General features: G+C 42.5%; 3 protein-coding genes across 11 annotated transcripts; 1 reads left to right on the top strand and 2 right to left on the bottom strand.

The window, feature by feature from the left end:
- Positions 1 to 256: 256 nt before the first annotated feature.
- Positions 257 to 25,615, bottom strand: EDARADD (EDAR associated via death domain). Of its 3 annotated transcripts, none has more exons than XM_084832195.1 (6): positions 25,236 to 25,615; positions 19,239 to 19,300; positions 15,275 to 15,314; positions 10,436 to 10,524; positions 4,209 to 4,257; positions 257 to 2,497 (listed from the first exon to the last, which is right to left on the bottom strand). In XM_084832195.1, exons 1-6 carry the CDS (start codon positions 25,264 to 25,266, stop codon positions 2,121 to 2,123), a joined length of 648 nt encoding a protein of 215 aa, XP_084688321.1. In that variant the 5' UTR covers positions 25,267 to 25,615; the 3' UTR covers positions 257 to 2,120. The 3 variants fall into 3 exon arrangements, with proteins under 3 accessions (XP_084688321.1, XP_084688327.1, XP_084688334.1); XM_084832201.1 differs by having other exon boundaries at positions 19,239 to 19,297; positions 25,236 to 25,614; XM_084832208.1 differs by lacking the exons at positions 15,275 to 15,314; positions 19,239 to 19,300; positions 25,236 to 25,615 and adding an exon at positions 12,067 to 12,228.
- A 41,047-nt stretch (positions 25,616 to 66,662) lies between these two features.
- Positions 66,663 to 93,820, top strand: ERO1B (endoplasmic reticulum oxidoreductase 1 beta). 2 transcript variants are annotated; one of them, XR_014786802.1, is made up of 17 exons: positions 66,663 to 67,003; positions 71,029 to 71,148; positions 76,046 to 76,129; positions 76,830 to 76,871; positions 77,704 to 77,786; positions 78,578 to 78,651; positions 80,086 to 80,206; positions 80,300 to 80,346; positions 82,495 to 82,506; positions 83,221 to 83,247; positions 84,427 to 84,519; positions 84,652 to 84,898; positions 87,208 to 87,277; positions 89,927 to 90,013; positions 90,865 to 90,998; positions 91,513 to 91,702; positions 91,848 to 92,879. XR_014786802.1 is itself a non-coding variant. In XM_084828190.1 (16 exons), exons 1-16 carry the CDS (start codon positions 66,893 to 66,895, stop codon positions 91,571 to 91,573), a joined length of 1,413 nt encoding a protein of 470 aa, XP_084684316.1. In that variant the 5' UTR covers positions 66,663 to 66,892; the 3' UTR covers positions 91,574 to 93,820. The 2 variants fall into 2 exon arrangements, 1 of the variants encoding a protein (XP_084684316.1); XM_084828190.1 differs by having other exon boundaries at positions 91,513 to 93,820.
- A 3,327-nt stretch (positions 93,821 to 97,147) lies between these two features.
- GPR137B (G protein-coupled receptor 137B) lies at positions 97,148 to 131,764 on the bottom strand. Of its 6 annotated transcripts, none has more exons than XM_084828191.1 (8): positions 131,295 to 131,764; positions 123,842 to 123,891; positions 121,181 to 121,336; positions 114,790 to 115,012; positions 106,343 to 106,496; positions 104,126 to 104,250; positions 98,453 to 98,577; positions 97,148 to 97,327 (listed from the first exon to the last, which is right to left on the bottom strand). In XM_084828191.1, the coding sequence occupies exons 1-8, from the start codon at positions 131,661 to 131,663 to the stop codon at positions 97,216 to 97,218; spliced, it is 1,314 nt and encodes a 437-aa protein (XP_084684317.1). In that variant the 5' UTR covers positions 131,664 to 131,764; the 3' UTR covers positions 97,148 to 97,215. The 6 variants fall into 6 exon arrangements, with proteins under 6 accessions (XP_084684317.1, XP_084684318.1, XP_084684322.1 ...); XM_084828192.1 differs by having other exon boundaries at positions 114,790 to 114,895; XM_084828196.1 differs by lacking the exon at positions 121,181 to 121,336 and having other exon boundaries at positions 131,295 to 131,670; positions 131,703 to 131,764.
- Positions 131,765 to 135,586: the final 3,822 nt, after the last annotated feature.

Below are 135,586 nucleotides of genomic sequence, written 5' to 3'. Positions count from 1 at the left end.
ATCTAACCACTTTAATTCAAAGCAGCTAAAAGATCTAAAACCATAGACACACTGGCAAACGTGAATACTCTGGAATTATCAAGTATTGAGCTTTGATAATTCTCTGTGAGCTAAATATTGTATTTCTTCTACTCACAATACAGGACTATGTACCCTAAAGGTGGTGCTTTACGCAGCACAAATTTATTTAATGACTATCTCATTTATAATACTTGCCCTAAATTAATTTATTAAATGATTCCAAACACAGGCTGTTCCAAACATTACAAGACCAGGGTTTATTTTTATTAAGCATGTCAGAACTTGAAAGATCTGAATGACACTTAATACTCAGAGGATAGTAGAAGAAAAGTCAAGGGAATGTATTTGCTGACAATAGCTTTCAGAAGCAATAGCAGAGTGAAGCTGGCACAATCTTCAGTGTCATCCATTCAGTCTAGGGCAGGGGTGGGTAACACGTGACAACTTGAAATCTGCCCAGACCTGGTTTAAGATCTTAGACTCTAGGAACTTAAACCAGGTGTGGGCAGGTTCTGTTTGCAAGATCTACGTTGTTTTTTACTAGAACCCTGAGATCCACCAAATGGAGCCAGATACAAAATGGAAGCTCAAAGGCTGGAGCCAATTACCTACTGCACCTCCTGAGTCATATGCTGAGATGAAACCACATCTACAAGTGCAAATCTACATTTTAGTTACTATAGATCAGAGATTCTAATAGCCTAACATAGAAGGGAGGGAAACATTTTTACTGTTGCTGTTGTTTAAAAAGATAAAGTCAGGAACCCTTGCATCTATGTTGTCATAGATAGTCCTCTAATAATAGACACTGTGTCTAAGGAATGACTGGAACTATTTATCTGAATATAAAAGACAACTGAGGCCTAGAGCCTTTAGCTACAGTCAGCCATCTTTATAACAAACATACCCCTAACAACAACTAGAGTTCTTCTTCCCCAACTGCCTCCGGGAGGGTGATGCCCCTCCTACAGCAATTAACTTTTCATTCACCACAATCTAATTTCATGCACTTTACTACAAACTACAGCAAATCATCCTGTGATTTACACCAGTAGATCCTAATCTACCTAAAACTAGAGCAGTGAATCTGAATCTGTGTTGGTATGAACAAAGGCAAAGAGCATTAGATATTCCCAGTATCGGCTCCAGGTGTTGGGGGGGGGGGGCTTTGGGTAAGACTTCCTCAGGGCCGTCCCTCCCTGAATAGCCCCACCTTCTTCACATCCCTGATGCCTCTGCCCACTCACTTGCCCAATCTACAACAGGGGGAGGTGAGTAGCGGCAGCTGGTTCTTCTCTTCAGTCCTGTCACTGCTACCTCATTCAGAGATGGCCCGTAAACAAGCAGCAACAGCAAGGAGTAGGAGTAGCAGGATCAGGATCAGGGGGCTTTGGAGGTTGGCAGTGCTGGGGTGTGGACCTCAGCAGATGCCCAATGCTCCCAACCTATGTCTACTCCTATATTAGACTACTCCCTGGCTACTCCTGCATTGGGTTATTCAGAAATGCATGTCTTACTTCTGTACTGGTCACATAAATCTTTAGGTACAAAGATATCTCCTCCACTAAAATGAGCAGGTTCAGTGAAGTCATATGAGGGTATCCCAGTTGTGGTCTGGTCTGCCTTCTTCTCTCATTGGTGAACAGAGGCAACTTGGGAAGGCTCAAACAGTTCACAAGTACAGGCGTAGATCCTTATTTAAAGAGGAGTCCAAACTGCTATCCCCCTTAATTCCTCTCTCCGTGGAAACATTGCAGAAATTAAAAAGACAGTTAAAGTTTGTCAAACGGAAGTAAGCATTTGCACCATCAGCCTAAGCAATGTTTTGTGAATTTCATTCTTCTCTTGATGCCTGGAAAAAACTATGAGCAACATGCAACAGATTGAAAGTACCTGCAAAAGACATTGAACTGTTTCATATCTAAAGATCATCCTTGTCACTAAAAAGGCTAGGTACACAGATATGTTAAACATTTTATATTGTAAAAATGAACTTCTGGCTCCTTTCACTAGCAAAGAAAAGCTCCACACACACTACTGGCAAAGTAAATCAAGCCCTGCTACTCTCTCAGTTTTCCACCATATACATTTTCTCTCATTTAGAAGTTATTCTGATAGATTCCATGCCCTCTCTTTGGCCATTCTTTCTCCACCCACTTCAGCAGCATTTTCTCAATATCAACTCTTTGATATAATTTACAAAGATCAATCAGCTGCTCCACAGTTCTGTCGCTGTTCCGTAACAAAAACTCCAAGGTGGGACTCTGTTGTTTCTGCTCCAGGAAACACAATTCATCATAGGTCATTCCCCATTTGCTTGCAAAGTTTCTCCAGTTTTTCACTGTAGGGTGGTATGGATCCAACTTTATCCTCATCATATACAACAAGTCCTCATCATTGAGCAAGTCACTGATGTTTGGTGGGCGAGATATACATAAGGAGCAGGTGCCATTTTCTGTACATGATTTCTTCAGAGCTAGAATTACAATTATAATAGAGAATTATTCTTCTGCTTTCTGGCATATGAAACACAATGGTCTGGTTCAGATATAATGAGCCAGGCCCAATAAATAATGGTTTATCAGATTGGGAGTGCTTGCTTCCAGATAGAGGGCTCCATAGCACTACCAACCCAAAGGTATTGTGCAGCTGTTCCATCATTTCCTCTTTAACAGTTTTTTTTTCTGGTAAGAAAGAAGACGGAAGAAGCAGTGGGAGAACACAGGAGAGCTACAAATGGAAGACAATGATGTCTGGAACCCTGTAAAATTCTGTAAATGAGGCAAGGCAATTGTACAGTAAAAGCCTAATATGGAAGCACCCAGGGATTGAGCTGTGTGCCCATACACTCTGTCTTTATCCCCTCCTAACCCATGCATGTCCAGCTTCAGCAAAGCTTTCTTGGTTTTTTAAGCCACAGTTTCCCATGACATCAGAACCAGGAAACTGTGGCTTAGGGCACAATCCTATAGACAGAAAAAACTCTGTCCTACAACTCCCAGCCATTCCCCACTCCTTCCAAATTAAGATATGGGATATAAAAAAATGGCTTATTGAGCCAGGATCATTACAGCCAAATTGGGCCAATATTTGCAATGTTGAAGAAAATTGTGCTTCACAAACTATTTCAGAAATGAATGGAAATACCTATGTGTATTTTTGATTGTTTTATGCACTACACCAGGAGGGGATAACTGTGGGTCTCTAGAAATTGTTACACTGCAGCTCCCATCATCCCTCACCATTGACTATCCTTCCTAGGGCTGATGGTACTTGTAGTCTAACAACATTTGGAGGGCCACCAGTTGCCCACACCTGAATTACACAGAGCACAGAAAGTATACAGGCATATGAAACTGCCTTATTCTGAGATCATTAGTCAACCTAGAGCAGTATTGCCCACTCTCACTGGCAGAGGCTTCCCAATATCTCAGGCAAGGATCTTTCCTAGACTTCCTGTGTGAGATTTTTTAAAGTAGAGATGCCAGGGACTGAAACCTGGATGCTATGAACATAGGAAACTGAACCAGACCATTGGTCCATCTAGCCCAGTATTGTCGACACTGACTGGCAGCAGCTCTCCAGGATTTCAGGCAGGAGTCTTTTCCAGCACTACCTGGAGATGCCAGGGACTGAACCTGGGACCTTCTGCATGCAAAACAGCTGCTTGACCACTGAGGCACATCTCCTGTAATGCATGCAAATCATGCGCTCTTGCTCTACCACAGAGCTACAGCTGTCTGAATAAAACTAAAGGCTAGTTCCACTGTAATGCTTCATGATCTCAGGCTACCTTTTTGAAGTGATCCTGTCAGACCATAAGTTATGGCAGAACTGGTTGACCTTGCAACTTCCCTAGGAACAATTAAAAGAGCAGAATCCTAGATTCCTATTCATGGATTCATTCCCCCCCGCCCCCAAACCCCCCCCATGTTTCATGGATAAGTGAGCCCAAAGTTAATTTTCGGGCCTGGGTTCACCTCACAGGATCACTTTTAAAAGCTCATCCTGCAACCACCAAATATTTTGCTGATCATAAGGAACCTTGCTATATTAGAGCACAGATGCGTTGAGATAAAAATGGCACCTTTTTTGTCAATTAACATTAATAAAGAGAATTCACTTGCATATGGACAGTTCTAAAGATCATGTTGAGAATAAAGAATGCAATCAAGGCACTGCATTACCTGAAGGAGATTCGCTAGTACTACTTCGGCTGTCGTCATCTTCTTCTGGCTACAAACAAAAGTAAACTTGCATTAAAGTCATGTTCAAAGGAGAGAAAGGCACTTTTATTTATAAACCAATGAAACCTGAACCTAGAAAAATATATAATTGGCTGATATCTCACTAATCAGAGGAGGACTGGGAGGGATGAACCATTTTATGTAATGCTTTACATCAGTCTTCCCCAACCTGGTGCCCTCCTGATGTGTTGGACTGCAACTCCCATCATTCTCAGGCCTGGAGGGCACCCAGTTGGAGAAGGTTTAAATGCTTTGGACAAGATCAGTTTCTCCGGAGTAATTCTAGTACAAAAGGGAGGCACTTAATTACTGAGGCCAAGAAATACTGGATGTGGTGAGGTAGAAAGATATGAAAAACCACCACCAGCAGCTTGTACTATTACCAAAAAGCTACAAGGCCAGATTAAACACTTTCCCAACCTTTTATTATAGCTTTAAAGATGAAAGCAGGAGGGGTTTCCCCTTTAGATATTTTCAGTAAAGTACAGTTGGCTTTTGTATAGCGTCATTCACCTGAGAGTATCACAGAACACTCTGGAGAAGATCATAAGCAGTGCATGCAAATACAGGTAAACTATGCAGTTATATAATATGTTGTAACCAGACACCTTTACCCACCTACACTTAGCCACATCAGTAAATCCATTCCAAATAAGCTACACAGATAATTTATGTGGCATGGCCATGGCAACTATGCACATAACATCTAATCTGTCTTCTGGAGATGATCGCAATTTGGCAGCGGTGGGGACAGGGGAGACAGAATGCCCCACAGCTTTATCTTAAATGAAACCATTTATATTCTGTGTTCACTGCAATATACTCAGTGCTTCTGCAAGACTGACTAATGTCGACATATTATCCTTATCTCTGCTATAATCTAAAACTTAAATATTACATGCTAAACAGAAAAAGTTGGTATACTTCCATCTGGGGGCATTTCCCTCAAGGGGCTTCTCTTTTTCAGAGCAAATACAACTTAAATAATTTATCTGTATTTATTTTTAAAATCAGAGCTGCACAAACCCCAAATGCTGTTCAGCTACGGCCTTCTCACTCCAATCCTTGAAATGGTGCTGAGCTGATATCCATGTTTGAGGTCAGGACATGGTGTTGGTAGAGAAAATTCTACAGGAGAACTGGGAAGACTATAGTACTAGCAGTAGTACTGTAGTCTTCCAGTTCTCCTGTAGAATATAGAAATGCTAGGCCTAGTTTAAAGGAGATGCACAGACAGAAATGCAATGGGGCTGTTTACAAGTAACAGAGGCAAAACACGGGTTAATCTACCCATTATTTCCCACAGTATGTGCATAAGCAAACTGCAATCAGCCCAACTGGAGGTTGCTCCATGACATACATCCAAACCTGGACACTATGGGTTAAACATGGATTAAACAACCCACAGTTAACCTAAGAATAAACCATGGGTTAACTGTGGCTTGTTTAACCCACAATTAACCCATAGGCCTAGTTCATACAACATGACAACCCACAGTCAACCCATACTCAATTTTGAGTATGGGTTGAATGTTAGTCATCACTGAACCATGGGTTGTTGTTGTTGAAACATGGGTTGTTGTACTGTGTGAACCCAACTGTGCCAACAAACCATGGTTTGTTAACCATGGACAACCCACAGTTCACAGCACAGCAACAAACCATGGGTTCCGTTGGTGGATTGTTTGTGGTTCACAACATTGAGTATGGGTTGTTGTGTTGTGTGAACTCAGCCATTGTCTCTGGGTTCAAATGTCATAGAGCAACCTCTAATGGGTCCAACCAGAGGTTTCATGTGCAAGATGGTGGCAGCATGTACCAAGGCAAATCATGGATTGATTAACCCACGATTCATCACTGTTATGTGTGATGTGGGTCACAGAGTCAGAACTGCACCATAAAGTCAGCACTGCAGTTCCCTCTGCTTCTGAAGTTCAGCGCCCCACACTGCAATATTATGTTGCAGGTCCCACTGGTGGACTAGGATGCTGCTTGGAACAGGTAAGAATGCCTTTCTGTGGATTGTCTAGAAATCCAAGGTACCTGGGAAAATGCCCTATAGGAATAAGTTCTCTGCTAAGAATTGCCCTGCTGGATCAGACAAAGGGCCCCTCTAAGCTAGCATTCTGTTTCCAGCAACAATCAGACACATACTTCTGGAAAGCTACAAGTAGTGCAATTCTCCCTCAGAAGCCACGAGCTAGGCATCAAATAATGCGCATCACCCACTTTGTTGAAGGTAGCCAAGTGTCTATCCTGTAACATAGGAATAAACCCCAGATGGAACTCTATTTTAAAGGAAGGGGAATTCCCCATATGACTGGGAATAGCAACACTTAGCAAAGTGTAATGGGATTCAACCCTGTCTTCCAAAGTCATACACATTATTGGCTCACTTCCTTCAATCCTGTTTACAAATACGGCATTCAAAATTAATCTGCTTATTAAGTTCAAATGAAATTGACCTACCCGAGTCTTTGAAGCATATCAGTGAGAATACACTAAACAGGAAGAATAAACCTAAAGCAGGATAAAATGAGTATACTGTGCACTGGATTGGCATTTCAGAAAAAACTGAAAAGGGGATCAGCTTTTGCTTGGCTCCGTTCTACATGGCAGAACCAAATTTTGCATTGTATCCAGAAGAGTTCTTCTAAGCCAGCAGTGGCTGCCTATTTTGGAAAACATTTTACAAGATCACGGTATGAGATACTGCCACTAGGGAAGCCTTCCCCAATATGGCCCCCTCCAGATGTCTTGGACTGCAACTCCCATAATTCCCAGCCAACTCCCATAATTCCCATGCTGGCTGGGAATTGAGGGAGATGTAGTCCAACTCATCTGGAGGGCACCATGTTGGGGAAGGCTGCACTAGAGTACATTTGCAGTTGTCCCCTGGCCTGGCAGTAGTTTAGCTTCTAGTCTACTAAGCCAGGAAGCAGGCAGCAAGCAGTGCAGTGTAGGAGTCGTAGGTAGGACCTAATCGGTGCCATTGAAAGGCTCCCAGGCTCCCTAATGGGGAGACCACAACCGCCTCTGCCTGAGACATTTGTGGCATCCGTGCTGCATGCTGGCCACTTCTGCTTTAAAATATATAATTTAAAATGTTTTTCCCACATGCAATTATCTGTAAAACATCACTTTCTCAGATATTCATTACATGCATTTTTATTCCACCCTTCACATAGATTCACAAGGTCACTAAAACATAGCTACAAAAATTCAAAATACAAAAGTGATGTTTCAGCTTTTTCTCTGTGTTATAATCCCCATCTGATGCCTCTCCAAACTTTCCTTAACTTTTTGGCAAAAATACTATATAATAGAATGAAAGAGTAAAATTACCACCTTACAGCTGTGTCCATTTTAGTGCACACTATTCAGTGTACTGTAAATACTGTAAAAGTACTAGCTATAAAGTATTGCCATTTAACAAGACTTTTTTATTGCCTGTTAATAATTGCAAGACCAGACAAAACTACAAATTGTCTTGCATGCGAAGAAAAACCGGTATACCCTAAAGGCAAAACATGGCTTCTGCAAATCTATATACAGTGAAACATTTGTATGGAGAAATAGGTTTCACTGCTTTTGTTTTGTTTTTAAAGCTAATTGTAAGCAGAATTCCAATTTAATATGATATAGTGTTTGACCAGGAGATTTCATTAAGTGTATAATCCTATTCTTGAGTTCTGCCAGCTGAGGGGCTACAGGTTTTGTCCAAAGGACTGCTACACTGGCAGAATGCAAGACATGTCACTGGTTTGAAAGATATGCTGGTGGAATACCCCGGCTACTCCAGTAGAACACTCCACTGATGGAGCTGCTCCGCCTGTGAAGATATGCTGCCAGAATGGCCAAACTGGAGCAGAGATGTGGACAGGAGGCAGGGAAAGACACACTGACCTGGTCACAGTGTGTCTTTCATATGGTCACAGTGGCTTGTTTCCCCTGCTGTGTGTGTTGGGGGGATTTGCATAATTACCCTTGCCAGCATGGCTTGCCATGTCATGTGAACCCAGCAAGAATGGCTTGCTGCTGTGGTTCACAAGCCACCCAGAACCCATGGGCTGTTGTAGGGTTCTGGGATGGTTTATTAACCACAGCAACAAATCCCCCTCGATGGGTTTGCATGACATAGCAAGCCATGCCGGTGAGGGTAATTATGTGAATCCCCCCATCCCCAGCATGCAACCGGCACCCATAGCGGAAGAAATAAACCACCATGGCTTCTTTCCCCATCCACAATTGTGTGAACAGGCCCATCATATCCTAACCTTCTCCAGACCATGGCTACACCCCTGTCGACAGGACAACTTTTCACCAGCATCAGACCTGGTGCACAAAAATTCCTTCCTATTGACTCCAATGGGAGAGATATATTTTTAATGCTGCCCCCATGTCAACAAACTTCCCCATCCCACATCGCCAGAGCGTAAGATATGGTGCAACTCAACACCCCACCACAGACCACCACCAGCAGTATATAACCCCACACACAGGGAAATCAGAACTTAGATGAAAGAGTGCATGGCAAGGGGTTAGAGGAAGCTGCCAGACCATTGGTCAATCTTGTGGAGTATTGTTGTCACTGACTGGCAGCAATGGCTCTCCAGGGTTTCAGGCAGGAGTTTTTCCAGCCCTACCTGGAGATGCCGGGACCTTCTGCATGCAAAGCAGGTGTTCTACTACTGAACTACAGCCCCTCCCTCCTTGGAACTCACAAGGAGAAACTGGTGAGGGAAACAATGGGGAAGGGACACTTTGCACAACAAGGGAACCCTAAATAAACTGTATCCAGAACACTCATAGGAACTCGAGCACGTTGCTAACTTTCTTTGCCTAGAATCCTGACAGGTACCTTGCCCTTAGACTCCAAACATACATACCCAGTATCACTCCACTCCAACAACTGAGGATACTAAGAAAGAGCACCCCATTCAAGTAAGCAAGGGAAAGGGCCAACCATGGTATAAAGCAACCTTCCCCAATCTGGTGCCCTCCATTTATGTTGGACTACAACTCCCATCATCCTCAGACAGCATAGCAAAGTTGCAGTCAACACATCTGGAGAGCACCAGACTGGGGAAGTCTACATAAAGTATTACTGCTGCAAATGTCTCCCATTTCTCCACCACCTGAGAGAGCGCCTCCTTACCAACCTGCCCAGTCACTGAGGTCATCAGAGGGCATGTTTCTGGTGGTTCCACATGGAGCCATGGCCCGGTTGGAGTCCACCAGGAAAAAAGCCTTCAGTGCGGTGGCTCCCTTCCTGTGGAATTCCCTGCCTTTAGAGGTCAGGCAGGCGCCAATGTTGTGTTCCTTCCGGCACCCCCTGAAGAAGTTATTTGAAAAGGCCAACCTTGCATGACCAGCCGCGGTTTGTTAAATTCCACTTTGTTGGGGTTTGTCTTTTTAAAAAATGTTTTAACTCTTTTAACCTGTTATTTTATTCTTTTACCATGTTGTTCACCGCTCCGAAATCTTATGATGTGGAGCAGTATATAAATATTGTTAATCAATCAATCAATCAATCAATCAATCAATCCCACGCATGCGGGGAAGCTCTCCATTGACAGAGGCCAGACGCTCCAGGCCAACCATTGCCAAGGCTGGCCAAACACTCATGAGCACTTTTGCCTTGCAGAATCACAGCTTAGATGCATGCAGCAGAAGAACCAGTGCACAAACAGTGGTGTGCAGCAACCCTGAGGGAAAAGGGGGCAGTGAACTCCCCCCTTTAAGGGAGTGGGGGAGGCCAAGGCATCAGCAATGGCAGAGCGCTCAGATGGCACCACTTCACTGGCTGCCAGTTCTTTTCCAGGCACAATTGCTGGTTTGGATCTAAATGAAGCCTTGAACAGTGTGGGACCAGGTTCCCTCCAGGACCACCTGCTCTCATATGAACCTGCCCACGTGTTAAGATCCTAACCGGAGGCCCTGTCTGGGTGGGTGACTTTCAGAGCTGTGGTGGATGGTGACCAAGGTTAGAGACTCTTCTACAGTGATGCCTCATCTCCTTCCAACTTTTGCACATCAGACTGAAATAACACTTCCAGTGGAAGTTCCCACACTAAAGTAGTGTTACGATGCTAGTATATATGAAGTCTTGCACTTTATGTATCAATGAGTCTTCTAACATGATGGTTTAGCAGTGTTTTGTTTACCTGTTGTATCAGGCCCGAATCTGATGTTAGGCTCCTAATGTTAATGGATGCTATTTCCAACGTCACTTTTTCTGTTTGGTACTCCTCATCTAAAAGACAAACATTCTGAAATGTTAGTCATGTTATGCCCTCTCAATCAAAACATTGTTTTCTTAAATTAAGCAAGATTAGGAATGAAAATCTGAGCTAGATGTCAGGGGAAGAAGGAAAGTTGCACAAAAGCCATGCAATTCTGTACATAATACTCAGCAGAACTTGACTTGCCTAGAGCTCTAATACTCGAGACTGCAGAAGGGACTAACCTGGGGACAATATCAGCCACCACTGGCTCCCACAACATGGAAGTAATGAATGAAAAGCCCTGCACATGCACATAATGAGAGAGGAATCACCACTATTTATTATGCTAGTCACCTCTCCCCTGAACCAAAAAACTGTAGGAGCCCTATTCCCAGACATCTGCCATAGCCACGCTTGCCTGCTAAGCCATAGCATTGCCCCTGTTGCATTTAAAGATATATTTTGAAGTGGCCTCTACTTGATCTGCAGAAATTACCAGTGATAATGTTTATCCCAATGCCACAAAAAGGCTTCATCTGCTCATTCCTGCACATTTAGCTACTGTTAACAGGTACAAGAGCGGGCCAGGCTGGTTTTCTTCTTCTTCTTTGGGCTAGCTGGTGCGCTTAGCTATATCCTGTATGGAAATATTACACCCACCAAACCCAGAGCCCAATGGACTCACAAACGAATTTCCCTTGTATTACAGGCTCCTGAAGTCCTGTTGTTAGGGTGTCTCCAAGTTGGAAGGGAAAGATAATCATAGTAGAGAGCAAGGAGAGACAATGGAATCTACCAATCTTGCTCTAGTTTACAGAGGAGTTTGCAGGCAAAAGAATTTCTAATATATGCATAATTCTAGCGATTACAATTCTATTTTAAGATGTCCCCAAACAATGGAACGTACTCCCTCAAGAACGACCCTAGGCCTTTAAAAAGGGTGTGAAGAAGCATCTTTTCAACTTAGCCTTTTAAAATGTGTAGGTTTTAATGTTTATAGTGGTCTTGATTTTATTGTTGCAAAGTTTTATTTTTTTAATTGTTGTACACTACCTTGATGGCTTTTCAGCAGATACAGAAGTATACAAATGATAATAACAACAACAGCAACAGCTGAGCTTTGGGCAAGGAGAAAAGGAGAAAAAACAGAAGGCAACAACTAGGATAAAATGTTCTGCAATATTGCTGGGGCACACCATGCTGTCTGCACGCACTCATCAGATGGGCCAAACAATTAACCAACTTGCATTTTGAAAAAGTACAAACAGCAGCTGTGGGGGCAGGATACTAGGCAGCTGTGGGAGGGGGCAGGGTTGGGACCATAGGAGAGTGAGGGAGAATCTAACCCTTCCTCTCTCTGCTGTGGATGTGATTAAAATCTATCCCCCAAAGCAATTTTCATTGGTAAGGAAGCCTCCATTGTCTTAAACCAGGGGAGGGCAATCAATCACTTTTGTTCCAGGAGCTGGATTCCCCCCCCCCAAGCTGAGAGGCTTAATAATGTCAAGGGGGTGGGGGCCCACTCCAAAGCCCCTCCCCTCCCATGATGTTATCCACCCTGTTCAACCCACTTTTCAAAAACATTTTCTCTCTCTCTCTCTCTCTCTCTCTGTGTGCATTCAGACGCATGGATCTCTGTGTCTCTCCCTGCATGGAGAAGGCTTGCAGGAATCAACTCTCGCAGGTCCTGGTTGAGTTGGGCTCCTTCTTCCTGCACTGCTTGCATCCTGATTGGGGCATGAGCTGCACATGAAGGGGGGGGCAGGTGGTGCAACGGAATGCCCATATTATCTTTGACAGAGGGTGAGTAGTGCAAAGGGGAATCCCTTTTTTTTTTAATCTCTGTCCTCAGAGGGTAGGGCTTGGGGAAGGCAGAGGGTGGGGCCTGCAGAGGGTTCTCAACCCTCTGCAGGCGGGATCAGACCCATGGCCTGGAAGTTGCCCTCCACTGGCTTAAACAAAGGCTTCCCTCCTGATGCAAAAAGCAGCATTGGGAATCATTTTCTTGGAACACAACATGGTGGAAAGTGTTAAATTCTGTCTCCCTGCCTCCTGTAGTCAAGATCTTGCTTGCCCCTCACCAGGTCTATATATATTAGAAAAAATATGGTTGTTAATTGCATCCACAATAAATATTGTGTCTTGTTTAATGTTACACCAAAAGTGATTCCCAGGTTGCAATTCTAAGCACATTTACTAGGAAGTAACAAGATCCTTTTAAAATTTATTCTTTATTAAGAACATTTTTAATCCACCTTTCAGGGCATAGCCTCCAAGAGGCAATTCACAATGATTTTTAAAAAAACTAAATCACATAAAACAACATTTCCAAGCAATCCTTTAATTAATGAGCAGCAGCAAATGTAATTCAAGAACCAGCACATCAACCAAATGCAGACTGAAATATAACGGTCTTCAAGGTTCTTTCAAAAGCCAATATCACTGGGGTCATGCATACTTCCCTGGAGAGGGAATTCCAAAGATTTGGGACCACCACCAAAAAAGGAAATGTCTCTGGTATCCACCAATATAATAGATTATACTAGGCTAAAGTTATCCAGAACAGAAGGATCCAAAAATGGCTCCTTCAATAACAATCCCACTAAACACATCCTTTATTTCACAAAGACCCAAAGATTTCATTTCATTTCTTACATTTCTATACTGCCCAATAGCCAAAGCTTTTAAAGATTCACTTAAAAAGATAAAACAGGCAACAAACAGTGCTTCCATACTCCAGTAAGCACACAGTATCCCTAGCCCATGCAGTTAATTAACAATACCAAGTAAGAGTTTAACCATCTACTTAGGAATTGTATGAACTAGGTCTCAAACATCATTAATTACTCAGAGACAAAAACAATGGTGAGGGATGATGGGAGTTGCAAACCAACGACATCTGGAGGGCCACACATTCCCCATCTATGGTCTAACTCCTGCCCCACTAATACCCTTAACCAAGAGCCAATAACAGTTCATAACACAGGCAAGACCCAACCATGCCTCCCACCGCACCAGAGGCATTCAGTAAAAAGAACATTGCTGAACCCTGAAATTATGAGCAAAAGGGATTATCACCTTTGCTGTCACCCCTTTGGGGCCACCCACAAACTGTGTTGGCCCCCAGAAACACCCTGAACCTGGAAGTCATGCTGCAAGCAGCAGATCTTGCTGACTTTCTGGGTGAACTTCCCTTTAGGATACTCTGGGCATTGATGTCCTGTGCTATGGTACTTGATCTTCCCAGTTGCTGGTTTCTTGCACAGAGCAGCAATAGGAAACATAGGAAGATGATGTCACCCCAAAGTCCTTCTACCTGGCCTCTTGTTGTTGTCACCACAGCTGTGAGCTGTTCACTGCTCAATGAGATTGACTTCTGGATACATATGGTTAAGACTGGGCTACTAATTTCCCTTAAAACTAATACTGTTCTTCCATTTTGGTGATGGGGAAGAGGGCAAATGTAGATTTCGGAACGTGTGTCTGTCCACACACATATGTACACACGTGCTGCAAAAGGCAAGCAGCATGCCATATATTTAAAACAAAACACTATCTTCCACTTCTGGTAGAGTAGAGGAAGTGAAAGGATGGGTGACCTTAAAAAACAATAAATAAATAAAAAGAGTCCTCACTGCTGAGGTAAACCTGATGCTTGGGAAGAACCTAGATTTTCTTTTCCACAGCCAGCTAGCTATACCATCTTTCATCTACCTTCTGACAAATGTAATATGCGTGCTACCTTCCAACACATGTGAATTGCTTAGGGATTTTAATAGATTAAAGGCACAATCCTATGCATATTTAGACAGAAAAAAGTCCTACAACTCCCACTGCTGGCTGGGTAATGCCAGGAATTGTAGGACTTTTTTCTGTCTAAACATGCATAGGATTGCGCCTTACGTGGTATTAAAGTATTATAAATAATAATGATGATGATGATAATAATAATGTACTACATTTTAAGCAACAAACATGAGCTATCGTGACAATTGTTATAAGAAAACAAACATTTTAAAAGACTTTAAACTACAGTACAGAACAAAGATGGCATGTCTTGTTAATATTAGGATCATCTTCATTTGGCACTTCCTGGGATTGTACGTTTTCCAAGCGAATGAGCTGCAGGCAGACTGGTGACCTCTTCAAAATCATTATCTCCCCCTTTAAAAAAAAATTAACTTTGGTCCATTAAGGCTTACTTCTGAGCAAGACCCAAGAACTATTGTGGATGCCCTCAATATTGTTAGAGTAAGACAAGTTCCGTTAACAGGAAACAGACCAGAAACATAATTGCCAGGATCTGTTCCCACCATGAGAAGGAAACACTTCCTCACATGCCTGGAGGGACTGGTGATTTTACTTCTGGCTATGTCCCCTCACATTGCATTGAGTCCAGCTCCTGCTCTAGTGCAGGGATCTGACCCTCCAGACGTTGTTGGACTGCAACTCCTATCATCCCTCACCATTGGCTATGCTGGCTAGGGCTGATGAGAGTTGGAGTCCAGCAACGTGTGGGGTGGCACACATTCCCCACCCCTGGTCTACTGGGTCTTCTGAACCTCGAGGAGTCAATTCTTGGATGGGGCAACAATCAGAAGAGAGAACCAGAATAGCCTCAGTACACATGTGGCCCTTTTAGTTCCTAACTATATTGGATTGCTGAGAAATTCTATGTATACTTTCAGCGTATCAAGTGGCATTCATACTTGTACTACATATTTTAAGACTGTTGTTTTTAAGTTACAATACATAGCCATGAGAATTTTCTGCACTTACCTTTTGGTAGAGCTGTATCTTGAACAGGGTACTTTTCTGCCTGTCCAAAAATAGAAGGTGGGTGACGGGGAGACAAGTGTTTGTACAATCATATCTGATGAATTTTGACAAACATATTATTTTCAGCCTTGTAAAGTCTTCGGGAGAGCAATTTATGGCCACTAGACACTGTCTCGAGGGCCATAGGATATTGCAGTTTATGGGAACTGCGGTTACCAGGAACTGCACTCCCTGCCCCTGCCACTTCATAGGCAACACAGTTTTCACTGGTCTCTGCGCTTGGAAATGGAGCAAGGCGAGGGTGAAAAGGGGGTGATCCCAAAGGCAGGAAGGGGGCCACAGAAGCCGCTTTACGCAGCTTCCTATACGCCACATGGCCTCTCCTGCGCACCCTGGCTAGACAGACAAAACCGGCCATCTAGCCACAAAAGGAGGGTGGCTGGAGCAGAGAGGAGAGGATCCCCTCTGTATTTCACCTGTTCTGCATAGGATACTCGGCAGCCTCCAATTTTGGAGGCTGTTGACTATCCCAATAGGATTGCATCTTTAGTTCATTCCTCTATATCAAGTCAGCACAACTTGTAGCCTACCAAGCCAAACACAGCCCACCAGCCATGTGTAGTGGCTTGCCAGGTACTCAACAGTCCTGTTTTTGGAGTCCCAGACAGGAAGAAAAAGTTAATCGAGGTTTATCAAGCCCTTTAGTTGGTTTACTGGTGGACTGTAAGGTCTGAAAACAGAATCAGAAATTACAAAAGACATGGGACTGGTGCCAGTAAAAGTGGCAATCCCATGTCAAATTCTCTCTCTCCCCTCCATAATTTGTAATGCAGCTTATCCCATGTCCTGACTTCATTATGCTGTACGTTTCCCCATCCCGTTCCACATCTGATGAGAAGGGAATACACATCGTGCGATGAAATCAGGACACTAGGTAAGGTGCATCACACATTAGAGTGGCAGAGGAGGAGAACTCTACGTGTGGCTAGCTGGTGGTTTTGGGGGCAGCTCCCATTTTTTTCAGAAGGCCTAGTTGCACTTTGGGTTTATCCAGTGCTTAGCTGGTACAGAAATGTTTAACCAAATGGTCTGCAACACAAATCTGAGGTTTACCCCAGTAAGCCTCTAATGTGATTTTTTTAAATATCCTTTTCCATGGGGAATACTGAAGGAGTCACTTGCATGAAAAATGACAGGGAGCTTATTCTGTGGCACAGGAACTTGCAGGGAGTAGTCGTAAATGTTGTCAGGGATTGCAACTGTGGGTATTACAAAACCCCTTGTTTTAGGGATGATACTGGGGGGATTAATGTCAGTAAATAAGACTTTGGGAAAGGGAAAAAGGATAACAATAAAACCCTTAGAATCATATATGTATTTTTCAGGGCCAAGCATTGCATGATGGCTGTAAGTGCATCACCCATCAGTGATTCTTGTGCTTGAAGATCGTTGATATTTTTTCCATACAAGTCAATGCCGCAAACATGGAGAAAGGGAAAGCTCTCACTTGCCCAACACCAATGGTCCAAGGTGTGTTCAAGTGTGTCTCCTTTATCAATGGTTCTCATGCTCCTTCTTGCTTCTACTGCAGCCACCCCCCACTGCTCCTTCCACAACACTGTGTGCCACCTGCTGTCTTTCCAGCTTCCCCCACTTCCAATGGTCACACCAAAAGACCCTTGGTGGCCACATGTGAGAAACCATGCACTAGGGCACCATACCACTTTTGCACAGATTTTGTACATATATAAATGCACAATATAATGACTAAGTTGTAACAGTACACTAACGTCCCATCATAGCCCTTTGTTATGCTATGCTGAATGATTATAAAACTCTATTGGGATTCTACAACTTTAGAAGGTTGCAACGCAGGAATGGCATATACAGTCAGGGCCAGAAATAGTGGAACAAGGATAACTTGTTTGGCAGTTGGTCTCTACACCACCACAGTGAAGTTGACAGGAAACACACCCAGATGGGAGCAAAGTCAGGACTTTCAGCTGTAATTCAAGGGGTGTGACAAAAGTGGGCCACTAACCATTCAGGAAGGACAGCCAGTGGCATACACACACACACCCATCGCTGGTGGCTCATAAGTAATGGAACAAACCAACATCATTTCAAACTTAAGGATGGCCTTTAATATCTGGATGAAAATCCTTTGCAGTCAATGACTGCCTGAAGTCTGGAACCCCTGGACATGATCAAATGCTGAGTTTCCTCCCTCGAGATGCTTTGCCAGGCCTTTACTGCAGCTGCCTTCAGCTGCTGCTTGTTTGTGGGTCTTTCTGCCTTCAGTCTTGTCTTCAGTAAGTGAAAAGCATGCTCTATTGGGTTGAGATCAGGTGACTGACTTGGCCATTGATGAACATCCCATTTCTTTGCCTTGAGAAACTCTTGGGTAGCTTTTGCTGTATGTTTTGGGTCATGATCCATCTGCAATATGAAGCGGCATCCTATCAGTTTGGCAGCATTCAGCTGAATCTGAGCAGAAAGTATAGCCCTAAACACTTCAGAATTCATCCTGCTGCTTTTATCAGCAGTCAGGTCATCAATAAACACCAGTGACCCAGTTCCATTGGCAGCCATACATGCCCATGCCATAACACTGCCTTCACCATGTTTGATAGATGATGTGGTATGCTTTGGATCATGAGCTGTTCCTTTCCTTCTCCATACTTTTCTCTTCCCATCATTCTGGTACATTCTGGTTAATCTTGGTTTCATCAGTCCAAAGAATCTTATTCCAGAACTGGGCAGGCTTTTTTAGGTGTTTGCTGGCAAAGGCTAATCTTGCCTGTCTGTTCTTGAGCGTTACCAGTGGTTTGTACCTTGTTGTGAAGCCTCTGTATTTACATTCATAAAGCCATCTCTTGACTGTAGATGTTGACAATGACATGCCTACCTCCTCAAGAGCATTCTTGACTTGGCTAGATGTTGTGAAAGGGTTCCTCTTCACCATGAGCAGAATTCTGCGGTCATCCACTTTAGTTGTCTTCCGTGGTCTTCCAGGCCTTTTGCTGCTGCTGAGCTTGCCAGTTAATTCCTTCTTTTTCAGGATGTTCCAAACTGTTGTGTTGGCCACTCCCAATGTTTTTGCTATCTCTCCGATGGGTCTATGTTGTTTCCTCAGCCTAATGATGGCCTCCTTCACTCGCATGGACACCTCTTTGGACCTCATGTTGGGAGGTCCAGGGAACAGCTACCAAATGCACATATAACACTCAGAACCACCTCCAGGTCTTTTATCTGCTTGATTGGTCATGGGGTACCCAGGAAACAGGCCACACCTGGCCATGCAGCTGCTTGTCAGTCATTCGTTCCATTACTTATGAGCCACCAATGATGGGTGTGTGTGTATGCCACTGGCTGTACTTCCTGAATGGTTAGTGCCCCACTTTGGTCAAACCCCTTGAATTACAGCTGAAAGTCCTGACTTCGCTCCCATCTGGGTGCGTTTCCTTTCAACTTCAATGTGGTGGTGTACAGAGGCCAACTGCCAAAAAAGTTATCCTTGTTCCAAAATTTCTGGCCCTGACTGTATGTTACTAAATTATATACCACCACCACCACCCATAATAAACCCCATGGGCCCCAACAGAGAGATTATTTGCATGGCCAATTATCCCAAGCTGAAAGTGAAGCAAACTGTTATATCATCATCTAAACCAGGGGTGGGCAACTTGTGGCCCTCCAGAAGCTTTGGCCTATAACTCCCATCAGCCCTGGCCAGCACAGCCAATGGTGAAGGATGATGGGAGTTATAGGTGAAGACATCTGGAGGGCCACAAGTTTCCCCTGGTATAAATAAATATTTGTGGAGGCCACACAGTAAATTACCAGATAGCTATGTGTCTTGTTTCATTCAATAACATCCAGAGATTTACGACCCTGTTCTGTATTAAGAACTATGGAATTAACAATTACATTTACATCACAACAAATACAGGAAACTACATACTTCTTCTGAAGATAAAGTGCTAGGGTCAGTATCTTCTACTGGCTCTTTAGCTGCCTGATCTGCTGGAAACAAATAAAGAACGGTTTTAATTTATGTTCCTCAACATCTCATATCTACTTTAATTGCCTTACCATGAAAAATACATAGTGTATCTAAGAAAATGTTAATTTGTAATACAAAAATATGTTTCACATTCTGATCTTTAATAATAATAAAAATCCTACTGACATATTTTTTCACAAAGTTTAGCGACAGGTGGTCATCTGCCACAAATGATTTTGGCCAAGACTGACACAGGTGTGGTTCAGACATAACAATCCTAGTCGAATAAACCAAGATTTGTAAGACCAGGAACAAGCCATGTGCCTATGCATTCCCTCCTCATCCCTCCTGTTCTCTCCTCTTCTTATGTGTCCAACTTTTGCAAGGATTTCCTGGTTCCTTAAACCACAGTTTTCAGTAATATCCAAACTGGGAAACTAGATATATATTTATCGATGTCTTCCTTTTGCAATTCTAACATAATGCCACCTGAACTCCCATGCTGTATATCCCATGGGAGATCAAGCCATTATCTTGAATTATTCTGTTCTTGAAATATAAATTCCAGAACTTGCTATATAGGACCATATGGCCTACCTTATACTGAATTAGACCACTGATCCATCTAGTCCAGTATTGTCAATACTGACTGGCAAGATTTCAAGCAGGAATTTTTTCTAGCCCAACCCGGACATTCCAGGGATTGAACCTGGAAGCTTCTATCTGCAAAGAAGATGCTCTAAGGCCCTTTCTTACCATTCTGGATGTTGCTATTATGCAAAATATTTTTTTCTAATTATGGGCACAATCCACCCAAAGGAAACCAGGTTTGAGTCCTACTAATTTAATGATTAACTCTCTTACACTGAAATCAATTAGATTTAAATGTTCGTAACCATGGGTTGATCAGTATCTTTATAAAGGTCAGTAGAAGAGCTTTTAGATTTCTCAATTCTTTAAAAACTAAACTTACATCAGTTACTTTACTTAGCTTTTCCAGTAACGTTTTGGTTTTATACACTTCTGCCATAAGTGTAAAAGCTTCCTTATTCATCATGAAAATTCCTACGCCTAACTCTAGATTTTGTCCCACTCCATTTATGAAATATGTAGGAAATTTAAAACAATTTCCTTGAATATCAACATATATTGAATGACAATGTCCTTTTTCCATGTACGCTCACATTATCTCATAAAAACCCTTTCCTTCCTAAATATTGTTCCCATTTCTATGTTCATATATGTTTAATAAATGTTTAATCGTACGTTTGTCTAACATTTACAAGATTGTCTTTATTTGTGAAATTAGGTTTTGTTTCAACTGATACTATAAACTTTCAAATTCTGTTAATACTTTTTGTCTTCTGTTTTCCTTCAATTTAAAAAAAAATCTGGAGATATTCAAATCGAGATGGTATCTCATTCTCATTTTTGGTTCTATTTCCAAATAAGAGATTTCATTATTATTTCCATTAACCAGATTTTAAGCGTTCTATTCTTATAATCTTTTGAATCATATATGTATATTTAGTGCTATCCTTTATGTTTTTCAGGCAGAGCAATTGTATATTGTAGGTACACTGGGGGCAAAGAAAGGGCACGCGGCACTGGTAGAATGTGGAATGGAGAGCAGCCCACAATCTACATATGAAAAACTAAGGGAGCCCTCTCTTCCACACTCTGTAGCTATAGGTTTTGCTATGGGGCTAGCGGCAATACGTATTTCAAAATGCTTTTTTGCACACCAGCTATGGTTTTCCCAGTAGTTACGTATGGCTGTGAGAGCTGAACTGTAAGGAAGGCTGAGCGCCAAAGAATTGATGCTTTCAAATTGTGGTGCTGGAGAAGTCTCTTACAAGTCCCCTGGACTGCAAGGAAGTCAAATCAGTCAATCCTAAAGGAAATTAACCCTGACTGCTCATTGGAAGGACAGATACCGCAGCTGAAGCTCAAATATTTTGGCCACCTAATGCGAAGAGAAAACTCACTGGAAAAGATCCTGATGCTGGGAAAGATTGAAGGCAAAAGGAGAAGGGGATGGCAGAGGATGAGATGGCTGGATAGCATCACTGATGCAATGAATATGAACTTCAGCACACTCCAGGAGAGAGCGCAAGACAGCAAGGCCTGGCATGCTATGCTCCATGGGGTCATAGAGAGTCGGACACAACTTAACGACTGAACAACAACAACCACCACTCCGTCTAGCCATCCAGCATATTTTACACTGATGCTCTTGCTTGAAACTTAGTAGCCATACTAGGAACCACTCCTGTTTTGCTAAAGTTAGTGCTGCACTGAGCTATTCAGAATTCTCCTATGTTTGTATACAACACTACAAAAGGTCTCATTCCTCTTATGGAGGCCCTTGATTCTTGTATGAGAATTCTTACTTATCTGGCAACACTGCAATATGTAGTACAAATATGCTCAGATATACACATGGATGTTTGCTTGTTTGAAAGCTAAAGGTGTCTCCAACCAGTCGTGTCCGACTCTAGGGTGCGGTGCTCATCCCCATTTCTAAGCCGAAGAGCCAGCGCTGTCCGAAGACACTTCCGTGGTCATGTGGCCGGCATGACTGAACACCGAGGTGCACGGAACGCTGTTACCTTTCCCGCCGAGGCGGTACCTATTTATCTACTTGCAATTTCTTGCTTTCGAACTGCTAGGTTGGCAGAAGCTGGGACTGAAGACGGGAGCTCACTCCGTCACGCAGCACTCGTCACGCAGCACTCGGGTCTCGAACTGCTGACCTGCCGACCTTCCGGTCTGCAGTTCAGCGTCTTAACCACTAAGCCACCGCGGCCCCTTAGTTTGAAAGCTACCCCGTGTCAAAGTCTCCTGGCACATAGCTAGTAAGGGAGGGTTTTTTTTTTTTTCTGTTACTGTTACCCCATCCAGGAGTGTATTGCTGAACAAAGCAACATCCCAATTGTGCATCCCCTCTTCCCCATAGCAACGTCTATGGCTGCAGATCACTGGGGAAAGGGCTTCCTTCTAGTGCTGCATTATGACCAGGGAGTGCCTGGTTTGAATCCCCACTCAGCCAAAACGTGTTTACACCGTGTTCAATGAGGCTTACTCCCATGGAAGCGTGCATGGGATTGCATCCTGAGTTAGCTTGGGCTGGTTACTTTCTCTCAGCCTCTCTCACAGAGTTGTTGTGATGCTAAAGGGAGGGATCATTGTGAGCACTACCACAAGCTCCTTAGAGAAAGGGTAGGATAACAATGTAATAAATGCATACATAATTTTTAGGAAGAAGACTAGAAGCTTTCTCTTTGCTCATACTAATGCTGCACGTGCAGGGAGATTTTAATATGTGGATCCATTCAAACAGGTGGTTCCCTCACATGCTTATCTGAAGTGGTATCTTCCCATGAGGACTGTACAGTGTGCCCTGCTCATTGATTAAACTGGCTCAAAGACCAGGCCTAAGTGCCAAAGCAAATAAGGAAGAGCCAACCGTTGCTTTGGCAAATGAACAACCACCCAAACTCGGCGCATATTAACTTGAATGTAAGCCCCACTGAGTTTGATATGTCTTATTCTCACATAAAATATCTGGAACATCAGCAAAGTAGGTATCTGCTCTATATTGTGATTTGGTATGTCTGTTCATTTGTGACAACTCTAGGTATGATTCTTATGGGATTTTTTTTTTACTTGAAGGAACAGAGAGCTTGTTAAAGAGATTCCATGATAATCCTATCAAACAAATCTAAAGTTCTAAAAACCAACTCGAAACCAGAATGGATAGATAAGGATCACTGAAAAATGCTGAAAGTCCTGGATATTTTCCCAATCATTTCCCAAATTCCTTGTTGCTGTATAAAGTTGAAATATGGCTCCAACTCAATGGTTTGAGAAGGTTTTAAAAAACGGGGCAAGAATTATTACTGCTTTTCGAAGATCCTCAAATGGGAGGGGATGCAGTAGCCCTTTGCAAGATTATCTGTGGCATGTATGTTTCAGTAGTTTTTCAGTTGTGTTGTTTTGGACAAATAACCTTAATTATCAGGAATTCCATGTTTTATGCACCTTGGAACAAAAAAGGTTCCTTTTACTGGGTCATAATATTTGTTAATCGAGCCCAACATTGTCTACTCTGACTGGCCATGAATTTCAGGTACACATCTTTCCCATCAACTGCTTTCTGATGCTTTTAACCGGAAATAGTGGGGATTGAATCTGGGACCTTCTGCATGCAAAACATGCATTCTGCTCCTGAGTCCCTCCTGTTTTAAGATCTTTCTAAGGTGTGTGTGCGTGTGCGCGCGTGCATGCGCATGCAAAAAAAGCATTTTGACTTCCGTCAGACATGGATGATGATTTTTGAATATAAAAAATATAAAATTAGAGTGCATCAGATTTCAAGTTATCTGATCCATTACCATTCCAAGATGTAATTGTATAAAACTTGTTTTGCCTTTGAACATCAGCATGAGACATGCAGAATGAAATAGGGTATATTTTCCCCAAAAAATAATTACTAACTTTAAAGACTAGACGTATTTTTCCCAGTTCCATTATTAATGCACTCTTTCTCTGGTTAGACAGCAGCGAAGTGAACAAGTGTTCTTCTTCTACCTTCATTTTGTCCCTGCTGTACAATGAATAAGGACAAGTAGCATTATGTGGTTTCCAAGCTAATTTGCACCTTCTAAACTTCATGCTTCATGGTCCATTTTAAGCTAAATTCCTAAAATCATCATCACAAATTTTAGGGTGACGTATGTGTAATTTATTTTAGCATTTGATGATGTTTCCCAATATATCTTTTAACTAATACACAAAATAAGTTGTAACTCGAGAAATACCCTTAATTTCAATAGGATTAACTTTCAAGTATGTATACTTAGGGTTAAACCTTGCAGTCCTACCAGCTCAAAATCTCACTGAAATGAATTCACTGGGGTAGTCTACTGCAGTCCTATAGGTGCTGACCTGGAAAGTCCTATATCCATCACTGGACTTATTTCGGAGTAAACCTGGATATTCAGCTGCACATGTTTTAGAGCCTCCACCATAAAGCATACAGAAGTACTTTGGCCCTTCACATTTCCCTTAAAACTATGCATTTTAATTTTTAATAAAGCAAAAGGATTGTGGTTATCCTGCACGTAAATCTAGGTCCCCCCTTTAGAAAAAAAAGCGGGGGGGGGAGTGCTGCTGGTCACTTTTGCCTGAAACGTGTGATCTATACAACTGTACTCCTGTTCTTGTTTAATTTGAAACTCTTTTATAAGCCAAATTACACCTGGGACAGGTAGAAATTTGTTCTTGCTGAAGGATATAGAGAGGAATTCGCAAAAGTTACAGGATAAGGCAACTTTTCGCAGCAACTTTGCTGCACTTCAGAAGGATGCCGCCGGGCTTAATTTATTTCGCGTTCGAGTGAATGATTCATCAAGTCCTTTGAGGCTGAGGTGCTCCAGAAAATGCCTTCAGAAGGCGCTCTCCATACGGCGCACACATCACACACAAAAACGAGGGCGGGGACGGGGTAGCGATGCCTTGGACCCAACTCGCGCGCGAGAGCATTTTCTGCAGCGGGTCCGAGTGGCCGGACCTCGACTTGGGTGGGGCCGGGGGGAGAAGCGGCGTCACTTCTCGGCGAACGGCGGGGCAAGAGGCAGGAAACCTCCGCTGCCGCAAACGGCGGCAATAACAACCCGCCGAGAGCCGAAGGGGCTCGCTGAAGCTATGGCTGCCGCCGCGCCGCAGCGCGCAGCAGGCGCGGCCCCCTGGCTGAGCGAGCGGGCGGTGGGCGGACCAGTGTCCACCCAGCGGACACTGCCGGTCCCGCCCCCGCTGCCCAGCCCAGCCCAGCCCAGCCCCACCCTCGCCCTCCAGCGCCCGCATGGTCCGGGCCACAAAAGACGCGCAGCGCGCGCCTCTCCCGCCAGTCAGGCTCAGGCAAGCGCCACATGCAAAGCCGGCGGACGTTACCTTCGGGCAGGGGGTCCCCGGGAGAAGCCATGGGAGGAGAGCGGGCGGGGGCGGGGAGAGAGAAGCCGAGGGGAGCGGGAAGGAGTGGGCGCGCCGAGTCCGATGCGCTCCTGGGCCCCCCGCGACCGGCAAGCCCCCGCGCCCCCAATCCGAGCGGCCGCTGCAGCCTCCTGCCGCCGCGCTGCCTTCCCGCGCCCTTCCTCGCGTGGTCTCGATCGAAGCCCCTGTTGCGCTCTTCCTCCTGGAGGTGAGGAGTCTCTCCGAAGGGAGCGGAAGCTGCAGGTAAAGCCCAAGCGAGCAGGGGAAGAAGCGTGTGCGGGGCGGGGGGAGATCTGCTCTCCCCACCCCCACGCAGCGCTTCGTGCCAGATCGCCCTCTTTCCTTCTGCCCGAGGGGGGGGGAGGGGGGGTCTCCTGGCCCGATGAGGAAAGAATTCTGAGAATTAACTTTGCGGAAGCGTGTGGCTCTGTGAAGACTGTAGCGGCCCCTTTCAGAGGCAACAGCGGGATTTATCAAGTTAACTTTTAGAAGCTCCCCTGGAAGGAACAGGTTGTTCCCCTCGGTAGTAACAGTCATTTCGAGAAACTCCACTAATGTACAACAATGCGAGATCTGATATTACTAGATAGTTTAGTTCGATTTCCTTAAAGATGGGGTGATGTTACAGATCATCTTTGTTTAATCCTAAAGTAAAATCTAACGTGAGACCTACTTGGAGTAGACCCATTAGAATAAACAGGACTTAAGTTAGTTATGGCTAACTTAAGCCCCATTCACTTTAATGGGTCTACTGTAAGTAGGATTTACATTGGATTTTACCTAGTATACACACTTACCTGGTAATAAGTCCCATTGAATTCAGTGGGACTTCCTTCTGAGTCGACATAGATAGGATTGCACTGGGAGATACTTTTAAGACCTCTACAAAATCAAAAGTTTCCATAAGTGCACCATTAGCAAGAGAGAGGGGAGAGTTTGAAATAAATATAATGCTGATGTTTTGAAATTTTGTGTATTCTTTTCATTTATGCAGATCTTATTGTCAGTTGGACTTGGAAGTCCACAAGTGATCAGGTTTTATCACATCAGTTACATTCAAGAGAGACTTCAACCCCATGTAGATATCCAAGGGCAGGCTTTTATTGTGCAATCGCATAGTCCCATTCACAGAGTTTTACACGGGGTCCAGACAACGTCATCTTCAAGTTGTAGCCCTCCTGTGTTTTCCCACCATGTCTTCAATCTTTTTTCTAACCAAAAAAACCCATGCAGGAAGAAAATTTGGAACAGCAATGCCTTTTGATAGCAAGAGGAGCCCTCCGTCTGGAAACACCCCAAGTTACCCAGCCTGGTTCCTTCCAGATGTGTTGGGCTACAACTCCCATCACCTCTCACCAGTGGCCATGGTGACTGAAGATTATGAGTTTGTAATCTCATATCTGGAGGACACTAGGTTGGGGAAGGCTGTCCTAGAATAAGATTTGCATCAGATACAAAGTAGTAGTAAATTGTGCAATAATATGGTTGCCAGTATCTGCCTCTGGTTTGCAGCCTTGAGCCATTTAGGGTACAATCCTATACATGCTTAAACAGAGAAAAGTCTTCCAATTTCTAGCATTCCCCAGCATGACTGGCTGGGGAATGCTAGGAATTGTAGGACTTTTTCCCGTCTAAACATGCATAGGATTGTGCCTTTATTATTGTTATTATTATTTAATAGATCTATATACCACTGAACATATTTAAAAATATCTCTACACATTTTATGAAACTACTGCTCCTGGAGGTCCGGATTGTGCTGGTTGCTTTTGCAAAGCTCCATTCTATGGAACCCCCCACCCGTGCAAACTTCTCTGTCCAACCAGGACCTGGCATCTGTTATTCATGTGTTAAAACCTTAGTCTGGATTGGCAATTTATGGCTCTCCAGGTCCTGTTGGACTGCCCTAGCCAGCACAACTAATGGCAAGGGATGTTGGAAGTTGCATTCCAACATCTGAAAGGCACCAGGTTGGGGAAGGCTAGGCTAGAATGCTCCCACATTTAATACCAGTCTGCATTTTATATCTGTTTGGAACCTTAATTGGCGCAAACGGATGCAGTCTTCCTGCTTGCTTGGGTTGCTTCCACTAGTTCCCTGTTGTCTTGTGGGTAGTACAATTCCATATGCTGATACCAGCCTAAAAACCCCCACCTTGATGACAGAACAGCTTCTCCTTTGGACAATCATAAGCATTAAGATCAACTGTGAACATTGTATTGCCAAGGTCAAACATCAGAACCATAGTCTTAGGGCACAATCCTATGCACGTTTAGACAGAAAAAAAGTCCTACAACTCCCAGCATTCTCTAGTCAATATGGCTGCCTGGGGAATGATGGGAATTGTGGGACTTTTTTTCTGTCCAGACATGCATAGGATTGCGCCCTTAGTGGCTGTCCTACTGTTGTGGAAATCTCTTTGTGTAGAGGTCTGCCATAATCTGAGTGCAAACATTTTCTAGAACAGCTTTTCCGACTGCATTCCAGCTGCAAGAATTAAGCAAGAATTGATTAGTTTTTAACTTGAATAAAAGAGCAGTCCTGAGTTCCCCGGGCAGCATTTAAGGGACATGGGGTATTTCACATTCCTGGATCCGAAGCTGGAGACAGTGCTCTGACCTTGGAGCCAGGAAACCAAGCTGCTGTCCCACAGCCCCTTGCAGCCAGCATGGAGAGAACCATGCCAGCTGCTTCCACAATCTCAGAAACGCGAGCTTGTAGAAGGGTGAAAGGGGGTGTGCTGGTGGGTGAGGAGGAGACTGGAGACACAGGGTTTTGAGCTGTCCCCAGCCTCCTTCCCTCCCTGAAGGCTCCACTGGCCGGTGAAAACACCGGTCTAGCTACAATGCAAACTCTGCACTGGATACTTAAAAGGCTCTGAGTTTGGACCCAGGGTGGATCCAATAGGATTAGCACTAACAGCATAATCTTGAATGACACGATCTTGTTCCAAGATGTTCCAGAAAAGAAAAAAAGATCACCAAACAATACCAACATGATGATGTTTTGTGTATTTGGTTTTTTATTACATGCATTTTGTTTTATTTTGGAAAGGGTAGGACAGAAATTGTACTAAATAAATATGGAATGACCTAGCCAATGTTAGATTTTTTTTCCTATTGATTTCAATAGAAGACTTTAAGCAGATGCTTAAGCATCTCCCAGTGGAATAAATGTGTTTTAGAAGTGCCTAATTTTGACTGAATCATGTTCTAATGAAGCAAATTGTTGCAGGGAGCTTTGTTTTTGTAATGGTTTTAATCTTAACTGTAGATCTCAACTGTAATCCTAACTGATGTTTACCATTTGAACTGGAAGGTCCACAGACTTGGATCCTAAGAGAAGCTAATGGAACAAAGTGCACAGAAGGACATTTTCCCCATATGCTCCTCACCTCTGCAGCTGTCTACCCTCCTGAAAAGCTTAAAGTCTTTTCAGCTTTGCTGGCTAGGGCTGATGAAAGTTGTAGGCCAAAACATCTGGAGGGTCACAAATTGCCTAAGCCAAGGGTGGGAAGAAAGTAGATCTCCAGATGTTTTGAACTTCAACTCCCAACATCCCTCACCATTTGCTTTGCTGGCTAGGGCTGATGGTTGTTGTAGGCCAAAATATCTGGAGGACCACAAGTTGCCCACCCTGCTCTAGAGGGTGGAAGGACCCTCCAGAACAATGTAGGGTAGGGTGCAGAGGAATGTGCAGGAGGGGAGACTTACCCAAGATCAGGCAGAAGCACATCTGAAGTTGAACAACTTTCCCTCCCCCAGGGCCCCCCCCTTATATCCCATTCTACGTTGGTCCGGAAGGCCACCCAACCCCCTGGGAAAGTTTTTCAAGGGAAACGGGGGAGAAGGAGATGAGAAATTGTTGTGAACTTCCTTTACTATAGGACCCAAACCATAATTTCTCTCTTCAGTGAAAGACAGTGAATGGTCATTCCTGTTGCTTGATTGACAGCACAGTGCTAAGCATGGTTACTCAGCAAGACATCCTCCCAGGAAAGAATGTGCAGGATTCCAGACTAAATTAATATGTTTGAAAGTCAATGTAGCAATTACCTTACTGTACAATTCTGCAAAGTGATCTTTGTAACATTGTGTGGGCCTTTGCTCTCTAGGCTTGCTGGACATCAAGTCAAAGAAATAAATAAACCACAGATTCCTATCACAAATGTCACTTTTTACATTTTTCTTGAAGAGCAGCCAACAGAAATGTGGGTTTAGTCATTCCAGTACTTTATGTTCCCTCAGAACTATCAAGCTGCTCATTGATCCTTGTAATGTCCAGTTAATGGTTGAAAATCAGATCCATAAAACACAAACTTTCCTGGTCAAATCTCTGCAGGGCTTAGCCAGGAATCAGTTGTCTCTACATTCAATTTATTTAGAATGATGGCTTGTACTTACTGAGCTTTGAAAACCTGAGATGACAGGGTGCTTCCAGATGAGGCCTTCATTGTGCAGTCACCTGTGTTAAACAGAATTTCACAAAGCGTTCAGATGACATTGTCTTCCATTTGCAGCCCTCCTGTATTTTCTCATATTCCTTCCTTTTTTTTTTCTTAACCCAAAAAAACCTGGTGGCTGGTTGTGGGGCAGGGGAGGGGAGAGAATATAGCTGCACAGTGCCTTTTGAATGGCCTCCCACCTGGAAACATCCAGAACTATAAGAGCGAGAAGCCTATCTGAAGCTGTCAGTGTCTAGGGAAACACCTGGAAACATCCAGAACTATAAGAGTGAGAAGCCCATCTGAAGCTGTCAGTGTCTTCCTGGTGGCAGCTGCTTTCTTAATTGTGGCTTATTGTATCTTGTTGCTTTTGTTACTGCTAATTGTTGAAAATCAGTTTAACTCTCAATATGGCACTTCTTTCTTAGGCAAGAATTGTACTTGTCAAAGACAGTCCATTTTCCCACTTGTAAATGTATATAGTCTATGCAGGACAGGAATCAGAAGTCTGGCTAAAGGTGCAATCCTTTACTTGAGAGTAAGCCCCATTAAACAAACTGAGACTTCACTTCCAAGTAAAACACACATAGGATTGGGCTACACATTTGCAATCTCAGCACACTTAAAAGATAATTTATGCATTCAGAAAAATCATGAAGTACAGTCTCCCCTAGAACTTCACAATGAGGTGGATGGGATGAATTTGAATTATTATTTATTTAAAGCATTTTAACCCCACTCGAGCCAGGAAGACTCCCAAGCATGTTTTACAGTTCTTAAAACAAGTTACAGTTCTCCCAGGTTACAGACCTTATAACAACCAGCTGAGATGGAAACCGTTCATGTAGCTGATAGATGATCATCAAGGGAGAGCCAAAGGCTGCTGCCCACCCTATGTAAGATACATTTTAAAAGAAACCTCCGTACACATAGGGGAGAAGATTAGGTTAGAACACTTTTCTATAGTGTGCTAACTGTTCCTGGGCATTTAAAATATTAGAGATCAAAATACATACATTTTTGAAGTGGTACAATCCTGATTGGGCTGTTACATGGGATTTTTCTGTATCTATAGACCAGCCTTCCCCAACCTGGTGCCCCCCCAGAATAGTTGGCTGGTGGAAGCTGAGAGTTGTAGCCCAACACATCTGGAGGACACCAGGTTGGGAAAGGCTGTTACAGTCTATCATGCAGAGGGAGTTCAACTGCAATAAGTTAGGTTACCCCCCTTCTAAATGGTCAAGATTGAAATACCCTACACACAGTGACCATAGCTCCTCACATCTGCTCCAGTTCTGTTTGGGAGTGTCTTGTCAGGAGGTATGGGTGAATGCATTGTGAAGACAGGGCCTCAGATGCCCTGATGCTCACACAGAGCTCACCTCTGTGATCCTATCTTCAAGGACCCAGCCTTATATTTGATAATGGATACTGTGATAAAATGCATTACAGAATTAAATCAACTTGTAACTCTACATTGTATTTGTTTACACTATGCTACTTATTAATTGTTGCTTGTGGCTTAGTGGTTAAGACTCTGAACTGCAGACTGGAAGGTCGGCAGGACAGCAGTTCGAGACCCACTAAGTGACGGAGTGAGCTCCCGTCTTCAGTCCCAGCTTCTGCCAACCTAGCAGTTCGAAAGCAAGAAATTGCAAGTAGATAAATAGGTACCGCCTTGGCGGGAAAGGTAACAGCGTTCCGTGCACCTCGGTGTTCAGTCATGCCGGCCACATGACCACGGAAGCGTCTTCGGACAACGCTGGCTCTTTGGCTTAGAAACGGGGATAAGCACCGCACCCTAGAGTCGGACACGACTGGTTGGGGACACCTTTACCTTTATACAGTAGATACCCCCAATTTCCAAATAGATGTTGTGCACTATACTTGATTGTCAAACAGTTTTGCACGCTATAAAGAAATGTAACAAACTAATACAAAACAAAATTCCTTCACAGGTTCATGTCCTCAGTAAAAGAATGAGTAAAAGAGCTCATGTCCTCAGTAAAAGAAACAGTGCCCTCTGGTGATTTCTACCTCTATAATATTGGTACAAATTGGAAAATAAAAGTTAAAATATTTTACTTCGGTCTCAAAATGTGGCTTTTAAGACTGGTTATTAAAAATAAAATTACTCCAGCACTATTCATAATCGGTTTTGTTACAAATAGGCAATTGTGATTTTGTTTCTTTGCTCCTAGAAAGTTTCTTACATAGCTAAAAAGGTCACAGTAATAACAAATAGGGTCCCCCACCCCACCCAAAACAGTTTCCCTAAATTGTATTATCACTTGGCAGACTCTTTTTCTTTAATTAAATACTATATTATAGTTTCATAAATACTCTTTAAAATGAAGACTAATTTTTTTACATAATTGAATACAATCCTATCAAAGTTAAGTCCCATTTGTTTCAATGGCAGAAATTTAAGCACATGCTTCATGGTTTCTTACTTGAATACCACAAAATTTACAGGTAGCTACATTGGCCCACTTAGATTGCAGTCCTAAAGGATTGCCACTCTTTAGATGGAGGGCTTCTGGGATCAGAGCCATCTGAACATCCTACGTCTTGCTGGCAAGTGCTGTGCAGGGCGTGAGAAACAACAGAGGCTTTTACAGCCTGCTAGATGGGCGGCTGAGCCCATTTAGCTCCCAAGTGCTCCAGGAGCAGAGGTGGGGTCTGAAAGGTCTTTGAATCTGGTGGATCCTCAGTCTGCCCCCCCATTCTGCCCCCCCCCCACAAGCATGCACCCCTTCCTCCCTCTCTGACCTCAGTGAAGAGCCACCAAAGAACTTTCCACGGTGGCTGGAGGGGGGATCCATGATTGGATCTCCTCCCCTAAGGCCAGAGCTCTGTCTTTGACCTTGGAGGAGGGGATCCATAGCATCCAATGGCACCCCAGATGCTGTCTACAAGCCATAGGATTGCTTTTTAGAAAAGTAGCAGTAGGATAATGCCTGTATTAGGACCAGCTAAAATGTCACTCAGTGTGACATTTTAGTTGGTCATAATAAAGGTATTAGCCTACGGTTCCTGAACTTGGTAAACATTAAAAATTGTAACTTTGGCTAGATTGTGCCCACTGTGAAAGGGAAAATGTATATTTGTAATTCTAATTAACCATATTCAAACAGATAACTTAGCAGCCACAGACACTCCCCACATTTAAAGTTCGGTAACTGGCAAAATATATGCTGTAATTTCCAGCTCGTTATCATCTATATAGATCACTGTGGCTCTTGAATTTTATCTGAACTGCCTTAAAAATAACATTCAAAATATAAATTATCATTTGTTACTTTGTTAGCTGACAAGTCAACAAAACCAGCAATTATGGGGCAGATCTATAATTCTGATTGTATCTTGCAAAGTAAACACTGCAAGGTAGTTTCATTGTGCAATACACACCTCCTTAAACAATATGGTAATTTGTCTAATGAGATCATTCATTACACCTTAATGTATGATGGCTCCAATCCTGCATGTCTAAGGCTGCAATACTAAACACAATTACTAGAGTAAGTCCCACTGAACTCAATAGGATTTACTTCTCAGTAAGCATGTTTAAGATTGCATTGCACAACTGCAATCCTATGCAGAATTACTTGTAAGTGTAGGACTTGCTTCTGGGTAATTATACAGCAAGGCAGCTAATTAGCTAGAGGCATATCCTGAAAAGTCCTGAATGCTTTACTCTCACTAACCTCAATGGATCAGTAACTCAAAGGTATTCAGAATGCTATGTAATTAGACTACACAAACTATTTAAACACACACACACACACCAGAGAGTAAGCCATTTTTAAGGCAATTCACAAGTACATTGAATAAGCTCTTAAACTGTTGTAGGTAGTCTGATAAAAGACTTTCAATTACGCCCTGTATTAGGCCCCAGATAAAAATGGCTACTGTAGGGTTGTTCAATAGCTAGTGTTAGGAGATAATTCAATAAATGTAGAGTGACAAAACAACTTCTCGAATAGGTCTCAGTCTACAAATTCCAAGGCCAAAATATGGGCATTTGAATTAAAGTCCATCCATGACTTGGAATAAATATGCAGTTATATTTATTTGCACCGTATGCCATGATTCAGGGCCGCATTCTTTTTCTGATATTCTCCTGGGGAAAACCTAGATAGAATTGAGTAAATACATAGATTTTGAAGGCAAAGGGAGTTCTCGGGTTTGTTCAGTGAACCATGGGGTGTTGTCCTGGGCACCTAACATGTAGAATGCTCGCCCTAGTGGGCCATCTAAGACCTTTTTATTTATCCAGGTATAACAATAGGTTTGATGCTATTGTGGCTTTTGTTTTTTAGCTCTTTCTGCCGTTTAATAATTTTTTATTGGGATTATTTTTAATGGCGATTTGTTTGTTCTTTTAATTGAACTAATGTAAACTGCCTTTTTATGATAAGGCAGAATATTTTTAAAAAATACATACTAGTTGTGGGCCAGGGGGCAGAGAGAGGTAGATCCCAGGCAAAAGAATGCACAAAGAAAGTTATTTTCTTCTGATCCAAACTATGAGGAAGGACTGCAGCAGAAGCAGAGATCAGTGCTCTGCAAATAGCTGTGTACCTCTGGCCCTGGACATTCCAGGGATGTCCTGGAAATACTAAACTCAGAGCAGGCTCCTGGTAGAGTCACATTGCCTTTGGAAATGTTGAGGAGGAATCTAGAAGTGGGAGTAGAAACAGTTAAGGGCACCTGGCTTACTGGCAGTTGCATTTCCAATGACTGACATAATTCCCCAGCTTTGGGGGCTTGCAGGTTAGTGTCAGGGTTGGAACTGAGCCCATAGAGCCCCAAAGCAGCTCTGATTCTGAGGAAGAGCTACAGCCCATGGGAGAGGAGCCCGCTCATCTCTCAGAGGAGCAGCTGCAGGGAGAGCCCCCCCCGCTCGCATTCCTGAGAGAGAGAGTGACCCTGGCAGTGAAAGAGTGGGAGATCGGTTGTTGCTGGACGCAAGGCACCAGCGCAGAGAGAGGCACGAGAAGGAGGGTGCCGCAAGGAGGCGCTCAGCCCGCTTGGTGTTACGACAACGGCAGCGCCCCGATGCCCTATGGATAAGGGGGGAGCCTCCCCTCCTAACCCATACGTTTCAGAGCTTTCCTGCCCTTCTCCTCCAAACAGGGAACAATCTGTCAGCGGGAGAAAGCCCCCTCAGGCAAACTCACAGGCTTACTTCACCCCCTGCCTACCCCCTCAGGCCCTTGGAAACTGCTCTCCCTCGACTTCATCACTGACTTGCCTCAATCACATGGTAAGACTACCATTCTGGTAGTAGTGGATTTGTTTTCTAAGATGGCCCACTTCATCCCCTGCTCCGGGTTGCCCACAGCCAGGGAGATGGCAGAGCTCTTTTTGGCGCATGTTTTCCAGCTCCATGGATGGCTCGAGGGTCTCATTTTGGATAGGGAGGCCCAGTTCACTGCCCATTTCTGGAGGGAGCTACTAGGGCGACTCAATGTGACGCTCCGTCTTTCCTCCGCCCACCACCCCCAGACAGATGGTCAGACCGAACGCACCAATGCGACCCTGGAGCAATACTTGCGCTGTTATGTCAACTACCAACAAGATGACTAGTTTTCACTGCTGCCTCCAGCAGAATTTGCTTATAACAATGCCTGCCATGCTTCAACCTGCCAGACTCCTTTTTTTGCCAATTTTGGGTACCACCCCAGGGCTTTCCCATCCACCCTAGGACACCCTAGGTCCCTCTTCGGTGTCTGCGGCCCATGGGTTTTTAGAGGAGGTGTGCTTGGTGCACCACCTTTTACGGGACTCCCTCAAGCAAGCAAAAACAGCCTACAAGGCAACTGCAGACCAGCGGCGCCAGCCCAGTCAGTCTCTGCAACTGAGGGACTGGGTTTGGTTGTCCACCTGCTACCTCCCCTCTCACTGTCCTGTGAAGAAACTCGCGGCTCGTCGCATGGGTCCTTTCCAGATTACGGCCCAAATTAACCCTGTCGCTTTTCGCCTGGCTCTACCCCCTCCATGAAGATCCATCCTGTTTTTCATTGGTTCTTGCTTTCCCCCCTAGTTTCTGGCAACCCTCATCGGTCAGTCTGCTCCCCCCCGCCTCCAGTGCTGGTGGGGGGGGGAGTTTGAAGTCGCGGAGATCGTGGACTCACGCCTTTCCCGTGGGCACCTGCAATATCTGGTGGACTGGAAGGGGTATGGGCCAGATGAGCACTCCTGGGAACCCACTGAATATGTGCATGCCCCTTTGCTATTGAGGCGCTTCCACCAGCTATACCTCCACAAGCCTGGGGCTCTAGGGGGGAGCACGAGGGGGGGGCCCTATGGGAGCGGGGATGATGTCAGGGTTGGAACTGAGCCCATAAAGCCCCAAAGCAGCTCTGATTCTGAGGAAGAGCTACAACCCGTAGGAGAGGAGTCCACTCGTCTCTCAGAGGCGCAGCTGCAGGGAGAGCGCCCCCCCCCCCGCTCACATTCCTGAGAGAGATAGTGACCCTGGCAGCGAAAGAGCAGGAGATCAGTTGTTGCTAGACGCAAGGCAGAGAGAGGCGTGAGGTGGAGGGCACAGAGAGGAGGCACTCAGCCCGCTTGGCGCTACGGCAACGGCTGCGCCCCGATGCCCCACAGGTAAGGGGGGGAGCCTCCCCTCCTAGCCCATAAGTTTCAGAGCTTTCCTGCCATTCTCCTCCAAACAGGGACCAACTGTGTACATGGAGCTTAGGTTACTCTGCTAAGATACCCTTTGCAGTTCCTTGCTTAGTTGCTGGCAACTAGCATCTGAAAGAGTTATTAAGTTGTGAAGGAATAAAGCCTTGGAAAGAATCCCTTTTGTCTGCGTCTTGTTTTGGCTACTGGAGGGGACTTTAAGAGGCAGCTAGGGTGCTCCTGACAGTTAGGCTTTTACTGTGCAATCGCCCTGCCTTGTGATGGAATTTTGCAGGGGTCCAGACAACGCTGTCTTGCACTTGTAACATTCTTGTGTTTTCTTGTTGCTGCTTCTGTCCTTTTTTCTTTCCACAAAAAAATAAATTAGAAGGCAAAATAGTGGCACAGTGCCTTTTGACTGGTAACACCCCAGGTGTTTTACTGAATGTTCCAGTCTGGCAGTACAGACTGTATTAATCAACTAGTATGTATATATTAACAACTGCAAGACAGAACTAAACTTTCTTGTCTCCTGAACTTCTTGCAAGCTGCTTAGTTTTGTTAGTGCGTGAGTTTTCATTAGTGGCTATTTTTACATTAGCTATCTTCCTTCCCTCTTCTGAGTCTGATCTTATCTCTTATATGAATATTCCTACCATTATCTGTATGTCTTCCTGTTTTATACTGCTGCACTTTCTCTTATTTAGAAGATCTTTTTGTGACTTGTTTTCTTTTAAGCTCTTACTTCATGAGGTGGTTAAAAATTATCATTGCAGAGAGCAGGATGTTATCACATGGTACATATTGCTGCTTAAAGCTTAACGATAACCATGTTCCCACTAATGATTTACCAGCTTGCAAGAGGAATCAGAAAATGTATTGATTCCCACTGTTTACATGGCTAACTTTAACGTTAAGAAGTTCAAATATTGATTGTAATCCCCCTTTAAAGTGTAAGTTTTCAAAGCTGGTGAGCTGTTCAAAGCCTCACATAGCAGTTACCAAATCCCTGCAAAACTGAACATTATAAAAGTGAAACTGATATTACATGAAAGAGCTTTTACAGATACTAATTTATAGATAATGATTCAAGGCAGGATAGGCCAGAAAATGGGAGTGAAAACTATGAGCTCATTAACATGAGTTTCAACTAAAGTGTATATCTAACATTGGGACAAAGTACAGAATGCGGTCACTTCCTGATCATCACCCCAAACTCAGGATAATTGGTCCATTGGATTAATGCAACTGTGGAATGGTTCTAGAAAAGGAGCGAAAAGGCCTCACCTATGGAAATCCTCTTCTGTTTGCAGAATGTAAAGGAACTAGCATCACAACCACATTCACATGCATTTTTTCAGGCTTTATTGCACCCTAGTACCATACCCCCCCACACCTGTAAATTCAGGCAGAATATGCAATGTTTGAGTTCTCATTTATCATCATCATCTAATTTATATGCCACTTTCCCACAAAAAGTGCCCAAAGCAGCTAACACCACAACAGCAATGCAAAAACAAGAAAGCATGCCAATACATTAATTACAATAGTACATCACAATAATAACCCAAACAATTCATTTCACTAATACTAACATTATAACAAAATCAACCATTAGAACACAATATCAATTATTATTTATCAGTAATGTGCAAGCCAGAGCCAAATACACTAAACCTTTCCTATGCATCAGGGCATTAATAAACAATAAAAACTGCAAATAGCTACCCTGCGAGTACAAAGTGCAGAAAACAGTAAGCAGATTTCTTACAGCCTGCAGGAGCTGATCTCTCCTATACTCTACTCTCTCATGCTAGTGCAGTTCTCAAAGTTTCAACAGAGACAAGTGGGGTGATGTGTAGTCTCTTCCCCTGTGCTCTGGATGTTTCTGCTGCTTCAATGAATTTATTATATACACTGATTGACCTGCTTAGTAAAACTAAATCAGTGCTGTCACACTGTGAGACTTTTATACTTGAAACAAATGAAAAGCACAAACCCTTGTAGTTTGCAAAAACTGCGTTGATTATGAATGGAAATAGTATTGTTCTGTTCCAAGGAAAATATATATGTCTGCATTGTATGTGCTAATGTACTTGTATCATTCTAATTAACATGTCACGCTCCGGGAGAGAGCGGAGGACAGGAAGGCCTGGCGTGCCATGGTCCATGGGGTCACGAAGAGTCAGACATGACTTAACGACTGAACAACAACAACAACAAATTTAATAATTGTTATGTAAAGTATCCCCTTCAAGTCAGCATTGTACATGTATCCTAAGTTTTCTGGGAAAGAAACACAGTTAGTGTGTTTCTCCTCCAGCCCTATTATTTTGCTTATGTAACTATCTACGTGCTGCTGTGCTTATTTTCTTCCCTCTAGGAAGCTTCCTCAAACCATAAAACATAAAATCCTCTTATCTATCTTAAGGAAATTATTCATATGTTTTCACCATTACCAAAATAGTTTACATTACATTAATTAGAGCCAAGCGATTCTGGGAAATAGTGGTTGTTTTTTTGTGAAACACCAGTATTACTTTGGCAGTTTGCACTTTTAGTTTATACCTTACAAATCTTCAGTCCTTGTGTCGTTATAAGTAATGGACTCCCCCCACGTCCCTGGCCAATATAGCCTGACGCAACATCAGCACCTAAAAGTATTCCCAACTAATTAGTATGAAAGTGAACTGAAGTCTCAGTTCTGTATATCATGCAATTATATAGCAATATAAGCAGTTGCATGATTTGAGCATTATTAAAAATATTCTAGCCATTTTCTGTAAAGGCCCTCTAGAGCTGTCACTTAAAAAACCAAAAAAACTATCCTTTTAACTGAAAAAGCTCCCCCTGCCCCACATTTGATTTCCAGTTTGAAAAACAAACACATTAAATATAGCCAAATGGGAATGCTCTTGGAAATGGACCACTTGGTTGTTGGAGGATTATTAACAGCATAATCCTATGCGTATTCAGTCAGAAGTAAGGCCACTGTCTTCATTGGGGTTCTGCTGCATGAGCTACAGGCAAGAAGAAAAGGACAGCAACTGTGAGCCTTCAAGAAGCCATGCACAGAAGGAAGGTCAGGCCCCCAAACAGAGAACACACAGGCCTCCCTGAATATGGGTTCAAGTCCTGCTAGTGGAGAAAGGTGCCTATTGCCAGACAGCGAAAGGGAAGCACTAGGGCAAGAAACAACAGAAGCCACAAAATTCTCCTGCAGGAGTAGCTTCTATTGCCTCACTGCATACAACATGGGATTGAGAAATAGGAGATATGAGTTCAAGCCCCTCTATGAGAAAGGACTGGGACAAGGCCACATTCACCTTTTGCTTGCCTGCCAGCAACAGAGGCAGCTCCCTACCCATCTAGCCATAGCAGATGTGTATCCCAGTAGTATTTGTCAGCTACCGGCCCACAGATTTAGTCATAGGACTACATTGGTTGCATAAAATCTCCTAGCCCTATGGAATAGCTTAGGTCTCACATGCAGATCACAGATTCAAATCCTGGATGTGATTTCCCCCTGGAAAAGGGCAGGAGGCGCTCCCAGATTCAGGCACACCTGAGGAAGTGTGGTGCCTGACCAAATCGGGGAGTGCTGTGTGGGCCAATAGCCATCTGGGCTCAACCCTCCCCCTGCAGTGGCAACCCACATCAGGTGCAGAGTTCACCTGGATCTTATGTTCCATGTTGGTGAAGTAGGCGAGGTGAAAGGAGAGGGGCAGTGGATTTTGTTCTCCATTGGATTCAATGTGTGGTTTTACACTCACACCACCTGTGACATTGGTGTAACATTATCCCATATCAAGGCCAGGGTGAGGGTCTGAAGGAATACATAATTTGGTGTATGTCCATATCTTCCCCCACCATGCCCTGGTCCCTGCCTTGTTTTGGCTGCTCCAATGGCAGAGTTGGGCCAGTGGTACAGATGTGCCAACATAATGGGACCTTCTCCATATCTGATGGCACTCCAGCCAGTATGTGGGGTGTAGGATTACAGCCTAAAGAAACTAAAACCCAGGGACAAAAGTTCCAGCAACCTTTTTTACACGGGGAAATTGTAAACATGCAATCTCCCACCTGCAATGTGAAGTGAAATAGTTCCAACAGGACAATGCCACATAATTTAATGTTCATGATGTTGAACTTTGTTTTTCTTTTTGAGTTGGAAAAGTCATTTAAGAAAGAACATTCTGAATGTGTCCATTTGCTGTCAAGGATAGCCCAAATGTTAGCTTAGTGTAGACAACTATTAACTAGCAGAAATAGAATAGGTGGAATCCAGGCTGGAGGTGGCACTGGGGACTGCAGGAGGAAGGGGGGAAATCAAAGAAAATTCCCACTTGCTCCCGTTGTCTAGCACCAGTTGTGCTCTACTGAGTGCAAGTCTGAATCCAAGCCATTGATAGTAAAGTAAAATTTAACTGTTTACTGTTCGAGTTCTGAGATAGAAAACATGCTTGTGTATTACAGTCAGCCATTAAAGAATACGCTTAGGGAATTTGCTGCCTGAGATAGAGCAGTAAACAGACCCCACCCCCCATGTCAAGATAGTCATCTAATATCCCAAACTGCTCAAGTTATTTTGGCACCTGAGGTAGAAAATCACCCACGCTCATCTCCCCTTTGTCCTGTCCAGCTTGGTTCAAGGCACCCAGAGGGACTAAAACCAGCAAGGTATGTACAGGCAAGGACCTGGCAAGTCAGGTCAAGTCCAGTCCAGTCAAGGTAAGGCAAGGCCAGTCTAGTTTAAGGGTGCTGCATAGCCAGGCAAGTCCGACAAGGCAGTGTCTTCCAGGATGTTGCCTAGCTCCTAGTTAGCGGAGATTCAAGCAAGGATTGCTCTTGACTCAGCAACAGTCAAAAGCTTTCTGAAGCCTTATAAAGGCCAGCAGCTCAAGACCTGCAGTTAACTCCACCCCCTCAGAGAAGTAGTTTGTTTCTTAAAGGGCTTCTGCCTGACTTGTATTCACTGGCTCCTATGGGGTGAGGGTGGTGAAGGCTGTAATAGGGGACTGCCTTCTGCACCAGAGGAGTCAGGTAGAGGCACCTCCTCAGGTCGGGGAGACCCTTGCCTAGCAGAGACTGGATTAATGGAGGGAGTCTCCTCTGCCTCTGAGTCCTCTTTGGAGCCAGAGGACAGGTCAAGGATGGGGAACATGACACATTTCCCTGGAAGTAAAAATACAATAATAATAATAATAAATTAAGACAGCAATACAATGGCCACTAGACACTGCTTAGATGGCCATAGGATTTTTCGGTTTCTGGGAACCGAGGTTGTCTGACCTCGGTTTCCAGAAACCACACTCCCTGCCCCCCTGCCTTTCGTAGCTGGCACAGTTCTTTCCACGCTGTTGCTGTCTCTGCACTCATAAACGGAGTGCAGAGAGGGCAAAAATGGGGCGTTCCTGCGGGCAGGGAGGGGAGGAGACCACGGAAGCTGTTTTAGACAGCTTCCTATACAGTCTCCAGGCCCCTTCCCTCCCTGAAGCCATAGCTAGATGTCCCAAAACACGCATCTAGCCACAAATGCAGGGGAGCTGGAGCACAGATGAGATGATCCCCTCCACGCTCCATCTGCCCTGCATCCGAGTTCGAATGCTGATGTCTATCTCCATAGGATTGCGCCCTAAGTAACTTTGCCCAGTGGTAGGGCCAGCCCAGGATATTCTGGAGTAGAATGCCTTTTGTTCTCTAGAGGCTCTTAATAGTTTGGCTGCATTTGTAACTATTTATTTGTTTGTTTGTTTGTTTATTTAATACATTTCTATACCGCCCAACAGCCGAAGCGCTCTGGCATTTCACAACAATTAAAACTACAAAATGCTTAATAAAATACAATATACAATTTAAAAGCTTAAAACTACAATATAAAAGTACAAACCACAATAAAACCTAGTGGCAGTGCAGAGATTTAAAATACAATAACAGATTTAAAACAACAGAGCTAAAAGACTGAAATGCCTGGGAAAATAAAAAGGTCTTCACCTGCCGCTGGAAAGATCACGATGTAGGTGCCAGGCAAACTTCTCTGGGAAGCCCATTCCATAACCGGGTGCCACAGCAAAAAACGCCCTCTTCCTGGTAGCCACCTGCCTTACTTCCTTTGGCAGGGCTCCCAGAGAAGGATTGCTGAAGATAATCTTAAATGTCTAAAGCCTTCTCCATGATGTAGTTTAGGAAACATTTCTTATGACACTAGGACCATCAAAGCCCTACATTTAAAAAGTAGTTTAGGGCACAACCCTATGTGATCCGCCCTGGGTACTCGTATGTCAGGAGTGCTGTGGCGGCTTCTCCCAGTAGACTCCAATAGCCAACTCAAGACACAGACAAAAAGATTTCTTTTCAAAGCTTTAATCCTTTTACAACTTAATGACTCTTTCAGATGCTAATCACCAGCGACTAAAGCAAGGAACAGCAGCGTGGCCTAAGTTTCAAGTAGTCAGTTGATCCCCATTTGAAAGAGCGTCACTTGAAGACCCAGAACTTATGGGCTAGGGAGAGATCCTCCCTCTTTCCCTTGGGTCTATGGGAGGCGGCCATTGCTTGCGCACCAAATGGGTGCTACGCCTCCTTTCCGCACCCTCCATCGCTCGTCGCTCTTTGCATCTGCGTCGAGAGTCTAAGAAGCCCCCCTCCCACATTCCCTCACTACCCAGGTCGCTATCTATCTCTGGAATGCTGGCAGGAGGAATCTCTGCCAGGTGCTTAGCCTGGGAGGGATGAGCTGGCCCCTCTCCCACGGATAGCTGTTCCTCCTCAGAATCTGAACTGCTCTGAGGCTCTCTGGGCTCAGTTTCCACCCTGACATCGTAAGCCTCCGAACTCGGAGGCTTACAAGTATCCTATGCCGAGTGGGAGGCATGTTTTACCTCCCTCTCTGCATTTAAGCTAGACGGGAATTTTAGCCCATCTAGCGGAGGCTTCGGGGAAGGGGAGGGAAGGAGGCTGGGGCAGCCATAGGAACTGTCGTATAGCTGCCACCCCAGTCTCCTCCCCTCTCCGACCCCAGGAATGCCCCCCCTTATCCCTCTCCACACTCCGTTTTCCAAGTGCAGAGAGGTAGCTGGAGAGGTAGCCAGCGTGAGCTATGGCAGGGAGGGGGAAGGGAGTGCGTTTTCCTGGCTCTGAGGTCAGAGCCCTGTTTCCGACCTCGGAGCCAGGAAACCAAACAATCCTATGTTTCCCAGACGCTGTCCAAGGGACATAGGATTGCTCTCCCCACTGGGGATCAATGAAATGGGAGAAAGCTGAGTGGCACAAATGCAAGAGATGGCAGAAATGCTGCTGAGCAAGAAATGCCAGGAAGGTGAGCTAATGCAAGGGATGTGCCCGTGTAGCCTATGCTGGAACGAAACAACATGTTGCTTTTTTCCCAGTTATCTTGGAACAGGGCAGCATTATTCATACTCATAATCAATACAGATTATTTCGCATGATCCATAACATTTCAGTTTCCCATATTTTTCAATTAAATCTCATTACAAACATTGAAGGATTAAAATGCCTCAAATTTCTTAGAGGAGGCTTAGGTATATAGATGTTACAGGTTTGTGCAATTTCTTTCTTCCCTTCTTTGAATGGGACTTTATGTTTTTAAAATAAGCATATAGTATATATATATTATACTATATATTATCCCCTTCATGGATCTCTCCCTTGTTGTGGCGAAGGGGCTTGTGTAACTCAGTGAAGCCATAAGCTATGCTGTGCAGGGCCACCCAAGACGGACAGGTCATGGCAGAGAGTTCTGACAAAATGTGGTCCACTGGAGAAGGAAATGGCAACCCACTCCATTATTCTTGCCAAGAAAAACCCATGGAATGTATCACAAGGCTAAAAGAGTTGACGCCGCAAGATGAGCCCCTCAGGTCGGAAGGGGTCCAATATACTACTGGGGAAGAGCAGAGGGAATTTCCAAGTAGCGCCAGAAAGAGTGAAGCGGCTGGGATACTCAGCTGTGGATGTGTCTGGTGGTGAAAAGAAAGTCCGATGCTGTAAAGAATAATATTGTTTAGGAACCTGGAATGTAAGATCAATGAATCAAGGTAAGCTGGAGGTGGTCAAACATGAGATGGCAAGATTGAACATCGACATCTTGGGAATCAGCGAACTAAAATGGACAGGCATGGGTGAATTTAATTCAGGTGACCATTATATCTACTACTGTGGGCAAGAATCCCTCAGAAGAAATGGAGTAGCACTCATAGTCAACAAAAGGGTGGGAAAAGCAGTGCTGGGGTACAATCTCAAAAATGATAGAATGATCTCAGTACGAATCCAAGGCAAACCATTCAACATCACAGTAATTCAAGTCTATGCCCCAACCACTGAGGCCGAAGAAGCTGAGGTTGATCGGTTCTATGAAGACCTACAACACCTTCTAGAACTAACACCAAAAAAAGATGTCCTTTTCATCATAGGGGATTGGAATGCTAAAGTAGGAAGTCAAGAAATTAGTATATAGAGAGCTTTGGCTATTGGGCAGTATAGAAGTAAAATAAATAAATAAATAAATAAATAAGCAAGCAAGCATATATTAGTCTCCCATTTTTATCAGTGTAGGAGTTGAGAATCTTCAATAGAAAAGGTTTTTAATTACTGTAATTCAACAGAGAACATTTAAAAATAGCTTTATAATATTTCTTCAATATATTCATATTAATAAAGCCAGAAACTCTCACAGGGTTTTAACAAACAGTCATTATTGGAGCCTCACCTGTGAAGTGGGTAATTGAGACTGTGCTATAGTTATAGAAGTAATACAGAGAAGGAACGCTGAATAATTCTGCATACATGAGGGAATTTTCAATGTAATTAGTTAGGCATTTGGGAATGCAACTGTTTTGGATAACAAGGAGATGCAGGTAACTGATGCTTAGATGCAGATGGTGTTTCAGGATAGACTGAAAAGTTATGGAGTAGAGCAACTCACCTTCATTCACCTTCATGTGAAGGTGCAGAAAAAGACCTAGTATTACTATTGTCTTATGTTGTCTTTGATAAGAATAATACCTTGCATGGCTAGCACCAAGGAGTGGTGGGCCAGTTCCTCAAAGGTAGCAGGGCCTACTTAAATAAGCAGGCGAAGAGATGGAGACAGTATTGCCAGACATAAGAGGATCTTCATGTTTGTGTGAGGATTCAAGAGATTACTTGCCCTCTTGCATGATTTTATGCAAGGTTTTCTTACCCTCCAGCAGTCTGGGACAGCCCCTATTCTTCAGAACTCTTATCCAGGAAAGATCTGACTCTCACATCCAATTTTAAAGCAGCAGCTATGGGAGGGGGATACAGCACATGTAAATATTAGGTCAGATTTAAGCATGAAGCCAGTCGAATAATAATTTATCTCTGCAGCTTCTCATTTAGTAGCTCTGGGCGAAATGTTTGCATGCCAGAGCAGCACCTGCCCGGGATATACCTCTGGTTTACTCAAACTGCAGACACAGGCAAGGAAGAATACACACTATGTGTGACACCTTGTGGTTTTTTTCTTCACTTACTATGTTTAAATTAGGACTTAACTAAAGTAGAAGCCCTGCGAATAAGTATCATGTAGGTCAGCCTTCCCCAACCTGGTACCCTCTATAGACATATTGGACTACCACTCACCCCAGCTAGTTCAACACATCTGGCTGATGTAGGATTAATCTGCCACAATGGTATATAAACCTCTGACATTTTGCTAAGAACATAAGAAGAGCCATGCTGGATCAGACTAGGGTCAATCTAGCCTAGCATTCTGCTCACACAGTGGTCAACTAGCTGCTTGTAGGAAACCCACAAGGAGGACATGACTGCAACAGCACCACTTGATCATTTTCCCCAGCAATTTGTGTACATACTCATATTGCCTCTGAGACTGGAGATAGTGTATAGCCATCAAGACTCATAATCCTTAACCGCCATGAGTTTGTCTAATCCTCTTTTAAAGCCATCCAAATTGGTGGCCATTACTACACATTCCATAGTTTAACTGTGTGAAGAAGTCCTTCCTTTTATCTGTCCTGTATCTCCCGCCAATCAGCTTCATGGGATGACTTGGAATTTTCCTTTTCACAGCAGCTTCACACCGAGTCAACATTTTCATCAAGCTTTTCATCACAGCCCTAAGATCTTTTTCTTGGTCAGTCACCACTAGCTCAGATCCTATCAGCATATATGTGAAGGGAGGGGGGCAGGGTTGTGCCCCAATATGCATCACTTTACATTTGTTTACATTGAACTGCATTTGCCATTTTGATGACCATTCTCCCAGTTTGGAGACATCCTTTTGGAGCCCTTCACAATCAATTTTTTGCTTTAACCACCCTAAATAATTTGGTGTCTTCAGCAAACATGGCCATCCCACTGCTCATTCCTAATTCCAGATCATTTATGAACAAGGTGAAAAGCATTGATCCCAAAATAAATCCCTGTGGGACCCCGCTGTTTACATCTCTCCATTGGGAGGATTTACCATTTATACCTACCCTCTGCTTTCTGTTCTTTAACTAGTTACTGATCCATAAGAGGACCTCTCCTTTTATCCCATGACTGCTAAGTTTGCTCAGCAGTCTTTGGCAGTCTTTGTCAAAAGCCTTTGGAAGTCCAAGTACACAATGTCTACTTGATCACACTTGTCCACATGTTTATTGACACTCTCAAAGACTCTACAAGATTAGTGAAACAGGATTTAGTTTTGTGGAAGCCATGTTGGTTGTTTTTCAGCAGGACCTGGCCTTCTACATGCTTACTAATTTTATCTTTAATAATGTTTTCCATCAATTTACATGGAAGAGACATTAAGCTAACTGGCCTGTAACTTCCTGGATCCCTTTTTAAAAATTGGCATTACATGGGCCATTCTCCAGTCCTCTGGTACAGAGGCTGATCATAAGGATGTTACATATTTTTGTTAGAAGATCAGCGATTTCACATCTGAGTTCTTTAAAAACTCTAGGATGGATACCATCTGAGCCCAGTGATTTATTAGCTTTGAATTTGTCAATAAGGTCAAGGACTTCATCTTTTGTCACCACTATTTGCCTCAGTTTCTCAAATTCCCTGCCTGAAAACATCAGTTCAGGCAGCTTCTCGGCAATCCTCCTTTAGTACTCCTTTAACTCTGTTGCCAATGTCCAACTACCTCCTTAGCTGGTTTCCTGCTTTTCATAAAGTATTCTTAATTGTTGGCCTTGATGTTGTTCATAATATGCTCCTCAAACTATTTTTTGGCATTTCTTATTGACCTGGTTCACATGATCACCCATGAGCTGTTGTTGGGTTATTTGGGGGGTTGTTTCCCCCTCCAATAAGCCATGCTTCCTGGGTTTGGACAACACCCAGGTCAGTGATTAGGCAAATGGTGCCCAGCATGCACCACTATGACTTGTTTAACCCACAGTGATCATTTGGACCAGCAAATTGTCTGCTTCCATTTCATTTGTGTAATTTAATCCTCTTGGCTCCTCCTTTCAACTTCCTTTTTACCAGTTTCCTAATTTTAGAGAAGTTTCTTCTCTTGAAGTCAAATGGGGTTGTGTTGGATTTCCTTGGCAATTTCCCACTTAAATATATATTAAACCTGATAGTACTGTTGTCACTGTTTCCAATTGGTTCAACAACACTCACATCTTGCACTAGGTCCTGCACTGCTTAGGATTAAAGTCAGAGTCACCTCCCTTCTGATCAGTTCCATAACCAACTGTTTTAGGACACAGTCATTTAGGGCATCGATAATTTTAACCTATTTGTCATGACTGGAACATGCATTTATCCAGTCAGTGGGGTAACTGAAGTCACCCATTATTACAAAACTTCCTCATTTGGATGCCTCCCTGATTTTATTTTCCATCTCAAGATCACCCTGAGCATTCTGGTCCAGGGGATGATAGCATGTCCCCAGTACTAAACTACTTTTGGACCCTGGTACTGTCACCCACAGCACTTCTGGGAAGGAGTCTGCCCCCTTTTAGGTTTTCTAGTCTTCTTGACACTATGCCCAATTTGTTGTATGAAGCAACACCATAGATAGATAGATAGATAGATAGATAGATAGATTTTACTCTATGGTGATTCCTAAACTCATAATAACTCATAAATAATATTTATTTTATGTAATCAAAGGCCATTACAATGAGATAAAATTCTATCATATATGATTGTATGCTGGGTACAGTTATAAGGATAACTGAGACATAAGTAAAGAAACTAGCAAAAGCAACACTATTATAATGCTATTATTTGCTTCTAAAATTTCTTCCTGGAGACTTTGCTAAATGCAAATCGAATGCTTTTAATATCGCTGGTTCTTTCTGCTTGTGCACATCCACTAGCTCATGTCACAGACCTTGGTAGGTTATGTCTGTAGTGGATACTTACCTGGCAGGGGAGGCACCATGATCACTTTTGAATTTGGTTATGTTTGTAGCAGATGCAAACGACTTAAGAGTGGAGCATGCAAATAATTAGATTTTCCATGCCCCCCCCAAAAAAATTGGTGTGAAATAGTGTCTTATCAGAAGATCATGCTGCTAGACAGCCAACTAGTTTTCATTCCAATGCTAACCATGTTTACTCAGATGTACATCTCATTGACTACAAGATTAAAATTGTCCCAGTCCTGCTTAACCCTGGCCTTTGAGAATCAGTCCAAAGAAAACTGCCTTATAAATAATACGTCCTAAAGTGCTCAGGCTGAGATCTTGACAGGTCTCTAGAGAAGGGAGTTCCACAGTTGTAGGGCAACTATTAAGAATGCCTCTTTCCATGCCTTTGCTGTTTGGAGTGATTGATTGAGCTAGCTGACTTTCAGGATGGCTTAAATGTAAAAACAAAGACAACTAAAATCTTAAACCAAAACAATAAAACCACAGGAGCTGCAGCAAAACCCACTATAATTCAACAAAACTACAGTACAACACTAAAACCAGCTATAAAACATGGAGGAATGCCTGTCCTGGGCAAATAAAACAAAACCTTCACCTGGCATCAAAAAGACAACTAAGTTGGCCCAAAGGAACTTCTTTGGAGAAGGCATTCCGGATTGTAGGCACAATGACTGAGGAGGCCCTCTCTCTGGTCACCACCAGCCTAATTTCAGGGCAGGGAGACCCAGAAGAGAGCCTCAGATGAAGAACAAAGTGTTCAAGAGGCTCATGCAGAAGATGGTTCTTGATACCTGTTGATGATATAGGACACAATAACCTCTTGTTCCATGCAGAATGGACAAACAATGCAAGTGGAAAGGCAATATAGCACATAGGTTGTGTCCTGGCTGTAAAATCTCCAACATTTGCTTAGTTGCTTTGTGTGGTGAGCCCCGCAACAGTAGCAACAGTGACCCTTAAAATGTTTACATTTCATTATTCCTTGTGAACTTCATCAATAGGCAAAATCTTGTCTCTCCCCCAACCACTATGTACAATCCCCCCCCCTCTGTTTTTTACTATATTGTTACTAATTGAAACTGACATGCAAGTTCAGAGTTGTTAAGGAGGTGGACCTGGCCTCAAAAAATTTTGATTGGCCAGCTAGACCACTGAAATCAGATCTGGAACTTATCTTCGCATTTTCCTAGTCTCATAAATACGTGAAGCCTCATCTCAGTATTTTGTCTTCCTGGAAACATCTAATCAGGAGTTGAAATATGCTTTCTCTCAAATCATCCTCTCTGTAAGGAACTTTGCATGTGCTCTGAAACCCAAGATTCTACTCAAGTAGGTACTGCGTAACTACCTAAGGGTGCAATCCTATGTATGTTTAGACAGAAAAAAAGTCCTACAACTCCCAGCATTCCCCAGTCAGTGATGATGGCTGGGGTATGCTGGGAGTTGAAGGACTTTTTTTCTGTCTAATCATGTATAGATAGGATTGCACACTAAGTTAGATTGACTTTACTGATGTTTATTTGGAATTCTCTTTATGCGATTGTTCCCCTCCCCCTTTGTTTTAAAAGGTAATTTCTCACTAAAACGTTTCCCATTTGTGAGGCTGAATGGTTGCTAAGCTGGCCCTTGTGTTCTTAGGATATTCCACACGGTTTTGTTAAGTTTTGTGTCTTCTAAGGTTTCTGCAAGTACATACAAAGTGACTTCCATTTTATTTTTTCCTAGAGCTGAGCTTGAAGGGAGGGGTCCTTGGCTGAAGGGCTTAGAAACTCCCAAAGCAGCCGGACAGCAAAGGGTGTGTCAGGAGGTTTACCCTGACTGCTTGCAGCCTATCATAATTCTTTTTTGAGTGAACCTTGTAAAGAAGGGGATCTGTCAGTAGGAAATATCCCCTCCTCAGATATGTAACAGCTTGTAACCACAGGGCCGAAGGGAAGGACATGCTGGCCTCAGTCACTGAGCAGAGGACAAGAGGCTGTTGGGAGGTTCTTCCCCTCCAGCAAAAATAACCACAAGGCAAATATCATCCTGGTTCCAGCCACAGAGGCTGGGATTCTGCTGCTTCCTCCCTTACAGGAAGAACTGTGCTGCAAAGGTCAGCCAGTTGCCCTGGGGCAGGGGGGAAAGCATTCCGGCATAGTTACTAGCTCCTGCTGGGTGTAGTCCAGTGAAGATAAGAGAAAAATACATGCAAACTTTAAAACAATTGCAGCCAAATCTATTTTTTGAGAGAATAATCAGCATTAGAAACAACATACTGAAGTTGCACTGTCCAACTCAGTATGAAACAGGTTCCCCCCCTCCCGTTTTTTTTATCCTCAGTCGTTAGACTGACTTTATTGCAGGGCAGATGGAGCGAGCACTCCAGGCATTGCAGGCATCCTCCTGTGGGGTCTTGTGGTTACTGAGGCCTCTTCCCAAGCTCTGAGAAAGAGAGGGGCCATGCTGCACGCAAACAGAAGCTGACTTATTTCCACTCTCTGTTGGATCAGAGCATAGCCATTCCTGTCCCCAGAGCCAGGAAAGAGGCTTCTATAGCCAGCACAGGGACTTTGAAGGCTGCACTCAGCACAATCCTAGGGCTGTCTCCTCAGAAGTAAATTCCACTGTGCACAATGGATCTTAGTCCCACAGAGGTATGCATAAGATTGAAGCTACAATTAGCTCAAGGGCAATGGGCAGCGAGGAGGAGCAGCCAGACAAGTGCTTGTGTGTGTGTGTGTGTGTGTGTGTGGTGAGAGAGAGACCAGGTTCACATGTCACGATAAGCTATTGTGGGTTGTGAGCCATGTCAACATCAGCGTGGCTTACTGTGATGTCTGAACCCCATGCAGGCAATTCAGCGTGAGTTGTTTTCATGAACAAGCCATTCTGAGAACCCATGGCTTGTATTAGGGTTGTTGAGGATAGCGTCATCTCAGGTGGCTTGTCATGACATCTGAACCCAGTACTGTGGCTTGTGCTGCATGACAAGAGCAGCAAAAAAAAAAAAGGCCTGTGCTAATCTTCAAGATCTCACCAGTGCCACCTCTAGCCTCCATCGCCAGTGACTGCCCCTCCACCTGTGCTCGGTGGTCACTCATTCACCAACTTTTAAAAATTATTTTTAAGTGCCTCAGAATTGTGCAAATGGGGGGGTTGTTGTTGTTGTTGTTTTAAAAAATCCTGGTCTTTCATAAGTGCAGAAGAGCGCAGATTTGGCTGTCTGATATGTGGTCTTGCCTTGTCAATTTCCTTGCACATTTCAGCTGTCAAAGGGAGCACTAAAGTATAGTAGGTAACATACAAGACCACATATCAGACAACCAGATCTCGGCTCTTGCACACTTAGGAAAGCCAGGGGGATTTTTTTAAAAAAACAACCCTATTTGTATAATTCTGAGGTACTGATTTCTTTTTTTAAGGTGACAAATGAAATAAGTGCTCCAAAAAGGGGTAGCAATCACACACCAACTCCTTTCCCTGTGCATGCTGACTCATTTCCCAAATTACCCTCACTAGGCACAGTTTATCATGATCACTAAACTGAGTGAGGATGGGTGGGTGGGGTGGTTAACAAGCCACCCAGCAACCCTACAACAAAGCATGGGTTCTGGCTGGTTTATTAACCACCCCAGCTACCCACCCTCCTGAGTTCAGATGCCATGACAACCTGTGCCCGACGAGGGTAATTAGGGGAATGAACCGGAACACATGAGTAGTTAACAAGCCACCATGGTGTATTAACCACCCTCATGTCATGTAAACCAGGCCAAAGAGAGAGAACGAGAGCATAGTGGGAGTGTTTGGGGCAAACAGTGCTGTGTGGGCTGGGACTGAAGATGTTTATTAGCTTATAAGCTCATCAGTGTGACTTTACATCCATCATGACATTCAGCGATCCGCTGTTCAAATGGCCTTTTCAGTGGGAACAGAATGTGTCTTTGCAAATGCTGAATTGACTCTTGGTGGCTTTCATATTCTGATGAGTTTCTTGGGATATATAGGTCACATAATGGATGGATCTGGGCTGCATAAAGCAATGGAAGTTATTTATGTGGAAAATACTGTTCCACACCTTCTAACAGGAAGAGCAGTTTCACATTCTATCTGAGCCCATAATATAATTAACTCAGCACTTCATGCTTTAGCAATGCATATCATGTTTAAATGTGAAGGCTTCTCAGTTGGTGGCCAATGCTTGTCACTGGAAGATGCAGCCTCTGAACAGTACTTGTCACTAGAAGATGTTGCAGACTTGAAGACTGTCTATGACAGAGTAATGTTGTGCAAGATTTATTTATTTATATGTTAGATTTATATACTGTCCAAATGGCAGATCCTCTCAGGGTAGGGATGTACGAAACATTTACCTGGTTTCGTCCAGGGACATCCGCGGTGGGGGGGAGGCGCTCTGTCCCTCCACCCGAAATTCTCCCCGGCCAGCTGCGCTCCGTGGTGACTCCACAGAGCCACCAGCTGGGACTGCCCACAGCTGGACATCCGGCTGCTGGGCTGCGCAAGGACGCAGATGGCGGCTGCCGTAGCCGCTGCCATTTGCGTCCCTGTCTTTTGCCATGATAGCCTACGTAAATATTTACGTAGCCTATCACGGCAAAAAAACAGGGGCACAAATGGCAGCAGCTACGGCAGCCGCCATTTGCATTCCCTTTTTTGCCGTGATAAGCTACGTAAATATTTACGTAGCCCATCACAGCCTCTGCACGGATGCAAATGGCATCTCTGCATTAGCCGTGATAGGCTACGTAAGTATTTACGTAGCTTATCACGGCAATAATGAAGAAGCAAATGGCGGCCGCAGATGCGGCCGCCATTCGCAAGACAGCACAAACAGCACCAGGTAAGTGCTCCGTTTCACTGCTTTTCGCGGGGTGGTGGGGTGGGGGACTTCGTTCCGCCACGGATTTCAGGGGGCCGAATGCACTGGCATTTGGCTTATTGAGATCCGTGGTGGAATTCTCTAACATCCCTATCTCAGGGTGATTTGGAATTACAACACCATGGACATTTGTGATGCTTGCTTATCTCCTAATGTCAATAAGGTTGTGCAACTACTTCAAATAAGAAAGCATAATTTGGCTGATGTTTTGTGCCTGCAGTATATGGAGATGGAAGAACTGATGCAGAGATTTCTAAGAGCAGAAAGGACAGATATTGTATGTGGAAGTTGCATCTTCAGATCTTATGTGAAATCCTTCCTCTTTACTGCAGCTGACCACAACAAATCTGTATACCTTTATCTCCAGAATATGAAAAATGAGAAATCACCAGTCCATTAGTTTTCTCAAAACTTGAAAATAGAATACATGTTATTAGAAGGTCTGACAGATTTTGGGTAGGACTGTCATGAGTCTTGGTCATGGAGCAGAAACTTATGCGAAGCCTGACAAAAGGCAGAGGAATATCTGAAATTCAGTGCTCTGTTTGGATATTGTCTCATCCAGCATGTTTGGAGGTCAGTTTACTGATGGAAAAGCTGACTGAAGTATCATGTGTAACAAGTGACCAACATGAGAAAGACAGAAGCTCCAGGCGGAAAGAGACTGGTGCGATTTGCATGTAATGAGAAGCCACCATGGGTGAATTTCCCTGCAGGGCTTATTGTTGCAGCAGCAGCCCCCATTTTTTTGAATATATTTTTATTTATTTTATCTTTATAAACACTACCAGAATTACCAACAACCTACTCAATACCTCAGTTCTCATTCACACAGTATTTTAGTGAGGATACCATAATAACAGAAATAAGAAAGAAAAGAAAAAGGAAAAAAGAAAAATAAAGGAGAGGAAGAAAGGAGGTCAAGAAAAAAGAAACCAGTTCTTTCCTTCCCCCCAGCTCCATCCCTTAAGAATTAAATTTAAACTCCAACATCTCCCAGCCTCCAATGATATTCTATTTAAAAAAACAATAACCATATCTATTATACAATCTTAAAATTTAGTAATACAATCTTTTATATCAACGCCACACTTCATTCCCAAAAGCCTGAATATTAGTAATAATAATAATAATCAAAGAGAGAGATTATAGTATTGTATAATGGTAAAGCTTGAGATAAATCTTCAACTGTCAATAATATTTTTATACTAGATATTTTGTCTATTTTAAAATATAAAATAGGATAGACATAAAAAGAGAGAGAAAAAATAAATAAAAATAAAATGCATAAAAGTAAACAAATATATATAAAATCATTTCTTCTGAGTTAGCTTAGACCATGAAAGCTACACACAAACAGTTAACAATACTTGTTTAGAAATTCCACTTCATGGGGTTGTAACAGTGTTCTCAGACATTTTAAGATTCAACCAAGCCTCCGCCATTTCATGATTCGTAAACTTCTTCATCTGATCTTCAGACACAATACAAACTGTAGCAGGATATTTTAAGTAATAATTGTAATTTCATTTGTTTTGCCAGATTCTTTGCTTTGATAAATTGCCTTCTTTTATTCGCCACCTCTTTGATGTAATCTGGAAACAGCATAACTTTATCCTGTTTCCAAAAAAGGCTTCCAGCTTGTTTTGCCAAAGTCAGGATATAACACTTTGTGGAGACTTTTGCAAATTGGACAACAATTGTGTAATCATTCCCTTTAGGATTTGGCACACGAAATGCCTGCTCAATATCAAGAGAATAATCAGAGGATATAGAAAGCATCTCATGCAAAAGTTTATCCACAAAAGTAGACAGTTTCACATCATTAGACAAGCTTTTGATCCCCACTATACGTACGTTGGCCCTCTTCGTATAGGCTTCCAATTGAGAGATTCTGTCAGATATATTTTTACAAACAACCTGTATCGTAGTTTCGTTTCTTGCCACTCAGTCTTCAAGCTCATTAATTTTGGACTCCATTTTTTTCTGTGATGCATTAATTAGATCCACAGCTCTCTGCATGCCAGTGATAGAATTCTGAATTAAGTCCAGCCTTTGAACTAGTTCCGAAAATTGCGAAGATAGGGTCTTTATCATTGTAAATAATTCTGCTAAATCTCCTGTTTTCGGCACCTTTGACACAGGAGTTGTGGGATGTGTTGAAGCAAGCCCTTTTTGTCTCCTCAATTCAGCCATAGTTTTCTCCAATAAATCTTACAGGTCCTCAGATATTCTCAAATATTATTCAGAGTTCTCGGATCATCTCTCATAGGTCAGCAGCCCCCATTTTGAATATTCGAGTCATGATGAGGGTGTACCATAGCTTATCATTATGTGCAAACTCAGCAAGGGTGGGTTGTTGGGGTGGCTGACAAGCCACCTGCAACCCTAAAACTGTCCATGGATTCACCCATGGTAGCTTCTCATTACATCTGAACCAGGTCACTGTAAGGATGTTCAGATAATACTTGCATATTTTACATAATCATCAGCCTTTGAAGGTGATCATCAGCTACAAAGTATAGCCACAGGAATGGTTGAATCAGCAGGTGTCAAAGCTGACATAGCTAAGGAAATTGGCCAGAAGATAATTTAAAAAATGATTGGAAAGCCACCAAAGAAAATTTGTAAATGTAAGGACAACATCGTACAGCTATCTACTAAGCAAACACCCAGAAGGGTGATCAAACAATTGGACCCAGCACTTCTGTTCCAGAGATTCCTCCTCATTGCCAAAACAGCAACATTTCTGAAGAAGATTGCTTCAGATACGAATTATGCTCACACCTGGCATCCTTCTTTGACAGCAGCTTCACAGGTGTATACACGGTAATGGTCAGCAGTGAATTTCAAAAACAAGTATTGCTGCTTCTTCACCAGGATCTTTCTTAGGCTATCATTGCTGCAACTGGCGACAAAGTTCTAGGAATCCTATATGATGCTTCACCCAAAATAATAATAGATTATTATAATTGCTGTTTTCTGAGGAAGTGGCTAGTTCTTCATCATTTGTTTGGCCTGAACAAGTGCCCCCAAAGTATATTGCAATAAAATACTACAGCTTGAGAGTGCATTACCAGGTACAGGTGTGCACTGGGACGGACATTTCAAGCATGAGTGCTAATGATTGGGGATGGAAGGAACTGTATTTATTTATTAAATTTATTAATCGCCCATCTGGCCAGTCACCCAGCCACTCTGGGTGATGTACAACAATAAAAACAGTTCATACAATAAAATTCAACATGAAAAACATCACATTTCTAAAATTACCCTAGCACACCCCAAATGCCTGCCTGAACAACCACATTTTTAATGCGTGGCGGAAGCTCATTAAAGAAGAGGCATGGTGGAGTTCCCTAGGGAGGGAGTTCCACAGAGTGGAGGCCACCACAGAGAAGGCCCTCTCCCTCGTCCTCACCAGCCTAGCTGTCCTGGCTGATAGGACAGACAGAAGGCCACCCAACAAGAGGCTGATCTTGTTGAGCGGCCTATCTGGTGTTGCTGGAGGCGCTCCTTGAGATAGGCTGGGCTGGAACCTTGTTGGTTTTAAAGGTCAAAACCAACACCTTGAATTTGGCCTGGAAAACAACTGGTAGCCAGTGCAGCTCCTTCAGTGCTGGAGTGATGTGATCTTGTCGGCGGTTGCCTTTAATCAGGTGAGCCGCCACGTTCTGTACCAGCTGCAGCTTCCGAACCGTCTTCAAGAGTAACTCCATGTAGAGCACATTACAGTAGTCTAAACGAGAGGAGACCAGGGCATGTACTACCGATGGGAGCAGATGGTTGGGAAGGCAAGGGCACAGCCTCCATATCAGATGGGGTTGGGAAGGTAGGGGCACAGCCGCCGTATCAGATGGAGTTGTTATAGCGCTGTCCGGCTCACAGCTGACACCTGAGCCTCCATGGACAGCTGGGAGTCTAAGATGACCCCCAAGCTGCAGACCTGGTCTTTCAAGGGTAACCATACCCCATTCCACACCAGGTCAACATCCCCCAACCTCCTCTTGTCTCCCACCAAAAGTACCTCGGTCTTGTCAGGGTTCAGCTTCAGCTTGTTCCTCCCCATCCAGCCACTCACTGTCTCCAGACATTTGGACAGGGATTCTATGGCCAACCTTGGTGAAGATTTGAATGAGAGGTAGAACTGTGTGTCATCCGCATACTGATGACACCGCACCCCAAACCTCCTGATGATAGTCCCCAGCGGCTTCACATAGATGTTAAATAGCATCGGGGAGAGGATGGAACCCTGTGGCACCCCACAAGTGAGTGGCCATGGGTCCGAAACCTCCTCTCCCAGTGCTACTCTGGTACCTGCTGGAGAGGAAGGACCGGAACCACCGTAATACGGTATCTCCAATGCCCAGCCCCTCCAGGCAGTCCAGGAGGATACTGTGGTCAACGGTATCAAAAGCCACTGAGAGGTCGAGGAGAACAAGGAAGGAGCATTCGCCCCTATCCAGAGCCCTCCCCATGTCATCCACCAAGGCGACCAAGGCTGTTTCTGTCCCATGCCCAGGCCTGAAGCCCAAGTGAAATGGATCTAGATAATCGGCTTCTTCCAAGTGTGCCTTCAACTGCATCGCCACCACCCGCTCAATCACCTTGCCCCAAAAAGGCAGATTCGAGACTGGGCGAAAGTTGTTCAGAACTTGGGGATCCAAGGAGGACTTCTTTAAAAGCGGTCTTATCACTGCCTCCTTGAGGGCTGATGGCATCACTCCCTCCTCAAGGGAGGCCTTCACCACCGCCCTAATCCCCTCACCCAGCCTCTCTCTGCAGCTCATAATGAGCCAAGAACGTGATGGTATGTTGTACCCAATCATGACAGATCCTGCACAGCTCCTGAAAATAGTCAAGTGCAGCTGCAAAGGCAGCTGTGCCATGATGAATTTCAGCCGCAGAAAAAATGGACTTGACTGTACAATTGTATGCAAGGTGTGTAAAACCAGAGACTGTCTGAATACCAACAACAGAACTGTGATAGAGCTAAAACATTATGACAGTCATGTTAACATCAGCAACGGATAGAACAAAGGAAATGTACAATATTAGCTTTAGAAGTTTTAGGTTTTTTGTTTGTTTTTTCATAATTGCCATGCTGATAATAAAAGGTCAAAAATGACCTTGTTAAATGTATAAATGTTTGAAACCCTAATTTACAAAAAGGAGTATCATTTCCCCCTACAGAAATGGAGGTATTACAGCATCAAGTGACTGTTACTTTTCAGCCATTTCCAATAACAAGTAGGGTTGGAAAAACTCATTTTTTCAACTAGGGTTGAAAAAAAATCCAAGCTGGACTGTGCAACTTTTCTTACGTTATTTCTTATGCTAGTCTGATTGTTCTCTCAAAAAATTAAATTCTGCTACAATTTCTTTTTACTGGACAAGTGCAGCACTACCATACCCTCCAACCTTTTACGGATTAAAATATCCTTATAGCTCTCCTATTGTACAGGCAGGATCACTGCCTGAGTACCCCTCACCCCAATATTAAAAGTTGCCAAATGTTCTTCTTTCCCTGCTGTATGCTGTAGCCATTTACTCTACAATACCCTACCCTCTATTCAAGTAACCCTATCAGTTGTATTTATAACAGAAGACTTGAACTCATACATTCTGCAACATTTTTATCTCGATAAGCATTTATGGGAAGGATGTCTTTCTGTAACAGAACATTAGCCTAAATATTATTACAATTACCCCTCCACAAAACCCAGGATCACTTGTCACACATCTTGCCATTTTAATTTTATCAACCGCATACAACAGACACATACTGCAGATAGCATCATTTCAAACATATCCTGCCATGTTTCAGATAAAGAAATCTATTTTCCAGAAGTTCATCATTTCAGATCAATACTAATCCTAATACTAAATTATCACAAAAGTGTATGTACTTATAATTATATTCCATATCATGTGCTCTGTTAAATGACTGTGCCTCTATTAAGCATGGAGCCTTTTTCTCTACACTGATGCATCACAGCTGGCCCCATCATATTAAGACTGAGACTGAAATCCTATGTACAATTTTTTGGGAGTAAGCTTATTAAACTCAGTGGGATTTATTTCTGAGTAAACATGCATAAGATTGTGCTGCACATGTCCTTTCACCTTAATGAATTTCTATAATATCTTTATTGATTAATTGAAACATGAGAGACTCTATAGGTCAACGTTTAATAAACTGGTAAAAATCAGTCCCACTTCTCTTCCCAGATCCTTACAAACTAGTTCATCACTGGAAAACATCCATGTTTGAATTAATTACACAACTGTAATTTCCCCCAAATCTTTGTTCTGTTAATCCAAGTTCTAGTTACTCCACACACACTCTTTTGGCATTTATAGAAACCTAATATTATGCCTCAGTTTTGCAGTTATTGGACCATTACATCTTTTAGATGAAATCACAGGTGCAGCTATGCATGATTTCCCTTTCTTCCATGTAGACCTCAGATCACAAATGGGCACAAATCACAGAGTTGAAACATCTGCTTGGTTATACACCACCACAAGGGAAATGGTTATAACAACATGCGTTACTCCCCCTGTTGTGTAAAATATATGGAACAACATATTGTTCAAAATAGGGACCGTTCAAGTGAGACATGTGCATTTTTGTACAGAGAAAATGTGTGAAGGTAGCACCCCACCATAAAGTTAAACTTTAGAAGAAACACTCATTCTGTGCTTTAATTTAGTGATCCATTTGTTCAGGCAGCAGAAAAGCTACAATTTCCACTAGCTTCAGGCAATATCAAGAAAAGGTTCCAGAGCAGATCAGACTCACATCTTGCATCATTCTTGATTGTCAGCCTCTGGCAAAACACAAAAATTAAACATGATCCCATTTTTCCCCATGGCAAAAGATGAATCATTATCAATAATCTCAGCAAGGTTTACAACCTATCACTGTCCATCGCTATTCACTGAAAGCTTTCCATAAATCTCATAAGAAATTATTTGGACTTAATGGTAAATATCATACCCAAAGTCCTCAAATAATCTTTATGAAGATCTTATTAATATAACACTTGTTTCTCCATTCAAAATGCAATTTGGTAGCCAGTCATCAGCAGATGTAACTTCCTTTTCCAAACCTCATCATAACAAAGAAATTAAATACTGGGGGAAAAACCCATTGCAGACAAATTCTCATCTTGTGGTGAGATGGACTAAACTTAAAAAGTAGGCTGCCTTCTGCTCTATTCATAATAAAGCAGCGGAGCTGAAAAAAGTAATCTTAGGCATCCTACCCAGGTTGCTTTTAGCCTCCAAAGCTAATCATCTCCATGCAGCAACAGATTATTTAGCCGATGCACATGGTAAATTCCCATGACATAAAATATGGCAACTGAACATCTTCCCAAACATGAGGCCCTATAACCTGCTCAGGGCACAAAACTAGAAAAACAATAAAGAGCCAGCTGAACGTTGGTACTACAAAAATTCTAAAAGTAATGCTGGGACAGTACTACAAGTAGTTTGCTGCAGAAATGGAGAAAAACTTCATGCATTTGAAAAACAATCTGTGGGAAAAAGACATTTGTGAACTAGGGGATGGTGGTAGTATACAAACAAATAACTCTGGGGTACAAGGTTGACTCAGCCTTCCATCCTTCCGAGGTCGGTAAAATGAGTACCCAGCTTGCTGGGGGGAAAGGTAGTCACGACTGGGGAAGGCAATGGCAAACCACCCCGCTATAGTCTGCCACAAAAACGCTAGCGCAAGCGGTGTCCCTCCAGGGGTCAGTAATGACCCGGTGCTTGCACAGGAGGAACCTTTCCTTTAGGGGCCGCGGTGGCTTAGTGGTTAAGACGCTGAACTGCAGACTGGAAGGTCGGCAGGTCAGCAGTTCGAGACCTGAGTGCTGCGTGACGGAGTGAGCTCCCGTCTTCAGTCCCAGCTCCTGCCAACCTTGCAGTTCGAAAGCAAGAAATTGCAAGTAGATAAATAGGTACCGCCTCGGCGGGAAAGGTAACAGCGTTCCGTGCACCTCGGTGTTCAGTCATGCCGGCCACATGACCACGGAAGCGTCTTCGGACAGCGCTGGCTCTTCGGCTTAGAAACGGGGATGAGCACCGCACCCTAGAGTCGGACACGACTGGTTGGGGACACCTTTACCTTTTTACAAGGTTTTGCTTGGACTGCAATGCAGACATACCGACTCCCAAATGCATGACAGATAACATCCAGTTAACAGCAAAGCTGGCTTATGGGGAAGTTGGCTCGGTTCACAGATCAGCCCATTGTGGAAGCCCAGAGGAGACTGTCATTCCCATATGTAGATCTTCACCATCTTTCCTGTCAAGGTAGCCAGGATGTTGTTACAGCTATTTCACTCAGGTCCCATTTGTGGGCTTTCCAGAGGCATCTGGTTTGCCACTGTGGGAAACAAAAAGCTAGATAGGCCTTTGGTCTGATCCAGCCAGGCTCTTCTTATGTTCTTGGTTCAACTTGTCAAGGCAGATGTCTAACACCAGATCACCTGGGAATTTCTGCAGCACATCCTAGAACTCTGTCATAGAAGAAAAAGTAGCAGCTCACTAGGTACCTTGTTGTGTAACATGTAGCTCTGTGGCTCCAGCTTCTATAAGGCATGAATATTGAAAAATGTCCCACACAAAAATGCTAATTCTTTTGCAGGCTTGGCATGGCATTCAGCAAGAAGATAAGATACAACAATTCCGGGTTACTGAATCTGTCTAAAACAGAAAAACGTTGTTTTTTCAAGTTTTCCCAAAGATGGACAAGCAATCTACCCTGATTTCCTATCTATTTCACTTAGTATCTTGCTCCTGGGAGGATGAAGGAGGGGTGAACTCCAGCCCCACATCAGGGTCATGCTATGGAAATGGCACTGTTGATCCTGAAGAAATGGCACAGAATTAGGTACTCTCTGTGCCTTCTTCCTTTTCACTAAAAAAGAAAAGAAAAAAGCGTAGTCCTATCTTCATGGACACCAGCTCTTAGCTTCTGGGAGTGAGACATCCTTAGAGGCGAAGAAAAAACAATTGCTAAAGTATTCCACCATCCAATCCTCCAGTATTTTAGGGTGCAATTCTATGCATGTTTAGATGGAAAAAAGTCCTACATCTCCCAGCATTCCCCAGCCAGCGATGATGGCTGGGATATGTTGAGAGTTGAGGGACTTTTTTCTGTCTAAGCATGCATAGGATTGCACCCTTAGTCTATTAACACAGAGGCAGCCATGCATATCCCACTTCTGTACCAATCTCAATGGAAACAAGGCAGAACTAAGTAACAGCAACCATCATGAGCCAAAGAGAAAAGTGTGGGACACCAATGATGAGAGAAAAGATACAGTTTCGCATGGGGGGCTCATGAGCCTCCTATTTGTAGCAGATATATTGATTATTATGGGCCAAGAGAAGTGCTGGAAATCAAAGGGAGCCTAACTACACATTAGGCCTGGCCTTGGACACAAAGCTGATGATAATGAAAATAAACTGAAATTAGAAGTAAAAAAGACATGTAGCAGTGATGGAACATTGGCAGTCTGGCACCTTGGAGGTTTGCTTGTTCTTCACTGTCCCTAGCCTCCTTAGAACCCTGGCTATGCCAAACATTTTACCAAAGGAGTGTCATTCGTAATCTGGCATCATAGAAGTTTCTTCAGTAGTATCCTGACTGGATAAAGCAGCCCTTTACAAAGCTTCCATCTCTCACATTGAACCTTCCTAAGACACCTCCTCCAGATTCCACAAATCAAACCACTAAGGGCAAGGTAGGTGCAATGATGGCAGATGTGTATTTAAATACAGAACTAGCCCAGTCATGTAGAAAGAGAGGTGTAAAATCGAATTTTAAAAGCAAAAGGGACAATGTGAGGATTGCAGAGTCCTTCTGCTGTCTGCAGCTTATTTCACTGCACCTGTTCTACCTTGGTACTTTTCTCACAGCTAGGTATACATCAGTATCAGAACTTGGCTGGAAAGAAAAACACTTGAGCTTTCAGGGTTAAACACACACAACACATTGCAAGGCAAGAGAGGCAGGAGATGATTGGAACTGTTTGTTGATGGATTCTTTTCAATTTGTGCAGCCCGAGGATGTGGACAGGATCCTTGGAGCGGTGAGAACCACCACAGGTATGCTGGATCCTTGCCCTTCCTGGCTTATTAAAGAGGCCAGAGGAGGACTGGCTGAGTGGATAACGGAAGTGGTTAATGCCTCTTTGGAAAAATGTATTGTTCCATTATGCTTAAAAGAGGCAGTTGTGAGACCTCTGTTGAAGAAGCCTTCCCTGAATCCCACCATTCTAGGTAACTATTGTCCAGTCTCTAACGTACCATTTCTGGGCAAGGTATTACAGCGTGTGGTGACCTCCCAGCTCCAGGGATTCCTGGATGAAATGGATTATCTTGATCCATTTCAATCTGGTTTCAGGCCTGGGTATAGGACGGAGACAGCTTTGGTCGCCTTGGAGGATAACCTACACTGAGAACTGGACAGAGGGAGTGTGTCCCTGTTAGTTCTGCTGGACCTCTCAGTGGCATTCGATACCATCGACCATGGTATTCTTCTGGGAGGCCTCACTGGGATGGGACTTGGGGGTACTGTTTTACAGTGGCTCCATTCCTTCCTAGTGGGGCGAACTCAGAAGGTGGTGTTGGGAGATGCCTGTTTGACTCCGTGGACGTTAGCCTGCGGGTCCCTCAGGGTTCTGGTCTGTCCCCCATGCTATTTAGTATCTACTTGAAACCGCTGGGAGAGGTTGTCCAGAGTTTTGGAGTTCGGTGCAACCAATATGCTGATGACACCCAACTCTATTACTCCTTTCCACTAGATTCCAAGGAAGCTGTTTCTGTCCTTAACCAGTGTTTGGCATCCGTAATGGACTGGATGAGGGAGAACAAATTGAAACTTAATCCAGACAAGACATAGGTGCTCCTGGTCAGTCAAAAGGCAGATCAGGGAATAGGGATTCAGCCTGTGTTGGATGGGGTTACACTCCCCCTGAAGACTCAGGTTCACAGTTTGGGGGTGCTCCTGGATTCATCCCTAAGCCTGGATGCTCAGGTTTCAGCAGTGGCCAGTAGTGCTTTTGCGCAGTTAAAACTAGTGCGACAACTGTGCCCATTCCTGAAGGTGTCTGATCTGGCCACGGTGACACATGCCTTAGTTACATCCCATTTGGATTACTGCAATGCGCTCTATGTGGGGCTGCCTATGAAGAGTGTTCAGAAACTGCAGTTGGCTCAAAGAGCTGCTGCCAGACTGTTGACTGGGGCTGGTTACAGGGAGCATACAACTCCCTTGTTAAAACAGCTTCACTGGCTTCCAATCTGTTTCCAGGCACAATTCAAAGTTCTGGTTATGACCTATGAAGTCCTATACAGCTCCGGTCCAGGTTATCTGAAAGACCGTATCTTCCCTTATGAACCTGCCCTTATGAACCTGAGTCCCACCATTGTCACAGCACTTTTGGTGGGAACCCAGGAGAAGGCCTTCTTGGTGGCTGCCCCACGGTTGTAGAACACCCTTCCCAGGGAGGCTAGGATGGCTCCCTCGAGGTGTTTCCGGAGGCAGACTAAAACATTCTTGTTCCAGCAGGCCTTTGGGACATAGTTGGAACCTGGGGGTAAGCTGCTAAAATGCTGTTTTAAAATGCTGTTTTAATGTTTAATATACTTTTAATTATATTGTTGTTTAATTTATATTTTAATTTTTTTATATTTTCATATGTTTTAATTGTATATTGTTTTAATCTTTGTAAGCCGCCTTGTGTCCCAGTACTGGGGAAAAGGCGAGGTATAAATAAGTACAATAATAATTATGGGGAGGGAAGTGGTGCACTCTTGACCAGGGACCTACACAAAAACCTGAAGCTCTACCTCATATTTTAAAATAATTATAAGAAATGAAGGTATTTTCTCCAGCACAGATTCCTAGCAGAATTGACTGGGGCTGGCAAAGGAGTTCTATAATTCTACTTATAATTTTTATAATAAATCTTTATTGCAGTCAATAGACCATTCCAGCTGATAAAATACATACATACATAGAGCAGAACATTCAATTACCTTTAAGAAAACAATCATACTGGATCACATAAAAATAGCCAAATTCGGGAATTTGGCCGCTTGCTCAGTAATTGACTTGTCTGAGCTCTGAAATAATAGGCTCATTAAGAATTCAATAGGATGACCAGGGAAGGACCTATTCCACCTATTAAAATTCCTATCTTTAAAAAATAGTAAGGTTCCCCCCTCCTCACCAGCTGAAGGCAAACTGTCTGGGTTCTAAAAACTGTATAGGCTCAAAACCCAAGTGAAAGGCATCCCCACCCAGATTACTGGGGAGATGCATGCAAAGTTTACATAAATGGGCAAATACATTTTTATTCAAGCAGGCCTTGGCATCAAACTGGCTGTTGCTGAAGGAGTATGTAATCGGTTAGTGTTATTTATTTCTTTTATTGCTTTAAATTTGTTTTATGCTATTTTTAAGGTGGAGTTTTTAATCTGAATTTTATCATTAGCAACCTTGAGCAGCATTTTTGCCAGATATGGATAAAAAATTAATAAAGTTTCCCCCGTGATTTTGACTGAGAGGTCAGCAGCGCTGAACGGGGCAACTATCTTTTACGTATTGATACTCAGTACAGCTTTTGCGAAAGGGTGCTAAGTTCTAAGACACAAAAGCGTTTTCGGAAGCGCAACCGCTGCCTTTCGAACGCCCTGCATGCTTTTTCCTCTAGACACCGACACAACAACGACGCCGCCCCGGAGCAACCGGCTCCCTCTGGGCCTTCCGCTTCTTCAGGACAGTTATAAACTGCCTCCTCTTGTTTTGAAGGGGCGCGTGGTTCTTTCCCATTGGCCGCTGTCTTTGTCCCGCCCCTTTCCTAAGCCGAGTCTGAGGCAGAGAAATATAACTAGAGAGAAATGATGACGGCGCTGTACTACATTTCCCGAAACGCTTTGCGCGGTCACGTAGAGGGAAGGTCCGCCGTCCCTCCTGTGTGAAGGGAAGAGCTTGCTGTGGGGCGCGCGCACGCTCTCCGCTCACAACAAGAGCGGCGCGTGGGCTGGCGCGAGGGGAAGAGAGCGGCGGCTGAGGAGACGAGCGCGCGCGCGCCCGCCCGCCCGGTTCTTTTCCCGGCGGCGGCGGAGGCAAACTCGGAGGCAGGAGAGGCATCCCCCGGTGGTGCCGGCGCCCGCCCCGGACTCCTGGCTGCCCGAAGGCGGCGGCGAGGGGCACGGGCCCCCTGGGCGAGCGGCGAGAGGGTTCTGCAGCATGAGCAGCAGCGGAGTCGCCCGGAGGACTGTAGCGGAGACGGGGCTGGCGGCGCAGCTGCTGCTGGCGGGGCTGGCTATCGGCTGCCTGGGGGGTGCGATAGAGGCCCAGGTGAGAGGGGTGAAGGGCGAGAAGCTGCGGGTGCGGGGGGAGTTCTGGTCCGCCTTAGAGCCTGGCGAGCCACTTCCGTGCGTGCGGCAGGTGAGCCTGATCCTGCCTGCCCCATCCAGCGGGCTCCTGTTCGAGCTGTGACGGGAGAGGAGAAGTGCCAGCAGTTTTAGACGGCAGCATCCTTGATGAGCGCTTCTTCCTCGCGCAGCGAGGCGTACTGGAGGTCTTCCTTGGGGAGATCGTGAAGCGGTTGCGTTTGCTCCGACTTGGGTTAGCAGATGTTTAATGCTGGTTTGTAATTGAGCCAGGAGCGTGCCAAGTGGGATTGCATTCTATCAAGCAGGGAAAGCGGAACGTATAGAGGAAGCCCGTTTTTCCTAGCAGGAGGAAACGGTGCTGTATTTCGATGTAAATGAAATGCAGAGTTTGTCTAACCGAGGAGGGAATGCTTTGCATACTCAGCGTCTTTCATCTTTCATAATCCCGAAGTGTTGTGTATCAACTCCACCTTCTGTCATGCTACTGTCTATCATAATATTTCAACTCCGTTTTCTTTGAAAGTAAGTTGAGGGTGTAGCAGCAGGCCTGTTCTCCCACCCTGGCATAATCTGATCTGTTCCTGATGCTTGCGCGGGGTGGGAGCACACAGGTGCTTTTAGGGAGGGGTTGTTCTCTAAGACTGCCAGGACCTGCACAGACAATTGTGCGTAAGGTGAGGAAGGCTGTTCCTTTGTTCAAAGGAGGAAGATCTACATGTGGCCCTAAGACTGTAAACTGTATTTAAACATGTTTGTAAGCCACCTTATTTTGTAAACTGCTTTGATATTTTTTGTTGTAAAGCAGTATATAAATACTTCAAATAAATATATAAAAGTATTCAAGAGGTTAATACATCAACTATTAATTGTCAAGAGACCACCTCCCTGATGTATGTATGTTTGTCACAGGTGGATACTTAAAGCGTCTTAGGTGTGTACATATGCAACATGTATTGTATGATGTGGCCTTTAAACTTGCCTTTTAAAAATAAGATAAAACATTGAACTTTGGGGTGAGTTTTGTGAAAAAGTGTATGAGATGCATCTGTCTTTTCCTTAAAAGATATAGCCACGTCTTAGATAACAGCTCCAGTTTACCTGGTAAAAGGTTGGACAAGGCAACTAGTAGTGGGATGAGAGAGACCCATATATGGGTTGCATCTTTAAGGTGATCATGATAGTGGAACCACTGCTATTTTATTTATTTCTGCTTGTATGTTTAGGTAGATTTTTAAAGAAAGATGGGAAGGATGAGAGAAATGAGAAAGGAGGAAGAAAGGTATATATGGATTAAAAAAAACCCTGAAGCGGGTTCCATGTTGCAGGTTGAGGTTAAGGGTGGGGCCTGGGTCTGAACAGGATGAAGACTATTTCAACCTTTGTTTTAATCAGGAAATTGTCTTGGGATTTTTGTTTTCTTGTAAAATTGAAAGGTGCGGTTAAATAGCTAAAAATCCTTAGCTAAGATACTGGAAGAAATTATAACATATAGTGGGACAACAAGACACAAAATATGAGGATGCTATTATTAGCAATATGTGCCACTTCCTAAAAAAGAATTGTGAGCGTAGATTGAAGAAGATCCTCTCTTTACATCTAGATGTTTACTTAAAATCTGGATGGTACGTACACATGTATGAACTGTTAAAGGTTTTGAGATGTTATTTGTAATTTTAATTCAGATTATATGTTATTGTTCATAATAGCGTATAGGTTTTGCTGCCTATGTCAGTTTTCTCTGCTCATCATTTGCTGCAATAGTTTAATATTGCTTGGAGTATAGCATTTGCCCCCCATGCCTGTAGAGAAAATATGTCCAAGAGTTAAGATGCAGCAGCCTGAAAAATAGTGTATTTGTGTAATATATATCACTGTATTCAAGAGTATTGATCTAGGTATCTGTGGTAAGAAGGCAGGTCTATATGGATGAATGCAAGCAAATTGAAGATGACAAATATCAACTCGGTCTTGAATAAGAATTTTAAAAGGTTGCAAAACTAGACTAATGTACAAGTAGGTATTTCTTAGAGGTTTATGTTTAGCTGGCATTCCATAATTTCTGTACTTTCCAGATTAATGTGGTAAGTAAGTGTGTGTGTGTGTGTGTGTGGGTGGGGGGTATTTTCAATCTATAAGTATATGATTGCTTTGCATTATTTTAGAGAAATGGCGTGGGTTGTGGTTTCATTGAACTAGTTTACAGCTTCCTGTAGCTGATATTTAGCAAGCTCTTTTCAAGCACTTTGTAAAAGTTTCACTTTTCCTGCTGCATATCCGTTGAGCTGTATGCCACAAGGAGCAGATTCGAAGCATTTGTTTCCATTTTTTTAAATTAACCACAGCTTCTTACACCTAAACTCAAAGAAACTGTGGTTAATCTTAACTCTGGTTTACTGAAACAAGCCAACTTCAAACTCTGGGTTATGAAGTTATTTTGTTTCAACCCTAACTGCAGTTACTAACAAATTGAAACAAAAGCTTCTGATCTGCTTGTGGCCATTCCCTCAGAGAAGGGGAGGAGAAGGGGAGCATGTGAGTCCGAGGCTTGTTTTTGTAGCCATAAACTATAGTTTATCATTATTGTTATGTCTGAACACAGGCTATATGTAAATCCTCTGTGTAGAAATCATGTTTTGACCAATTCTGCATAGTACTTACAGGTTGCTGTTGCTAAATAAATATATGGGGATTTGGTCTACTTTTCCCTCTTCAGATTTAACACATTTTAATGTTTGACAATAATATTTTGGTACTGTTATGGCTTATCCATAACCATGCGTAAACATATTCTGTTGTTGTTGCTGCCACTTATTTCAGGCCACATCCTTAACACATGCTTCTCGGCCTGTTTTGATTGATCTCTCTAATGAGTCTGTAGTTGAAGTCCTCTGGCTTTTTTCCTTGTAATACTTGTATAGAACTTCCTTGTTTTGAAAGGGTGCGTGGCTCTTCCTCATTGGTAGCTCTTTAATGGTTGTACTTCAAGTTGTCCGCTCAAGAATTTTCATGAAGAGAATTGAAAAAAATATTTCAATATATCAAATTTGTACTTGCCAGACTTGCTTGATGATGATGGGTGGAGGCATATCCAATGACGTTACATGATCCGCAGAGAGCTGCTTGGCCCCCTACCTTAAAATAGGTCTGCACCTCTGATACAGTGGGGTCATTTGCACACTTCCAGTGTCACCAATCTTTTATGTGGTGGGGGAGAAATTAATGTCAGTTTCACAATATTCAAAAATCTATCTCGCAATACAGACATATTGCACGGTTCTTGGTAGTTGTTCCTCTGAGAGAATTTAGTCCGTGCTTAAGCTATAGTGCTGATTATGAACAACAGTCATATTATCACACTGTCAAGCGTTTCCGAATTCCAGTGACACAGATAAAATCAAGAGTAATGCAGGGTGTGCTTAGTGGTCTAACTGAGCATTCAACTAAAACAAGAGTAATATCGAATTCCATGTACAGGATAATTTAGGTGAAACGGTTAAATACTAATTCAAGATTCTGGATAGTCTGTATTAAGGTGGGGTGATACATGTTCTGTGTACAATATTGAATAAGTCTTATCCGTGCCCCTTTCCAGTCAAGTTCAGTGGTCCTAACAATGAGCAACTGAAGGCTGCCTCACACATAAAAAAATTCCTGCACAGCTGGTATTTCCATGTGGAAATTCACATGAAATGTGACATACAACAATCCACACACAATTGCACATGCTTGTTTGCCATAAGTAACAACCCCATATGTTTGTGTTATCACGATATGTGTGTGGGTTTCATGAAAATTCCTGCAAGGAAGTGTGACTGGGAAGGCATTTTGTGCCATGCAGTGGCTATCAGTATGAATAACTGGATTGTCTCTTGAATTGTTGAAAATACTCTTGAATGCTTTTTGATGCTTTTCTCTGCCCCACTTCATGCTCAGTCAAAAACTGTAGTTGAACTGATACTGCCATTGTGTTTTTTCTTTTGTTTATAGCTAACAGGAGTACTTGATGACTGCTTGTGTGACATAGAAAGCATTGATGAATTCAACAATTTTAAGATCTTCCCCAAAATACAGAAACTTCAAGAACGGGACTATTTCAGATATTACAAGGTACAGTAAGAATGGCTTGTTAATCTCTCTCTCTCTCTCTCTCTCTCTCTCTGAAGGAAAGGTAAAGATTATTATTCCAAGAAGTAAAAGGAAGAAATGGGGTATAAGAAAATAATATTTTTAGAAGCTGCAAATCTATACAACATGGAAAATACATTGCGGAAAATGAAGAGCAATGGTCTGAAATACTATTCACTAGTATAGATTTAATGCATTTGTGTTTTGAAGTATTTGAAAAACACTTATGTGTATCTGCTAGTTACTTTAGAATCTAGAAATGGTTAAAAAAAATGATTTTCCTTTTTTCCTTAATGGAATTGATTGAACCTGCCAAGAAAATGATTGAAGGATTATATTTAAACCTAACCATTACATCTGGGTGGAGAACAGTTTCGGGGTGGGGAGCCAAAGGCCTCCCCATGCCCAGTCTTTCACAAGCTGGATGACATCAGTGGTGTGGCCAGTGCTTCAGCTGATAACCGGCTTTGCTGCATGTGGGCTTTAACAACATAAGAAGAACTCTGCTGCATCAGACCAAGGGTCCATCTAGTCCAGCATTCTGTTCACACAGTGGCCAGCCAGCTTCCTACAGGAAACCCATGAGTAGGAGAAGGGCTTTCCTTGGTTGGGGAAAGCTTGCACACAGCAAAACCACCCCGACTGAGGCAGCAGCTGGAGGAGCACTTGGTCAGGACGGCTTTGCCTGGCCCACACCTTCCTCCCTGCTGCCCCAATTGGGTAGGATGCAGGGCAGGCAAAGACTTAGCTTGCTTCTCTTTCTACTCATTGAGAGGACAAGCAGTGTGCCTGGTAAGGGGAATCCTCCAATTATATCTGATCACAAATAATGGGAATTCCTCCCCGCCCCCCCCAAGCCCCTGGTATCCTCCAGGGGGCAGGGCCCGCAGAGGGAGCCAAACAGTTTGCAGGGTGGATGGGGAACCTTTGCAGGCTGGAAGTTCCCTATCTCTGATTTATATTTACTAGAGCAATCTCTGTTTGCAAAGAATGATGACCAGGCACAGCTAATGACCTTCAGCAGTGTTCTGATCCAAGGTATACTGTAGTGAAAATATACTGAAATTAGATAAAAGCTGTATGACTTCTGCTAATGTGAAACAAATGCATGGTACATCTGTTGCTTATGAAATTTGCTCTTGATAAAACTGCTAATTTGAAGGTTATAATACTTAAAGTGGGCATATCTGTTTGATAACTTTTGATAAATAGTGTGTTGCTGATTCAGAATTATACATTGCAAAGCATTCTGTTGTCCGGCCACCAGCCTCATTAGCAATCATGCTAGAAACATTTTCTTCTTCGGATTTGCAAATGTTTATATTGCTCCCTGCACCTTTATGTGTAATCTTCTGGTCCACCTACCTTCTTCCCAGTCACAGAATGGTTAAGCATGTGATTTTTATTTTAAATACTGTGTGGCTTGGATCCAAAGATGTCTTAGACCAGCAGAAAGATACTTCCACTTGTGCAAGGCAGCCCCTCTCCATTCTGGCAATTTTCCCCATCCTACCGTAGCCTCCCTTCAATGCCTTTCCACAGTGGAGTAGCCAGAAAGGCATCATTGCACAAGTAGAGTTCCATTCATGTTTCTCTGGGTCCAGCCATGTATTTTTAATAGATGCTATGCTATATTGCCATTGTCAACAACCAGAGTTGTCAGAAACGCCTGTTAAGTGATGCTGGGTCCCGTCCCCCCCGAGTAGCCTGTTGGCAAAAATAGCCTCCCCACACATACACTCACCCTCTCTCTCTCTCTCTCTCTCTCTCTCTCTCACACACACACACACACACACACACACACATACACACCCCACTCCAATGTGTAGTAAGTATGATTTTGATTCTTCTGGAAAGATTTTGAACTAATTTTTTTTTTCAGTATCCGGTAGAATTTAACACAACTGTGACATAAGCTACACAAGTCACTGGCTGGTTAAATATGTGTACTGTACACATCTTTAAGCTTAGGCCTCACCAGCAGTAAATGTAAAGGGCCTTTTTGCGTTAATTTAAACAGATTACTTTCCACTTCTGCATCTTTATTCATATTAGGATTAGCATCATTAGCCCACTTTTTTGCAAGGTGTTTGGTCCGTGTATATGAAAGGAAATGGAAAATCTGAAAGCTTTGCTTGCCAAGCCTGGAATGGAATTTAACTATTTTAAATGTAATATGCAAACAGACTAGATTTATTTAAGTACTGCTATAACCTTAAAAATCTCTTAAGTGGTACATATCAGCTGAGGCAGCAGTTGTATGCTGGATAAGTCTTTGTGCCATGGTAGAAAGAGGATTAAGATGATCAAATCTTGGAAACTGTCTTTCTGTTGCACTGATAATGCTAGTAGTGTTGTAATTTGAAATGAAATGTGGCATTTTAAAGCTCAGAACTCCTAGAAGACAAGTGATTGCCAGTTCATTTGAACACAGCTAGATCTGCTCAATTGCAAATATCACTTGTGGGGGTTTTCGGTAGAATTATTCTCCTGACTTTCTTCTTTAATTCTTTTATATCATGGGTAGGGAATCTGTTGTGCTCCAGATATTGTTGGACTACAACTCCCATCACCCCTGACCACTGGCCATGCTGGAGTCTGGCAACATCAGGAGGGCCACAGGTTCCCTATTCTAAAACAAATATATTACAATATTATTACACAAAAAATCACAGACCAATAAAGCAAAAATACAAACAATGAACAATTTCAACACAGGATCATAAAACTATATCACTGCTGGAGATTACTAATTTCCTTGTCAAATATTAGATTACTCTTGAGCATACATTCCTGATGTTTGTAGTGCAGTTAGCTTCAGTAATGACAATGGATCCCAGTTCCTAGCGAGCAATTCTGTTCTTCAGGTTTTTTAAATTATTCAGTGATTTGGCAAAAGGGATTCTTGCCAGGGTTAAAATGTGTAATGTGGTTCCTGCTTATTAATAGTTACAAAAGGTGTTTCAAAGTTCAGTAGATGGGCTAATGGATTTAAATACATCTGTAGTTGAAAAAAAAAAAAAGTAATCCTGGCTATCACTGTGCTCCAGTTTTGTTTGCCTTTTTATATCCTTCTGGCTCACTTTTTAATGTAAAAACAAGTTGTTTAACTAAAATGACATTATTTAAATAAAATGGATTGAAAGAACAGGCTTCATTTCTGTTTAATGTTGAGAATATATGGGCACATCACCGCATCTCTTTATTCTTTTGGATGAATTGTATAACTCTCAGAATTCAAGTTCAGCAACTTCTCTGATCAAAAGTTTCTCTAAAATGTACTTAAGTCAAGGAACGTATTGCAGCTGAACTTGGAGATCCTGGTTCACATATTATGCTGATCATTCTTGTGTGGTAAAGGGGGTGAAGGGAGACATAACTGGTCTGTACTTTTGGCATTTCCTTGAGATTTGGACTTGGTATTCATGTGATAAAAGACTAACGTTACAGGAAAAAGTTCTGAAAAACCTTTGTGCACCTGTAGATTTTAAATGTACTTCCTTCACTGATTCTGCTTGTGAAGAGCATGCATAATTATATCCCTCTAAACGTTAGATTTGTTTCATGGCTGCCTGGTGGATTTGGATAGCGTAATGGTTTGATATCTAGGAAATGAGAGTATGGGCTGCCTGCCAACACCTTGGTATCCTCATGGCTCTTATCTCCTGCAGCTTTGATGATGGAGATAATTACCAGTTTTGCACGATCATGGACTGGGTTCGCACAACACAACAACCCACCATGGGCACCCAGCCATGATGGGTTGTCATGTTGTCCAAACCAGGCGCGTTCTTCACAGGGTGGCTTATTTTTCTTGGACAAGCCACCCTGAAACCCATGGCTTGTTCTAGGGTTTCAGGGTGGTTTGTAAACCACCCCAACCACCTACTTCACCAGCTTCGGACATCACAACAACCCGCTCCAGGCAAGGGTAATTATGTCAGTTAGGTGACTCATGACCAGCATGTGTGATCGTGCAAACCCCGTGTCTTCTGTAAGTTTCTTCCTGTTTACTCTTTCAGCTAAGATGCTATTATAGTGGAGGCCAAGCCTGAACACTTGAGACACCTTGGCTCTGAACATAGAAGGATGCCTTATGCCAGGTCAGACTAGCTCCTGTTTAGCCCAGTACTGTCTGTTCTCATAGCAACTGTCCAGGATCTCAAGCATTGGTCTCCTTCCTCACTTGCTACCTGATCCTTTTAGCTAGATATGCCAGGGATTGAATGAATGTAGGACCATCTATATTCAAAGCATATGGTCTGCCACTGAGCTAGGATCCCCCAATTCTTTCTCTGCTATGGGAGCAGGATCTCTTGCCCAAGCTCAGTTGAGGCTTGGCAAGATTGGCTAATGAGGGACTAGGTGCCTCTAAATTGCTGTTTTCCCAGGACGTCAGCGTTTGATGCTGGGTCTTCTACTCATCAGATGGGGGTTGGGGTGTTTGGTGGCAGCAGCACTTGTCAAGGCCTGATGGCTCCAGTAAGCAAGGAATGGAAAATAGGATGCAAGTTCTAATATTAGAGAAATGGCTTAATGTACATTTTATATTTTTATCTCTATTAATTTCTTGAAGTCGATACACTACTCCAATTTAAATTTGAAGAATCTTAACAGACCGTGAAGTTCTTTCTAAATGAATGCCTCAGAAATTGCTTTTGCTTGCGTGCGTGCGTGCACACCCCCACCCCCACCAAATGATTGCTACTTGCTCATGTGGGAAGAATGCGTTGGGATCAACTGAGTAAGTGAAAAGATTGTTTAGGTTTCCTAATCTCACATTTTAAGAAGGTGTATTGTATTTAAGGGAGGATTCTTTATTCTTTCGTTCATGCTGACAAAATTAATTGATGGCATGTATATGTCTCTTGACTTTAAGGTTAATCTGAAGAGACCGTGTCCTTTTTGGGCTGATGACGGCCATTGCTCTATCAGAGATTGCCATGTAGAGCCTTGTCCGGAGGTAAGTTTTAAGATAAAGGAGCAAGTCAAAACAAGATCTCTTCTGCTGATAAGGTGAACTTCATTTGTCATTTTGAAGGGCGGACACTGGTATAAATCTGTGTACATATAATAGTGGGTTTTTTCTCATATTTCTAGAGTTATGAGAATTTTATAGTTTTTATTGGCATCACACTGTCTAGTGTTGAAAAGATACTTTGGTACTGAGATTTTAGTTCTGAGTGAAGAGACAATAGAAGCTCAATTTAAAGACCAGGTAAGATAATTTAAGTACTTACGGCAATATAGTAGCTTTTCATTCTCTTAAGTCAGCGGTACTACAGCAGTTTAAATCCAGGTTGTCTGGCTTTAACTGTCTGTAAGTTTTGGCCATAGTATGATGAGTGATTCTAATTTAAATGCTAAGCAGACTTACAACCCCATCCTAAGCATTTTACAGAGGTTAAATTGAATTCCGTCATATTACAGAAATGTGTATAAGATTGCAATCTTGGCCAATAGCAAAAATGGTCAAATCATAAGTGAAAGACTTCCAAGTCTCAGACAGTTAATCTTCTTGTATGGATGCTCAAATGAATTCTTGCAAGCTTGACTCTTTCATTTAACGTATTAAACTTTCTTCTGCTCAGTTGATTTTGAATGTAAGAGTGACTTGTGAAAGATAAGGGTAAATAATCCTGCCATTTGTATCTTTCTTTTAGAGTAAAGTACCAGTTGGAATTAAAGCCGGAAGTGGTAACAAAGTAAGTAATGTCTTCTGAAATAATGACAGCTTTTGCTATTCCTTTCTCTTCTTCCCAACCCCCATCAGAAAGCATGTGAAATGCCAGACCTTGCTGCACACTCATGCCACTCCCAAGAGCTACCATAGCATTATGCTATGTTTACCCATGAAACCAGTGGCGGCATTGTACTTACTGTTTGTGTATATATGTTTTTTCTCTCCTACTTGAGAGAATTGAAGCTGGCAGCAGCGCTAGAGTCCCACTGTGCTTCCTTGCCATGGAAACACAGTTGCTCACTCTCTTTCTACTTCTCCACTCCCCCCTCCCCTTTTCCAAAGGTAAGCAGAAGCTAAGTGAAACTAATCTGGTAGCATGGGCAAGCTAGTCAGAAAGCATTCATAAAGTAGCTTCTTCCTAAAATGTCATTTAGGAAATTGTCTCTAGGGGAAAATGTAAAGCAAACACTGAAGAAGAGTGTTTCATTAATGCATACTTCAATCTTCATGTGTTTGTTTTCATATATATAATATGCACACACATCTGATCGCCAGATGGGCGATTAATAAATTTAATAAATACATACATACATACATACTCATGATACTGGAGTCTTATGACCCACGGTACTTGGGTAAAATAAGAGATTTTGGAAATGTGCATAAGAACAGAAATTTCTGTTTCTGAGTATGGTGATGCTGTTACTTTGAAACATCAGCCATATTTAATACTTTAATATTTATCCCACTTGTAAGTCAATACTACTTTATGGAGGTTACAGGCAAATGTCCTGAGGATTTAAAGTGGAAAACATGGGTATTGAATATATGAAATATATATTCTTGTCTTGCAGTATTCAAAGACAGCAAACCATACCAAAGAATTTGAAGACTGTGAACAAGCTAATAAACTGGGAGCAATTAATAGTACATTAAGGTAAGCCTTCTTTCAATGTTAATGGGAGAGTTCAGGCCTGATACTTGGTAACTTCTGTTGAATAATTCTCTACAGTTGCTATTCTTGTAGGTTCTGTGGAAAAGAGAATCTATTCATGTTGTCTTGTCTCCTTCATCGAAAACATATTTGATATAGCATAGCTATTGGCCCAAACACTTGTATCTGGGAAGCTGAAATGACAGACGTGATGAATACAAGCAACAGAGGAGGCAGGATCTTCCAGATACTGCCCCTTAGTTTTCAGAACAGTCCTCCTGCTAGAAATACATAGTAATGAATTTTAAACTCACTTTCAGGCAGTAGTAATCTTCTCCACCTTTTCCGTTCAACCAAGACTTGTCTGCTAGGGTTGTGTGTGGAACATGGGGTATTTCTGCCCTTTGGATTAAGAAAAAGTTAAAGAACAATACAGTAAGGATACAAAATATGTTCTTTGGCATGATAGTCCTAAACTAATGCTGCTGCATTTGTAGTGTAGCTATGCAATTGTGGTGTTAATTTCAAACTGCTGTATGCAGGAAGTTGCTTGACAGTGTTACTACAAGTATTTTGTATTCTATGCCGTTCTTCTGCTAGCTTGATGAGATGGTTTTAGCTACTTAATTTTGTGATTAGTTTTTAATGAGCTGCCTTTAAGGTCTTGTTGGGACTATAATGGATATTTAAGTTCATCTCAGTAGTAATCTCTTATTTTAAGGAAGATGTATATACAAATGAAAATAAATGCCTTAATTCCATTTGCCAGTATTCTTTCTCTCTCCTTTCAACAGCAACCAAACTAAAGAGGCTTTCATTGACTGGGCTAGATATGATGATTCACAGGACCATTTTTGTGAACTTGATGGTAAAATAGTTTGTTTTTTAACCATATGCTTTTCAAGGCAATGTGTACCTAAGTTAATAAACTAAGAAATTATATCCATGTACTTTACAAAGAGAATGTCCTGGTTCAAACAGTGCAACAAGCCAGAGGATGGGTTGAGTGTGGGTTGTTGCTGAATCATGGGTGGTTGTCAAATAGTGGGTTATGTTGTATAAACCCCACTGTGCTAACAAACCATGGTTTGTTAACCAAGAACAAACTATGAGTTCTCTTTGTGGGTTGTTTGTTAGTGTGGCTGGGTTCACACAACACAACAACCCACAGTTCAGTGAGACCCCATACTCGACTTGTCATGTTGTGTGAACCCAACCAATGTGTGCGCCAAATGCTCTTAGAAAATAGGCTCAATTCTGATGAACATCTAAACAGAAATGAGCCATGTGTTCATTCACACTTTCCTGCCTATTTACCGTTTAGCACTAAGCTTGGTTTGTTTGATGTACGAACCAGTAAACTAAGCTAGCGTTAGTGTTCCATCCTATATAGTATATACTAATAGCCTACTCCTTCACAGAGTGTCCTTTAAACTAGAATTGGAAACCCTCTTCAAGATTCTGGTTTGAAGGGCAAGCACTAATCATAATTTCCTAATTTGGACATAATCACAAATTATGTTAGTACTAAACAGGGAATAGAGGGGAGCATGCGAATATGCATCTTCATAATCCTCCAACCCATGATTTGAAGGATCATTTGAGCTGTGCCGTAGTAGTACTGTGCTTCGAAAGTCTCTGCTGGTTCTCCTAGTGCTATAGGCTTCAAGCTGCAAAAAAAATCATACAAAATTTAGAAAGACAAGATAGGAGGCATCTTAAAAGAGCTGAAATATGCTCTATAAGCCATGTATGCAGCAGGATTGTCTTGTGTAGTTATTTAGTTATTTTCCCTTTTTTATGTAGTTACAATTAAAGTTGAGAAAACATAGCAAGAGGAATTACGAAAACTAAATTGGGTTCCTTTAAATCTCAACTTGGAACTAGGCTCCTTTCATAAGGAATTATTGATGTTTTGTAGCTTTGAATGTTTGTAGTAAGTATTTTTGTAGCTTTGAATGTTTGTAACAAGTATTTTGCTACAATTTTCCATCAAATTTTGCAGCATTTTGCAAACAATGAAGAGAAGTTGCAATAGGCCATCTGCGGTAGCATTTTATTTTAATCTTTCTAAACAACAGTTCCCTGTTCAAGTATTTAACAGTACATAAGAAAAATACGGTAAAATGTGCAAATTCTTATTTTCCCATCTGTAAATGCTTGTATATAATGTATTATTATTACTAACAATCACATTTGGCTTTTTATGTAAATCAGCTTATTTTTGTTTCCTGTTATAGTTCTCTCTTGCATGGAAATGGCACATCTCAGTATATAAACAAAGTGGATTTCTTTTCTTTAGATGAAAGATCTCCTGATGCTCAGTATGTGGATTTGCTGCTGAATCCAGAGCGTTACACTGGATACAAAGGGCCCTCCGCATGGAGAGTGTGGAACAGTATCTATGAAGAAAATTGCTTCAAGTAACTGGGGACGGAGGGCAAAATTCTTTGTATTGAAATGTTTTAAGTTACTTTAAATTGAAAAAACTTATTTCTAATCTTTTTTCTCTTTAGACCACGATCAGTGTATCGTCCACTAAATCCACTGGCACCAAGCAAAGGTGGGTCACTAAATCCTTCGTAATTAAAAGAATGGTTTTGAAATTTCAGTACAGCTGTGTCATTCAGGAAAGCGACAGGGACTTAATGAGTAGAGATGGTCCACATCTAGACTCAGTAATGGTTCTTTTTCTAATCTAACTATTTTTGTTTATATACTTACATGATATATCCTGCCTCTTGTCAGGTGCCCTCAAGCTGGCTTACAAAACAAATCCATATAAGAACATTAGTATATACTGTACCAAATAAATAAAACTACAAACAATAATATGGCAAAGAAGCAGCAAGACAAAACATCAGCTAAAGTGTCTAAACACTACTGAAAGCCTGTCCAAATAGGATGGACTTCTCTTGGTGCCTAAAAGATAGCAATGGAGAGGTCCAGAGTTTGGGCATCACCCAGAAAAGGCATTCCCTCTGCTTGCTACCTGCGTAATGCCTGAAGGTGTGGGCAAACAGAGAAGGGCCTTTGAAGATGATCTCAACTAACAAGCAGGTTCATACGGGAGAAGGAGGTTGTTTAGATACCCAGGCTATTCTGGGCTTTAAAGATCAAATCAGCTGGATGGGGCTCAGAAACAATACAGTTTCAGTATTCAGTCCCAGTTAACAATCTGGCCACCGCATTCTGCATCAGTCAGGAAAAACTTCCTGACTGTTAGAGCAATACGACAACGGAACCAATTACCTAGGGAGGTGGTGGGCTCTCCCACACTGGAGGCGTTCAAGATGAGGCTGGACAGCCATCTGTCAGGGATGCTCTGACTTGGATTCCTGCACTGAGCAGGGGGTTGGACTCGATGGCCTTGTAGGCCCCTTCCAACCCTACTATTCTATGATTCTATGAGTTGAAGTTTCTGGACACTTTGAAAGGCCTTACATACAATTTGTTATAGCAGACTAACCTGGATGTTGCTAGAACATGGATAACTATGGCTGCCTCTCCAAGAAAGGATGTGCCTGGCACATTAACTGTAGTCAGTGAACGGTATACATAACTGATATTGCCTTTCATGCATCCATCAGCAATGCTGAATCCAAAAGCCTCCCTCCTCTGCTCTGAAACTGTAAATCTGACTTGGATGGTGTTGCACTTCCCTTAAAGAGCTGGTCAGATACCATTTCCACTGAATGATTAAACCATTAACCAATGATACCCTTATCTTGTCAGGAATGAGTAATAGCAACTTCACTGATGTAGTAGAAAATATCATTTTCGTTTTGTTTTTATTTAATGCTGTGCAGTAGATATTTTACTTGGAAGTTGCAAAACACATTCCTTGACTAACCTGTGACTTGCAAAAATAAATGGTTGTATAAAATTTAGATTCTTGGACATCTTTCTCTGGCTACTCAGGAATTTATTTATTTATTTACTTTATATCCTACCTATTTTCTTCTTTAAGGAACTCAAGGCAGGGTACATAATGCTCCTCTCCATTTTATCCTAGATGTAGAATTGCTTTTGAAAATACCAAGTTAAGGGCACAGTCCTATGGAGATAGCTGTCAGCCTCTGAAATCAGAGGCTGATGACTATCCAATGCAGGCTGGCTGGAGCACAGAGGCCTCTGTGCTTCCGTCACCCTGCATTTTTGGCTAGACAGGCAATTTTGCTTGTCTAACCAGGGAGCTTTGGAGTGGGAGCAGGGAAGGCCATGCAATGCATAGGAAGCTGCGTTATGCACCTTCCATGATCACCACCCCCTTTCCCCTGTCTCCACGCTCCATTTCCAAGCTTGGAGACTTAGCCAGCGAGGAGAGAACCGCACCGGGTACAAGGGGGAGGGGGCAGGGAGTGTGGCTTCCGGGAACCACGTTCAGAGCCCTGGCTCTGACCTCGGTTCCCAGAAACTGAAAAATCCTATGGCCTAGACAGTGTCTAGTGGCCATAGGATTGTGTCCTCAATTAGCAAATAATGAAACTTGAGTTTAATACTATGCTTTGTGTTTGAAATGTTCATGTTTTGTACAGTAGGACACAATTATTTCACTACTTGGATCTTTATATCCTGAATGAAATAACTGATGGGGTGAACTGCAAATTTTTAAAAATGTGTTAAAAATTAACAAATGTGTGTTTTTCAGTACAGTCATAACCTTGGAATAAATTATGTTACTCATCTCCTACAACATTTCTTTTTTCAGGGGAGGATGATGGTGAGTCGTCATGTTATTGTAATATTCTTTCACTGTGTCTCTTAAGACTCTGGGTAAATAAAATACAGCAGGTGAAATATGCTAGATATACAAATTTAAAATAATCCCATATTTAATGCTACTGCTGAATTCTATTATGGAAGGAAAGAGGGCAGAGGGAAGGAAAGATAAATCAGAGCATGCGGAAGGGGACCTCAATAATCAGGGTTTGGAACACAGATGGTATCCATAGCTGCTTGTCCTTTTCTTGTGGCTGGCAGAAATGGAACTATGGTGATGCAGAATAATTGGTGGTCGGCATAGGCATTTGTCATTAACACATAAGCAGATCACTGAATCTCTAGGGGGTTCTTCATCGCATTTGTGAATTCCAGCACAGTAGATTAGAATACTAGGCTTTTCTTGGTGCCCAGTTGGATCTTGTGCATGTTTACACAGAATTAAATCCCATTGAACTCAACAAGATGTAAGTATGCGTCAGATTGAAGCCTTATTCTCAAATAGAAAAATTAATGCATATTTAAATAAAACAAATTCTTGATCACTTAAATGAGTGGCAAGAAAATGACACATGAAGAATCAAGTCTATCAGTCTGTTAAGTTTTCCAAACATTATATGCTCTGAGAGATTGTTTTAAGCTCATGTCTTAAGTTATTTTAAAAACCTAGAATTATTTTAAAAGTACTAATGTGAATTTATTTTTATGTTCACAGGGGAATCTTTCTATACATGGCTAGAAGGTAAATAAAGTCTTGTAAAAATAATAATGAACATTTTCAGAATAGAGTACAGTTATATTAGTTACGTAGCTAGACATTCCTATGGTACCTTAAAGACTAATGAATTTAATTCTCTCCCATAAAAGTTCATGCTACAATTTATGTGTTAATCCCTTCCACAAGACTTGGTCATTTTTACCTTAAAGATTGTAATGATGAAGTTGGTACTATGCTACTAATATCTTAGCTCCAATCATTTTTAATGGGAGCCAGGAGCTGTGCTATTACATCTTCTGGATATAATAGCATAGATTTAATAGGTCTGAGTCAAACCAAGTCTTGTAAAGATTAAGCGTCACAGCACGATCAGAACATAAGCTTAAGAAAGTAATCTATATCCCATAATGTGCACAGTTAAGGTACATATTACCTGTTGATGCATCTTCCTTCCTGCTGCAGCCACCCATGCTGTTTCCACTCATGCAATTCTGGGTCCAAACTGTTGGCCTGGTTCAGGTGTGAGGGAAACCATGGCTTTCTATTACATGAATGAACTGTGCTGAGCTTTGGGCTTGTACGTTCCCCACTCCTCCTTGTGTGCCAGAGGAGAAGATCCACATGCAGTTTTAAACACATTGCACTTTTCCCATGAAGTCCAAATTTGGGGAACTGGTTAAAGATAACAAGCCAGGATTCAAAACCATGTTTTGATCCTGGCTTGTTCTCTGTGGTTTGGATTCTAATGCAGCCTTTGGCGAATGGAAGGGCTCCTTTTTTCCACTGAAGGCTGAGGATGCTGCTGGTGGAAGTTCGGGTGACTTTCAATGATCTCCTCCCTGCAGCCCCCCCCCCCCCCGTTCTGGGGGTCCCCCAACCCTCTGAAGCAGATCTTCAGAGGGCAGAAGGGGGCTACAGAGGAAAGGAGGAATCTGTGAACACTGCCTCTCCTTCCTTCTGCCAGTAAGAGCAAAGTCTGAATCCACTAACCACAGCTTCCCATGCTCGGATGTCACGGAGAGCTGTGTTTGTTTAAAAGTTGAAGTGCATTTCCCCATGGCCTTCAAGGAAGAAGAGGGGAGAGTATGTGATGGCTCATTTACATAGTGGGAAACCATGGTTTCTCATTACATCTGAACTGGACCATTAAGTCATACTTTCATCAATTCAGTTTTTATTTAATTTATTTTTTTTTCTCTCTAGGCCTTTGTCTTGAGAAACGTGTATTCTATAAGCTCATTTCTGGACTTCACGCTAGTATCAACTTGCATCTTTGTGCAAATTATCTCCTTGAAGGTATTTGATATTTTTAATACTGCTGTCCTCTCTATTGTTGTGGGAAGTTAATTGTTCTTACAGTGTTTCTGTGCAAACATAATTTGAACAACCTAGTACAGTTTCTTTAAAAATACTGTTTTCTCTGTTCAGAAACTTGGGGGAGACCTCGTTGGGGACCCAATGTCAAGGAATTCACCCATCGCTTTGACCCTGCTGAAACAAAAAGTGAAGGTCCAAGACGGCTTAAAAATTTATATTTCTTATATTTGGTGGAACTGCGTGCATTGTCAAAAGTTGCATCATACTTTGAGCGTTCAATTGTAGACCTTTACACTGGAAATTCCCAAGAGGATACAGGAACCAAGTCCCTCTTGTTAGAAATCTTCAAAGACACAAAGTAAGTGTGCCTTCATATCCCACAATTAATATGCAGCTAGGTACAGTCAGTTGAATAACAGGATTCACGGAAAGTACAGGGAATTAAAAGTATTAAAACAGGCAAGAATAATAAGAGTCAAAGTGGTATCTGGAGTCTGAAATGGAAATACTTCTTTAACCTTTCCTACAAGGACAACAACCACTGGCAAAAAGCAAAAACTGCCCTCACGTGGCTGTTGTTGCAATTGTTGTGCAGAACAGGAATTCTTTTTTTTTCTTGTGTGTAATGGGGGGGTGGGGAGAAACATGTAGTGTTGAGCAGTTGGCCTGCTAACGCACTTCTGCCCCCGGTCCTATAGCCAAATGTTTTGTGGTGAGGGGACCTAAGCTGTCAGGGAATCATTGCAGAATAGCTGGGACATAAATACAGGTAGTTCAGCAGGTATAAAGTTATTTAATTCTATTAAACATTAATAAAGTAACACTTTATGCCATTTTAAAATAAGGGGCATAATTATTGTTTGTCGTCCCCCCGCCTTTATACTCATTGGCTCAAACACTGGGAGTTAGACAGCAGCTGCTCTTATCTAGTGTTATCTAGCATACTGTTCATGCAGTAACCAATGAGAAGCATAGCAGGACATGAATGCAACAGCACCCAAGAACAAGTTTACTTCTAGTGAACCCTTGGATAGAATACTGCCTGTACACTATGTATTTACATATAAAAGAGCTAGAGACTTAATTACTTTAAATGGAAGCTGAAAATTCAGGGTGGGCAGGTTGGAATATCTCAGGGTGGGAATGAGAGCTCCTCACAAGCCACCCTGGTTCCTGAAACTTGTCTCCCCCTGCTGCTCAGGTTTCTCTTTGTGCCTCTTACGTGGAGCTTTGTCAGGTGTCATTCGCTGATTCGCTTTCTGCAAATCATCTCATTCTGTCCTCTCAAAGCATAATTCAGTCAGTAGTGGTAGATTCTTTTTAAGAGGAAAAAAAACTTGAAGTAGTTGGTTTACCGGAAATCAGGGGTGCACGATCTTTTCAGCCCCAGGGGAAACATCTGGTGTGGGCTGGGGGCTGGAATACACATGTGGCACATTCCAGCGGTGGGCGGGGTTGAAGGCAAAAGGGGCAGAGTCAAAATACCATAATATTTTAGCTTAAAGCTCTTAATGCCGATAACCAAGTCTTAGGAGACATTTAAACCTTTTTAGGTTTAAAATTGCACCAAAGCCAGGACACCACCCAGCAATTAGTCAGGAGAAAGGGGTTGGGGATATCTGGGGAACCTGGAGGGCCAGGCTTTGCCCCCAGGTCTGAGATCCTGTACTCTTTTCCTAACTTGAAGGCCTGTGGTTACTTATGTATTGTTTTCTCAGCAAACAGCGATCTTGGCACCAGGATCACTTTTGTCTCGTCAATATTTTTAGCAGTTCATTTACCCCCAGCGATCCTGCTGTCAAGAGCACTGTTTGCTGAGAAAACAAACTAGGAAGTGATCATGCTTCAGACTTCTGCTGCTGATGAGATTGCTGTTTGCTGAGAAAACAATGCAATAAAGAGCCTAAGGTTCATATTTTAAGCATTCTTGGTCCCCACCGCCCAACTGATCATCTGGGAAAAATGGGCGGGTGGTACAGCTGGAGTGGCCAAGCTATGCAAAAGCACATACCTATTTAAGTAGGTGGAAATATAAGCTGTTGAGTCTATAAAGGAAGTGTAGGTAGCTCTGAATTCAGATTCAAGGGGGAGACTTAACATTAAGACTCAGACAAAACCATGTGTAATAGAGCTGACATAAACTGGCTTTCCTGCCATTCTCCCCCTGCCCCCAGCAGTCACACCCAAGGGTCAGGACACACTGCTGAATGGGTGGCCCATAGCATGAAGAAAGAGGTGGATCACCAAAAATTAGGTAGACATGACCCCTGCAAGCAGTAGTTTCACTTGTGGACCTTGCCTCTGCCTCTAGGGCTCCCCCTCTTGTGCCACAGCCTACCCCAGAGCCTGCTGGAGGGGCAAGGAAGTAGCTTCCACCAGCCCTATTATGTGTGCTTTTATCGTGATCTAAACCTATATTTTGACTGAGTCCTAAAACGTTTTACGGGATTAACCATTCTGCACTGCTGCTGGTATTGGAGACTCCATGTACTTGGGTGGGCCCGAGACTTATAATTTGTTACTTGGTACTGTCATAACGAAAATTTCCTTCCCAAGTTTTCCACCATTGTAAAAATTCCCAAGTAATTGTAAAACATAGAGTACTTTCAGTAGACTTTGAATGGTAAAAGATATATTTTTAGCAGTTCATTTATGTAATTCATCCAGGTCCTTCCCTATGCACTTCGATGAAAAATCCATGTTTGCTGGAGACAAAAAAGGGGCCAAATCTTTAAAGGTAAGCACAATAACTTCAATGATATTTTTACATAAGGTGTACAAGCAAGCCAAGTGGGCCTTAGGAAGCATTAGTAACAACAAAGCTAGCGGAGATGACAGTATTCCAGCCGAGCTATTTAAAATCCTAAAAGATGATGCTGTTAAAGTGCTGCATTCAATATGCCAACAAATCTGGAACACTCAACAGTGGCCACAAGACTGGAAAAGGTCAGTTTACATTCCAATTCCAAAGAAGGGCAACGCCAAAGAGTGTTCAAACTACCGCACCATTGCGCTCATTTCACATGCCAGCAAGGTGATGCTCAAAATCCTACAAGCTAGGCTTCAGCAGTATGCGAACCGAGAACTACCGGAAGTACAAGCTGGGTTTCGAAGAGGCAGAGGAACTAGAGATCAAATCGCCAACATTCGCTGCATCATGGAGAAAGCAAGAGAATTCCAGAAAAACGTCTATTTCTGCTTCATTGACTACGCTAAAGCCTTTGATTGTGTGGATCACAACAAACTGTGGCAAATTCTGAAAGTGATGGGAGTACCAGACCACCTTACCTGTCTCCTGAGAAACCTGTACGAGGGTCAAGAAGCAACAGTAAGAACCAGACATGGAACAACCGATTGGTTCAAAATTGGGAAAGGAGTACGACAAGGCTGCATATTGTCACCCTGCTTATTTAACATATATGCAGAGTACATCATGAGAAATGCCGGGTTGGATGAATCAGAGGTCGGAATTAAGATTGCTGGGAGAATTATCAACAACCTCCGATATGCAGACGATACCACCCTAATGGCAGAAAGCGAAGAGGATCTAAAGAGCCTCTTGTTGAGGGTGAAAGAGGAGAGTGCAAAAGCTGGTTTGAAACTCAACATTAAAAAAACTAAGATCATGTCATCTGGCCCCATCACTTCCTGGCATATAGAAGGGGAAGAAATGGAAGCAGTGACAGATTTTACTTTCTTGGGCTCCAAGATCACCGCAGACGGTGACTGTAGCCATGAAATTAAAAGACGCTTGCTCCTTGGGAAGAAAGCTATGGCCAACCTAGACAGCATAGTAAGAAGCAGAGACATCACCTTGCCGACAAAGGTCCATATAATCAAAGCTATGGTTTTCCCAGTAGTAATGTATGGCTGTGAGAGCTGGACTATAAGGAAGGCTGAGCGCCGAAGAATTGATGCTTTCGAACTGTGGTGCTGGAGAAGACTCTTACGAGTCCCCTGGACTGCAAGGAGGTCAAATCAGTCCATCCTAAAGGAAATCAACCCTGAGTGCTCATTGGAAGGACAGATACTGAAGCTGAAGCTCCAATATTTTGGCCACCTAATGCGAAGAGAAAACTCCCTGGAAAAGACCCTGATGCTGGGAAAGACTGAAGGCAAAAGGAGAAGGGGACGGCAGAGGATGAGATGGCTAGATAGCATCACCGATGCAATGAATATGAACTTGAGCACGCTCCGGGAGAGAGCGCAGGACAGGGAGGCCTGGCGTGCTATGGTCCATGGGGTCACGAAGAGTCGGACACGACTGAACGACTGAACAACAACAACAACAACAACAAGCAAGGAAAATTGTGTCAACCTTAAAACCATGGCTTAAACCTGTTTTTTTTAAAAGTGTATAGATATTTGAACACAAATGGAATTCGTTTGATTGGGTCATGGATTCAAAGAAGATAATTGTTCATTCAAAAATCTTGACTATGGCTTTAACTTGTACACTTGACTTTTCTAGTTTCCATTGGAGCAGGAGTCCTGCCAAGCCCTAATCTTTTTCTAAATTTTTGAAAATGTAAGAAGCGCTTCTGGGAGTTGTCAAAAGAGTAGGTGGAAATAATACTGACAATAAAACTCTGAAACTTATTTATTTACAATATTTATACACCGCTCCATATCCAGAACAGAACTTGGAGCGGTGATGCAGCCCACTTCTGCTAGTGGGCTGCATCACTCATCACAGCCTATTGTATTTCTTTCTTAGCCTAGCCATGATACTCACTTGCATTACTTTGGTGCTCTCGTTTTAGGTCACGTTCATAGTGTTGGCTAACAGACACGTTGTATCTTTGTAATTCAGTGCCAACCACTATTTTTTTACCTTTTAAAATGAGGCTTGTTTACTTTGTAAAACAATATTAAGCATTACTAATACAAAAGCAAAGCAGAACTTATTCAAAATCGCCTAAAAGGACTGTTACAGATATGTAAAGCTGCCCTATCTCAACCATAAAGACAGTGAGAGTGCCCAGCTGGCTTGTAACCAACTGCCCTATTCTGCTCAAACTCCCTCTCCTCTTTTTAGGGTTGACAATATTTAGTGAAACTGCCAGTGGAGTTGATATGCTATCCCCGGTTAGTTCCCAGCCACACTTTGCAACTGTGGTTAGAAGTGGGTTTGTAAACGATTGTTTGCGCTAATCATTGATTTTACATCAAGTACGGTTACCTCTGAAAGAGGGTGGGTGAATTTATGCACATGGGCCATGGGCAGTAAGGAAGAGCTTGTCACTCCTAACCATTATTGAGAGAGAATAGCTTTGCATTTGCACCAGTCCCAAGAATATCCTTAGAACTGCAAAACGTTAGTGTTGCTAAAAAGAGGTTTCAGCCAAGCTGAATCTTGTAAATAAGATTTTCTCTTTCTCGGTAGGAAGAATTCAGGTTACATTTCAAGAACATATCCCGCATAATGGATTGTGTTGGATGTGATAAATGCAGGTTATGGGGTAAATTGCAGGTATGTGATGTCCTTATTCATTTGTGAATTAATGTACTCATAGGCTGCAAAATGGTTTCTCATGCTTGGGCAGCTACCACATTCTTCTGATTCTAGGAGTTTAGGGATATTACTTAAAATGGGCCTAGAGCCTGATATGTGGGGCAGACCTCTGCATTTTGTGGCTGGTTCCTATCAGTTCAGCGGAATGTATCAGCCTTGGCACGCAACCAGATGAGCCCCATCTTGTTCATATTAAGTTTTGCCACTTGATGATTTCTAGCTGCACACACTGTGAGGACCATTTGTTCTTTCACGGGGTATAGTATACATTTTCACAGTGACAGAAATATATTTGTATCAATTAAAACGTATTACTTGCATTCTTTGGGTTCCATCCATTGTTGCATGAGTGCGCTTGCACTTGCACAGTGAGATTTCCCCCCTGCACCTCTCCAAATATGACCTGGAGGATTCTCCAACCGTCTGGAGCAGATTTCAGAGGCACACGGGGGTGGGGGTGGTTACACACAGGTAGAAGAATCAATTTTTCCAGCAGCGTCCATTCCATTAGCAGATGGGCACAGCTGAATACAACCCTTGTATTTCCAAAATCTCTCAGGGAGAAATTAGATGCTTATATTTTTGATGACTAAAGAATTTCTCTTAAGTAGGGTTTTAGTCTTTCATTCATTGATAATGAATGTATTCATCTGATCTGAAATGGTATAGGACTAGGACATTTCATAACAATTATGTGGAAGATGGTGGAAAGACTAGTACTGATTCATAATCATTTGTCAAAACTGTTGAAACTTTCTGGTTAACAATTGGGTACTATACTTGCCATTTAATGGGCTGCTCTCTTTTAGACTCAGGGTTTAGGAACTGCTTTGAAGATCTTATTCTCTGAAAAAGAAATAAAGAACCTTCCTGAAAACAGTCCATCAAAAGGTTTTCAACTTACACGGCAAGAAATAGTTGCTCTTTTAAATGCATTTGGAAGGCAAGTTACTCTTTTAATGTTGTTTATAGCTATGTAGTTATAGGCTAGACTGTCTCCTAATGTGGTTTCTAATTTTTATTATAAAAATTAACTACCTTTAAGGGCTATATTGCCCTCTCAAGGCAGTTCATACAGTAATGCAATTCACAAAATCATATAAACATACAATCCATCTTAATTAAATGGAAATTTTTGATTTTAATCAAGATATTAGAAGTATTTGTAGGCATCTTGTATATGTCTAATTTTCCCCCAATTTCTGAATTGAGAACAATGTTCTTTAGTGTGCTGCCTTTCAGCTTCACAGGGCACATGCATATTGATGATGGTAAATGAGACCATTATTGTAATCAATCACATTGGTCAGTTTTAGGTTGAAGTGCTGATTTGTTTAAAGAGGAATTACGAATGAAGTAGTTGAGCGTACCATATAGCAAGCAAATTTTTTCACCGTTAGACTGATTACAATGTGCACTTTCTTAATCCCTATCTTTGTCTTTCCCTTTCCTCATAGACTTTCTACAAGTATACGAGAACTGCAGAATTTCAAAGTTTTATTACAACAGACAAGTTAACAAAGACTTTTGTATCTACTGGTAGAAGCAACCATTAATTTGACACCATGCAGAACGAAGTCACTTTATGCAAACTGTTCTAGAGGAAAATAAAATCTAATAACAACTTGAATATTTAAAGTAGAAAAGGTTAGTCATTGGACAAGATATTTATGAACAAAGTACCTACTTTTAAACATGTAAATGATGTTCATTTTTTCTGTTCTTCTTGTCTTTGTACAATTCTTGTACCATCATTTGATATGAACTCTTATTGTTTCTGTCTTCTATTCAGAGACTCTTACTTACATCAGATCGCAGTAATTTCATCCAGACTGCATTGTCCATGTGGAAAAACCTTGCAGTGTTGCCTAAAAATAGCTGGTGGTGATATTTGAAACTTTTACATTTATTTGACGGACCAGGTGCTGTTAAAAGAAAACCTTTTCTTATATATATTTGACTTGTTTGTAACTAAAAGGACCAGTAAGGATTTCAGTAAAATAAGTCCCTTGGCGTCCAGGGGAGACCAGCTTTCTTTCATGTTCATATTTTATTTTATTTTTGCACTTGCTTTCCTGTCCCCTCCTTAACTTTCTGTTTCTCTATATCACAGCTGCCTTCTCTATGAGGAGACAAGATTGAATTTAAAACTCTACTCCAGAGTCCACCAATTCTTGTTATGTGTGTCTGCTGAAGGGGCCTTTAGAGTTAAGTGCTGCTAGCTTGAAATGCTTTGCTCAAGCCTGATATTGGCTCACTCTTTAGCCAATTTCTCTCTCTACTTACATAGAGTGGAACATTTAAGATATCCCACTTTCAATCTTTCAAAAATGCTGCCAGTTCCCCTTATTCTGGTCATCCTGCAATTCAAGTACTATAGAGAATAAAAGCAAATGACACGTTCACAGAACAAATTAAAAAAAGATGTTAATTTTTGGAACTCAGTACTGCATATCCTACCTATGCAATCTCAAATCGTACCTTAAAGAAGGATACACGGTGTCTGTAATAAAACAGGTAGAAATGTGATCCTCAATCGTTACCTACAAAGGGGAATTTAATTTCATCACCACAGAATAATAGCAGACAACAGATAAGTTTTTTAAAATTTTAAATCTGCAGTAGAAGTTCTGTAAATTGTAATGGAACAGCTGATTTGAAAGCTGTTTATAATGTAATATTTGTATTTAGTGAAGGATGCTTGAGTACAGCATGAATGTCAATGTTGGTACAGTATACAGACTTGTACATACTATGTTTTGCTTTGATAAGTAAAACAGTCTTTACAAAATAAATTAAAAGTGCTCTTAAACCCTTCTGTTTTAAGAAATCTTTGCTGTTGCAGTGTATACAGTTATACTGCTTCCTTTAAGCAACACTGTTCCATAACTTTGTAGAATAAAATATGTGAAGAAACATGTGGTGGGGGGTGGCAGGGGCTTCGTTTTTATTCAACTATATTTTTGCATGTAATGAGTGAAATCTTACCTGTGAAAACTAAATGAAAGCTTTGCTGAAAGCTTTATGAACTTAAAACATGTTGAAGTCAGTGAAGAGTAACCTATACTCTGCAGTCTGCATCCAGGTTAAGCTTAGTGGGTTTTGAGAGGTGGCAGGAAATCTTCCCTAACAGAGAAGTGAGGATTATTTTTTTTAATTTGATTTGTACTCTGCCTTTCTACCAAAACAACATGGCACTCAAGACAGCCAGGTTCAAATCTTTATGGTTGTAGAAAAATCTTGGAAATGTAACCAATCGTGGTAACTGGTTCTGGGGCTTAGAAAGCCTGTAAATTCCATCTGGCTCTATTTTACTTGCCAGTCCAATAAAATATTGGCTTGTTGGCAATAAGGTTTGTGCCACCCAGTTTGAGATGCAGCAAGCATAAGGTTATGTCCAGTGGTGTCCCTCTACTCTCAGAAGGCTCTTCAATTCCATCAGCAGTATGGAGAGGGAGCGATTTCTGCCTCACCCTGTTCCCCCCGCAGATCTGTTCCAAATAGTTGGGGGATCCTTCAGAACAGTGCAGGAAGTGATGCAGGAGGCTGTGAGGGGAGGACTGAATCAGGTAAAATTTCCTTACTATTCTGCTGATGAATATGCTTCCGCTGGATTGAAGAGCCTTCTGTCAGTCAGAGACACCACTGGATACAACCCACAGGCATTAGACCTACAACTGCACTATTTGTTTTTTAAAGCTGATATTTTCATGATGCTTAACTTCTGCATCCAAACTCATTAAATATTGCTGAGCTAGCCCTTGATCCCTGTATCTCTTTCTTTGTGTGTGTTTTCTGTAACCCGACTTGCATAGGCATAAAAATATTTGATGCTTACCTGCAAACGGTTGCTTGCAAAGCAACAAGGTAAGTGTAACTGTCACTTGCTGTATTTACAAAACTTGAATAGACTTGCATCAAATTTGCAGTTCTAAGCACACAGGATTGGATCATAGCATGGTTGTCTAGTGCTGTTTCATTACCGGTGATGTGGGTATTTCATAAAATTTTGAACTGGAAAAATTTGCATAGTCATTTGCATCAGAAGATTTTCAGTTTGCAATAGAAAATCACTAGAAAGTGACCTAATTTTGCATGTTTACTAAATACAAGTAAAATAAACAACAGAGCTAAAAAAAAGTACCACATATTAATTTTTTTGTCCCAATACACCAAATTTGACCTAAAATATTTGACCTAAAATATTTGAGGGGGGGGGAATTAAAGCACACTTAATGTGATTTAAATGCTATATTATGCGGACATTTTTATTGAAGTAAAAATTTAAAGACTTACCTTATTTCTTTGTTTAAATATGATAAAGGAAAAAAGGTACTGAAAGTAGTTGATAAACTAATTCAGCCTTCCCCAACCTGATGCCCCCCAGATATGTTGGACTACAACTCCCAGCATCTTTCTGTCAGCATAGCTGGCTAGAGATGCTGGGGATTGTAGTCCAACACATCTGGATGGCACCAGGTGGGGAAAGGCTGCACTGATTAATGGTAATAGCCCAAAGAATTGTGCACAATATACTGACAACCACTCATTTATTTCAGCAGAGTTCAACTTTCTTCCATAATGGTTGTTGGAGCACTTTCAGCTTTGCGGTTATGATGTTCCATTTCACACAGACATATATGTATTACAATGACAAATATGTATTCTCTCACATACTTGCTAGGAATAATCACCCAAAAAACATTAATTACAACTTTGAAACTGCCAAGCTTGCCTGATACTGTATTTGCAATTGGCATTAATCCGTTGTTACTAATCAACGAACGATACACAAAATTTTCTGCAGAAAAATAAAGCGCTGGGAAGTTTTCCACCCCACATTGCTGTTTATTACTCCCACCAGTGAAAGAGGGGAGATGGTCAAATAAGTCCCTATGGATGAAGTTTCACCAAAAAGGGAGGCGGATAATGGTTAGCACTCTAACTAGGTAGCTTTATTGACTTAGCATGCTTTCAAAAATTGAGCTCCAGTGTTGCCAATGTAAGAACTACTATATCTTCTGTTGTCTTCCTTAGTAGGATTCTGGGTGTTTTGCCCTGTACCAGACTGTTCTAAAAATTACTTTCCTTATCGCCAAATGGAGATTCCCCACTGCTGTTTTCACTACTTTCCTTATATAGAATGGAAATCATAGTTATAGCCTAGGCTGCAGTCCTATACACCCTTACATAAGGGTAAATCACATTGATCAAAGGCTTGCTTGTGTTTGGGACTGTGTTTGGCTGAGTGAGTCACAAGTTGTAGAGGCCTAACAGAGGATAAGAGGAAGCGAGATGAGAAAACAGGCTCACTAAAGCAATGTTTCCATTTAGATGGGGAAGTGAGATGTTTATACAAATTGTGTTGGAAAGTATGGCACGTTTTGTTCGTGTAGTCAGACTAAACACCTAGATCGGTCCTTCACAGCTTCTAGCACAGCAGGGGTTTGGTGAACCTCCTGGTTCTACTGCCTGACCTGAAGAGCAAAAGTTGTCAAGCACTTGGCAGTTTGCCATACATGTTTGGGGCTGTGTTTGGTTGGGCAAGTCGCATGTTGTGCAGGCCTGACCTAAATACGGGATAAGGGGAAGCAAGGTGAGAAAACAGGCTCTCCATGTGACTACTCTGAAACAGAACTGGGCTGCAAGTGCATTGTTCTTCCTCTGCTAACACATGTATGAAATAACTTGGGAACTGTAGTTCCAAAGCCAGTTAGACACATGGGAGGCCAGTTAGGAATAAAGAATCCACTGAACAATAGCTGGGTTTGTAAAGTCAGTAAACTCCAATTCTGGCTAGAAGCTCTCCTCTCCCACCCACAAACCATAGCCTGCCTGCACTGCAGCCTGCATATTCAAAATAGAGGCCGGTGTGCATGGTGAACATGGAATCCACAGTGCCTTGTCATGATGTGTGAACCGGCCCATTCACTTGTTTGCAAAACAGTCTCCCACATGGGGGCTAAAAGGTGTATGTTTGCTTCTGTTTTGCCCTTTCCTCTCAACAATTGTTCTTGTATTTTCAATTCAGTATACTTTCTAAAATCGTCATTGTCCAGAAAGACAAACCAGTAGTTGTGCAACTGTATCCACAACTTTGTACGAAGTGCAGTTGAAGCCGGATTATCTATAAAATGCTATGAATGGAACTTGGCATCAGATCTTCAGATAATCAGCTGACATACAGATGACTGGTCATAAAATATTTGCATGAACCACCTACAATGGTTCTTACAAAACTATTGGTTCAGCATAAATGATATGTATATCCAATGAGATATGGGACAGATGCAAATTTCAAGTTCCTATATTATCAAAACTTGATCAGGATTAATTACTCCTAAGGTTAACTTTACAGTTATCTACTACAAACAGAAATTCTACATGTATTAAAAGCATCTTGAAGGGTTTTTATTTTATGGTTTTTAAAATTATCTATCCCAAACTAGATGAATAATAGTACCTATTATTCACTCACTAATGCTAATATTCCATGAAATAAATAAAATTGGCTGTTTCTCATTAATCACTGTTGACAAAATTCACTTCTATTTATTTCATTCATGCCTGGCTACAGATCAAGTGATACAAGATTTTCTTTGTTTAAAAAATGAGTATTTTGCTGGAACTAGCAGTATTTTAAAAAATGATTTATTTGCATATCAACACTGGTCAAAAGACTTGGTGTGATGTGCACAACTCCTATCAGTACAACAATGACCTGGTACACTATACTTTATACAGTGAAATTGGCATTTTAAACAAAAGTAGTTCTGTACATATCAACAGTGACAATACAAGAAAAGGATTTTATAAATGTATAGCAGTATCTTTCCAACAAAGATAATTGAAAATAAGTAATACAAATTTTTTCTCTGAAGCCATCTTGTAAAAACACTTTTATTTGATCTCCATTACAAAAGGAGACTCATTGTCTTCAGTGAGACCTCTCCTATGTCTAATTTAAGCACATATGCAGATCTTGGCAGGATCACAGCCTAAACATAGGTTCTTGCAATGAAAATACAACTACTGTGTGATTTCATAAAGTAAACCTGTAGCTTGTTTGTCCTCCTATATTTTCCCATGGGCTGTGCTAATCCTGTAACTTGTGCCCCATTAATAATGCTAAATAGCGGGGAAATGCCATTGGTTTGGTTTTACATTGGGCTTGGTCGTTCAGTCTCTGACACATTATCATGCTGCAGGGATCCAACATGCACCATGAAGCTGTTGCTTTGATACCCCCAGTCATAGTATTCCGGGGAGAAACTAGAAAACAAAATTAAAGAAATGAACTTTGTAAAATGTGGGAGATAAAACAATACTCAAGATCACACATTCTTGTGAAGTTCCTAGCATGCACTTGACTAGACTTACTTTGGTTCAAGGAATTGTGTAGACATGTTTGCAATCCTGCGGTTCTTGGATGAATTCCAGTTGTATCAGGCTAGGAATTTGCTAGAGGGCCCTGAGATTATAACACTGTGGCTTGGCCTAAGTGTTATACTTAGCTGTTAATCCAGGTCATCAAGAGTTCTATACTAACAATCACCAGTTATACTCAAAAACTAAACCTGAGTACAATTTTCATTTACACACAAGGTATTTTGGTGAGACATAGGAAGAAAGATTCCAACAGTAACACATCTGTTTATGTGTTACGGCATCTATAACCTGTTTAGCTGGTCATTTTTCCCAGCTCTGTGAAAAATAATGCATTACAGGAAGTAATTACTATTCTGGTGTCTCCCAGCATTGTACAATTTAATGAAGCAGAGTGAAAAAAGAAACTCGGTTTCCCTAGAGTGTACACAAAAAGGCTGGAGTCACACAAACCTGAGTGATGAATGCTATGCATCATAAATGTGTGGGTGGTATGCTATAAAAAGCAAATGGTTACTATGAACAAAACGTTACTGGAAAAATGTGCATAATCCAGCTAACTAGTGTACATAAGTCTCATTTCAAATAAATGGAACTTAACAGATTCTACAGCTCAAAAAACCTGAAGAACAAATTAGATCTTTCCATTCGCAACTGTATGAGGTTTTTGAAATGTTTATCTGCTCATACATTATCAAACATTATCACTTAATGGTATTTGATGCTGTTGCCATGAGTTTCACCTATAGCCCCCTACCCCACTACCCATCATACTTTGTATGCACATTTTTCTTATTATACTTCCCTAGCAGACTAATGATATAATCCTATGTATGTTTAAACCACAAAAAAGTCTTACAACACCCAGCATTCCCCAGCCAGTTGTAGGACATTTTTCTGTCTAAACATGCCTAGGATGCACCCTTAAACCCATATGAAAACTAGTGAGCACTGCGGAAAATATAGTTCCACTTTTCTTTTATAATTCATCACTACATCAGTTTGCCTCACCTGCCATGTATGCTGTGCGGTGATATGCTCCATGCCAAATCATCATCACTATCATATCTGCGAGGATTGTCAAAGAAATAAGATCTTGGATTGAATGCATGAGTTGGTACTATCCCTGGGTTTGTCTAGGGGAGAAAGAGAGTTATTTTGTATTGCATTCATTTGAGGTAGAGGTTTGTAATTTGGTATCTTCTTAAAAGGGAAAAGCTAAGAATTCTCTTGTCAAGATACTGTTGTAGAGGTGTCATCAGTTTTCTACCATCCTATCCCACATTTTTGTGTTCTCTCCTCCACACTGGCTGCCTAGTCAAATGTCTATGAATATCTTAACTGTACTATTTCTGTACATGCTGCTATTCCTCTTGTTTCCTTTGCTTGGAGGGTGGAGATGGGATGGATGGGAACAGATAAGAAAAGCCTTGCAAAGTTTCCATATTGGAATATGGAGAGTATCAAAAGATTTGGCTTAGCTCTATTTTGAAATATCCTGAAAAATTCTGAATTCTCTCTGCTCTCTTGATCTAACAGTACCCTACAATGTTCCCCTCAGCTATAGGAATCTGACAGATCTTAGAACTGTTGTGTAGTAGTGCAGGAGCTTCCAGGTTTTTGCCCAACATCATGGACTTACATCCTTACTGTCCTAAAGAATAGAAGCTCAGCAGCACGCCTTGCAGTATCCTTTGTCCTTCCAGAGCTGAGTAAGGTCACAGTTGGTGCATTCATACATTTGGAGTCAGATTTGGAGTGCTGCAAGAAGTCCATGCAACTATAGCGGCAAAGCATTTAGGGGCTTCAGTGAATTATATAGTACATATAAATTAACAATTTCCTGCTACAGAAAATATTTTGCTTGAATATCTTTAGCAGATGCCTTTTCAGCTTTTTTAAAAAATTTGCCTTTTCTATTGCTGAAATGCTCATACAAAGATTTTAATCAACCATTTTGGGGAATAAACAGTCAATTTGTGTCCTGTATAATTCTTCTAATTGACCTTTTCAAAATGGCCAACAAGCCGCCGTTTCCTTTTTCTGTTTCAAGACATATCCAGATTCTTCAGCCTTTCCTTTATCTGATTTCCCATCAGATCTTTTAATCTGCAATTTCTTTTTGAATTCTGATATTCAAACTGTTCATCAGTGATTAGATCATATTTTTTAAAATACCAATAAAATACAAAGTTTCCTTCAATACATCCTAAAATGGCCAGCGCATCATATTTCCTCGCTCTAATCTTAGACATTGTCATTTTAACTTTGGAAAGAAACCTGCAGCTCTCTTTACACCTACAGTGCCTCACTCATTAAGGTGAGGCACACATTTTGTCTACAGCAGCCTTTCCTAGCCTGGTGCCTGCCCTTCATATGTTCTAGACTTCAACGCCCAGTGTTTCTAATCATTGGTCATGCTGACCGGGACTTACAGGAATTGAAGTCCAAAATATCTGGAGAACACCAGATTGGGGAAGGTCAACTTAGATAAGGAGACTTAGATAATACAAACTTAGAAAAAAATCTCTATTGTAAATCTTTATGAATGGAGAAATCAAACAATAAATACATTGGATTTCCCAGCTAATTTAGATTCTGTTTGAACTTTCCTATATAAACTTCCTGTTTTGCACATTTGTTGTTGTTCAGTCGTTAAGTCGTGTCTGACTCTTTGTGACCCCATGGACCATAGCACGCCAGGCCTTCCTGTCCTCTGCTCTCTCCCGGAGTGTGCTCAGGTTCATATTCATTGCATCGGTGATGCTATCTAGCCATCTCATCCTCTGCCGTGCCCTTCTCCTTTTGCCTTCAATCTTTCCCAGCATCAGGGTCTTTTCCAGGGAGTTTTCTCTTCGCATTAGGTGGCCAAAATATTTGAAATTCAGCTGCAGTATCTGTCCTTCCAATGAGCACTCAGGGTTGATTTCCTTTCGGATGGACTGATTTGACCTCCTTGCAGTTCAGGGGACTCGTAAGAGTCTTCTCCAGCACCACAGTTCGAAAGCATCAATTCTTCGGCACTCAGCCTTCCATATAGTCCAGTTCTCACAGCCATACGTTACTACTGGGAAAACCATAGCTTTGATTATATGGACCTTTGTTGGCAAGGTGATGTCTCTGCTTCTTACTATGCTGTCTAGGTTTGCCATAGCTTTCCTCCCAAGGAGCAAGCATCTTTTAATTTCATGGCTACAGTCACCGTCTGCGGTGATCTTGGAGCCCAAGAAAATAAAATCTGTCACTGCTGCCATTTCTTCCCCTTCTATATGCCAGGAAGTGATGGGGCCAGATGCCATGATCTTAGTTTTTTTAATGTTGAGTTTCAAACCAGCTTTTGCACTCTCCACTTTCACCCTCAACAAGAGGCTCTTTAGATCTTCTTCGCTTTCTGCCATGAGGGTGGTATCGTCTGCGTATCTGAGGTTGTTGATAATTCTCCCGGCAATCTTAATTCTGACCTGTGATTCATCCACCCCGGGGTTTCTCATGATGTACTCTGCATATAAGTTAAATAAGCAGGGCGACAATATGCAGCCTTGTCGTACTCCTTCCCCAATTTTGAACCAATCGGTTGTTCCATGTCTGGTTCTTACTATTGCTTCTTGGCCCTCGTACAAGTTTCTCAGGAGACAGATAAGGTGGTTTGGTACTCCCATTTCTTTAAGAATTTGCCACAGTTTGTTGTGATCCACACAATCTATGCTTCAGCATAGTCAATGAAGCAGAAATAGACATTTTTCTGGAATTCTCTTGCTTTCTCCATGATCCAGGGAATGTTGGTGATTTGATCTCTAGTTCCTCTGCCTCTTGGAAACCCAGCTTGTACTTCCGGTGTTATGCACATAGTATATTACTATTATCTCAAGGTAGTACTCCCTCTGGTGGCAAACTATCAGAGTATCTAATGTTGCTGATTTATTAAAGATACAAGACGGAATTCCTGTTGTCTTTTGGTTTTAGTTTTTAAAAAACATCCATTTTCTTTTAATTTAAAAACAACACCACCCACATGTGGATGTAATTATGTTTGCCTAGTTTTCCAGCCTGGGACATGATTTATTTTATTTCTTAGTCTTCCTATAACAACTTGTTCTCAATTTGTAAAACACAATAAAAATTTTAAAATCCACATACATAGAATGTATGTATGCAGCACAATTTTTAAAAAATCAGTTAAAAACAAGCAGAGACTACAATGTATCAGGCAACATCCAGTATGATCTAAAAAATTAAGTTGCACTTTAAAAAAACAATGTGGCAGCCCAGCAAAGATATACAGAGATTTATAAAATCCAATGACAAGAAAAAGGTCTTTACTTGCTGCTGGAAAGACATCATACTCGGGGGGGGGGGGGTCCATGAATGCAGTTGCTTCTACTGAAAAAGCCTGCTCTTAAGTAGCCACTGGCTATATCTCAGGATTGGAGGGCACTCTGAACAGGGCCTCTGTTGATAATCTTAGGCTCAGGTAGAACAGATGGGAAGAGGTGATCCCCCAGGTACTGTGAGCCCAAGCTGTGAAGAGCTTTATAGGTTAAAGCCAGCACTTTGAACTGGGCTTAGAAACAAACATTGGAGAAACAAACCAATGAAAATAACACCATATTGGTGTTATACAATCAAAATACCTGAATACTGTTGCCACCATATTTTAAGAACAGAAGAAGAGCCATGCTGGATCAGACCAAGGATCCATCTAGTCCAGCATACTGTTCACACAATGGCCAATCAGCTGTTGACAGGAAACCCACAAGCAGCACATGAGTGCAACAGCACCCTCCTGCCCATGTTCCCCAGAAACTGGTGTACATAGGCTTGCTCCCTCTGATTACTGGAGGTAGCATAGAGGCATCAGGACCAGTAGCCACTGATAGCCTTCTCCTCCGGGTTATATTTTTTACTACATTTTGTACTAACTGATGTTTCTGGACCACTTTTAAAGGCAGCTCCATGTACAACACATTGTAGTAATTTTAGGTGGGAGGTTACCAAACTTCATATGAAAAAGCTAAATTAGTTATATACAAAAACTTTGTATATACAACAATACAAAACAGTATTTTGGTGTAAGTAAAAACGAGACGGTCTATAATAGTGTTATAAAAAAATCTAGTCTAGTAAAATACTTAGGGTTACTATATTCCTTTCTTTCTAACTTTTACCATTGCAGTTGTTTTTGAGGGCATTCCATCAATAAGGATGGAATGGAAAACATTCCATTCTTAATAAGGAATGTATACATTTAATTATGCATACACCTATGGCTAGTTGAAGAATTGATGCTTTTGAACTGTGGTGCTGGAGAAGACTCTTACGAGTCCCCTGGACTGCAAGGAGGTCAAATCAGTCCATCCGAAAGGAAATCAACCCTGACTGCTCATTGGAAGGACAGATACTGAAGCTGAAGCTCCAATATTTTGGCCACCTAATGCGAAGGGAAAACTCCCTGGAAAAGGTCCTGATGCTGGGAAAGACTGAAGGCAAAAGGAGAAGGGGACGGCAGAGGATGAGATGGCTAGATAGCATCACTGATGCAATGAATATGGACTTGAGCACGCTCCGGGAGAGAGCACAGGACAGGAAGGCCTGGCGTGCTATGGTCCATGGGGTCACGAAGAGTCGGACACGACTGAACGACTGAACAACAAATGGCTAGTTATTTGATGTTAAATGTAGCTGTACTGTAACATTGATGTATCTACATTCCTGTCTAACATTGTGTAAATTTCTGCTTTAAGTGTAACCTTAGAATGGGGTGGGCAGCTTGTGGCCCTCAAAATGTTGTTGGGCTGCAATTCCCATCAGCCCTAGCCAATAAAGCCAATGGTAAGGGATTATGGGAAATGCAGTCCAACATCTAGTGGGCCACAAGTTTCCCTCCCCTGCTTTAGAAGATGAGTCCTTAAATGATGTCATAGTGAGCCAGTGGGGCTGACACAGCACACTAACTCATACTCTGATTGAGTGTGGGTTGTTGTTGAACCATGTTGTCTGAACCCAGGACATTTTCTGCAGGATGGCTTGTTAATCACTCTGAATGACCCAAAGACAAACAATGGGTTCTCAAGGTGGCTTATTTGAGAAAAATAAGCCACACTGCATGGTTAACAAGCCACCCTGTGGAAAATGTCCTGGGCTTAGACACCACGCTGACACCACGTTCAACAAACAACCCACGGTTCAACAGCAGCCCACAATCAACCCTGAGTGTGGATTAGCATATTATATGAACCCAGTCACTGTAAACTGAGATTGGAGAAAAATGTTCCATCTCAGACGGGTAGGTAGATAGATAGATAGATAGATAGATAGAATGTTTGCATGTGTGCGTTTTATATGTGTGTGCATGGAGTAGCTCACAACAATTTATTGTAGCTAGGAAAATCTGTTCCCACTCACTGCTATGAGGATTGCAGCTAAGCTCAGAGGGAACAAGGAAGTCTAAGGGGTGGCAGATCATCCCTGATAATAAAAATGTCCCAGCGTTTTGATTTTGAGAGCCCTGGCTCCACTACAACACTGATTCGACATCTCTTCCCTTTAATAACTATACATCAGAATGGGTTCCATGGAAGAGCAATTATAACTAAGCAAAGAAGTGGTGTCAGAATGGAGTTTATTTCATTCACAGTTAAAGTATTAAGAAGTGGGTATGACAAATGGGGGGAAAGTATAACTTACTAGGTCTTTTGTAGGGTTTCGAACACGGAAGAAGAACACCACTAAGGAAGTGGGCAGCAGCTCCCACACAAACAAGATTATTCCAAATACTACATATCCAGCATCACCCAGTTGGCATTTCAGATCTGCCTGTTGCAAAATTAAAGTGAACTATATTTAAAATGAACTGAATCCAGCATTTGCCAGCTACTACACCCCAGCCCCATTTCAGAATGTAGGAGGAAAACATATCAGTCATGCTGTTCTGCATGCAGAGATTCAACCATACCCATTCTTTGTGAGAATCAACTGTATTAGATAGATCACTATGGGCATCAGAGATTGCTTAGATGCATCTGGAATTTTCTCAGCCTAAATAAACCAATATGCACTATCTGTCCAGCCCAACAACAGATTTTGCAGGTATTTTCTGACCAGCAGATTCTGCACATCAGGATTTCTTGCTCGGTGGTTCCTTGGAAAGTGCTGAACTGGGTAGTACACTAGACTGTATAGTGCAAGCTGCTTTAGAGAGAAATATAGATAAGGAATATAGAGATACACCTAACCTCAATGATACACTGTGCAATGATACACTGGCCTAATTCTCAGTCCTGCGTTGGAAGAGTTATACCTCTGAGTGAGTCATGACTAAGTTGATCTGGTTCTGGATTTCTCAGACTGACTCACAGTTGAGGCCAAACAACATGTAACATTAAACAACATCACTTGGAAGTATGCCAGGTTTTAAAATTAATGTAATAGGAGAGGGGCTTAACTCTCCCCTCCCCTGCTGCAATCATGATGAAATTCCCCTCACCCCCTGTGCTGCTAATAGCCTTGCTGAGGGTGGGGGTGGGGAGGAACTCCCATGGTTAGGAATTCCTCTGACATCCTGTAATGTTTTAATCATAGCAGTGACTTGAGTGAAATTTTAAAATCAAAAGCCCCATTGGGCTAAAGACCTGTTGGCAGATTACATTCCCTTAAGACTGCGAGTAAGCCTGAAACTCAAGCTCTGCCTTAGACTTCCATGTATCTCTGTAATTTTTTATTGGAGTTATGCTACAATGAGGCAGATGCCCATGATAGTTTTCCTCAAGGCAAATGAGTTATTTTTCTCCAGGGCAAAGTGGTTATACTGCTTGGGTCCCCCGGTTTTAACTAGGGATGTCAGAGAATTCCGCCACTGATCTTGGTGAGGCCGAATGCCAGTGCATTTGGCCCCCCGAAATCCGTGGTGGAACGAAGCCTCCCACCCCCCCACCCCGTGAAACGGGCCCGGAACAGAGCACCTACCTGCTGCCATCCACACTGCACTGCGAATGGCAGCCGCAGATGCGGCCACCATTCGCTTCTTCCATATTCTTCCATATAGCCATGATAGGCTACGTAAGTATTTACGTAGCCTATCACGGCAAAACTAAGGGAACGCAAATGGCGGCGGCCATTTGCATTCCCTTTTTTTTGCCATGTGACAGGCTATGTAAATATTTACATAGCCTATTACGACAAAAGAGGGGCGCAAATGGCGTAGTGGCCGCCATTGGTGTCCCCTTTTTTTTTTTTTTGCTGTAATAGGCTACATAAATATTTATGTAACCTATCACGGCAAAAAAAAAAAAAGGGAACACAAATGGCAGCTGCCGTAGCCGCCACCATTTGCGTTAGCTTTTTTTTTGTTGTTGTTGCTGTGATAGGCTACGTAAATATTTACGTAGCCTATCACAGCAAAATACAGGGACACAAATGGTGGCGGCTATGGCTGCCGCCATTTGCATCCCTGTAGGCTGCCTAGCGGCTGGATGTCCAGCTGCGGGAGGCCCCGGCCAGTGGCTCTGCGGAATCTCCGCGGAGTGGAGCCGGCCAGAGAGAATTTCGGGGGGAGGGACATAAGTGACTTTCGTACATCCCTAGTTTTAACACACCCTGGACTACAAATGATATAAACATGTAAACAAGTCTTACAAGTCTCCAACGAAAGTTCTACTGCTTCTTTTTAATAAAAGATGGCTAAACTTTGTCTAAAATCTTATAAACACTTTTGCATTAGATACAATTGGCAGTTACTATTTAAGTGTCTGCCTTGCACAAGGAAGAGGTCCTGAGCTGAGCCCCTTGTGGCAAATTATTCTTCATAGCAAAGCACTTTGGTGTGTGGGGAAGGGATGTTACTTTTATGCCATGAAGTATCACTGCATGAATTAACATCTTTGTCGTTGGAAGAAAATGTTATACTTGCCTGATCAGATACATTATACCAATCATAATCAAAAGATGTCACTGTCTTGCTTTGAGAAAATGATAATATGAACAGGTTGTAACAAGCTCTTGATGTATAAAGTAGTATAACAGTCACCCCTACTGTTGTTAGTTGACACACAGATGAACCCTAGAGGAGAAAAAAAAACATGTATTAGCATATTCGTATTTGGAAACTGGGTATGGAAATACCGTGGTACTTTGTTTTAGGGAACAGGTGCTAGTCCTCAAGTAGCTTTCATTCCAGATGTGTGTTTTTAAACCCTGCAGGTTTCTTTTAGCTCTACGCTCTGAGATGTGCTGATACTTAACCTACAAAGGTAGACTGCTGTGGCAGAAGGTGTGAAGGGGATTAACTGTTTACTACTTCCTCTTTTTCCCCTTCATGGATTACTGCCTTGTTGTGGCGAAGGGGCTTGCGTAACTCAGTGAAGCCATAAGCTATGCTGTGCAGGGCCACCCAAGATGGACAGGTCATGGCAGAGAGTTCTGACAAAATGTGGTCCACTGGAGAAGGAAATGGCAACCCACTCCAGTATTCTTGCCAAGAAAACCCCATGGAACGTATCACAAGGCTAAAAGAGATGATGCCGCAAGATGAGCCCCTCAGGTCGGAAGGGGTCCAATATACTACTGGGGAAGAGCAGAGGGAATTTCCAAGTAGTGCCAGAAAGAGTGAAGCGGCTGGGCCAAAGCCGGAAGGACACTCAGCTGTGGATGTGTCTGGTAGGTTTACAACAACAAAATCCGATGTTGTAAAGAACAATATTGTTTAGGAACCTGGAATGTAAGGTCAATAAATCAAGGTAAGCTGGAGGTGGTCGAACATGAGATGGCAAGATTGAACATCGACATCTTGGGAATCAGCGAACTAAAATGGACAGGCATGGGCAAATTTAATTCAGGTGACCATTCTATCTACTACTGTGGGCAAGAATCCCTCAGAAGAAATGGAGTAGCACTCATAGTCAACAAAAGGGTGGGAAAAGCAGTACTGGGGTACAATCTCAAAAATGATAGAATGATCTCAGTACGAATCCAAGGCAAACCATTCAGCATCACAGTAATTCAAGTCTATGCCCCAACCACTGAGGCCGAAGAAGCTGAGGTTGATCGGTTCTATGAAGACCTACAACACCTTCTAGAACTAACACCAAAAACAGATGTCCTCTTCATCATAGGGGATTGGAATGCTAAAGTAGGAAGTCAAGAAATCACTGGGATAACAGGCAAGCATGGCCTTGGTGTACAAAATGAAGCAGAACAAAGGCTAATAGAGTTTTGCCAAGAGAACACGCTGATCATAGCGAACACTCTTTTCCAACAGCACAAGAGGCGACTCTACACATGGACATCACCAGATGGGCAATATCGAAATCAGATTGATTGTGTACTTTGCAGCCAAAGATGGAGAAGCTCTATACAGTCAGTCAAAACAAGACCTGGAGCTGACTGTGGCTCAGATCATGAGCTGCTTCTTGCAAAATTTCAGCTTAAATTGAAGAATGTAGGGAAAACCACTAAACCATTCCAGTATGACCTAAATCATATCCCTGATGAATATACAGTGGAGGTGAGGAATAGATTTAAGGGATTAGATCTGATAGACAGAGTGCCTGAGGAACTATGGACGGAGGTCCGTAACATTGTTCAGGAGGCAGCAGCTCAATCCATCCCAAAGAAAAAGAAATGTAAGAAAGCAAAGTAGCTGTCTGATGAGGCTTTACAAGTAGCTGAGGAAAGAAGGGAAGCAAAAAGCAAGGGAGAAAGGGGAAGATATATCCAACTGAATGCAGAGTTTCAGAGAATAGCAGGAGAGACAAAAAGGCCTTCTTAAATGAACAATGCAAAGAAATCGAGGAAAACAATAGAATGGGAAAGAGTAGAGATCTTTTCAAGAAAATCGGAGATGTCAAGGGAACGTTTTGTGCAAAGACGGGCATGATAAAGGACAAAGAAGGCAGGAACCTAACAGAAGCAGATGAGATTAAGAAGAGGTGGAAAGAATACACAGAAGAACTATACAGGAAAGATCTTAATGTCCCTGATAGCCATGATAGTGCGGTCACTGAACTTGAGCCGGACATCCTAGAGAGTGAAGTCAAGTGGGCCTTAGGAAGCATTACTAACAACAAAGCTAGAGGAGATGACAGTATTCCAGCTGAGCTATTTAAGATCCTAAAAGATGATGCTGTTAAAGTGCTGCACTCAATATGCCAACAAATTTGGAACACTCAACAGTGGCCACAAGACTGGAAAAGGTCAGTTTACATTCCAATTCCAAAGAAGGGCAATGCCCAAGAGTGCTCAAACTACCGCTCATTTCACATGCCAGCAAGGTGATGCTCAAAATCCTACAAGCTAGGCTTCAGCAGTATGTGAACCGAGAACTACCGGAAGTACAAACAGGGTTTCGAAGAGGCAGAGGAACTAGAGATCAAACCTCCAACATTCGCTGGATCATGGAGAAAGCAGAGAATTCCAGAAAAACGTCTATTTCTGCTTCATTGACTATGCTAAAGCCTTTGATTGTGTGGATCACAACTAACTCTGGCAAATTCTTAAAGAGATGGGAGTACCAGACCATCTTACCTGTCTCCTGAGAAACCTGTACGAGGGTCAAGAAGCAACAGTAAGAACCGGACATGGAACAACCGATTGGTTCAAAATTGGGAAAGGAGTACGACAAGGCTGTATATTTAATTTAGTTTATTTAATTTATATGCAGAATACATCGTGAGAAATGCCGGGTTGGATGAATCACAGGTCAGAATTAAGATTGCTGGGAGAATTATCAACAACCTCAGATACGCAGATGATACTGCCTTAATGGCAGAAGGCAAAGAGGATCTAAAGATCCTCTTGTTGAGGGTGAAAGTGGAAAGTGCAAAAGCTGGTTTGAAACTCAACATTAAAAAAATGAAGATCATGGCATCTGGCCCCATCGCTTCCTGGCATATAGAAGGGGAAGAAATGGCAGCAGTGACAGATTTTACTTTCTTGGGCTCCAAGATCACCGCAGACGGTGACTGCAGCCATGAAATTAAAAGACGCTTGCTCCTTGGGAGGAAAGCTATGGCACACCTAGACAGCATAGTAAGAAGCACGGACATCACCTTGCCAACAAAGGTCCATATAATCAAAGCTATGGTTTTCCCAGTAGTAATGTATGGCTGTGAGAACTGGACTATAAGGAAGGCTGAGCAATGAAGAATTGATGCTTTCGAACTGTGGTGCTGGAGAAGACTCTTATGAGTCCCCTGGACTGCAAGGAGGTCAAATCAGTCCATCCGAAAGGAAATCAACCCTGAGTGCTCATTGGAAGGACAGATACTGAAGCTGAATTTCAAATATTTTGGCCACCTAATGCAAAGAGAAAACTCCCTGGAAAAGACCCTGATGCTGGGAAAGATTGAAGGCAAAAGGAGAAGGGGACAGCAGAGGATGAGATGGCTAGATAGCATCACCGGTACAATGAATATGAACTTGAGCACACTCCCGGAGAGAGCGGAGGACAGGAAGGCCTGGCGTGCTATGGTCCATGGAGTCCCGAAGAGTTGGACACGACTTAACGACTGAACAACAACTTCCTTTTTTTAAAGCGTAGATATGGCCTGCAGTAATGTGGAGGAAAGGACATGAACAACTTTCAAAAAATGTTTTAGAAAAGCAAATAGTTCAGAAGACGGCAGTCTGTTGTTGCTGGAGGAGTGGGCTAGACTTATTGGTGTTCACCACTTGGATGCTTCCAGATGAGGCTTTTATCATGTCATCAGCCTGCCTCATTTACAGAATTTTACGGTGATCTAGACAACAATATCATCTCAGCCCTGGATCAGCTCAGACACCTATCTAGTCTATCTGCTTCCTATTCCCCAGCCAGCATAGCTGCTGATCTCAGAAGCTAAGCAGGGTCAGCCCTGGTTAGTACTTGGATGGGAGACTGCCTGGGAATCAGGATTCCTGCAGGGGGTTGGACTCCTTGGTCTTGTAGGTCCCTTCCAACTCTATCATTCTGTTAAGAACTCAGCTGTGGAAAGGAGAATGTGAACAGTATCAGTGGCTACTAGTTATAATGGCTATATATCACCTCCAATATCGGAGGCAGCATGTCTCTGTATAGTAGTTGCTGGTGAACATGAGCAGGAGAACGCTATTGCACCCATGCCCTGCTTGTGGACTTCCCAAAGGCAGCTGGTTGGCCACTGTGGGGAACAGAATGTTGGACTACATAGACCTTTGGCCTGATCTAACAGGGCTCTTCTTATGTTTTTATTTTTAATTACATTTACTTTTGGCAGTTTTAGGGAGCAATCCTATCGCCACTAGATGCTTCCTAGAGGGCCACAGGATATGCTCATTATATGCTCATTTCTGGGAACTTATCTCGGAGCCCATGTTCCAAGGTTGGTTCCCAGAAAACCGACCTCCCCCCTTATCCGTACTACCTCCAAGGCAGTGTGGAGAAGCCTCGTCCTCTGCATTCAGAAGAGGAGCACAGAGCAACTGAAAAGGGGTGGGGGCAGGGAGAGTGGAGCTGCACGTACGACACATCCAATGTGTCATACGGCAGCTTCCTCTCCTGGTTGCTCCCCCAGCCCCCCGTGGCTAGACAGCCGAAAACGGCTGTCTAGTGAAAAATAGCAGGGCAGGAGAGGCGCGGAGGGAACGATCCCCCCGTGCCTCTCCTGCCTTGCTTTGGATACGCAGTTTGGCCACCTATCTTGATAGGATTGCACCCTTAATTATGTTAAGCATATAACAAAGATGTTATATGATGGATGTGGCAGCCACAGCTTGTCAGTTGCACTGAATGTATAATCTAGATTTCTTGATTATAATCAATATTTATATAATATTGTTTTAGTTCAATCCTCCACAGACATGTGTATAAAGAAGTAAGTCTCACTGACCCAGCTTGCATGTTGTCAGCAACCCACAGTTAACAAACCATGGGTTGTTGAAAATGCAGCAGGCAGAAATGTGCGTGTTGGTTCCTGTGTGCCAGGTCACTGTTTTCAGTGGAGCTCACTCCCAGGGAAGTGTACACAGGATTACTGCCTTTGTTATAGATCAACTTTTTTGTTTTCTGTTTATATTCTGGGATGGGTCTAAATTTTGTTTGTTTTCTTTTAAGTATTTGAGATTACGCACTGTGGCCCTAGGTGTTCCCATGTAGCCTACTTTCCTGTATCTAAACATACTGCATTACAAAACTGTCAGCCTGAAGAAAACAATTTAATACTTTGCTGTAAATGACATTTTGCTGAACTAAAGGACTCTGATATTTTAAAAGGAACCAAAACCTAGAAGTACAAAAGGGCTGTGATAGCTATGGTGGGACAGCTGCACTCAGCAGGAGATACTTAAAAGAGGAAATTATTGCTGTGTACATCTCTGGACCCTTCTGTGTTGGAGTGTTGGAGATTAAACACTGTAGCTACGGAAGTCTGAGAGGGCCTCAAGCTGATAGAAACTTCCCCTCACATTTTACCCGCATCTTTGACATAGCTAAAAACAGAAGGACATAAAAACTGGCATTTTTCAGGATGTTATTTTACAAGATGCAGGAATTGTGAGAGTTCTGAGAATTTGAAAGAGATCTCTAACCCACTGTCATGAAACTTCATTTCCCAGAATTCACTTGAGTGAGATAATAGCCAATAGTGGTTAGAGCGTTGGACTTGAACTGGAGAGACCTAGGTTTGAATCTCCACTCAGACCATGAAGCTCACTTGGCAATCTTAACCCAGTCACACACTCACAGGTTTACCTCCCTCACAAGATTCTTGTAAGGGAGGTAACCTCATCCATGTCCCCAGTCATGCATTTCTTGAAGGAAAGATGGGTTATAAATGTGAGAAATTAATAAATAGTAAATGTTATTCTGTACTGTAGATATGTGCTCTGTGTCAGTTTAGTGGTTGTCCTAGGTTTATGTGCCATTATTGAAGCAGGACTAAAGACAGAAGAATTGCACCAGCAGAAGCTTTAATTTCCCCATCTGTACTTTGGTCAAAGGAATCTCAAAAGGTCACTGTGTGTGCAAGATCACTCCTTTATATTCCATCTTAATCCAGTAGATCTACCAGTTTTGGACCTAGGATCACAACAACAATTTGTGAGATCCTCAATGTATACTGAAAAATGTCTTGGGGTGATACCTGGAAATCTGAAAATGATTATCACTTCCTTAAACCAGGAGCAATGCCATCCTGAGTTATTCCTGCACAAGTGCTGACTCACAATATGAACTCATAATAAAATCCAAGACAGAAGAGAACCTATTTAAAAATAGCAGTAAGTGTCTCAAGGAAGGGTATATGCTGGAACATTACTTAACATGGATTGGTTATCCTTAACCATCCAGTTATATTCTCACAGTCAGGATGTTTAAGGTGTGACAAGGCTTAGAGCTCTTATACTATATGTATAAGATCCCAGGTCTGACTCAGTGGCAGCATGTTATTATTGAACCTTCTAATCTGCAACCAGAATATAATATCTTTCTTTAAGGAATGCTATAGCTTTGTCAAAAAGTTTGGTTTGGTGCAATACCCATTAGCTGAACTCCTGCATGGCTGTTGCAGCCACAAGCCCTATTATAACTGCTTTATTAAATGCACCACGCATTATAAAACCATTATAATAAATCACATATTGGAAATTATAGCAATTTATTATTTAATTTTCAGTACACCTATTAATAGTATTTGTTCACTTTTTAGAAATGGACGTTGTTTCTCTTGGATTGCTTTCATACTTACGCAAACATGCAAACACACAGAAAGGAGAAAAGTGAATATGCATGGATGAAGGGTGGTTCCATGAGGTGGTTCATCTTCACAGACAAGCCACAACCTTATTTCCCAGCAGTCTCAATGAAATGGAGCAGTGACATCCCTGTGTAAGGCTGCAATCCTATGCCCAGTGACCTATGAGTAAGACCCACTGAATACAGTAGTACTTACTTCTGAGCAAAAGATTGCTCAGACTGTAACCGTGCAATCCTATGTATATTTACTTGGAAGTCAGTCCCACTATGTGGGACTTACTCAACCCTGATTTCAATGTTCCATCACATATTTTTTTTTAAGTAAAACCAACCCCACATTAGAGCTAAAAATGCATTCTTATGCTACAATCCTATACATACTTACCTAGGAGCAAGTCCCGTTGCACTCAAAGGGGCTTACTTCTGAGTAGGCATGTACACAATTGCATTATTATATCTTGTGAAAGTGGCTCTGTAATGGGATTTATTCCCCGTTAAGTGTGTAGAGAATTACAACCTAAAGCTAATATAAAGGACATAAACTGTATTACACCAGTCTTGCATCTACTGCACTGCTGCCAGTCAGTTTCCAGGCACAATCCATGATGCTGGTGTTTACCTATGAAGCCCTAAATGTATTGGGGCCAGGATATCTGAAAGACAACCTCCTCCTATGAATCTGCCCATAGTTTAAGTGCTTCTCCAGATGTCATTCTGCATGTCCCACCACCAAGAGAGGTTACGCTGACAGGAACACAGGACAGGGCCTTTTCAGTGGCAGGACCCTGCCTGTAGAACTGTTTTCCAAAGGCAGTTAGGTCAGCCCCTTCTCTGTTCAATTTTAGGCGGACTGTTAAAACATTTTTATTATGTATAGTCTTTTAGTATGTTTAGGGTACAGTTCTATGGCTGCTAGTCAGTGGCTGGACAGCCACAGGATAGGTTGGTTCCCTGAGAACCAACCTTCATCCCTTCAGCACTGCCTCATAGGCAGCGTGGAACAGCCCCATGCTCTGCACTCAGAAGAGGAGCGCAGAGTGGCGAAAACAGGGCGTTCCTGGGAGCATGCCGAGGCAGGGAAGTCGGGAAGCCAGTACAACACATCCAACGTGTAGTCCAGCCGCCACTTCCCACCCTCCGACTTCCCGCAGCTAGACAGCTGAAATCAGCTGTCTAGCTGCAAATGCAGGGCAGCTGAAGCACGGATGGGACGATCCCCTCCATGCTTCTCCTGCCCTGCATTGGATAGGGGTTCTATTGCTGGCTAAATCTCTTAGCTCCACACACCGTTTTGAAGATTCCCTTCTGCTCTCACTTCCTGCTGTTGGTGCTGCTTTTAATTGTTTTTAGTTTTCAAATTGTTTTAAAGTATTTTTAATTTTTAAAAAACTGTTGCACATTTTAACTGTAAGTCACCTTAGACAGCTCATAAATGTATATGTAAATTAAATAAACAAAATCACATTGGCTTAGTGGAATAATTCTTTGTCCTAAACCATAACCTGAAATGGCTTGCTTTAATCTTTGCTCAATGAGGCAAGGGCTGGGGCATTGGAGGGGGGGATCTTTCAACATAGATCACTCACTTATCTTCACTGCAGTACTATTTTCCCCCCAAATTTAAAAAAATGTTTAAGATGTACTTTACCTTGGATTCCAAGTAAATATTTGCTAAAGACATCTTGGAAATCTTGTAGAGGCAAATGGAGAGCGATATGGCACACAGCACAAACAGTGTGTCATTAATAGCAACCCTGACCAATACAATGATTTTCCGTTCTGAATTATCTGTTCTCACAAGCACTGCACACGTTACATTCACCAACAGGAAAAGTAGACTGACAAAAAAAGATGCTAGGTAGAGCGGCAACCTGAAGGGGGCCAGGGGGTGTGTGTGGGGGGGAGAGATAAAAAAAAAAGATTAGCTTTTAGCAAGTATTAATAAAATGCTTAATGTACTCCAGAAAGATGTTCTTTCCAGGACAAAATAGTTACATAGATTACAAATACGAAATTTAGTATATATTTTTATTTATTTAATGTAATTTAAATCCCACCTTTCCACTAAAAATAGCACTCAAGGCTGCTAACAATAAAATGTAACAAAATTAAAACATAACCACATCAGTTAAAAACACATCCATTCACAACACTTATCAGTTACAATGAAATAAGAAATAAACAGAACCCATGAGTTAAAAGCTAGCTCAACAAACAAAACAGCTTAACAGCCAAAAGACTGCCTGAATAAAAAACGTATTTGCCTGCCACTGGAAGGACAATAAAGATGGAGCTAGCCACTCCTCCCTTCGCAGGGAATTCCAGAGCCTGGGAGCACATAGGTGTCTGCTGGAATTTTTTCCGGGGGGGGGGGGGGGAAAGCTGCACTGCAGTTTGTAGTTGCAATTTTCTCACATAGCACAAGCTGCTACAACACACCTGTACACTTTCCTTCTTTATGGCTGAGCATCACATTCTGTGACATATAGAAGCCTACGCCTAGTAATAGAAGGTCCTGGGCACTGAACAGCACTAGTGCAGAATAGTGTTATATTCAAGAAGCATCATGAACTCCAAAAAAACTTTAGTTGGAATGAGGGATGGATAAAAGAAAACACCTGGGAACAAGAGAAACAAAAAGCCCAAATGCACAAACACACTACAGGTGTCTTACGAATATATTGTATCTTTTATGGCATCACTGCCCTTATCATAACACTGACAACTTCACACTTCGTCCTAGAATGATTTCCTTCTTCTTGGAAACAGTGGTGAACACTCTCTAGAGCAGGCTTCCCCAACCTGGTATCCTCCAGATGTTCTGGACCGCAAACCCAGCATTCCAGACCATTGGCCATGCTGGCTGGGGCTGATAGGAGTTGAAGTCTAAAATATCTGGAGGGCACCAGATTGGGGAAGGCAGCTCGAGAGAGTAGCAATGGAGTCTGTGGGGAATGTCTTTAGCAATGGAAGAAGAAATGGGTAGGCTTGATCAGGTTTTAGGGTTCTAGAGTAGCCTGGACAACTCACTTTACTGTTCACATTGTTATCAGCCACTTTTTTACATCACTTAACAATTCAACTTTTGTATGGCTTAAATTTTAAACTACGGCAATGTTCTTTTGGGATGGTATATTTGTCCTTGAACTGTACATTTTGTGTAAAGTTGCACATTTTTATAAGCCCTAACAGCATCAGGCAACAGATCTACCATTTCTGTTAGATCTGGTGACTGAGCAGCAATAAGTCCTGCTCACCAGGTCTACCAAGAGAGGTAGATCTAGCCTCTGAGAAATTTGTATACCACATCTATTCCTCTTGTTTCTCAATGGGCAAACCTGGTGTCCAGACAAGGTCTTCTCACCCACCGCTGAAACCTCCAGTTCTTTCCATGACTCCCTTTGGGCCAAAGGCCATTACAGGGTTGAAGGGTATGGTTGATATGAGGGTGACCTGCTCAGCTTGCAGCCCGCTGCTAGGCTCTGCTCTACAGGCAACACACAGTAGAGTCAGGTACTTTCACTAGAGGTTTCTTTATTTCTACAGCACATGAGGAAACACTATGGAGCTGTATGGCACACTGCCTCAGCTCCAAGGCCAACACTAAGGCCCTGTTTCCATGACAATGGAAGGAGAAGGAAAGACTGGCTTAGGGCACAATCCTATCAAGATAGGCGGCCGCCTCCGAACTTCGAGGTGACCACCTTTCCAAAGCAGGGCAGGAAAAGCACAGAGAGGATTGTTCCCTTGCTGCTCCTCCTGCTCTGCTTTTTTGGCTAGACAGCCGACTGAGGCTGACTAGCTGCAAGAGCATGGAGCGGGGAAGGAGGCTCCTATACAACACAAAGGATGTGCTGTACAGGCAACTACACTCCCCCCGCCCTGGAACACCCCCAGGCATGCCCCTTTCCAGCCGCTCCGTGCTTCTCTTGTGAACACGGAGGACAGAGCTGTTCCGCGCTGCCTCCAAGGCAGCACAGAAGTGGAGGGAGGTCGGATCTCCAGGACCCAACCTTGGAGCAGGGGCTCCTTTCAGTTCCCAGAAAACACCATATCCTATGGCCGTCTAGCCACTGACTAGCGGCCAGAGGATTGGTCCCTCACTTGCATTTTTCTAGGAGCTGCTTTTGGTCTGGGCAAGGCTCCACGGGGGTGTGCAATGCCCCATTTTAAGTTGCTTCTCCTAACATCTTTCTGGGTGGTGCAGGGGAGGGGGGTTGGAGTGAACGTCATCTGAGTGGCAGCGGCTGCTCAACCAATAAGAGAGGCTTCCTCCCTTCCAGGCTCTCCTCCGCTTTCTCCATAACAAAGGTGAAAATTAGAAGTAATTACTTCCTATGTGTGCAAGTGAGGGGGAAGCCTCCTAACCAGCCTCAATGTTTCTCTCCTGTTGCTATGCTTGGGTGGGGAAAATTAATTACTTCTGATGTGTTTGGGGGAGAAGCCTCATTGAGCACAATGTTACTTCTGAGTAGACACTAATTGGTTTGTGCAGGGATGAGAAACACACAGGAAACATCCCTTGACCAGGGTCACGGCGAAAGGCACACCCCTGGGCAGGGCTAGCATACCTGAGGTCAATGCAAAAATTGGGGTACACAGCAACTATACCAGGGAGAACCTGACTTGAGGAAAAGAACTGGACCTTAAGGAGTTTCAAGAAATATGGTTTTTCCCTGATAAGGAACCCCGGGTGGGTGCTGGATGGACATGATATCATATATCCCTAACAACCTCAACACGCAGCCTGCTTGGACTAAATTGCTGGTGGAAACACAGCCTGAGAGAGAGATGGGCAAAGGTTCCATTTGAGCCTCCTACAGGAGCTAGACATGGCAGGTTCTTGTCAAGCTGCATGTATGTATGTATGTATGACTACAACCTGTTCTAACCCTTAACAAATTGCACTGCTGCTACAATCAATTTCACAGCCCCATCTGCATTTCCCTAAAACACCAACAATACTGGACTACGCTGCAGAGTTGTCATACACTACCCTAAAACAGTGGTCTTCAAAGTGGGGTGCGTGCACCCTGCGGGGGGGCGCAAGACAATCCACCAGGGTGTGCAAGCCGCCTCCTACTGTTCCGATGAGCAGTGGTGGAAGGAGAGTAACTCTTCCCACTCTCCTTCTGCAGAATGAAGCCAAGAAGGAAACGGGCACTTTCCTCTCAGCTTCCATCCTGCCAAAGGAGAGCGGGAAGGGTTAACAGCCCAGGCCAAACCACCAGTTGGCCAAGGAGTGGGGGCTCTGCGCAGGGTGTGGGGCTGGTGAACAGGACTCCTGACTCTGGCACAGGCAGGAGCCCGGCCAAACATACCTTTCCCCTCCTTCCATGTTGACAGTGGTGCCTTCCGATCGCCGGCATATAGCAACGACGTGTGCACAGTTAAGTTGATTTACAGATTATATTAATAATAATTTATTTAAGTGAGAGCAAAAAGTTTTTTTCTACCATTAATAAACAAAATTTAAAAAATATTTTTAAAATATTGTTTATTTCATCTTTATCTCATCCTGTTTAATTTTTATTTTTGTGTATGTTTTATAATGTACAAAATATATTAGTACAGTAGTACATGTATATAATTTATAAATGAATATACATATATTGGGGTGCATAATATTTTCACTGATGGGGTGCACGATCAAAAAAGTTTGGAGACCACTGCTCTAAAACACACCCTCTGCAAAACTGAACAACAACCTGGACTACTTTGCAGATTTGTGTAACCCACACTTCCTCAGCCACAGCCCTGCCTCCTGCAATATGGGTATAATAATTATACACTTTTATCTGCACACATTTTCAAGGTAATTTTTACTTGTTTATAAACTCAGAAAAAAAACATATTAACAAGAACCTGAGTTAGAATGATCATGGACTCCTGTCTTTGCTGCTACCTCTGGTAGACACATTACTGTCCAAACCCAGCTACAAGATACTCCTGGATTGCAAAAGTGTTTTTTTTAATGAGGCTGCAATTACTTCCTAACAGAGAAGACCCCAAAAAGGCTTAACGTACCCAGAAGGGTTAACATACCCATGCATAAGCTAAAAACACTAAAAGGTAGGAAATGGCTAGTTTATTACAAAATGGATAGCCAGAATAGCGCCTTCACATTTTGCTTCATACCTTGGATTCTACTTGCTTAAAAAAAAAAAAAAAGAGCACTGGAGACTATGGCTTATCCCCTGGGGATCAACTGCCGTATCCACATCCTTCCTGTGGCTGTCCATGAGCATGTATGAACTTTGGAATGGCTGTCCTCATAACGTGACAGTTGGCCATCTCTCCCTTTCCTTTATGCTTTTTTTCAGCACTTTCCAAACATTTGTGGATGAAAACATAGGGTGCTTCCATATACAAACATTAACAGCCCAATCCTATGCATGTTTACAGGTGGGGGGTGGGGGGCATTTAAGCCACAAAAAGCCAGTGTACATAAAGGGTGCATCTTCCCTTGTGATTCTGGGACTGGCAGGGATGGTTCTTTCAAGCAACATCCCCCCTCGCCCCACTTCCCGGATGGGTGACATTCCTGTGTTCTCCCCCGACCACACCTCACCTGCGGGCTGGAAAACAGTTTAAAAAAAATTAAAGTGAATTCAGCCAGGGGCCCATGCCAGGTGGAACAGGATGGGAAGTCAGTGATTTCCATAGTCACAGTCAGCAAGAGATAGTTTATGAGGTAGGCGCTCCTGCAGCTACCAAACCAAAGGCCTAACAGGCCGCATGCCACCTGGCTGGGCCTGCCAGAAAGCCAGCCTCACTGCCCCTTCCAGGTCCACATTCTACCATTTGCATTGCAGCCACTCTCACCTGAGCTCATGACACCCCACCTCAGCTTCAGTTTACTGACCTCATTTGCCTGTGTTGTGGGGAACTGGAAAGTAGAGATAGATGGGACAGGTGGGTGCAGCATGAGGTACTGTTGCCACCCTCAGACTGGAGCTACTTTGGTGTGGAGGAGCCTGGTCATGATGTTGCCTGATACTACCTCTTTGCCTTACAAGGATGTGCTCGTGTGGCTGGAAACTGAGAGTAGAGATAGATGGGGCAGGCGCAGCACAAGTAGCCACTGTTGCCACTCTCAGAATGATGTCGTCACTGGAACCAATGCCCATATGGGAGTGCCACTGAGAAGGCCCTCTCTCACCCTCATTTCTACAAAGAAAAATACTCCACTCCCTGTCCCAGGAAGTACAATAATTTGGGAGAAAAATCTGGAACTGAGGCCGGCCCAAGACATTTTACCGCCTGAGGTGGACAAGGTGCCTGTCTTCCAATGCCAAGCACAAAAGCTGACTGGATTTGCAGTTAAATCTTTTTTCAACACTGGCAACAGGCTAAGATAGGGGGTGTCCAGTAGGCTGGGCTGGCACAAAAGGCAGGCATGGGCAGGCACCTGCCAAAGGCCCATACGCCAGGAGGGGACCACTGACCAGAGCCCTCTGGACATGCTCTGCCTGTTCACCTTTGCAGCTGCTAGTTCACTGTCTCTTGCTCTGGCCCTGATAATGGTGCTGGTGAAGAGGAACAGCAGTAGATGCTACTCCTCACTTGCTCACTGGCTCTATGCTTTGTTTGTTTGTTATATTTACCACTGAATAAATAAAATTTCTCAGTGGTGCACAATATTAAAATGAAATATTAAAAACACAGCATTAAAACACAGCATTTAAAACACTACCAACTACAGTAAAAAAATCAAGGAGCAGTAAAATGGAGTGGCATAATTAATTATCAAGAAAGCAAGTGGTAGAAATGATGAGAAAGAGGCTGAGGAGCAATAGCAGCTAGTGACTGTTGTTGGGAGAAGGCAGACTCACTGAAGGAGGGGGGCCCGCTAAAGGTGTCTTGCCCCCAAACCCGGAGCCGGCACTGTCAGTACGCCACATGGCACACACAGCTCTGTCCAGTAACCCCTCACTGCTATTCGCTCATCACTCTGCCTGGCCCTTGCCTGACCAATCAAATGCTGCAACAGGTTAGTAATGTTAGCAGAAAAACACATGTGCACATGTGATATCTACTGGAGTTTGTGGCCTTGGCAGCTGATGCGGTACTCCCCATGCTGGCTGTGATGGGTCAGGAGCTGGATCTCCGATTCCACCTTCTGAGGTTGGAGCGCTGTCTCGGAAGGGGTTTTCTGAGCCATCCTATAGTCCCTGGGACCACAGAATTGCTGTCTTAAAGTTCCAGAACAAATCATACATAGATATTATTAGAAGGGCAAAACAGTCTTTAAATTGTTAAATTATACTGCTTTTTGTCTTGTGATCAACTTCACAATATCTATACGCAGAAAATGAAAATAAGTATGGAATACTTTATTTCACTATTTGTGGTCCTGTGACAATATCAAGCAGCTCTCACCTTATCCTGATCAAGCAGACTAAACAGTTTCACTATTTTTTGTATTTTAGCAACCATCATTAAAGATGCTGCACAACAGAGTTTGATGAAGGAGACAGTATTTAGGAATAAAATTATTTGAAACACAAAAATGTTTCATTTGTTCACTACCAATTCCAACTATCCACAGAGAAAAACTGTATGTTTTAAATGTACTAAGAAAAATGGCATTTGTTGTTGAAAATGATTCCACACACACACACTGCAGCATTTGAACTCTGGAAAGGAAACTGTTAAAACACTTGCACAGTCACCACAGCCTATGCACTTGTTCTACTTTCTTGAAAGGCTGATTTTAAAAAATCACAAACTCTCTTAAGATGGGGCTTTTATTGTGAAATCCCCTGCCTCAAGGACAGAATTTTACAAAGAGTCTAGAAGTTGTCATTTTCTATTTGTAACCTTCTGTGTTTTCCAGCAACTTCTACTGTCCTCTATTTTTTTACCAGAAAAAATATCCATTAAGGAGGGAAAGATGGAATAGCTGTACAATGCCTTTTGACTGGTTAGCACTAGGAGCCCTCTATCTGGAAGCATCCTTAATTTAAACTTGAAAGTTTAAAGGAATACCTTTTCAAATATTTTGTACAGAAAAGCAGGATGCAACAACCCACTGTGGACACATCCAGACAATGTGCTTGACTGCATGGAATTAAAAACACATTGTATCACATTTTGAAATGGAAGAGAATTTCTGACCTATTCATTTGAGCAAAAATTGTAAGAATTGCAAGTCACTCCCATGAGGGATTGTGGAAAGTCAAGGCAACTTCTGCATGTGGCTACCTTAAAGAACACTTTCCATCTTACACAGATATAATTTATGGGTAAGTTATGCACATATTTTGCTATATGAACACATGACTACAAGCCCAAATTGTGTCAGGTCCATGCAGTATATATACGTGACAAAACAGGCACATCATCATAAGCAGCAGTGTACATGTGCACATATGGATGATATTCTGGAGGTGACAGACTCGACCTTGGGGGAGCTGGGGGTGGCGACGGCCGACAGGAAGCTCTGGTGTGGGCTGGTCATGAAGTCACGAGGAGTCGGAAGCGACTGACCGAATAAACAACAACAACATGTGCACATGGGGGAGATAATATACTGGAGGTTGGGTCAGTCTGGAAACTGACCTTCCTCATAGTCTCTGATGTGTGCGGTCTTTCTAGTTGCATGTGGCAAAGGAAATAAACTTGGCACCTGGTCAGGGGGACTCTAGTCTCTACTTACTTTGCATTGTCCAGGATTCAGCCCTGGTACTGAAAACAAGGCTGAGCTTTGGTGATTAAGCCCAATCTAGTTCCTAATTTCACGCTTTCATGTAAATATTTGAAAGGTCATTAGTGGTGGCAAGCTAAATCAGGAGCTCTACTCTTGGGCCAGCGCTCTGCTGACCAAAATGGAAGTGCAAATTGGCTGTCTGGAGAAATAAAGAGACTAAGTACGCACAAAATTAAATGTGGGAACATCAGAGTTTTTTTTAAAAATGAAATAAACCAAACACAGGGAAGCGAAATCCGGGTTGGGAAAACAGAGTGTGTGGGGTGGGTGGGTGGGTGATTTAAACCTTCCCTCTCCTGACGTGATGCTGAAAGAATTGGTGCCCCTGTGCTGGAAATAGTAACAGAAAGAAAGTTCTCATTGGTGCCATAGAGTTTACTGCAGCTTCCCCTAGACTAGAGTAGGGGTGGGCAGAAAGTAGATGTCCAGATGCTTTGGACTTCAACTCTTAGCATCCCTGAGCATTGGCCATGCTAGCAGGGCCTTCTGGGAGTTGAAGTCCAAAGTGTCTGGCGATTTACCTTCTGCCCACTGCTGGACTAAAGCAACTCTCTGGTACTTTCTATCTGTCTTGAGTCCTAATTGTTGGATGTGACGAGGCACTGTATATAAAAGCTTCCTCTCACCTACTTCTAGGATGTCTCCTGGCACTGGCAAAAAAATGTCATGGGAAGAAGGAAAAAGACATCCTGATCCTGAGGTGAGGCAGGATCAGGCCTTATGTGGGTGTTTCAGGACCATCAAGATACAAGCCCTGTCCTTTCCTCAGATATTCAGCTGTGAAACTTGCACATACTGTGTGTTAGGAAAACCACTGCACTTATCGCAAAACATGATAGCCTAAAGCGTGCCTCAAAAATACCAAATCCTGTAGAAAAGGTTTTAATGTAATTATTATTATTACTTATTTGACTAGGCATATTAAAATGTGGCCCAACAATTAATAGTTGCGTTTCTTTTTACTCATGGCAGGGAATGTGTTTCTTACCTGTATTTAAGTAGTTCTGGTGAGTATTTTGATTTAGCTTTGAAAATCACCTGTAAGAAAATGGGAGTGCATATTACACTTGCAATGAACAGTACAAATACAGTTGGCACTCTCTTGTATTCCAAACAAACTGAGCTTATTTCATACAAATTATTAGGCCATATACATTAGTGCTGTTGGATTTAATTATCATGCACAGTAAAACTACTGCACTGCTTCTGGGGAAAATATCTCTTTTCATTGCTGATTTGCAAAAGGCCAGTTCCTTGGAGTCATCCCACATGTTAAGTGGCAGCAAAGCAAAACTGAGTTTGCCACTGAATGTCCAGGGAGCTGCAGCCAACCCTAGACCTCTACACAATTCAGTTTTTAAAAAGCACAGCAGCTAAAGCAGTCTAAGATCATACAAAACCAGAGAAACCAAGACAATAAAAACAGCAAGCACCAATCACCCATTAAAGGCCTTGGAGTGAAAAAACACACACCTTGATCTGTCACCTGAATGATAAAAGCACTGTGTCAGCCGCCCATGCGTAGGAAGGGCATTCCACAACTGAGGTACCACTACTTGAAAGTCCTTCTCTCCAGTTGCTACCCACCTTCTCTGTGAAGTTGGGGGGGGGGGCACACACAGCAGGACCTCTGACAAATGGTTCACACAACACGACAAGCCAGAGTGAGGGTTGAGTGTTGGTCATCGTTGAACCATGGTTGCTACTGAATCACGGGTTGTTGCTTTGTGTGAACCCAACCATGCTAACAAAACCATGGTTTGTTAACCACAAACAACCCACAAAAATAACCCATGGCAGAGGTGGTGGGGGCTCCCTAGCCAAAGCAGAGTGTCTTTTCCCCTTGAAGACTTAGGACCACCAGTCCTGCAACCCTCAGTGGGAAACTGATGGTCTGCTGAAGACTGAGTCTGCCTCCTTCCTATACCACTAGGTCAGGGGGAAGAGGAGGCAGCTCACAGGATTGAGGAGAGCCTTTGAGAAGGGTCTCTTGATTTTGTGAGCATGCATGCCCGAGTGGTTGTGACACCCCCTACTTTCATCTTGTCTGGATTGAACTTAATTTTTTGGTATGGGGAGATTCTGTTATACCTTGGGTAGCTGATTGTTCCATTGCTCAGCTGTCTTTAAAGGGCATCTCTACACCAGCCTAAAATCCTGGATTTAAAACAGGGCTTTCTGCTTCCGTTTTAAATGCAGGATCACAATGACTCCCTTTTTCACGTGCTTCCTTTCCCCCCACCCCCTTCCCCCTCTTTCTCCCCGTATCTGAGTCTTCCATTATCTTTCATGGATCTCACTCCTCTTCTTGCCCCTATTCCTCTTTTCATGGAGGAAACACAAGTGGAACATAAGGGGGTAATTTGACAGCTCATTATCTGCGATCTATTTAAAAACGGAACAAAGGGCATTTAGTGCAGGAGATGCCTTGGAGGTTCACAGTGTCATGTAAAGAGCCTGCAAACTTCTGTGAAGGAGCAATCTCAGTCGCAGGATAAGAGCCCAGTGTGAAGGAGCCCATAGAAATGAAATACTTCCTGATATCCAATTTCAGTCTGCTTTGCTGAAAGAACCTTATTGCTTCTTGTCCTTTTGGGGGGCTGATTTACACATTAGAGTACAAACAGCCCATGTTAAATATGTTTAGCATGTACCCACTTCTACCCTGTAAGAAGTAGGGATGGGTGTGAAATTGGTTTCAATTCAGTTTTGGTCAGAATGCATCCAATTATTTGCACCTCCCAGGACTGAATGCACACTCGAATGCAAGCTGTGTTTGTATCTGTGCTCTGGTCGAAATACTAACATTTCAAAGCTTGGAATGCAATTTGCACAACAAATAAAATGCACTTCAAATAGGGATGGCAGAGAAATCCGCCACGGACTCCAATGAGTCCGGATTCTTTAGAATCTCCCCACCCCGCGACATTTTCCCGGGACGGACGCTACCTGCTGCCGGCCGGTCCAGGTCCGTCCTCTGCCATCCATTGCCCCAGTCTGTGGACACAAATGGCGTACAGCGTAGCGGATGCCATTTGCATCCCTGCTCTTTGCCATGATAGGATAAGTAAATCTTTACGTAGCCTATCACAGCAAAGAGCAGGGACGCAAATGGCGTCCGCTACGCCATTTGCGTCACTACTCTTTTCATGATAGGCTATGTAAAGATTTACATAGCCCATCACGGCTAAAGCAGGGACGCAAATGGCATCAGCTATGCCGGACGCCATTTGTGGCCGCAGACCAGCAGCGGATGGAAGTCTGGATGCAGATGGGCCTGGCTGGCGGCTCTGCAGACTCACCGCAGAGCGGAGCCGGCTGGTGAGGATTCTGGGGGGGGGGAGGGACGGATCGCCTTCCCCCCCCAGTGGGCGCCCCAACCAGACAGGTGAGTGTGTTTCATACACCCCTAATTTCAAACATACCAAAAAATCTGTTCATTTGAAAAATGTGCACAAACATCCTTTAATCAATGGGAGAAAATACGTACATTTCAAAAATGTGAAAACGTTGACAAACTTGAGTTTTGCTGAATCACCCATCCCTAGTAAGAAGTGAAGTAACTACACATTATTGTTCTTAACTGTGTGTAACTGTAGAAATGTATTTTGATAAGCTGAAACCATTGTGGTTACTCAGTGTGTGTCTATAACGTACACATGGTGGAAAAGACATGTAGTGGATTGAAGGTTAAAGAACAGACCTATTAAATACTTAATAGTATTTAGTATGAAGTAAAAGTGTATGTACTAGATATTAGATATGTACCCACTTGTATTGTTACATATGAGTAGTCCTAGTAAAAAAGGCTTGTTCCAAATGGAGGCCTTTAAAGCAGGGGTGGACAGTGTGTTCTGGCCTATGACTTCTAGCAGCACAGCCAATGGTGAGGGCTGGTGGGAATGTTAGGCCAAAACTTCTGGAAGGCTACAAGTTGGCCACCCCTGTTTTAAAGACTTGAACACTGGTTTATTCCCCATTTTTCTTTTAATCTAAATATATCCTGTTCCACTTCCTCCTAGCCTTTTCCTCATGTATAAGATGTTCCAAACTCATTAATCACATTTGTTGCTGTTCTCCAAATCTTGTCCATTTGGTTTCCACCATTGTAAAAAAAATGTGATGATTGAACTAGATTTAGTAGTCCAATAAATGCCCAAGCATGACGCATAAAGGAATGTATTTTTCTGCTCTGTCCAGAGAACAGGGGTAAGCAGTTCCACATAAAAGCTCTCTGTGAATCTGCTTTGTTGCTTCAGTGTTAAACCAGGAATTCAGGAAATTGAAAAGTACTTGGAAAAGGCAGATACATTTTCTCTTGCATCCATATTATGTATATATCACATAACCTGCTTTGGTGCTTATAATTGTCACATCTGAAATGTAGACGCACAATTAATTGCTTTCATTAATTTATAGTCTGCATTCCTCTAAGGAGCTCAGGGAAGTGCACATGATTATTTTCTCCCTATTTTATCCATACAACAATCCTGTGAGGTGGGCCAGGCTGAGAGATAGTCTCTGTCCCAAGGTCACCCAGAAAACTTCTTGTCTGAATGGGGATTTGAACCTGAGTCTCACCACTCTTAGTCTGACACTCTATCAATAGACCACACCAGCTCTCAGTCTACAGAAAGGCATAAGCTAAAGACCTGATTCATGTGCTGAATGAGTACACCCAATAGCCAAAAAAGGCTCCCTGTAAACACAGCCTGAACAAACAAAAAGGTATGGTGCTACCTTTCATTGGCCCAGCTTCTTTTGAGGTGCAACAGAAGGCAAATGTTACCTATTGATAAGTGGTTGTGGGAAAGGGGGTGAGGCCAGAGGAAGGGGGCATGGCCACCCAGGGAATCCCATAGCGCCAGATTGGGACCCTGGGCCAGTCAGATTTCCCCCTCTAGGGTCAAGGTTTCCCACCCCTGATTTATAATCTGAATGTAAAACCTACATTGATCAGAACAAAGGCTTCTCTTTCTCATCTGACTTCACGATGATATTCTTTAAGCTTTGCATATGAAAACACTGCTTGCGTTAAGCCACATTCTATATTAACCAGATGTGGAGCACAGCCTGAGAGCAGATAGCCTTGGAGCTCCTAAGTGGAAAAGACAAACTAGGGAAGGCAAAGCAATCTCCGGGTCCCCAGCCCAGCTGAATGAGGAAAATTAACTCCAAACTCTGAGCAGGAAACAAAAAACTGCTATCAGGGCACTGCTATGAGGATCCTTTGTACTGAATATCTAGGGACCAATTTCAATGTGCTGTGGGCAAGCAAGAAAAACTAACCCATGCCATGTTGCAAGCATTCAGCATTGCATTTAAACAAGCCCTTGGCCATTAGTGTGTCTGCACACAGGCTGCCTTCCTATAGATCCCTGGCATAATGGGTGAGGATCAGATTTAAACGGGATGCCATGTTTAATTCCACATGGTTTAGTTCTTCTTGCCTTCCTACATTATGGTTAAATCAGGCCAACTTATGGTGGCAGTTCTGGATACTCCAGGGACAGGGTAACCAGGGGCTCAAACCATTTTCAGTATGGGAGCCAGAGTTCCGCCCTCCCCAAACCAACCTGATGGGCTGGATGATGTTGGCAGGAGGAAGAGGTCTAGCTCAGGGATGGGAAAAATATGGCCTTCCAAATGTTGCTGGACTGCAACTCCCATCACCTTCACCATTGCCTACATTGACTAGGGCTGATGGGAGTTTCAGTCCAGCAACATCTGGAGGACCAGACTTTCCCCACCCTTGCTCTAGCTTGGACAGTTGTGTGTGTATGGTTATGAGAAAGGTGTAACTATACAGTGAATTCAGCAAATGGCTCAGGGTATCTGACTATCTTTTGACTGTCTTGCAGGAGCACTCTTGTGATTCAGGGGGGAACTGCATATTATGCAGCAAAAATGGGTTTTCCCAACCCACTGCTTGATGTGTTTGCACACAGCAATGTGGGGTCTGGGCAGGGCATTTGCCAGAGAGAATTGCTCAGCTAAGAATGTAAGAAGAGGAGTGGGTGCTAAGCAAAGAACATAAGAAGAGCTATGCTGGAACAGACCAAAGGCCTATCTAGTCCAGCATTCTGTTCACACAGTGGCCAAACAGCTGTAGGACAAAAGTGCAATAATAGCACCCTCTTGCTCTTCCATCATCCCCCACTCCCCCACTCCCGCTACAATCTCTCCCTCCAGGCTCTCCTCCTTCCCATGGCTCCAAAAACAGAAAGAAACCTAGCTGGGAGGAAAAGCCATGGAGGCAGGGAAGAATTGGAAGGTGGAAAGGGATTAAACAACCCTTTCTCCGCCTGCCTGGCCAATTCTCCCCTGCAAATGCCCCTCCCTCATTACAGCTTAGCTGCCAACTCGGAGGAGCCTCAGCCTCTTGTTCTCAAGCATTTGCTTAATTATTCCCAAGCACTTGTTAGTCTCTCCTGGCATAATTCCAATGGCTTTCCTAAAGTGTTTCTACTGTCATGTTAATGAATATTACCCCCTTTTTCTTCACCACTTTTATAACCTTATATTTTGCTAACAATCAATAACCTCTTCACACAGTACAGCCTGGGTTTTATGCACAGTGAGGCATAACCAGTCTGACTTTTTTCTTTTTATTTGGGTGAAAGTTGCCTCCAAACAGAGTTATTTCCTTTCCTCCCCTTTCACACTTGCCCTTGCATGTTTGATTTGACAATGTAGGTGTAATTTTTAAGAGGGAATCCTGTGACAACAATATGCTGAATTACAAGCCAAACTTGCCACCTCCTGAATCATCTGAAGCATTGACTACAGAAGGAACTTAGTGCAACCCTAGACATGTTTACTCAGAATAAAGCCCTCTTGTAATCAATGGGAATTACTCTCTGTGAAGTGCATAGGATTGCAGCCTTGTGTGTGACTTATTACTATGGGCTTGGGAATTATTCTTTGGTGTGTGCTATATTCCTTCAGATGCTGTTCCTATATTTCTCAAATCTTTTTTTTTAATCTTTCTTTATATGCAAACTCTGCCACAACTGTATGTTAACTTTTGTATGCGTCTTCTGCAAATCTCTTTTCAGGGGCAATAGCACAATATCCTATCTTCACTTAACAAAGGATTGGCAGATCTGGTAATAACACACTTTTTAAATATGCAAATTATGGACCATCTTCACACTGTGAGCTAACTAGTCACTCTTATATGAGGAATGAGGTTAAAGCTTCAAACTTCTCACGTGGGAGCAACCTCCACTGGATTCAATGGGATGTCCTTCCAAGAAAAACATGCTTAGGAACAGACTAAGTCACAGTGCCAGACCCAAGCCGTTCTATGAAGTCCTGAATGGAATGGGATTTGGACATAGGTCTCCTGAGTACCACAGCCTCCAGAAACTTTTTATGGGATGATATTTTAAAAACAACAGTAAAATGCCAACACGGTTATACTGTAATATAACAATAAAATGGTTACTCCGCCTACCTTCTTTAAAATGTTAATGATAGTGTTACTGTCTTTCTTGCTTAGGTTTGTATATAAAGCAAAAAGTTTAGTGAAGCCTCATGTACCACTAAATATCTGGTCCAATGATCAAATTGCATAGGGGTATTAGTAATCATGCTGAACATTTCCGTTGTGCATATGAAGCATTTTAAACGATTTACATACTTTTCTCAGTATTTCTTACAACAGTCCTGCAAAATAGGCCAGAAGGCGGGCTCTTCCTGAGAGAACAGTGGTTTGCCTAAGCTCACCTAGCAAGTTCCTAGCTGAGTTGAAAATGAACCCCGGACTTCCTGGCTCACTGCTTCTATTCTTCACCGTTACGCCACACCAGCTACCAGGAAGAATTTTCCTGCATGTACTTTTTCACCAACTTTCACTGGATGGCAGTAATTACATCAAAAATACTGCCATCCAATATTGTATTCCACTTGGGGATAATTTTATTGGTTCAGTCTGATGAAAGAAACAACTCTTGCATCAAAATTAATGGCCACAATGAGTGTTGCATCTCTTGAATATATCCAGCTTTATTCAAAGCCAATCTATCTCTATGGAGGAGAAACCACAGAGCTGCAACTGAGATTCAGACTCCTTGATGAACAGACATGTGTGAGTTGCGAAACCTTATTTTGCATTGTTGGTAAAAATCAGCTTCAGTATCTCTCTGAGGATCAGGACTACCCATTCCATGTGTAGTTTTCAATTAATCCTCCACCTCTCCAGTAAAATGATGATTCTACTGACACTAAATTTACTAAAGAGAAGATATCTTGAACAGTTTTGGTGTTGGGTGATCTGCAGCTGTTGCTGCTTCATTCAAAACTGACCTCAGAAATGTTATCTTTACATCTTTTCCATAGACAACAGAGGCCAGTTGAATTTTCTGCCAAAGAAAGTCCTTTAAACTTGATTCTGTCACAATCCCGTCAACCCATATGCAGAAATGACCATTCCTTACCTGAGTGAAGTAAAGATTCATCAGGGTCAGTGTGAAAAACTGGAGACATACTGGGAAGCAATAAAGAAGCCAGAAGGCAAAGGGTCTGAGAGAATTTGCGGTGACAGCGTCTTTGAAGTAAAATGAAAAAAGCACCGTCCTAAGAGAAGCCCAGAGCAGGCACAGGAATAAAAAGACAGTTTGATAACTAAACCTCTTGTGCCGGTGGTGAAGGACCAACCAGAGCTGAATGTAGATGAACACGAAAAGGAGTGAATACAAGACAGTGTAGGCAATAGTCAGACCCAGCCTCACATAGGGGAGCACAGCTGGACTCAGCGTTGATGGAAAGGTGTCATTTTTCACCGAGTCCCACTCAAGGGCCTCCATCTGAGCTCTAGATTATTCAGGCAGAGTCCCCTGGTTAACTTTGCCTGTTGCTCCTGCTGGCGCTGCCTCCTTCGCCTTTCATCTTCTGCAGCAGAGGAACCAAGAAAAAGAAAACAAGCCGCACTTCCTCTTTGGCTGCCCCAGTGACGGCTTCTAGCACATGATCACCAGCCAGGATGATTCATTAGGACTGCCTCCGTCAGCAGTTGGCAAGGGACGGCTCAGAAAAAAAGCTGCTCTTTTGTGTGCGTGCTCCTCCTCAACCTGTGTCCTCTGAAATGAAATAGTCGTCTACCCACGCCCCTGTTTTTAGGCAAGATTAGTTCTCAGACATCATCTGGATTCTAAATTTTAGAAGGCTTGAAGAAACAAAACCTAAAACAAACAACGCCAGTGTGGCGTGTATTTTCCTTTAGGTAATTTCTCTCCCCCTATTCCCATTTCATAACGACGTAAAGTGTTAAAAAATGCGACGATGGATCGCTGTTGTCTTGTCTAGTTTGACCTTAACAAACCTGGTAAAAACTGGACGTTTTCGCATCATTAGTCTATATGGCAGAGTGAATGTTGGAGGGGTGGGTGGGAAAGTCAGCATTTTGCCTGCTAATTCAGTAATCAAGTCCATAATTATGGGCTGGGGTTCTCAAGGAGGGGTTTGTTTCTCACTGATAGCAGCTGCCTGGATTGTCTAGTGGCCTGTCTCAGGGTTGAAGGTGTCAACAGCAAACTAGGACAATTCAAAATATAGAACAAAGATCTGGACATAGAATTAGTGACGGGGAAAGACAGGCCCAATGTGGCCATTCTCTAAAGACTCCCCCCCCCTTCTCTGCATAGTGCTCCCCAACATGTAAAGAAGCAATAATACCAAGTATAAAATTATGCTCCTTCATTCTCCAAATATGCTTCCAGTTTTCACCCTGTCTAGTGATCTGTGGGGAGCACATCACAGCAAGAGTGTGGATGGGGAGCAGTTTTGGGATGTTAGGGGCAATTGGGGGTGTTATCTGCAAAACTGCAGGGGCAGTGAGTGACTATCGGAGATAAATTTTAGGCTGCTAGCTCAACTTTAGACAGACTAGTGACTCCTTTGAACACTCTAGTCTTTAACCTTTGTTTCCTTGTTTATTTATTAGTAATACTTGCATACCACTTAATATAGTAAAATCTCTAAGTGGTTTACATACAGAAATATAAAAAACCACAGTTAAAAATACATATTTAGTGACAAGAGTATTCTCCATTTATGGTGGACCTGTCCAAAGGACTTCAATTTCTGGAACTGTGTTTATTTATAAATAACAAGGACAACAGAAGAAAAAGCAGGATATAAACTGTCTTTTAATCCCTTAAACTTCTTACTTAATAATATTAAGAACTAAGTGGCAGGGGGAAGCCTTTAGGGGGGTAGAGTGATTAGCTGCTCCCTACCTGGTCTCCCCCCAGATACTTTAGACTGCAACTCCCATCATTCCCAGCCAGCATGGCCATTTGCTGACTGGGATGATGGGAGTTGCAGTCCAACAGATCTGGAAGACACCAGGTTGAGTAAGGCTGGATTACAGTGCTGGTGTGACATGGAAGTTTCTATGAGCATAAAATGGGGTGGGGCGCAGATGGACACATACAGGTGCTCTCTGGAGGAATTGTGGGATAAAAACATAATTAATAAAATAACAATTGGGGACATTTGGCAGCCCTGTTGGGTGTATAGAATATGGCACTCTTACATAACATTAGGACAGGAAAGTATATGACACTTAAACATCCTCCTTCCAGTAATTGAAGTTCATCTGTGAAAGAAGAAAACCTGTAAGTGATGTAGAGCCCACGGCTGCTGCTTGTTTTAGGATAGAATGTGTTGTCCAAATGTAACTTTTTGTTTTAATCATAATGGATTAGGGGGGAAATACACCCTGTAAAGCCTATCCCCACCCGCAAGCATGCTGTAGGATTGTAGTTGTGGGGCCAAATCAGACATTGCTTTAAATCCATATCTAGCAGCCATATCTTTTAAAAATGTTTAATGCAGGATAAACACAGGGCCCCCAATCTAGATTAGGCCACAGAAGGTGTGGAAATGTTTGAAACCCCCCATGCTATTATTGGGGGCCCTGCACCTACTCTAGAGTAAAAATGTAACTGCCTGATCTGGATTTAAAGTAATGTCTGTTTTGGCCCATAGTTTTCTCAGTTTTTGGCGGCTATGTAAGCTTAAAGGTAAACATCCAAAGGTGCCTGTGTGTTAGCGTATATAAATTTGTGGTTTTTATTTCTATTAACCACCCAGAGAGCTTCGGTTATTGGGAGTTATAGAAATGAAATAAAGAATATCTCTTCTTGTCAGCAGCTTTTGCATGTTGCTTGTCTGTGTGTATGTCTAAGTGGAAGAAAGATAAAAAGTGAAACCTAACAATGGTTTTGATCATTCTGTCATATGAAAGCAGCAAAACTCTTTTCTTATCGCTGTTTCCTATGTAAATACAGGAATAACAGAAAACACTTTGTGGACTATTATGAGAATTACAAAGCTGGGAGCTAATGTACTCTGTGGGATTTCTTTTCTACGATAATATAAATAATATTTTCTTTGGCAAACAAACAAATAAAATGGCTGCCAATGAAAAACTAGGAGCTAATGAGCACAATTCAGTGTTTCTCTGAGATCTCTGTTCATTTCAGTGCTTGATGGATTGCTTCCAAAATGTCAACTTCTTATTCCAGAAAGGCTTGGATACCTTCAGATGGCATTGTGGAAGTAATGCTATATATAGCCTGGGAGGCCATTCTAATAAAATCAGTTTACCATAACTAACCATTATGTTATGCCAGTAAAAAGAGACATTGAAAATCCAGAATAACTATAAAACTATTCAGAAAATAAAGAAGTTAAGAAAGTACAGTACAATTATTAAGAAAATACAGTAAAATTATTAAGAAAGTATATTATGTCATGACAGCAAAAAAATAAACTTAAAAGCCAGAATAATTATAAAATCATTAAGAAAGTACTGAGAAAACTATGGGTCAGCAAGGAAGCAATCATTAATATAGCATATTATTGCCCAAACAGCATATCACATCATTTTTCTGTCAAGACTGGTGGCCAGAAGCTAGACAGGTAGGTAGGTGGTTGAGTGTGTGAACAGGTGGGCCAGCTCGTAGGTAGGTAAGATGGTCAGTTAGCCATTCTGCATATTAAGGCAAAGTTTCCAGACAGAATATAGCCAGTTGTCCTACACTGGATAATGGTGCTTCCAGACAGAGAGGGAGCAATTAGAAGGCATTTTGTAGTTACTCCATCTTTTCCTGCTTAACGGATTTTCTGCAGCAAGGAAAATGGTGGAAGAAGTGGTGGGAAAACATGGGAGGTTACAGGTGGAGGGTGATTACATCTGCCCCCCTCCCATAAAATCCCTTGAGTGAGGCCCCCGTCTTGAAGCCCCCAGCTGTTACCACAGACTACCCTGAGGGAAGGATTCCTGGAGAGAAAGGGAGGCACACAAAGATCTCCTCAGGTGCCTGCTACAGCTGATTTTTCCCATCCTCACACAGGGCCATTACCACCAACTGCTCTGTGGGAAGGACTCTGGGAAAGAGAGGAAGACAGGAAAAGACCACATTTATATTATATTGTATTGTATTATAATTATATCATAGATTCTTTCTATTATAATGGGAAATAAATCCCACAGAGTATGTTAGCTGTCAGCTTAGCCTGTTTGGGCTGGACTGTTCCTCCCACCCATCATGGGGCCTTCTACCATCAACTGCCCTATGGGAAGGATCCTTCTGAATTTTCATATTTTTATATTGTTTATTTGGATTTAGTTAATGTATCTTTATATTATTTGTAAGCCAATTTGGATGGATTTGCATCCTGAAAGTTGGCATATAAATAACTGTAATACATAAATAAATGT

The sequence above is a fragment of the Heloderma suspectum genome, chromosome 1, assembly GCF_057233095.1.
Source record: "Heloderma suspectum isolate Gila_16-S chromosome 1, 16-S_ref, whole genome shotgun sequence".
Taxonomy (NCBI): domain Eukaryota; kingdom Metazoa; phylum Chordata; class Lepidosauria; order Squamata; family Helodermatidae; genus Heloderma; species Heloderma suspectum.
The sequence above is the reverse complement of the archived record's forward strand: the minus strand, read 5'-3'. Positions and strand labels throughout refer to the sequence as shown.

Bases quoted from the DNA above. Each gene is read 5' to 3' on its own strand.
- EDARADD (XM_084832195.1), bottom strand. From the start codon at position 25,266: ATGGCTTCTCCCGGGGACCCCCTGCCCGAAG. The intron at 4,258-10,435 runs GTAAACAAAACA...TTTTGTTTGTAG, and splicing joins ATTCGGGCCTGATACAACAG to CCAGAAGAAGATGACGACAG. The intron at 2,498-4,208 runs GTAATGCAGTGC...TTGTAATTCTAG, and splicing joins TACTAGCGAATCTCCTTCAG to CTCTGAAGAAATCATGTACA.
- ERO1B (XM_084828190.1), top strand. From the start codon at position 66,893: ATGAGCAGCAGCGGAGTCGCCCGGAGGACTGTAGCGGAGACGGGGCTG. The intron at 78,652-80,085 runs GTAAAATAGTTT...TCTTTTCTTTAG, and splicing joins CCATTTTTGTGAACTTGATG to ATGAAAGATCTCCTGATGCT. The intron at 90,999-91,512 runs GCAAGTTACTCT...CTTTCCTCATAG, and splicing joins CTTTTAAATGCATTTGGAAG to ACTTTCTACAAGTATACGAG.
- GPR137B (XM_084828191.1), bottom strand. From the start codon at position 131,663: ATGGAGGCCCTTGAGTGGGACTCGGTGAAAAATGACACCTTTCCATCA. The intron at 106,497-114,789 runs GTAAAGTACATC...TTTCTCCTCTAG, and splicing joins ATATTTACTTGGAATCCAAG to GGTTCATCTGTGTGTCAACT. The intron at 97,328-98,452 runs GTGAGGCAAACT...TTTGTTTTCTAG, and splicing joins CCGCACAGCATACATGGCAG to TTTCTCCCCGGAATACTATG.